Source organism: Acipenser ruthenus, chromosome 17, assembly GCF_902713425.1.
Source record: "Acipenser ruthenus chromosome 17, fAciRut3.2 maternal haplotype, whole genome shotgun sequence".
Lineage (NCBI taxonomy): Eukaryota > Metazoa > Chordata > Actinopteri > Acipenseriformes > Acipenseridae > Acipenser > Acipenser ruthenus.
The window spans coordinates 21,952,669-22,096,847 of record NC_081205.1 but is presented as its reverse complement, the minus strand read 5'-3'; the positions used below and the strand labels follow the sequence as shown (position 1 = coordinate 22,096,847).

Below are 144,179 nucleotides of genomic sequence, written 5' to 3'. Positions count from 1 at the left end.
TTAACAAAAACAAATAACTCCCACCCACCGCAAAGAAACTAAAAACTCTGTGACAATTTCAGGCCAAACAGTCCACCATAGGCTGATCTTTCTGGCAGTTTGGAGCCTCTTCAGGCCTGGTATGATATGCACTTTCTCGCTGGATAAGCAGCTACCGATCTTAAGTTGCCACAAATGTTAAGTCCTCTTGGTTACTGGTTAATTCAATTCCAGTTCAAGTCCTGTATATATATATATATATATATATATATATATATATATATATATATATATATATACAGTACTGTGCAAAAGTTTTAGGCAGGTGTGAAAAAATGCTGTAAAGTAAGAATGCTTTCAAAAATAGACATGTTAATAGATTATATTTATCAATTAACTAAATGCAAAGTGAGTGAACAGAAGAAAAATCTAAATCAAATCCATATTTGGTGTGACCACCCTTTGCCTTCAAAACAGCATCAATTCTTCTAGGTACACTTGCACAAAGTCAGGGATTTTGTAGGCATATAGTCAGGTGTATGATTAAACAATTATACCAAACAGGTGCTAATGATCATCAATTCAATATGTAGGTTGAAACACAATCATTAACTGAAACAGAAACAGCTGCGTAGGAGGAATAAAACTGGGTGAGGAACAGCCAAACTCAGCTAACAAGGTGAGGTTGCTGAAGACAGTTTACTGTCAAAAGTCATACACCATGGCAAGACTGAGCACAGCAACAAGACACAAGGTAGTTATACTGCATCAGCAAGGTCTCTCCCAGGCAGAAATTTCAAGGCAGACAGGGGTTTCCAGATGTGCTGTCCAAGCTCTTTTGAAGAAGCACAAAGAAACGGGCAACGTTGAGGACCGTAGACGCAGTGGTCGGCCAAGGAAACTTACTGCAGCAGATGAAAGACACATCATGCTTACTTCCCTTCGCGATCGGAAGATGTCCAGCAGTGCCATCAGCTCAGAATTGGCAGAAAACAGTGGGACCCTGGTACACCCATCTACTGTCCGGAGAAGTCTGGTCAGAAGTGGCCTTCATGGAAGACTTGCGGCCAAAAAGCCATACCTCCGACGTGGAAACAAGACCAAGCGACTCAACTATGTACGAAAACACAGGAACTGGGGTGCAGAAAAATGGCAGCAGGTGCTCTGGACTGATGAGTCAAAATTTGAAATATTTGGCTGTAGCAGAAGGCAGTTTGTTTGCCGAAGGGCTGGAGAGCGGTACACGAATGAGTGTCTGCAGGCAACAGTGAAGCATGGTGGAGGTTCCTTGCAAGTCTGGGGCAGCATTTCTGCAAATGGAGTTGGGGATTTGGTCAGAATTAATTAATGGTCTCCTCAATGCTGAGAAGTACAAGCAGATACTTATCCATCATGCAATACCATCAGGGAGGCATCTGATTGGTCCCAAATTTATTCTGCAGCATGACAACGACCCCAAACATACAGCGAAAGTCATTAAGAACTATCTTCAGCGTAAAGAAGAACAAGGAGTCCTGGAAGTGATGGTATGGCCCCCACAGAGCCCTGATCTCAACATCATCGTGTCTGGGATTACATGAAGAGAGAGAAGCAACTGAGGCTGCCTAAATCCACAGAAGAACTGTGGTTAGTTCTCCAAGATGTTTGGGCCAACCTACCTGCCGAGTTCCTTCAAAAACTGTGTGCAAGTGTACCTAGAAGAATTGATGCTGTTTTGAAGGCAAAGGGTGGTCACACCAAATATTGATTTGATGTAGATTTTTCTTCTTTTCACTCACTTTGCATTTTGTTAATTGATAAATATAAACTATTAACATGTCTATTTTTGAAAGCATTCTTACTTTACAGCATTTTTTCACACCTGCCTAAAACTTTTGCACAGTACTGTATATATATAACAATTGTAAGAATATGTAGCACACAGGACAGCCATCGTAAGGAGGGTGGATGCTGTTAAAGTCAAGGGGTGTTCTGAAGTATTTTAAGTACTGTGCTAAAAAAACATGTACGTAACATTAATTGTCTAGCAGCTGTTCAAGGCGCTAAGGCAGCTCAATTCATTAGAAATCCTGAAATGATGTAGTGCCCAACAGGGTGACATGCAACAAGCACTGCCAAGCTGGTTAACACTTAAGGTTCAAATGAAACCACCTCCCTCCCTAATGCAGAAAGTGCTGATTGAGAGGCAGGAGATGGATGAGGCTGAAGTGACAAAGACTGATCTGTAGAACTCTTCTGCGTGTGACAAGCAGGGAGGGCCTTCCTGCAGGATATATGGATAGTCAATAAGCAGTTTAATTTCCACATGAAGCGCTCCTGCTGAAATTATACGCTTCAAAGCAGATAAAAGTACCAGCCGATCGAGAAATGATCATTTTGGATAAAGAGCTTTGCTGCTTGACTTGCTTTTGTTTGACATGTTCCTCACGAATTTAAGAAATCCCCTTGGAAGACAAGGTGACCTGCTTCTCAAACAAAACAATGCAGTAACAATAGACAACGCCAAAGCTTGTTTGGGGTCTATGCTTTTTGTTAAGATGCTTGACACATCAAGCAGAAATTCAACACACACAGTTGAAAACTATACGGTAAAAATTATGTTTTCCATCTGATGCCTTTCAATACTAAAAGTAATATAAGCCTTGTTGTTTTTTTGTACAAAATCCACTTTTCTCTTGTGCTCCAATCAGTACAGTAGATTATATCCCCTACTGTAAATATAGTGTCCTGACACAGCACTGAATACGATACCTGTCTTGTCACTTACCTTTGCAGACACCCCTTTTTGAGGTAAAATGAAGAATATTCAACCCAGTCTTTGTGCATTACTGGTAAATGGATAACATTAGGGGTGCCGCACAGCATTTGTGGGACCTCTTGCTTATTACAGCATTTTGCTTATTTTTTAATAATGGATTTGTATGTCTTCAGGGATATTATGATATTTAGTAAACAAGGGGTCTCAGTGAGCAATAAATGCCTCATTCAGTTTTTTTTCCTTTGTTTTTTAAAATAGATAACAACTGCTCTTGGTAGATGGCTAGCTTGTTATTTTACTATTCAGGGATAACAGAACATTTGTAAGAAAGTGGTCTGAGTGGGGGAAAATAGACTATTAATGTCCCACCCCAGCAAGGGGGGGGGGGGGGGGGGGCTGACAGTTTTACAGGATGCTGTATATGGGGATATTTTCCTGACTGTAATTTTTTCTGATTGGCCGGAATCCCCTTATTTGTGAACCTCATTGCATCACTCATTCTGGGCTCATTTAATTTCCATTACAAATAATTTCATGTCCTCATAAATCCATTTACTGCAGCAAAAATGTTTGTTTCCAGGATTCACCATAATCATCATTGTATTTTAGTTTCAAACAGAAACCTGAACTGTATTTGAATAAACTGAAGTCCGGTGCTTTTAAATGTCTTCAAGTTTTCACCAAAGTTTTCTAAAAAAAAATTAAATAAATAAATAACACAACAGTTTAAAACTAGATGGTAACTTTATAAGTAAAGTTGTGGGGCTTGCTTTAGCTCTTTAAAAGTATTTTTGTGGTAGTGGAAGAAGTTTAAAAAGGTTTACTTTTTAAAGCAAAGCAGTTACATACAGTCAAAGTTAAATTTAGCAAAATAATTGGTCTGATTACTTTGATAGACTCCTATATCAACCTCTTGGGGACTCTTGCTAATCAAGCCCCACTAACAAGAAATAAAGTACCCGGATTGTTGTACCTATAATGGTTTCTTACTATTTGTATCATGAACCATTTTTTACTTTAAAAATAATAAACTAGGGCATTAGCTTTGCTTTTAAATCTGGCTCCAAATACCCTGGCATTGGTTTGTAACATGTTTTGCTGTAAAGTTCTATTCTGCACCACCGGGTGGAGTGTATCACATTGCTAGAAATAAGCTTCAGGTTTACACTAAGAACTGGCATGTCATTTTTTTTTTTTGTATTTCTTCCGAATTAATTAATTCCTGATTTTGAGCACAAAGCAAAATTCAGACCATTCTGGTTTGATTTGTGTTATGGTGCTATTAATGTAAAATAAGACGATATTACTCTACACAGTCACGTTTCAAATAATAATTGTGTGCTGAATTGATTCAACATGGACTTCAAGGCAATTGACCTACTGACAATTTGGAAGCTTTTTAAAGTTAGAATTGTATGTACCTGAATTTAAGTTATAACGGTTGGACAAAAAAATGTAGAAACATCTGCCATAACATTGGCTAATATGTGCAACCAGGGCAGCCCTGGTTTGACTTGCCAGTACTGTAGATTTAAATAATGAGCCTGTTTACATTGTTTTACAGGACACTGTGTAAATCTACAATTACAATAAGTGTATTCTCCAAAGCGAATCACATTGTGATATTACGTTTGACACTGTTTCTTGTTAAACAGCAGTAATTAGTGGAGTCTTGGAAGCTATTGTAAGCCTGTTATCAGTCCTCCTGATCTGATGTCTATCAACAGGGAAATGCAGATTTATTCATTACAGGATACTTGCACAGAGCAAAACAATTAGTCTTGTTAGCTGAAGGCTTTTTATATCAAATTTGCCTGATAGTATGTGTTCAGTGCTGGTCTCAATTGTGATTGCAGCCTAAACACCTTTGGATTTTTTGAGCTGTTGGTTCTTTTGCTAATGACATGGCATGTCCTTCTATGACAGCAATGAAACAGTGAAACAAAGCTGGTCATAAAACAATGTAGTATTAGTTGATTGAATCAACTCTCTATGTTTCTTAAAGTTTTACCTTAAAACAGTTTGAGCATTTTTTTTTAAATGTATTATATTGTGGTGCAATATTAAATATATAATACAATACTTGTAACACCTACCTTTAGTTATGTGCAATAATTGACCAATCATAACCCACAGTATTCTATCTTTGGCCAATCAGAACAGTATTCTGGCTGCTTATTGGACATAAAAAGCATCACTGTACTTTTGAAATGCATTACAGAATTTAGTAATGGATATTTTCTGTATAAAAATTATATATATATATATATATATATATATATATATATATATATATATATATATATATATATATATATATTGTGGGGTTTTATGATTCCATTTCTCTAATTTGTGTAAAAATATGAACTCACAGTTATACCAAATTTTAAAGTTTAATAATTTGTTTAAATAGATTGAATATTGTAAACATATATTGCATGTTATACAACAATATGACACATATTGTAAATTGCAAAGAATTCATGCAGACACATAAAAAATATATTCTTATTGAACATTGTCATGTTTTGACTGCCATTTTCTTGCACATCTTACTCATGATGGGTTGAGTAGTGCTCTGCAATTTGTTCTAATATCTTTTAGCCGAGATTTCAGACCTAGGAGCCGCTATCTTAATGGACATTCACTCCGCTAAACAAATTATTAAGCTTCATTAAAGACAGAGGTTTAGAATGTAATGATTTGTAACATGCCAGTGCATTTATTGATTGAGAAGAAGGTTAGCTATAGAGACATGTACACCTTTAATCAAACACAACATTCCTGCAAGTACTATTTTAAACACCACCCAGTGGTGCTTTTACACTGTTGGGCTTGGGACTCTTATAGCTAACACTCAGCGGTTTTCTGTTGGTGTTTCTCTAATGCATTTGAGTAATCTAGTCATGTGTGTAGGATAAATGATACATGGTTTAGACAAATAATGCAGAAGTACGGATCCGCACACAAAAAAATACAACCTTATGTTGTTCTAGTTAATTCATATTTATTAGTTAAAAACAGAGAACAAAAATAACAGACATGTTTCGACACACAAAAAGCTGTCCTCAGTGTTTAAAAGAAAGCAAACAATCACCACTCTTAATATAGTTGTCTACATGATTAGATACTAGTGTGTCCAATTAACAATCAAATCTTTTCAGGGAAAAACATAATTGACACAACAATGGTTTAAAATGTCAACGTATTATATCTTCCACATTAATCAACCCAAAAAGGAAGTTCAATCAAATTTTTCATTCATACCATTAGGTGTCATTATATTTAGGGTTTGTATCCAGAAAGATTCCCATTGTAAGAGTTTCTTATTAATATCACAACCTCTTCTACCTACTAATACTTTTTCAATACCCACACATCTTAAGGAATATATATTGTGTTTAAAGTCATCTAAATGTTTAGCAACCAGAGATTTTTGATCCTTACGTCGTATTGAGCTTTTATGCTCGCTAAGACGAACTTTCAATTGGCGAGACGTTTTACCAACACACCCATTACCACATGGACATAATAATAAGTAAACAACATGTGTGCTATTACATGTGATACGATTTTTAACTAAAAATCTTTTTACAGAAGTTGGATGTGCAAATGTTGTTGTTTTCAATATATTACTGCATGAAGCACATTGACATGGAAAACAGCCAGGGGGGAAAGAGGAGTAAAATCATCCGCTCGTACCAAAGAGTCTCTCAAGTCGTGCCTCTTCTATAAGAAAAAAGGGGGGGGATTTTGAAACTGCCAAAGAGTTATCCCATTCCAAAATATGCAAATGTTTGCTAACAATAGAGCGTATATCTCTACTAAGTAGACCAAAAGAAAAAAAAAACACAGTAAATGTTTTCTCTTTTTTCATTTTTGGTTACAAAAGATTATTTCTGTCCTCTTTCTTTACTTTCAGTAAAGATGATTGTAACCATTTTTCAGGATAACCATGATCACAAAATCTTTGTATCATCTCATTGGCATTCCTTTCAAAATCCTCTTCCGTGTAACAAATGGTAACGGCAACTCTCTTTTGAGTGGAACAGGATGACAGCTGTTAGCAAGCAGGAATGTATTTCTATCTGTAGGTTTCTTGAATAAGGTAGTATGTATTTTACCATCCTCTTTAAATAGTTACATCCAAAAAATGAACAGTTGTCTTACTCTTTGTTACAGTAAATTTTAAACTCTCAATACAACTATTAAGAAACTCCACAAAATAATCCAAATTTGTTTCTGTGCCACACCAAATGAGGAAAGTGTCATCTATATAGCATCCCCAAAATAATACTGAATGTTTAAAAGGTAGCTGTACCTTGAAATTGTAAATAGTAATTCTGTTCAAATAGAAAATAATTTTTACATAGTATTAATTTGGGAAGTTGTATCAAATAATCACTTGGTGGATCATCCCTCTCTCTTAGATAAAAAGTATTGTATGCTTCAATACCAAGCTCATTTGGAAGATTTGTATATAAGCTATATTTAAAGCATCAGAAGTGTCCTTTATATGAGAGGGAAGTTGTTCAACAAATTCTCAGTAAGTGATCCAATACCCTCTAACAATCAGTCGGCCTGGAGGATTTTCAAGAGATTTGTGAATTTTTGGTAAAGTATAGATAACAGGTCGAATAGGATGATCATTTATCAGAAATTTTTGCTCCTTGTCCATCAACCGATCATTTGATAAACCCATCTTTAAGATTTAATCAATGTCGTTCTTGAAACAGAGTGCTGGATCACCATCCAATTTCTTTTTTTTTTTTTTTTTTATAAATTTAGTCTTTGCCAATTTTATTTTTTTATTATTTTCTCCCAATTTGGAATGGCCAATTATTTTATTATGCTCAGCTCACCGCTACCACCCCTGCGCTGACTCGGGAGGGCGAAGACGAACACACACTGTCCTCCGAAGCGTGTGCCGTCAGCCGACAGCTTTTTTTCATACTGCGGACCCACCATGCAGCCACCCAACAGCTACAGCGTCGGAGGACAACGCAGCTCTCGGGTGACGCTTGGCCAGTTGAGCACCGCCCCCTGGGAGCTCCGGTCCTTGGTCGGCAAAGGAATAGCCTGGACTCAAACTCGCGACGTCCAGACTATAGGGTGCATCCGGCACTCTACGCAAGTGCCTTTACTGGATGCGCCACTCGTCTCAATTTCTCTCCTATCAGTATCTTGTATTACAATAGCCCCTCCCTTGTCAGCCGGTTTAATAATGATGCTGTTATCACTCATTAAATCTTTTAATGCCTGTTGTTCTAATAATTGGAAAGACCTGCCAACAATTTTAATCTGAATTTTAATACCGTCAACCCCTTTAAATCTGTTTTTTTTTTCTACTCATGAAGAACAAACATTTGTCTAATGTGATGTAAGAAGAACAACAGCAATTGTATCAGTCTGTTAGTGAAAACAAACACAAGTTGAGAACCAACAACCACGTCAATAGGGTGAAGGGCACTATTTGTCGAAAATGACCACCAGGGTGATTTTGTGCAAGGCACTAACCCCTCTACAACAGGGAAATTCATCTTTTATATATTACAGTATACCTGTCAGGGATATGCCAATATGTTTTTTTTTTAAATCAGTCTGTGAGAGATTGCCCATTTACAGTAGAATAGTAAATAGAATTTTTTTTTTTTTTGCTTTTGCTGACGTGTTTGCTTGTAGTCTTGTGTTCTCTGTTTGGTTCTTAAAACCAGAAAACATACTTGAATCTATAAACTTGGCAGTTATATAGGTTTAATAGAAGACTATAAAGTAACAAACCTGAGTGCAAACCTTTGCGTTAAAAAAAAAAGAAAATTGTAACGACAAATATTGTGTTTGTGGAGTTCTGTTTTCAGCCTCCCCCAGATCACACTGCCCCTTGGTGTTTATGTGTTGTGTTGAAGTTATTCAGGATTTGGTTTTGAGCACATTGAAGATTTGTTAGTGCTTATTTTGTTAATCACTATTTGGTTGTATTCTGTATTTGTATTAAGCAATATTGTCCTACGACACAGCAATCTGCATATCAAGTGTATAATGCAGAATTTAAATTTTGCTGAGTTTTAAAATTATTATATTATTTTAAATTTTCTGAGGCTGACCTGTAAGAGGAACTTTCTTTACCTCCATTTTCACTTCTTACATGAAGAAGAGACCTCTGAAAGCTAGTGTATTTTATGAGTCTACATATGGAGCTGAGCCAAAGGGTAACCACCAAATAAACTAATTAAGGTTGTCGTCTTTGGGTCCAGAGTTGAAATTATCAAAGTATATCGGTAGATAAGAAAAACTCTTTATTTTACTGGCTTTTACAGAACTGGAAGATGACATGTATTACCTCATATTTCTGCAAATACGGTGATGGGGGTATTGAAACAAACTAGACACCTAAAAAGGTCTTCTTTCAGCAACCATAGAGTAAAAAAATAAAGTATGCTTTAATATCAGCATCACCATGACAACAGTATGGTTTGGTTGTTAAAGGTTGTGAATGGAAGCTTGTGGACATGTAATTCACACATCTTGAAAAATAATTTACACCAATCATTTTGAGATGTCCTCCTGCATTGTTTCAGCCTATTCATATTGTAACAAACCAGGATTGCATAACAAAGGAAGATGTTCTGTACTGTATGTACTTACAGTACATATTCAGTTCATCCATACAGTAGCTGTAGGAAAAGGTATTCAGCAACCTTGTTGTCAGAGGAGAAACTGACTTTACAATTGAACACGTGGCTGAGTAGAACCACATTCAAACGACAAGCTTCAAAATGCTCCCTCTAAAATTAGATAGCAGTACTCTTGCAGGAGTGTTTAAAATGGGGTGTCATTATAAATAATACCAGCGTATTGCCCTAACCCTCAGCAGTGCCATCAGCCAACATATATTGAAAAGTATGATATTGTAGCATGCTGGTGCTGATTTGGTCCAGAAATTAATTACTAGCACGTAATTACTAGTTTTGGTATGCCAACAGAACATGTTACCACCAATGACTCATACTATTGTAGCTGCCCTTGACCAGCAGTACCATTGCCCTTAGTACATGATCATTGCATTGCCATATTATGGGGCAATTTCCTGGATGCTAAATCTCAGTGCTGGTATAGGAACTGAGCAAAACAATTTCAACAAGTACTGTACATTACATAATAATAAGCACTAACTAAAACTGTGTTCACACTACACCTGCCCTCAGACCAGTTCATGTTTCTTGTTACTTCCATGTCAATAGAAGCTACATGCGCTTTAACAAAAGTTGCCCTGACTGAAACCCTACCAAAGACATAACGTAATGGAAATCCCAACATCCTTTCAAATGTCTACAGATCGGCTCAGAAAGATAATGTTAAATAACACAACTCACAATGTTAAATAATAAAGCACGGAAATACAAAACTGGGCGCGAATGTGAATCTCCCTCAAATACTATCCAGACAAATCAAATCTGGTGCAGACAGAGGTTGGGGGTAGTTGATATATAAATGCATAATGTTGCCCATTGATTGCATTACCTATGTTAGTACTGTAGACCTAATAATAGCAGGTTGTGTCAGTTTTCTATCAGATTGAGAGGCAGATTATTATGCGCTGAAGGTCGCAGGCTTTATTATAGTAATGTTAGTCTAGATTTCGATGGAGGATTACTGTTATTACTTGTGCCCGGTGCGACTATACAAGGTCAATCTGATCTATAAAACCCCTATGAGGAGCAAAGTAAGGACACAGACATTCAGCATGAATTAAATTATCACGATTAGGTATCCAGGTCACTTTGTTCAACAAACACCCTGTTCTACTCAATATTGAACTATATGGTAGTGAGAGACATACAGTTTCTGAGAGAAAAAGTGCAATACTATATATGACTCACTGTACGTGCGTACAAGTCAAATGCATTGAAGCAAACGAAAGACCAAAGCATTTTTAACACATACATTAATACTGTGATTTTACAGGTTTGCCATGCTTTTCCTACAGTTTATCAAATTTGTTATTAATATATTTTGTCATACCTCTTTCTGATTTACTGTGCTTGTCAGTGCTTTACCATTGACCACTTTTATAAGGGGATGGTCTCAAAAGGTATGACTATATGGGTAATTCCGGAATGCTACAATTTACTACTTCAACGTCCCATAAGGAATTAGGGGCAGTAATCATTGAGGAATTGGCACCTTGCAGACTTCCGTAGAGATCCTTTTGTAATAAAGTCTGCATTTGTTTATCTGCTTGTTACATTAGCCCTCTCCACAGGTGGCCATACAAGAAATGGTGTTATAAAGAGACCTGAGAGCCATGCTATTGCTGTGTTCTTTGTGCCTCTTTGATACAACATACAATCATTCTGTTTTATTGCCAAGAATGCTCACAGTTCATCACATTTGAACCTGGAGAAGCTTCAACACAGCATGGGATTCAAAACCAGGATATCCTGGGCTGCTCCAAATCATCTAAGGGTCAGCCTAAGACCCAGTGGTTGAAAAGATTGAGTCCCCCACACCTTCTTATCTCCAACATGCACAGTGGTTATTCAACCAACTGAGAATATTTTAATGGCTTGGGAATGCTGTGCCAACTGATGGTTGGTTAACCCAAGGTTTGGTTGACTCCACACCCACTAGGAGGCAGAAGACAACCCCACTGAGACCTAATGACACAATCAAAAGCAGTGTTTCCAAACATGTCAAACATCTTGTTTGGGGCAGGTCAAGTTTTAAGCCTCTTGTCGTTTCATCTAAAACAAATAGCAAGGTCTCCCAAATCAAGGGACTTTGATTGCGACCCTATTTAACCTCTTATTTGTAAATGTAACCCAATTGGAAAATTGCAAGGTCTTATCACTAATGCAGCTGGTGCGTCCTGGTGGCTCAGTGTGCTTTGAAATTAAACTGAAAAAGCACAACAATTCATAAATATACAATTGTACAACGGTTTCATCACTTTAGCTTGTAACCTTTTTCAATGTTCCCCTTTCAAAAGGGCACTATGGCAGGGGATATATTATTCATTTTTTTAATCAAACTCACACATTTTAATTTAATACTGGGCTTGGTGTGTTGAAAGATTGGCCGACAGCAAACTTCCCTTAGGGAACGAACGTCAAAGGTTAAAATCCTGCATCCAACGAACACAGAATATTGTGGGTAGTGGGGATGCTGTCTATCAACTGAGAAGAAAATGGAGGTCCTTCCAGCTGATGGGTGAGACAGATCCCATAGCAACAGTTAAAGAAAAGAAGTCTAGTGTCAGTCAAATATACAAAATTTGTGACATGCCATTGTCTATATGTTACTTGGAGATAATGTCCTTCTGCCACCTGGACTGATATTAGTGATTTCAAAGAAAGTCCCATTGGCTCCATTTAAACCAGTGTTCTTTTAAAAATTGTGTGTGTGTGTGTGAAATATAGCTTGTAAAATGAAAATAGACAGGATCCAAGCTGACTTATATGGAATTATGGAGTTTTAGTGTAACCTTATTTTTTTGAATGCTAGACTACTGCTATAATTACTACCCTACCTACTCACATGCTTTGATTAATTGATTGATTGAATTAAAACCTCTAGTGCTAAAGAAACTGCATGCCCTCCTGTACACACGGAACATTCATATAAAGGATCAGGATGCAGCAGCTAGATTTATCAAAAAACTAATTACTGCTGCACATCAAATGCCCTGCCCTCTCCTCCAGATGCTGATTTGCCAAAGAATTGAACACTAGCTTTTGCTATGACTACATGACTACATGGCTAAAGTGTCGGAGGACAACGCAGCCCTGGGCAGCTTACAAGCAAGCCCTCAGGCGCCCGGCCAGACCACAGGGGTCGCTGGTGCGCCGTGAGCCGAGGACATCCTGGCTGACCTAGCCCTCCCTCCCCCCGGGCAGCGCTAGGCCAATTGAGCGCAGCCCCCTGGGAGCTCCCGTCCTCAGTCGACAAAGGAATAGCCTGGACTTGAATTGGCGACACCCAGGCTATAGGGCGCATCGCGAGTGCTTTTACTGGATGCGCTACTTGGGAGCCTCGTCCATGAACCTTTTTAAGGCAAGGTTAAAATCAGTATGTATAGTTTTCTTAGACACACTATCAGAAGAATTTGGGGCTTGTGGGCGGCCTTCGATATGAGCCAGTTGCCTCTTTACACCTAGGAGCTTGACAGCATATATTAGTATTAATCCACTACTTGTCCTCAAGTGCCACAGTAAATCGCAAAATGATATGTGGTATTTTTAGCATTTTACAGTCAATACCATTAAAATGGTAAAGTAAAAGAAACATATATATTTCTACTGGAGTATCAGAAACATTGGCCTCTCTAAGATATCTGTGATGTGCCTCGAATTTCGTAATCAGCCTTGTAAAATCCTGATCAATAGCAAACCTGCATACAACACAATAAATGGTAATAAAGACGATAACTAACGTGTTTAAAAAAAATGTAAAAGTGGGAAATAAGGTACGTGCTCAATGTCTTATCACCATCAATTGTTTAGCTGTCCATTAATCTTCCAAAGTTACCTTCAAACAAAATGTTCCTAAAGGTAACAAAAAAATCTATTAAAAACAAGTGTACAGCTCAGAAAATATTTGATGTCCCTTGAACAACTGTCTTGCATGGTATCCCTGGATTTTTTTTTCTGTAATAGACAATGTTGTCCCTTGCCAGTCTGTTGCAGTGTTGATGGGCAAGACAGATTTTTTTAATATCGCTAATAGTAGATACAGTATGCAGTTGGCAGGTGCTTCCATATCGACAAAGAATAGTTTATCTGGACCATTCTAGAAAACAGATTTTGTAGAAGGCATTAGCTGGAATGTCTGTGCACTTGACTCGAATGTCATAAACAGTTTTACAACAGTCCAGCCCAGTATTTTAAGTAATGTATTTAGCCTTACTGAGATCTCATTTTTATTTTTTTTAAGCAGTGAAATTTTCTTCTGGTGTACACGATGCAAACATAATGAATCCCTAATAGTAAATACAGATCAAAGCATTTGTATCCTCAGCCATAAGGAGACTTTGCAATGCAAATTCAAAACCATTTAAAATGGTTTGCAAAAGAATTTCTGTAATGGAGGACTCCTGCTCCCAGTGACACTAATTTGAGCAAACTCAATAAATATCTCGACGGGACAGAAGGATGGTCCAAGGATGCCTTCACAGCAGCGCAGTAAAGGCGTTGTAGGTATTGTACACACTGCTTTCCCACACTCCCTTTCACCTTCTGTCGTTTGGCTTGGGACATGATGAATTAGCCTGCCTGCTTTCATACTCGCTTGTCTGGAGGCACTAAAGGATCTTTTTAGTGGGTAAAAAGACCCGCTCTGGCCACCTCCAGTACACTGGACACTGCCAAGTTTTGATATAATAAAGGCGTTGCAAGCAAGTTCAGAATGACTACCCTCCCCCCCTCCCAATCCTTTCTTTTCCTTAAATGTGAACACCAAGCTGTTTGCCACCAAGCGTTCCCTCAGACAATAGAGACATTAACACATGAGAGACTGACTTTGAAAGAGATGAATATGTTTAAGGTCTAGCCAACACAGACATGCTTTACATTGCTCCCTGACCTTTACAATTCATGGTGCGACTGGTTTCACCTGGACGATGGCAGGCCAGGCTAATCTCGTCACCAAGATGCTTCGTTTTGCTTCACCCCTTTCAATTTTGTGCTACAAGCCAGAAATTACAGGGAATTAACAGCTCCAGATTTGGGAGGTTAGCTGGACTAATCGCTATGAAACAGGGCAATGATATCCTGCTTTCAAATGTGAGCAGAAAACACAGTTTTGTGTGAATCTGGTGAAACACAATGAGAAGCTGTGTCACAGTTTGTGTTCTGTTGTCCCCTGCCTTTTGGAAAGAAAAGAGGTTGTTTGGTCTCTTGTACTGCCAGTCTCACAGATTATGATCGCAAACCCAGATAGTAAAAACTAGCCAGCAGTTTTTGGACAATAAAAGGTGTAGCTTTATTACATGCCATCACTTTAGGGAACATACTGTAGACCCCAGGTAGAGAAGTGAGAACTGTTCCTTCCATGTTGGAAAGGCTGACTAGAAAGTAAAAATTCTATTCTTGGCATCTGGCCTTTCTGTAACATAATGGATTAGATCTGCTAAGTTCTGCACCTAATTTTTTGTTTTTGTTTTGTGAACATTTTTAAACTAGGCACACTTTATTTGTATTACAAATCACATATAACAAATCAACCAATTACTGTTACAGATTCGTCAAAATTCTAGTACAATGTTTCAGAAAAGTAAAACAGTTAGAGACACCATATATGTGAAGTATTAATGTATACAGCAGTACACAAAGGATTCTTAACAGCATATAGCTTAAAAGCCAAAAGTTGACCCACATTGTTACATTGATATCATATTTGTATTTTAAAATAATTTTCAAAAGTCTTGCACAAAAACACAACATACATATTACTTAATTGCAGTTTGTAGTAGTTAGTTGGTTATTGACTAAATCTATATATATATATTTTTTATTAAAACACTTTATTCATGGTATTCCCAAACTTCAAAAGATGAGAAAAATAAGCCAAACAAAATATAAATTAATAATAATAATAATAATAATAATAATAATAATAATAATAATAATAATAATAATAATAATAATAATAATAATAATAATAATAGGAGGCTGTGTGGTTCAGTGGTAGGAGGCTGTGTGGTCCAGTGGTTAAAGAAAAGAGCTTGTAACCAGGCGGTCCCCAGTTCAAATCCCGCCTCAGCCACTGACTCATTGTGTGACCCTAAGCAAGTCACTTAACCTCCTTGTGCTCTGTCTTTCGGGTGAAACGTAATTGTAAGTGACTCTACAGCTGATGCATAGTTCACACACCCTAGTCTCTGTAAGTCGCCTTGGATAAAGGCATCTGCTAAATAAACTAATAATAATAAAAACAGCTTTAAACAAAACAGAAATAAATTACATAATTGAGTGAACTATTTTTAAATATACCCCAATACATCCAGCCCACACCTTTATGACATGTATTTTCTATATTAGTGAAACTTAACAGGTTGCCAGAACTGCCAAACTAGCTTTTAATAATGTTCTGACACATTTTATCAACATTTTTAATTTAAAAAAACACCTTTATATGTCAGTCAGCACCTTGTCCATGTTTTATGTAAATCTTGCAAATTGGTTATTAAGCCATGATGACAAATCAACGCAATGTGCATTTATTTCACTGGCATTTATTAGTGCAATTTAATTCAATAGTTCCTCTATCAGCCAAAGCAATGTCATTATCCTCGCAGAGTTCATTTATTTTGCATAATTAGTTTCTGCAGCACAATGTTTAGTTGTTAGCCAATTTAAGGTTCTGCTGTTGACAAAGTTGGAAATGGGTTTTTACTTTTCAATACACAAACCCTATAGCTAAGGTGGGCAATGTGAATAACCGTAGAAGACTGCAATCTTCACTCTTGAAAACAATAATCCATGGGACTTGCAAGTAAAGTAAAAGACCCCAATGCAAGTTTGTAAATATATATATATATATATATATATATATATATATATATATATATATATATATGTGTGTGTATATATATATATATATATATATATATATATATACATATATATATATATATATATATATATATATATATGCAAATATGACAGAGTGAGAAAGATACTACATACTTTCGCAGTACAACTCCTCAAATATGATAGAGAGATATTAAATACTTTCTTAATACAACTATGAGAGCTTTTATTATGGCAGCAACAGAACAGTACCACATATACTCAGCAACCCCCTCTAGTGGTAAAAAGATCAGTAGTGATGTACATGATCATTGACTCCTGTTTGAACAACTTAGCCTGTTAAGAAATGTCATTAACAAGTATTAATCTGCTGGTTACCGGTAGTTACAGAATTAAGGTTCTGTTGACGTTCAAAAATAGCATTTCATATATGGTAGTGGCAATGACTACAATGGGTATGTTTTTGTTTTTGTTTTTTTAAATATTGTAACAGGATGGAGGCTGGGCATGAACCAGTGACCACCACTAAACCGCTATACAAAAGAACCAGGCTAGTCTTCATTCATGTTTATGTAACACTGCCTGTTACATAAACATAGACCACAAGTTCATATGACTGAGTTATGCTCTGTCTCATCATGGCCATTTGTGTTTGGATCTTCTTTGGGCAAGCAGTTAAAAATGCCATGACCCCAAGTCTCCTTAAGCTTCCTTTATAACAGTCAAGTCTTATTTAGGTGGCAATACGATGACAAGAAATCTATTTTGCAGGTTTAGTTCTGCTAAAGGTGTTTTCTTCACACCCAGTAAGAATGTACATTTTCACATTGATGGGAGTGTTTGCCATATTTTATAACACCAGTGCATGTGATGATACCAACTGACTCATTGGCGCTCAAGCTCATTATCAGCTCTGAAATCTACTGAGGCACCTCCTTCATGCTATTTATTCTACACAGGATAATACTTTAAAGAGTAAATTGCTTTAACTGCCGTTTAGGTTTTTCTTTTTTTTTTTTTTACAGCAGAGTTGAATGGCCACATTGAATGGAATAAGCAAGTCAGGCAGATTCTGTATGCCAGGCAGACTGGCATAAAAAAAGATCAACACAATCACCACTTACTGTATATAAAAGTAAGGGAAATATAGTTATTATACTTAGACAAGGTGAATGTAGGTTTTAACCACAGAGTCCTGCGATGGATTCTTTCATACTTTTCTATGTGTATCATTGTGACAGGGAGACTGATGGTGGTTGCACATTTATGAGAGTCTGTGCATATGTGAGTATGTCAGAATTTATTTATTTATTTTTTTAATATTTATTTGACCTTCGTTTTTAATACCAGTGGACAGGATTATAGTAAATTAATGTTTTTCTTTAAAAAATAACCTGTACTAAGACAGGAAGTGTGTAATCGTTCACTGTTGTTAATAGTGCAACCTTTTCACACCAAGACAGAAGCATTATACTGCGATTTTAAAATATGTTGTTTTTTCAATTTCAAGTCTTAAAGATTATTTTTGTTTTAAAAATTTTAAAAAAATAAAATAAAAGGTGCTAACTAATTTGTATTAGCTTTATTGCCATTATTACTGGTTCATCTTTCTTGTGCTGAGAATATTTAGATTTTACATTATTGAGTGCTAATAAAGTCTTTTTAAACCTTAGCTGTCACCCCTTATACCTATGTATCAATTGTAATTGCTGGGTGATGTCAGTTTCCCAGGACCTCACTGAAAAAGTTAAAACATAATGTGTTTTGCAAATGACGGACAGTTGTTTCTACTTTTTTTTTTATTAGGTAACACAGCCACCTAAAGGGTTAAAGTATGGTTCTCTATTGTGTCATGTCATGTCATCATTTATCATGCTTGCTTACTATTCCAGCACAAATGGCTTCCTCAGGGCTGATCATCACTATGTGCACTGAAGCCCATGCTGTATATTAAGCACTTTAAACTGAATTCCGTGCAACACTGATACTATGTATGCTTGCCTGTGATCAACCTTGAGGAGTTTTTTCAGAAGCATTTCTGCCAGAAAAAAACAATGATCTGTGCCAAAAAAAACCAACAAAAAAAAACAATAGAGAATCATACAGAGCATGTGTTCTACATAGGGCTTCTGATTCCGATAAAACACTCCCGATACAAAAGAAAATGAAATTGGTGGAATAAATACATTTCCCAATGCTGCTGGGCAATGTCCCGCCTTCCTGACTTGTATCTCAACTACTGAGTGACAGCACATTCCTACATTTCTATTGGAGACTCCGCTTGCGAGATTTAAAATTAGATTGCAATCAGGAATGGAGGCTTGTTAGGTGGATTTAAAGTTGTACAGTTAAGGTACGGAGGACTTAAAATACAATTGTTGCGAAATGTACAAAAATGCCTACACACAAAAACCCCAGAAGAATGTGCCCGTGACCATAGGGATTTAGTTGTGGAAGACAACAAATGAAAGAAGGTACAACTTAAGTGTGCAAGTACTGTCGAGTTACTATTATATTACTATACATATTTTAATTTTTTCTAGTAGTCGCCAATTGATTTTACTCAATTTTTCTCCCAATTTGATATATCCAATTGTATTTTTTAAGCTCAGCTGACTGCTACCGCCCCTGCGTTGACTTGGGAACGGCAAAGACGAACACACGCTGTCCTCCAAAGCGTGTGCTGTCAGCCGATCGCTTTTTTTCACTCATGCAGCCAACCCAGAGCTATAGATTCGGAGGACAACATAGCTCTGGACAGCTTACAGGCAAGCCCGTAGGCGCCTGTCCAGTCTACAGGGGTCGCTGGTGCGCGGTGAGCCGAGGACACCCGGGCCGACCTAAGCCCTCCCCCGGGCAGCGCTCGGCCAATTGTGCACCGCCCCCTGGGAACTCCCGTCCACGGTCAACATTGGAGTAGCCTGGACTCGAACCGGTGAACTCCAAGCTATAGGGTGCATCCTGCACTCCACGCGGAGCGCATACATATGAACAAAAAAACGCTCAAGCATTTTGGAAAGTAACCGAAAATACTAATTTCATACAGTATATACAAAACGAAAACCATGAAAAAAATGAACATAAAACTCGAAAATAGCTAAAAATAAGCACTGAAAAATACAATTAATAAAAACTGAAAAACAGAAGCACTCAATATTAAAAAATTAAGACAATGTTGACAATATAACATATCTGTTGTATATATATATATATTACATGATGAGGTCCCTGCATAAGGAAACCCTCTAATCAGGGCTGTGGGGGCGAGGCTCTGTGAAGCCGCGTGGTCGCGAGGAAAAAGGTACTGTGGAAACCTGTCGTGTTAAAGTGTGTGTAAAAAGTGCTTGTGACTGATAAACGGCCGTCCAGAGTTATAGTTTAAGGAATTTACCAAAGTTTAGTTATAGCTCCAAAACTGAGTTAGGATTTTGTTTGTTTATTTTGTTTTTGTAATAAAAGTGTGCAAACACACTAAAAACTAAAAATACTGTGTAGGATCAGTAATTCTAAAGGGGCAAATGAACCTGAGAAGAGTGTGAGAGAGTGATTTTGTTACAATATATATGTATGTATCCGATAAGGCCCGACAGGGTGTCCGTATACGTCGAATATACGGATGCCGCGAGGCGTTGTGTGCTTCGAGACAAATCCAAGTACCTCCAACCCCTGAGAAGTCTTTATATTCGACATATACGGACACCCTGAAGGGCCATATTGCATTTATAATCCAGGTCAAACAGTGGATTTGAAAGAAAAAGCAGAAATAATTTTTAGGGCAAAAGATGCTTTGTTTTTTATTAAATATCCTTATGCCAATAAAGGGACCAAACAAGCAGTCCAATTTATAACTTTGAACTACACACTTAGTAAAGCTGAGTAAATGTATTTAATTGAAACATGCAAAAGTAAGTATATATTTATTTTTTATATGTGTTGAATTGTAGGTTGGCATTGAAAAGATCCACCAGGAGGCGGTGTTGAGACGGCACTGAAACCATTTTTTTTCCTCACAGTGCAAGACACTGTTGTTTCAGCAAAATGGAGGGACCGGAGGAAAAAAAATGCAATGCCATCTCAGATTTCATTACTTTTTCAAGGTCTGTGGCGGAGAGGGGTAGATAATGTGCATAGGTGTCTCTTTGTGCTTTTCTGTAGCATTTACAAATCATTAAAAAGACATTATTTAAAGTGATGAAGTCAGGGTGAGGGTGTATATTGACAGATTCCCCTGTTTTGTTTTCATTTAGATAGCAGTTTATTCCAGCTCGGAGACTAATGTAGCTTGAAATGTTATATTCTTCTCCTTGGGCATTTCTTACATTTCTATAGAAATCCTTTTGTATTTGATGTGCATTTTCCACAGTTGAGGCAATTTGATTCTGTTTCAGTCAGTCCTGAAAAACAGCGATTATTTTATTTATGTATGTATTTATTTATTTATTTATTTATTTATTTATTTATTTATTTTGTATTTACTGATATATTTTTCCATTTTGCTATCTTCTAGCTAATTTAATTATTCTTCATCCAAATCGACATGTTTACCTACTACTTTTGGGTTTTTCTTTACTGGTAGCTGGTCACTCAGTTTTATAGTTACTGTACCTCTGTAACTGTAAACCAAATGGCTATATACATTACTGTAAATAATCTGAAGGTGAAGTTGTAGTTTTTATTTCGATCTGATTGTGTAACTGTTCTATCAGTCATTTCTAATAAAGACCTCTAATAAGACAAGCATGGAATTTTGTGCCTTGCTTGCTTTGACAGTTAAAACACCATGGTTCAAGTCTAATTGCCTATGGCTGATTAGCTGCATAGATAAATAAACCAAAAGTGAAGGCGTTCTGTAACACTGCCTGAGATATCTAACACTTATAAAAGAATATATAAATGTAGGGCTTCAGAAATGCCCTGGCTCCATAGTGCTGCATAGGGAAGGTGTTCAATGGTTCATTCCTGTCTGTTCTGAACCCCCAACTCGCCTGCTGCAATAACCAGGGTGAGCAAATAGGAGAAGCATGTTGCTGTGTTATACATTTTTCATCATCTAGCTCAAATGCTGGTGAGCTTCAAACATTTTTGTCTTATGCTTCAATGTCTATCAGCTATTCCTCAAAGCAAGTTAACCCCTTGGATGCCTGACTAAAACATCTGATATAATGGAGATGATGGAAATAGAGGTACCTTCCATTTCTATTACAGCACACACATTAATAATAAAAACTATGAAGTAATAAAGTGTGCTGTTAATTTGCACTAGTACTGGCATTTCCTCAGAGTCAGATATTGATTTATCAAGGGTAAAAATAAACAACATCAAAAATAATAATAATAATAATAATATACGATTGTAAGTCGCCCTGGATAAGGGCGTCTGCTAAGAAATAAATAATAATAATAATAATAATAATATATTTATTTTTATATAGCGCCTTTCTTAGTGGACCACCATCACAAAGCGCTTTATAGAGGTAGTGTGTGTGTTTGTACAATAATATGTAAAAACACACACACACACACACACACATATATATATATATATATATATATATATATATATATATATATATATATATATATATATATATATACACACACACATATACATTGCTGTGCAAAAGTCAGACATGTTGCATTTCTCTACTTGATGCATTATGAGCATCAACAATTTACTCAAAGCCACTAGTGTTTTCTACTATTATAACAACCTTGACTTGCATAAAGAAAGAAAAACATTGAGTGAAATAACTCGCATCACCTGATTTTCAAGGTGTGGTATCCAAAACATAATCAACAAGTACAGAGAAACATCATCTGTAATTGACAAACCCAGGACACCTGTGCCTTCTGCCAGTTCTGCTGTCAATTCAACGCTAGTCTTCTTTCTGTTCCTTAAGGATATTATCTTCAAATATTTCTCATCCTTGTTAGACAGCTTTTTGGGTCTTCCAGTCCTGGGTTTGCCAATTACAGATGATGTTTCTCTGTACTTGTTGATTATGCTTCGGATACCACACCTTGAAAATCGAGTGATGAAAGATATTTCAGTCAGTGTTTTTCCTTCTTTATGCAAGTCAAGGTTGTTATAATAGTAGAAAACACTAGTGGAGGCTTTGAGTAAATTGTTGATGCTCATAATATATATATATATATATATATATATATATATATATATATATATATATATATATATATATATATACACACACACACACTGCTATATCAAGATTGTAATTGGAAAAATGTGACATGTGTGGCCTCTGCTTACCTCACTGACCTAGATCTAAATAGTGTTGGTATTTACAGTAGATTTGCTACTTAATAGGCACCAAAATGTTACTACCTCTCCGGTGACATGACCTTCTGACTTTATACAACGCTGTATGTACACGTAATTTACAAGTAGAGAGGGTTACAATATTATTTATTATTATGAATGATGATGTTTGAAAGACAATGCAGTGGGAATGACTGGTTAATACATGTGTTATTATTATTATTATTATTATTATTATTATTATTATTATTATTATTATTATTAAATTACTGTGATTATTATGACCTTTTTTCAACTTTAACCACGTTATCTGGTGCATTAATAAGGAATACGTGGACTGTGAAAAAAAACGCTGATCTGGAACAGTAATAACAACAACTATAGTGTTATCGAGTTTTATTGACGCTTAAACGTGTTAGAAGAGAATAAAACGACAATTGAAATGGTTTACTGACTGTTAAGCACGGGTTTGCGCGCCTCTGTGCTAAAAATACATTTGCAGTACCGTATTTTACCTCAAGCGCTCGGGACCACCAGAACGCGCATCAGTCAAAATGTGTTACCTGAGACTGATACACAGGGGTTGCCAAACGACCCAGAAGCATGTGCCTTTAACAGAGGATGTGGCTCGATTTCCAGGGTCTCCTTGTAAGCCACCCCGCTGTGACTGACAGCCCGAGCTCTCAGTGGATCCTCCTTCCTCCAGCCCTCTGCTCTCATCTCCTCTCTCGCTCTCTCTCTCTCTCTCTCTCTCCCTCATTCTTTCAGCTTGTGTAACTTTGTACACAGGGATGCTGGCGCACAGTGCAGCCTGAAAATGGGTTTACTATGGATATATCCTTCTCTGCTCACTCTTCACTTGCTAACACCAAACCAGGCCTTAAGGACTTACCCTGACAATGAAGGTAGGGCTCGTTAAAGGACTTCTTTTAATGCAATTAATAACATTGATTTCTGCCACAAACCTTTTTTTTTTATTTCTGTACCATTTGCCACTCTGGATGCTGTGGTTGCAAAGAATGATGCGTAAGACTTGGAGCAGGAAAGACGCATGGAAAATTGTTCATTTTTTTCTTTTTCTAGGGCACTTGCATTAAATTTGAATTGTATCTGCTTAGGGGTAAGACAACATACAAGGAGCATCTTTTGAATTATACATACTTTGGATGTGCGACGTGCAAATACATACTTTGGCGGAATGTGAAATTGGAGTGAAAGTTTTGGACGCTATTTGAATAATAAAACAACAATGATACTACGACTACGACTACTACTACCACTACGACGACTACTACTACTACTACTACGACGACGACTACGACTACTGCTAATAATAATAATAATAATAATAATAATAATAATAATAATAATAAAATTGCTTGGGTGCAGCTAAAGTAAAAAGTAAAATATTTTTTAGTGATTCAGTGTTCGGAATTATATATTTACAACATGTCTAGACAGTTTGAGATGCATTAGTTATTTAAACGCGAAGCTTTATTAAGGGTGTTCCTAAAACAAAGTAACAAGATTATGACAATTTTATAATTGGACTTCTCCGAAAAGTCAGCTACAGTGGACTTGCTTGGTGCACTGGGGTCATGCTGGACGTGTTATGAATATTTGAAATGTTCAGTTTCATTTCAAACTATACTAATAATAATAATAATAAAAACACTATTTGTGTTATTATTTTATGACTATTTGTAACGCGCTTATTAGCAAATGCACTATATAGGTCCTATCGTTCATTATTTAGTCAGAAGTAGTATTCATTAGATATATAATTTAATAAGTACAATTTATTATTATTATTATTATTATTATTATTATTATTATTATTATTATTATTATTATTATTTTATATGTTGGTATAGTAGGCTACATGCCCGTTAATTGTCATAAATGATTTGCACGTTCAAAATATTTATCTATTGGAAATGAATTAGGGGTCCCGCATTTCCTAATGAAAATGTTCATATTCAGGTATTTCTTTTATAGAATCATTTCCAAGTATTTACTTTTTAATTGCATTCACAATTGCCACATTGCTTATGACATTTAATTTGTATATTATTAAACTAGATCGTACATTACATAGAAAATGCAGTTGCATTTTTGTTGAATGTGACTCAGACCGTGAAGCTTTGAAGAGTATCTGTAAAAAGTATATTTTAAAAAAGATGCGCTTGCAGCACTTGCTGTAGGAGATACATGTCACCTTATCTGCCCAAAATTTCAAGCAGCCTCAAATGTAAATATCCAACGTCAATGATTTAGACAGTTTTGGGGTTGCTAATCCTGAATGTAGTTTGATTATAGACAGTACAACATGTTTCTATATCTTAGCGCATTTAAATGTATATGTCTTGTTAAACCCGAATTAGTAATAGAGTTAAATGCTGATTAAATCAATATTTTTTTGCACTGATTGACGTAGCATTTTGATCATAAGCTCATCTTTGAACACGCATTTGCACATATGCCAAACTTATTTATTTATTTATTTTTTTAAATAGCTTTTGATTTCAATAGTTGCATTTTTTCTTTAAACATTAAACAAATAGAAAAGCATAGCGAGTCTAAATCAAGGTTTACCCCTTTTTTGTGAACAGGTAAAGAAATGCATTTTCTGCATTTGATAGCCTGTACCAGTAGATGGCGCTCCAATAGTTCTTACCGGTAGTTCTGGTTGCTTTACAGTATTTTTGTTTGGTACCAGATGCAGACCATTTTCAAGGGGCACCTCATTAGTGAGGTTTAACAGCATCACACCTGCGTGACAGCCATAATTTGTTGTTTTCACCTTGGTTACGTGAGATCTAATAGGGGTGTTGATGAGTGCAGGGACAGGTAGATTTTAATTAGATTTCACCAAGAAACCATTCACAGTGCCATCAACAAAAAAATGGAAGGTGTTTTTTTTAAGCCTATTTATCTATTCATACACACATACATATGCATGTACTATAATATACAGAGGCCTACTATTATAAAATGTATTACAGTGCATTGACCCAGCATACCACTTGGCAAAAGCAATTATATGACAAGTATCACATTTTTTTTAAATGTCTTGCCTGACATGAACCTTTTCCATGTGATTTAAATTATACATTGAACATCTGAGAACATTGCAATCGTCTTTGCATAACCAGCAACACACAGCACTACCATTAGCATTTCTAGGCAGGATCTCTGTGCTTCTTTCTCCACACTTTTCTCCTTTTAACTTTCATCTTTCCATTAATACCCTACAAGCCTAAATGCTGTCTAATTAATTCCTCTGCTTTCTGAACTGGAAACTGATGAAGGCCTACCGGCCATTTTACTTTTATTCTTTAACAATGTTACAGGCATATGTTTTACTTTTGATGTCCCATAGATGCTGTAAGAGATTTTGGGCCCTGTTTTGCAGCAAGCACATTTCCCATCTTTGTCTTATGTATAATGAAATATGATTGTATCTCTATCTTGAACATCTGTTTAAACAAATGATGACAGCCTGTGCACTTCCTCTACCCTCCAACACACTATTCACAAGGAAAAATAGTCTGTTTCTTGAGAAGTCTTCTATTCCAGCCAAACAATTGCAATCTGTAAGCTTGTAAGCAATCCCTTGTGCTAGAAGAATCCCAAGGGCACCAGTTTTTGCAGCTCACGATAGTAATGTGTGATGCTGTTATTGATTCCACCGCTTTCTGGGATTTCATGTGTTTTTTTCTTTTAATAATCAGATGCAGGAGTTTGACAACAACAACAAAAAGCACATCTTTTTTATGTAAATGCACTCTTATAAATGGATTGTTATATGCATTAGCCCTGCACCCAGTCCTTGGTTTAAGAACTACCTTCAGGTAACTATTTTATTTAAATGAACATGTGATGTTAAATAAATAATTCCTCCCTTATAGCTGTATGAACAAACTCCAATTAGTAAACCTCTAGACTCAGGTGTGACTTATCCATGCTGTAATACATGCAATCAGTTCAGAGCTGAATTACCAGTGGCAAACTCCTGGCACCGAGTCACTATATTATATTTCTAAACAAGGGTTCTGACATCCAGGACTCGGTGCAGGGCTAGTGCGAATTTCAAACCCCGACATGAGTATGTAAAACTGCAGCTCCCTGTTGGAAAGTCACGATGTACAAATGTTGACAAGGATGTTTCAAAAGTAACAGTCTCAAAAGTGATCACTAATTTGTCCGTATGAGTTAGAGGAGGCCATCATTCTGGAATGGTCCAATAATACAATTTAAGTGCATAGTATATTGTGTCGTGTTGAATCAATTGGGAACTGGCTGCCAGTGGTGGCCCTTATACACTGTTAACAGTGATATGGCAGGTGCTTCTTTTTCGTTGTTTTGTTCAACCCCATTATCTGATCGACAGCCCATTGTTGGGTTTGTAAAAGGGAGAAATGTCTGAAGAATCCTCCACCCAGTCCCATTTGTTAAATATTTGTGCCAACATCAGCACCACAGAGCACATGTACAGTATTCTAGACTGTACTTATTCATTATAAGGGATTCCAGAGCCTTTTTCAAAAGGCAAAGGTCAACATTGTTTTAATTAGTTTAATTTATAATAGATGTACTTATTGGCAGATACATATTTTAACTACAACATGATTAATCACACAGGCCTAATTAAATAGACAATATTCATTCAGTCCCTCTATTCCTGACCCTGAAAAGTAGCAAGCATTGATCTTTTATTTTTTTATTTTATTACTCTTTCAGTTGAGTTATATGTCACTGCGTGAACTGTTTGCAATAACAATGAACAGAAGGAAAATATCACAGTACTTGGTGATTCAAGCTTTTTTTGAAGAAAAGACTATGAAATGTTTTACTATTGTAAACGTCTTGTTAAAGATAGGTATTGATGTGATGAAGAGAAGTGGATTGTGACTGAATACACCATTTACTGGTCGGGTTCAGAACTTCTCCACAAACCTAAGAGGAACAGCTGGTTTTAGGCTATGTAATGCTATCTTTCAACACACTTGGGAGGTAACACAGAGCAGAGGTCACACTGTATAATTCCTGGATAAAGTTACTTAGCATTGTAATAAAAACACTTGGTATAGGACTCAACTGAGTATTCATTTTTCAAAATTGAAAGCATAACAAATGTCATTTTTTTAATATAAATTCCCTTCACTTCCTTCAGTGTTCTTTTTCTTCATGGTTTATATTTTGGAGATAGAGAAATCCATTCTTTAATTGGAGAAAAGTGTAAGATTATAAGGTGATATGACAGTAACAATAGTGTCATATAGTTAGTTAGTTGGTTGATTTGAAGTATAAACTATTTTATTTTATTTACGGGTGTTAGTTTCCATTTAATATCCTAAACATTAAAATTTGAGGATTAAATATGGTGAATATGCTTACTCGTTAACATATTGGGAATGTTTGTAGCCAATCATAAAAGCCATATTTTTCATAATTACTGCAACATGTATTTGTTCAGAAGACTGTATGTCTACAGCATTTAATTGTGTACGGAAAAGACTGGGTTACACTGCACACTCACTACTATGTAAAATATGTATTTGGCCTGCATATTTTTGACAACTTTATGGAGTATTTTCAAACTTGTTTCACTTGGCTAAAGTTTAAATGTTAAAACTCTAAGCTATTAACACCCTATTTCTATTATATAGGTAAACAAGAATACTTTCTACAATATTAGGCTAAATGAATTATGGATGGCCCTCCCTGCAAGGTAGCATATGTAATTAATGCTATTATTTTAATGCGATTATTCTTACTGTACCAGGAAACATATCCCTATCCTCACCATGCATCAATAGTACCTTCAATGGTAGAAGGCCAGAATCGTGGAAATGAAAAAATGTCTGTGGTGACCAGCCTTTTGAAACGGATTTACTGGAGGTTTTGATCTTGCCCACGTGGCATAGGAATACATGACTCATAACAATGATTGTCTTCTATATTCGTAGCTTTTAAAACATCATCTATTGGCTTCTATTCAGGAACAAGAAAAGCAGGAAGCAATCTTAGTAGGAAAGAATACCTCTTGTTTAAACAATCAGAACCCCCCCCCCCCCCCCTCTTATCAGGACAGACCAGAGTTCTAATAGTATTCCACAGTTAACCCCATTATATGAGGTTAACTCCATATTCCTTTAATCCTTTTGCGATCAATACATTTTCACAACAGCAGAAAACCATAGGAATCCTTCTGTAAGTGATGGCTTTGTTGAGATGTTTAAATGCCTTATTTGTGTGCTACAGTACTTTGTGGGATCCCCAGAATTTGCAATTTTAAGTTGATTAATTTTGTGGGCAGTCAAAGGTCATTATTAGGCCTAGCAGGTTTTTGTCTCACTGAATTACTCTCTGTTTGCCTACTCTATGTCTTTGTATACTGTTAAAAAGCACACACATATATATATATATATATATATATATATATATATATATATATATATATATATATATATATATATATATATATATATATATTATTTGACACACTTATCCAGGGCGACTTACAATTGTTACAAGATACCACATTATGTTTACATACAATTACCCATTTTATACAGTTGGGTTTTTACTGGAGCAATCTAGGTAAAGTACGTTGCTCAAGGGTACAGCAGCAGTGTCCCCCACGTGGAATTGAACCCACGACCCTCCGGTCAAGAGTGTAGAGCCCTAACCACTACGCCATACTGCTGCTCACACACACACGCACGCACGCACGCACGCACGCACGCACGCACGCACGCACGCACGCACGCACACACACACACACACACACACACACACACACACCTCCCTTGCTATAAGGCTCTCGGTTTTAACGCACCTCGGATATAACACTCCAACAGCATGTCCCCCAATTCTCTATACTAGTGATTCATGCAATATTTCTACAGTACAGTACCGGAGTTGTTCAAACTGTAAATAACTTCTAAGTATAACTTCCATTTCTGTCTCTCACTTTATAACACAGACCTCTTATTCAGCATTCATTTTATAACTAAATAAATATTAGTCCTATTACGTGTTTATCTGTCTAATGTTTTTACTTTTTTGCTGCGAGATGAACTGCGGCTTTCTCTGGGGGATTAGACATTCAGCTTCACTTCAGCCCTGCTCCGACAGGGCTGAAGTTAGTGATCTTACATAATAAACGCCAGGTCTCAAATAGTCGCTGGTCTCCAATAGGCGCAGAGGCTACTGGCAAATATTGAAATATTGTAAATAAACGCTGTGGCATTTAAAATAAGTTGTACAGTATATATTGTAACAAAGCCTTCGGCCAAGGCTCATTTTCCCCTTTAAAATACTGAACCCAGACACTTTCGTGCGTGTTTATTCACACAGAACAATAACAAATAAAACACAAAACAAAAGCCTAGCTCCCACTTAGGAGTGCTAACTAAACTTTTAAATATAATCTAAACTGTAAGCCGGACGGCTAAGCCGTTTACTGGTTACAAAAACACTTGTTACACACAGTTTAAACAATACTCTGAGGTTCACACAGCACCTTTCTAAGCCCACACAGGACTTTGGCCTTCAGACAGACAGCAGCCGTTTCCCTTCCCTTTATGCAGGGGCTACGTTTTTGCTCAAAGAGCCAGCTTTCCAATGTTTCGGTATGTTTAACATCAAGGGAAAGTGTGTTTGAAAACAAACATTGGAGGTATTTATAGACTTTTTGACGCCATGGTAACCACACATTTATTTCTCTTTAAATCTAATGTTTTTGTGATGTTATTCACTATGTAGCTAATGATGTAACCATCTACTGTTCCTTTCTTTTTTTTTTTTTTTTAATTTAGTCGTCGCCAATGATTTTTACCCCGGTTTTTTTACCCAATTTGTATTGCCCAATTATTATTTTTATTCCGGTTCACCGCTGCAACTCCCGCGCCGACTCGGGAAATGGTGGCAGACACACGTGTCCTCCGAAACGTGTCCTGCCAAGCCGGCTTTTTTTGCGCTGCAGGTCTACAGAGAAACCACCACACCCATAGTGCCGGAGGTCTATACAGATCTGAGAGGCTTCTACAGCAGATCCGCAGGCGCCCTATTGGCCACAGGAGTCATTGGTGCATGGTGAACCCAGGATTACCCTGCCGACCCACAAAGTCGGTGCTCGGCCAATTGTGCGCTGCTCCCTGAGAACTCCCGGCCATGATCGGCGATGGCATAACCTGGACTCCAACCAGCGATCTCCAGGCTATAGGGCGCATCCTGCACTCCATGTGGAGCGCCTTTACTGGATCTGCCACTCGGGAGCCCCCCACTGTTCCTTTCTCTTTAAACCTTCATGCATCATGGTATCTAGTCTGTTTATTCATTTATTTTCTTGTATTCTTCTATATTGTACATTATCTAATTTTATTTTTTCTAAAACCACAAACTTTAGCTCATCCATGGTGTGTCTGTTCCTTGTAAAGTGCTGAACTCTTGGTTCATTTTCTTTTTTATTTCTTATAGTTGATAAGTGGTTCTGTATTCTTTTATATAATGATGTACCTGTCTCGCCTATATATTTTATTTTATTACATTTTATGCAAAATATACCATATACAATGTTGCTATCCTTACAGGACAGATTTTTTAAGACTGAATATTTATTTTCTTTATTTGCGATTTCACTTTTATCTTTACCAATGTATTTGCACACTTTACATGTGCTTTAACAGGTTGCAATGTCCCTTAATGTATCTATGTGTATATATATATTTATATCCACACACATACACACAAAATTCCACTTGATAAAGTGCATCTTAATTGCACTTCATACAGTGACAGTGGATAACAGTGAGCTGTAAACATGTAACATTCTCGGAAGCACCAGGCTGCAGTGGTTGATATTCAGCAGTGGGCAGCTGCTTAAACCAGCTGAAGATCTGACAATGGAAAAGCCAAGGCACTTTCGTTAGAACTCTCTTCCAAGGAAGTAGGTGCAGTTTGCAAGAGCTAGGCTACCTGGAGTGGAGATGATTTTTAATAGGGTCTGTAGCAGTCGGGAGCCAAGGTGTTCCAGCTTTGTTAGACAGCACATAGGGTTATATCACCTTTGGTTCCCTAATTTCTTTCTTATTCTTTTCATTTTAAATATGGCATGTTTTGTGCTTGTGAAAGATGCTGGGTGGAACAGCACTGGAGACCAAAGTCTTCTAAATCCAAATAACAATGATGCTCTGTCATGTTTATCACACCTAGCCTGCAAGTTCCGCTCTCTCAGGGCTAATGGGTTAGGTCAGTCTCCAGGGTCTCAGATGTCAGCCAATTACTGGCACTTGTAGTAATTGTTTTGCGATGTGGACCCCTGCTCCTAGGCTCTACCATCTCCCCATAGCAGCCATTATATGGAAATTGCTTTAAGTCTCTGTGGACAAGGAACTGAAATGGTGAGGAGAAAGGCTTGCTTTTGTATTCCAAGCCATTGGGGCACAGTGTCTGTTATCACAAAGAATTATACAGTTTTTCAAATAATAATTTGTTTAGTATCCACTAAGCCAGCTGTACAATCACATTATTACAGTTTAACCCCCTCCCCCCCCCTCCCCCACAGGTTTTAGTTTTTTTGCTTACAATTATTAACACTCATCCTTTATTATATCATAAAACAAAAATGAGAACTGTTTAATGATCTAAACAGTGGCAGATCTTAATAGCACTTTAACTCTTAAAGGGAATGGGATGTTTTATTTGGTGTCTCAGACTTTTTACTCAATGCATAAGATTTCAATTACCAAAGAAGCAAGTTTAACCAATGCATCGTCCTCCGAAGAGGGGGGTTGCACTAATGTATCCACACATACAACTGTTAGAAATGATTTACAGGTTAGCATGTTGATCAATTATTTCTCTACCTGTATGTCTGTTTCACTATTAAAGTCCAAACCTATAAGTCTTCACGTTCCCTAATCTGGTAAATCCAAAGAAGATAATGTGTCTTTAAACATGTTTGTGATTAACTGACTGATCAGGAAACTGCATGTTATAACCAACCCTCGTAAATGTAAATATTCTGTTTACAAGGATTTAAGGATATTTTTTCCTGGATCAGGGTACACTGGCTAACATACTTTAAAAAGCAGTATCTCAGGGCTTCCGAGTGGCTCATCCAGTAAAGGCACGCCACGTGGAGTGCAGGATGTGCTTGATAACCTGGAGGTTGCTGGTTAAGGTCCAGGCTATTCCACTGCCAGCCGTGGACAGGAGTTCCCAGGGCAGAGCACAATTGGCATGTGTTTGGCTTCATCTCTCCCGTGGTGAGCCAGACTTAAAATTGGGGAGAAAATGGGGTAAAAAAAAAAAAAAAAAAAAAAAAAACCCAAAACAACAAAAACAGTATTTCTATACAATTCCAAGACTACATTAACCTTAACCAAACCAAATAAAATAAATAAATAACTTAGCTGCTTATTATGTGACACCCTCTAAAAGCTCCCAAGGACAGTGTCATAGTGATACTATAATGCACCACAAACGTATTGGTGGTTTAAAGTAAATGTATTGAATAGACATGCATTTGCATTTCTTTTTGCACAGTGGTGCATTTTGAAATCAAGCTGGTCAGATACAATTACAGAACAGGCACGCCTGCAATAATAAACCTTGACCTGAATGAAACTTCACTGTGTATGTTAAAAATACAGCACAGTTCATCTTCAATATTACAAAGATTTGTTGTAATGTAGTGAGGATATAGAGAAGAGCTATGGTGCTTTGTGTCAGGAAATTGCTTGGAGAACTTGCAGCATACTACTAGCAAATGGATTAAGGATTGTCATATTCGGATGCTGAAGTCATCTTACAATCAGCCAGAAGATACAATACAAAAGAGTGCCATGGTTTGTTTTTCAGTCCTTATCATTGTGCCTCAAGGCTTTGTGCGATCACCTTCTACTTTAGTAACGAGATCAATCAGCTTTTACATTCAAGGTTGTACTGAGCAAAGGGTCCAAATGGTGCCTTGGGAATCTAAGACACATGAAGCTGTGTTAACCCCAACACTACCCAACACTTCATGGATTAATACGAACAATCCCTAGGCCACTCAGCCTGTTATTCATCACATTTGACTTTAAATGCCCCATGTCCCAGAGCCACTGAAACAAAGGCAATGTAATTGCTATAATTATAGTACCAGTACTATCATTGTTGTTAAGGGAAGTAAAACATAAGACAGAGAGTGAAATAAATTACAAACCGTTCAGCAGGGCTGTTTATGCCACTGTTCCAGTTTGTAGTATTATCTTACTTGTCTTATCTGCAATGTTAATAAGTAGACCAAATACAATTAAAATGTACCTGGTTGCTATCTGGTTCTAAACATACCTGGTTGGAAATGCCATACACCCAGGGACTGGTATTAGTATCAAATACCAATAATTTATTTCAAATTGGATGTTAGTATGTATCCATGTTTTTAAATGTTAAGTAGCCGATATTCCCAATCAAATAACAATCAACGCCTATTTCTACCACAGGTACATAATTTATTAGTATTTAAATGTAGTGTAAAATAGTATACCGGAAACTCACAGCAGAAATCTATGCATTGCTGTTTCTCTTTACTTCGTATAGCAATGACAAAGCATTTGAACATGATTGCTGGATGTAAATACTGCTAAATATGGCCCCCTTGTAATATTAGAGCAAAACTGGGCTCTCCAGGCTTTGATGAACAACTACATTTGCTGTTTATTAAGGTTTCAACTACGTTTTCTGTTATGACCACATACCATATGTAAATACTGTATCCCAGCACTCCTGGGGTTTCAAGTGGACATGCTAACTGAACAGTAGCCAAGGCAGCACTTAAGGAGTGAAATTCTTCCATGGTCCAGCTAAAAGGATTAAAGACGATGTTACGATAAGAACAGAAAAAAAAATACAGAATCAATCGGTCAACCAATACTAACAAGTCACGTTTTAGATTTGCCTGGATTTGTAATTGGTGTTGGACAAATGAATCATTCTGCAATTAACCTCTAGCTCAGCCGATGATTAAGCTTTACATCCCCAGTGTGTGAGGATGCAAAGGCCAGTCAAAAGTGTAAATGAATGTCCGGGAAACTGCCCGTCAGCATCAGCCCCTTCTATCGAACACAGAAAGGCCACATCATTTACTTGGTAGAAATGATTAGGCTCTTTATGAGCAGATATACAGGGATGAGTAGAAACACTTGCTATTAAGTTGTAAGATGCCTGACAGATGCCAAAAAGGAAAGCCAATGCCTACACGATGTGCAGTCAACCACACAGTTGTTTCTTTCTACCCCCGAGGGTGACAACTGAAACCGTAACTGTGAGAAGTGGCCCTGGTGTATGTGTTCGGGATTGGAAATTTGCGACAGCTCCAGTTGCATGCAGCCCAGTTACATAGTGGCACAAAGCCTTGACCAGTACTCCTGCCCGTGGTCTACCCACCTATTGCCAAATGTCTACTAATATTTTTTACAAGAGGTCTTGGGCCTTAAAGCACAATATGCCAAAATATACACACAGTATCTTTCAAATAACTTGGATTTATTTAAAGAAAATGAATTGATTCTGTTTTTGTCATGTTTTAAAACTCTTGGGGTATTGGCAGAGGGCTTTGCAGTTTGGCAGGTAGATTAAAGCAGCTTTATTCAGACATGGCTGTGGATTAAACTAGAAAGTACAGAGAGCTGCAGATCTGAAATACTGAGAGGAGGGTTTTGACAAATTGTCTTGTATTTGTCAATAGAAATGATTGTAAAACCAATGGCGTCTGAGTTGTCTGATGTTAGTATTGGGGCAGGCAATGTTTCACTTGAAAATATCTTAATAAACTCATTACCTACAGTTTGTGCTGCCCTGTACATCCTCTGATTGGGTGCAATTCGCGGTGGGTGCACTACACTAGACTTTTCACACACACAGTGAAGAATCTTTTATAGTTTGACCACAGTTTACTAATTGGTAGCTTGGCCTACTTGGAACCATATCTGATATTTAAGTCACAGTAAATGACACAAATGGACTAGACAAAGATAGCAGTGGTGCCCATATAAATAAATAAATACATACATAAATAAATAAATAAATAAATAATAATAATAATAATAATAATAATAATAATAATAATAATAATAATAATAAGCTGCTGGAAAGACTGCCTGAGTGACTAGTGTTATGGCTTATGGGAGGAATTTAAGATTTTTTCCCCATGTTTGATAGACACGTTGATAGATCCATTGTTCCAGACTGTACTGTGGCGCTATTGTCGTCATTTGAGACTCTGCCCCTCCTGGATTTAATCATATAGAATGTCACTGGTCCCCAACAGCAATCAGATTGAAATGTTTTTTAAATAATATCTGAGCTGGACTATTGATTTAGTAAAGGTGAAATACTTCATGCATAATCTTTTTTTTTTATTTTAATTTTTTAAACCACTGACATCTCAGGTCCCGAGGGTAGTTTATGTTAGTAACAGTGGGAAATGCTATGCTGCTTTTCACATCTGAACTGAAGATTTGTTGTAGAATATTAGCTTTTTAGCTGAACTCTGGGCAACATATTCAAATTGCAGGGGAATAATTGCAATTATTTATAGTACAGTCTTGGCACTTGTTAACAATAGTACAGTAAATAGTGAGAGTTCTACTTTGGGGTAGCTCATCTTCGATAGCAAAAGACATCTCTATGGAAGACACTCTTAGTAGAGTAAGATAGCTGCACTAAATTAAATTGTCATATTAATATTGATATTTTACTTTTGTTGTTACTTTTGAAATTCGTATGTTTTTGTTTAACAACTTTTAGAAATACCCAGTGATCTAATATACTAGATATATTGTAACCACCCCCTGGGCTTTCAGCACCACTCTGTTTCTGTGTCAGTGCCTCCTATCTCAAAGAAGACTGGATAGCAGCTCTGAAAGCAGTCCCAAGGATTTTCAGCATCCTGGAGTGTCCTTAATGATAATGATTTAGGAATAAAATATGTCATAACACAAGGTGAAATCCCAAGTGCATACCATCTTACCATAAACATACATTTGGAAGGGGTCTAAAGATATATGTTTGCAGATCGAATGGCACATTTTGGAATGTACTTGGGCATTAATTCTGAGAGAAATTGGGGGAGGGGAACCAATTCTAGAATTATTTCATAAGGTAAATATTCTGAGGTAAAATCTAAACAATCCTGGAAGCCAGTGTCAGTGGATGACCAGCTTGGTGGTAATTATTGTTGTGTTTATCTGCGATCTGTCTTTGTGGACAGTGGTAGGGTAATATATTAAACTATTTCAATTTCAATATGACTTTTTAATCGTGTGACTTATGGCACGACAGGGTGTAAAGTTAAACCACCACTCTCTTGAGGTAAAAATAAAGATATGTCTCACTAACCCCTCCCCAAAAAAGAGCAGTAACTGATGAAAAAAATGATCGGAAGTAGAATGAATATTCTTTTTAGGTCATGTTAAAGGAGGAAGAAATCCTGAAGCCGCAATGTCATGAGTTTGTAGGCTAGCCAAGTCATTATGGATGCCATATAGTGACATCATCTATAATCAATAAAGCATAAAAGGGTCCATATTTCCTCTAAACATGATATACCCAATTCCCATACCGGTGGGGAAATAATAGTGTATATCAGCGTATAATGGAATCTCAAGTAGGTATTATCAACATTCTCATGTTACAGCTCCTCGTCTGCAAAAACTAGGGTGGCTTGCTTGAGTCTAAAAATAACTCGGCCGTATTATCTGATGAGATGCAGGCAGGACATATTTCCTGGCTGTGTGGTTTTCTTATTTCGTGAAATCAGAAAAATATATTCATAGGTGCCAGTTTTTGTTTTAAGGTGTTTTAATAAACAGTTTTGTATTTAGTTAGTGTGGAGCAGTGGTTTTTTTGATAATGTGTAGTAGATCCTTTTTTAATTTGATGTGGTGACATAGTGACTAATGCACTGGTCTTTCACCTCATTTGCTATGAGCTTGATGGCCTTGTGTCAATTCCTTAAGGCAGACGTACAGTGTACTTTATCACAAATCACATGCGACAAGCTTGAAGAACTAATCACAAAGCTGTCACACAGCACACGTAAGCATACTGTGTGAAATAAAATTGGGCTTTGGCAAATGCCTGGTGACTGTTACTTTATTTATGCAGTATTTTGAAGCCTGTACCGCAAAAACACCTTCTAAATGTGTTTGGATTATGATACAAATAACAAGCTCACTTAATAAATGAAGAAAAAAAGAGAGATCAGAGTTGAAGTGTTTTTTTATTTTTATTTTGGGGTGTATAAATTATTTCACATACTATACAGGCTACAATTTCCTTAAATAAGCCCAAGTAATGCATCAACACATCATTAATATATAGCTCTTACCCCAACAGAGGGCCAGTATGTTAGTTTCACAGTCTGTGTGAAAATCCACCATTGCATCTGTCTGCCTTTTCCTGCTAGAATTATAAATAGACCGCAGTCAGCTTGGAACCAGATACATTTAAAGTGCTTATGTTTAGAAATAATCTGAAGTTGCATTACTGTTCATCTGAACTAAAGATATACAGTACTGTGGCCAATACAAGGGAAGTCAATTCCATCTTTGCAACCAGCATTCAGTTTACCATTCACACATTTTAAAGATCATCCCTCTATGAGGACCATCTCTCTATTTAAACCATTTCACTGAATACCTTAGGTATTGTTAACTGTTGGATTGAACTGTACCATCTTTGTCTTGGTATCAGACAACATGAATAATACTGCACCGTAAGAACATATGGAAAGGTATTGGTTTGCATGGTTCCCGGTAGTGCAGAACAATATGTGCAGACCTGTGTTGGTAATCTCTTTTTATAACCAACTTTGCTTTAGCAAGGTATAACATTCCTAAAGCAATCTGTTTAGACACTGTATTCATTAAGCATCAATTGCTTAAGAAACTCTGGTCTGGGGTGTCTTTTAGATTCATTATCTCAAAACAGCTCGTTGGTCTTAGATTCTAATTGGATTCCATCTTTGCATTTGCAGGTGATTCATAACTGGCTGCTGAGCTACACGCTTCCAACATGAGATTCTGAGCAATGCATAGCCAATATATACTGTACAGCTTGGTTCACAGGGAAATGTGTTTCTTTTGTAGTGTCTTTTAATTGTACCTGTGGATTCAGCTGTAATCATTTTTGGTAGTAAATGGTGCAAAACACTTTCAGTGGCATGTGCTTTACTTGTTATGCCCTCCACCCCCTAACTTTGGAGATCCCTGCCTGTTCTCTGGAGTGCAGAGAGGGCTGGCACATTCAAAGTCATGCTGAAGGCGTTTCTCTTTGATGTAGGTTACAGTATTCTCACTTGCAGTGTAGTGCTTTATTGGTATGTGAACAGGAGGCCTGCACTGTGCTTGAATACAATTACGGTAGACAAACGTTTTAACCAAAGTCTTTGACAGTCTGGTATTATGAAATTGTATTACTATTTTGTATAGTTACTACTGAATATCAAATTATTGGATGTTTAAAAGTATGAATGTACAATTGTAAGTGAAAGTTAACTGAAATGGCCTTTTTTAAAAAAAAAATCTCTTTCATAAAGCCATCTAAAGCCCTTTCACACTGGCATGCTCTACCCGTTGATCAGCTACCAGCTACACAATTTCACACTGTTTTTTGAAGAAGCTGGGTCGACCTGGGTGACAGAAGCAAGTACACAATGTGTGTATCAATGCCTCGAAAGCAGCTTGTTACAGATGCTTCCATCCAAGCTTCTCTGAATTGAATTGTCGGCCCAAATTTTGATTAGAGCAAATGTTTGGCTCATGCTGTCTCAATCAACAACAATATTGCTAAACAGAATATACAGAAATGTTTCTTGTAGAAGTGAAACCTTCACACAGGCGTGACACTTTGTTATTTTGTCGGCTTACGAACGGCCGTCATGCATTTTGTCTCGCTTAACCCGGGTCAAAGTGCGTCCACCCACATCCTGTGCTGGGTTGCTGCTGACCCGGGTCAACTCGGGTACGACCCAGGTACATGGTTTCACACTATGCGGGATTGTGACCCGGGTAGCCAGAACCCAGATTGGGATCCGGTTAGGAGTGCTAGTGTGCAAGGGACTTAAGGCATTCTTTGCAAACTACTTAGCAGAGGTTTATGAAGTCATGATGGTGGACTGACTCAAAGGTTGTCAAAAAGTTGTCTGCCAGGAGAATTATTGTAAATATCCAAGAGTTAAAACCTGCCTGCCAAAATAAAACAGTTCAAAATGAGTCAACACAGCACAGCTCATCGTTAACTGTTGACCCCTTTTCCCAATAAGTATGAGGCTGGCATTTTAGCAGCTTTTAAATAAAAATGTAATAACCACTCAAGTTTCCCCAAGAGTCCTTCATCGCCTTCTTCTTGAACAGCTGCCTTAGCCGTGTGCATGTACTATTCTCCACTTTATCTTTCTGATAGTCTTTCATAAAGCACCTGGCTGCTGCACAAATTGAGTTCCCAGTTAAAATCCTTGACCAATTTGACCACTGGCTATTTTATGTGTTTCTTTTTTCCATTGAGTAGTGATATCTGTTTTTGTTTTAGTTAACCAAGGATCTAGAAAAGTGTATCGCTCTGGGGCTGTCTCGCATCATATTAGCTGCTTAATCATTTTAGGGGTGGCAGGTGGTCTGCGTTAACTAAATAAAGTCAATATTTTGACACCTAGTAAAGCTTAAACATAATACATGCAGTCATTATTTTAGCTGACTAAATATTTCATGATGATAAAATGAAAAAGTATATGGAGATGAGATTAGCAAAAGTACTGGTTTAGTCTACTTTAAACCAGCACATTCCGCTTTATTTAAAAAATATTGTTAAAAAGCAAAGCAAAAGTGAAACCTGGCAACAGTTTTTTTTTTTTTACATAGCCAATGCTTTTTTTAAAAAATGGTATTACATGTAGTGCTGAATTTCTATTGAAAACACTATTCAAACTTTCATTTGCGTACAGTTTCTGCAGATACATTTGACATCTAGTACAAAATAATAATTAAAAAAAAAGAATTCTCACCAAATGTATATAGTATGCAGTTCCAAGAATTTCTTTCTATTTAAAGAACCATGTTGTTTCCTTTGTGAGAAGCTGAACAGAGACCTTGGAAGAAGCTGGTCATCAGCACAGAGAAAAATGCAACTTATTAACATTTGTTCTTGTTTTCAATGGAATGTAAAAATGTTGAATCGCATTTTAACATCAACAGCTGTGTATCGGATGTAATTAAAAATTAATCAGCAAGGGCTCAATGGCTCAAAGAAGGCTGTCAAAGTCAGATGCATAGTTCAGAAACTTAAGGGCAACCAATTACAGGTTGTCAAAGGCAATTAAAACACGCAATGGTGCTTTTTAATTGTTAAGTTGAAAGCATGTTATATTGTTCTATCAAATTTACAGTTAGCTGTTGTACCTTATTTGCATACCCGTTCTACAGAAAGACAGTATATTCTAGATATTTAATGGAACCTGACTAATTATGTTATTTTAGAGGTCAGTATACAAACAGTAGGAAAATATTTAAAACAAAATCTTGTGAAGGCACCAGACCAGCTATGATTGGTTGGGTTTTGAAAATATTGTACTGGAACCTTAAGTAGGGTTACCATGTGGCTCCAGATTAACCGGACGCTGTGAGACAGAACGGGATTTCAAACTTGCCCCTAAATTGAAATAAATGAAGGTGCAAATGAACCATCCTTAGCCACAATTAAGAATGGTGCTTAAATACCCGCATGCACGTCAAATAATTGTATTAAACTAAGAATGAATTGCAGCCAGTCGCTATTTTTTTATGTTTGTTAAAATTAAATCGCCCATATTATTCTGCAGATACAATCGCATCATCATCTCGTTGCTCTATCGATAAATTAGCCATTCGTCATTAAGATCTGATCAGAAGCAGCTGATCCGTGTGAATTGTTTGCTGCGCCCAAGCAATTCCACCACAGCAGGATTAATCTCAGCAAAGGTGGAGCTCATTTATACGTGAATTACTTTCAATTTAGGGGGAATTTTGAAATCCCGGTCTGTCTCAAAGCGTCCGGTTAATCTGGAGCCATATGGTAACCCTACCTTAAGGTATGGGCACTGCTGAAAAGTGCAGTTTCCAAATGTATAAATAAAATATCAGAAAACCCCTGAAAAGAGAGTTTGATCATTTGGTCGAACTACCCATTCACATATTGAACAGAATGATGTACTTTCATAGCTTTTCTGGGGGCTGACGTGTATGTATGAATGTATAAATAACATGTGCTGTCCAGAAGGCCTACGTATGCTGGAATTGACCTTTTGCTATAGTGTCAGAGATACTGAACTGCATTGTGTTTTGCTTTTTTGATGCTATCTGCAGTGACATTGCTGGACTCAATGTCGGCGCTTGGAGACCTGGGCTGGGTGGCATATCCGTCTGAAGGGGTAAGTAACTCATTTCACAACTTTGATCAAACTAGCATAGGCCAGGGGAGCATCCATGGCCTATAAACCTCTGGTGTTCTGAAACTTGTAATCGTACAGTATTGGTTGTGTATAATTATAGATTATGTAAATATCATACAAGATGAATCAAATACATATAGACTGACAGATACAGTACACATACATAAACTATAGGTAGATTTTTCTAATAGAGATTTTAACCTGAAATTTGGCCCACTCCAGCATGAAAGAATACTGATTCGTACCAAGGAAATCCATTCAGTAGTCAAATTAATGTGACTAATACATTTGTGTTAGTGCAATGAAAGGCTGCCTGGGTACAGTGCAGAAGTAGTTATACAGGTTTAACGCCACCAGGTTTACATGGTCGGTGAGAGTGTTGCTGGCATTCACAACGAACAGAAGCAAGTAAGCTCCTGGCCATCCCCACAGCAGAACATATAAAGTGTCTGACAGAGAACTCTGGTTTAATTATATTTAACAAACGTTGTGGTTTAATTATATTATTCCCTTAGAAACGTTTGCAGATCATGTTTTTACATGTAAAGCCAATTCACTTCAGTACCATCCATGGCATTAACCAATTAAATCTGCTAGGCTGCATGAAGGATAAACATTATGAAAGGTATTGGCATGATAATTAATGGCAAAAGTACAGTTTGCTGGTCTATACACTTGAGCAGGGGGCTCAGCATGGGTTTAAGCAGCTGCTGCAGAGGGAACCTCCCTCCCCCCAAAAAAATAAAATAAAATTAACAGCGTAATCTTAATGAGTCACAAGCAGTTGCTTAGCAGTTTGAAAATTGCTAAATCCCGCACTGCATTGGATCAGGCCTTTGGTCTCCTGTCTCCTCTATGCTATTCACTCACATTTAACAGACTAATCAAAATGAAGGGTGCTTTATACATCAAGCTCTTACAGGGAGGGACCCTTCCTAACTGATACCATCACAGTTTGAATTACTACATTGAAGACAGTTCTGTTAAATACAGAGGTACAATAGACCAACATACCTAAATAGGTAGACAAATAGAAAGAGAATATGTTGATATATTGATAAAGTTTAAGTTGAGGAACACAAGTCAGTTTGAAGGATGCCATACATCTAAAAGGGCTCGATGACATTCGATGGTGATGGTCCTAGAATATCGCCCTTATATTGTGCATTGGCAGTACAATGTGGAACATCTCATTCATAGATGTCTTTAGGGAAAGGCTGCTGAATTCTATACTTTAGATAGATTGATTGATGAATAGACAGAAGAGCAAACACAAATATCTTAGGACTACATACAAGGGCATACAATGTTGGAGTGAAAATGACACATTTTATTGTTTCAGGGGAGCATTTTGCCTTTGTGGGGGGTGCATTGTCCAGTGCCACAAGCAGCCCTTCTGAAACGATTCCAGCCTCTGGCTCAGCTAATCTTGTCTAATTTCACACCATGTCATATTTTTCTTGCTTTGTTCAAAGCTGGGGGATTGACTCTACCTGGTGATTGTAGCGAGACATACTGAGCTTCCTGTGCTAAGCCGAGGATCTTTGTTATCCCTTCAGGGGTTCAGAAAAGCTTCTTAAAAAGACTGATTTCCTGGAGTTTCAGAGAGTTGTATCATTAGACAATCAGCGGCAGTTACACTGCAATGGAACATACTGTAGTGGTGATGGAGACATTGCTTTTCATAGCAGCATTAACATCAGGTAGGGCTACTGATTTTCCACGATCGCGGAAATGAGTCTAGCAAAGAGCCAGTCAAGACGCCTTTTTTTTATCAACTTGTTTGATATTTTATTCTGGTTAATGTAATGCCAGTGAAGCACTAAACTTAATTTGTGGAGTACTGTGGATCCTTGTTTTCTGAACTGTTATATGATAGTTATTCTATCTAGTTATTATATGATAGTTATATATATAGTATTCTGAACTGTATGTGATAGTTTTCCTGCTTATTTTAATGTCAGCAATGAGCCACATGATGTTTATAAACATTATGACATTTTTGAAGTGTCTTCATGTGCTTTACTTACCATTACAGCAACAAGAGTCTGATTGAAAATGTTGGCTTTAATAAAAAAACTAAATTAAAAAAAAAGTAACATTTATTAATTTACTTATTTTAACCATCAACATTATATTTATGTTCAAATGCTATGTTTAATTATCAATACATTGATACATTGGAAAAAATGGAATTTGCTATTCCCTAGCATGGAAAATCAGTAGTGCTACAGTTGGATACTCTTGCAGGTGCTTTACAATAAGGGTTATTTAAGGTCATGCAGGCCAGTTTCAGGTCAATAGAAATGGCTTTGTAGGAAGTAAATAAAAGTCTACTTTAAAAAAGTCTCAAGCGGTGTTTCAGCACAGGTGATAGTTGATATAATGATCCTCAGAAAGATTATAATGCATTTACCATCTTCTCTATAATGTAAATGCTACCAGCCTGCTGATGATATCAGTATGCTTTGTATCTCCTTGTATTTGGGACTCATGAGTGTACTAATCAAAGAAAAATATTTTAAAGTCATGTTGGATAACAAACGGACGCCATAACAAAAGCATTGTACACACTTAGTCTAATCTCAGACTACATTTATTAATAAATGTTGTATCTATAATCAACCGTTTATAACTAAAAGTAAACCAAAACATTTATAGGAGGCTAGGATTTGAACAGTGCGAAAGAGTCACCATTTTGAATGTGAAACCTACCAGACATTTTTAATTATCTGACAAAATGGATGCTCTTCCCTCTAGTCTAAAGTTACCAATTTAACTAAGAGACTCCTTGAATGCACCACAGATATCAATGTATTTAATCCAACAAAAAGACAGTGTTTCGATCTCTACATACAGTAAATCCACATGAAGACAGTCTTTTTTTTGCATGCTAAACAAAGTAATAGACAATACCACTAGAGTTCTGTGTTTCACATTGGGAGATTGGAATTGTTAACTTTTGACACCCGATTTGGAGACAACTTAATTTCTGATGGATTAAAAGACACACATTCCCCTCTGCTCTAAACCACCTCCAGTGAATGTTTGTCTTGGCTAGTGATTCGTCTGCCACTTGACCTAGAGGTCAAATTATACAGAACGGCCCAGTACCAGATGTGGAAAATCTCTTTCACACAGTCAGGGGGGCTTTTCCCTAAGTAAGACATTTCCAAGATTTCAAACCATTTGAGTTAAATATCTTAACTACTGGATGGTTGCTGAGTAAAATTAAGTTAAACCAATTAAAGGTTTAACTAAACCCTTTGTCTGACATCCTTTCTGGTTCAAAGCAACCATATGCCTTAACTGTTTAGTGAGGGAAAGGTTGAAATTGATTTCCTGGTGGACTGCTGATTAAAGACCAAACTCAATGCCTCCACTTAAAATAAATGACCAATTTACTAAATATCTTTTCTAGTGCAATGTTTGCATATTTTGTTCCCTAAAATAATCCTTGTGATAAACTTTGATTTTAACCACCGGTAATAATTTCATCCCATGAGAAACTACTGAATAGAAAAAATGTATATATTGAAACTCATGAAAACTCAAGTCTTTTTAATGTGCTCCAGAGCTAGTTTCAAATAATATGGAATGCTCATGTTTTAGAGTTTTCCATTCTCTGATATAAATTCTTACCGAGAAAGCCCCACCCTATTTTTGTGCAAAATCCACCGTTTTGAATTAAACCTCCTAAAATGATTATGTTCAACTAGCGCTGTCAATTTGTCATAGTCAACTTCTGTGTCGCAGGTTAGTTTCTTTGGAGACTTTTTTTAACGCGTGTTAATTGCGCGTTTGTCTTTATTATTTCTTGACATTTCCTTTTTGTAAACTTATTTTTGCATTAATACACCAGGCTTTTATCAGCGCTGCGCCGATTTTTTCCTGATCTCCACTGGTAACAGAGTGTGCAAAAAAAACTCCTGTTTTGCAAGAAGTGTCTCTTTCTGTCACAGCTGATGTGAGGCAGTGATATGTGATGTAACAAAAGAATCACACCGAATGTAGCATCGGCTGTTTTATACAGAATATTCTTCTCATATATATGAAGGCTATATTTCCATTCGACTCCTTGACCCATTTCCATTCAACTCCTTGACCCATTAGAAAATGTCTCGTTTTCAATCACTCGACAACGCCCACAGTACAGAAATGTTAATTAATGTTCAACAAAATGAGAATATGTAAAGCTGGTACATTCATATCTCAGAGAAACTGGAGAGGAACAGGAAATTAAAACAAGGTAAAGGCAATCATCCAAATAAAGCTGAAGCATTAACAGATAACGACATAGAATGTCTTTACAGCACTGAAACACTACGTTTAAAAAAAAACAACTGTACTGCTGAACCTCGTCTTCTTTAATATTAGCATCACAAGGGCATCCGTGTATTATAAAAAATAATAGATGGGCCTTAGTTTTAGGTGTAGAAGTGTTTCTGTGACTGTTTATAAATGACTCGACCTTCGGTCTCATAATTTATGACATCACAGAAACTCTAGATGGAATTATCTGAGGCCCATATATATATATGGAAACAGATAAGAAAATATACAGTATAATTTGAAATGCATTATAGGTAATAAGAAGAACTTTATGATAATAATAATAATAATAATAATAATAATAATAATAATAATAATAATAATAATAATAATAGCATCAGTAATAAAACAAATGATTGAGATGGATGCAGTAATTGTATCAATTAAATATGCGATTAAAACCAAAATGAACTAAGATACATTTTTTTAATCGCAATTGACACTACAATTTAACAATTCAGACTCTTTTTGCAGTTCCCAGTTACAGACAAGCACAGAAGTGAAAACAGATGGGCTGAAATCATATCTAAGTGATGCTACACTCCCTTACCCCCCTACACACCCACATGCACAATTTAGCAATCACTACCACCTGCTGAACCCCCCTTTCTCTGTTACCTGTCAATCACTTGTCAGTCAGAGCCACTGAGGCGAAATAACAATTATTTTTCAGTTATGAAAGAGAGGGTGGGTGAAGTGGGTGAGATTAAAATCTGGTGAATAAGATATAATGATAATATATATATATAATTATATATATATATATATATATATATATATATATATATATATATATATATATATATATATATATATATATATATGGTGTGTATAATAACACTTCTGCACCTAAAACTAATCTTATTTTTATTTTTTGGACAATTTGTTCCTGTGAAGAGGAGTCACTAACATTTAGAAGTTGTTTTTTTTTTGGTTTTTTTGCATAGAGCCTTCTGTTATAAAGACTTGTGCCAATAAAACATGGTTCCTAACCCCAAGCGGAGCCTAAAAGTGTACTGTTCCATACAGTTTTAAAATGAGCATGTTTTATGGGACTGTGAACATTTACAATACCTGTAAAATACCATTTGGTAAAAATCTGCCCATACTTAGAAATAATGAAGTAAACTGACACAAAGGAATCACATTATGACATTGAATATAGTTGTAGTTCACTGCTTCTTTAATGCCAGAAGCATTCACTTTTTTGTGCTGTAACGTAGTGATCTCTCAGCTAAAAAATGGTCTGTTTACAGTGGGAGGAGATCAGCGTGATGGACGAGAGGAACACGCCCATGCGCACCTACCAGGTGTGCAACGTGATGGAAGCCAACCAGAACAACTGGCTTCGCACCAGCTGGATCCCCCGAGATGGCGCCCAGCGCGTCTACATCGAGATCAAGTTCACTCTGCGCGACTGCAACAGCTTGCCAGGCGTGCCGGGCACCTGCAAAGAGACCTTCAATATGTACTTCTACGAGTCTAACAACAGCAACCTGTGGTTCATCAAGGAGAGCCAGTACGTCAAAATAGATACCATCGCGGCAGATGAGAGTTTCACTCAAGTGGACGTAGGGGACAGAGTGATGAAACTCAACACCGAAGTGCGGGATATCAGCCTCTTGAGCAAGAAAGGTTTTTACCTGGCCTTTCAGGATGTGGGGGCCTGCATTGCCTTGGTTTCAGTCAGGGTCTTCTACAAGAAATGCCCCCTCACAGTGCGGAACTTGGCGCAGTTTCCCGACACCGTCACTGGAGGTGACTCTGCCCTGGTGGAGGTCCGCGGATCATGCGTCAACAGCTCAGAGGAGTTTGACACGCCGAAAATGTACTGCAGCGCCGACGGTGGCTGGCTGGTTCCCATCGGTCGCTGTGTCTGCAAGCCCGGGTTCGAAGAGCGCAAGGACATCTGTCAACGTGAGTAAACCTTTTTAATATATGGAGGATGCTGGGATCTGTCATTATGGAGGGTTGTATAGTCTTGGGCATTTTGCTGATTTAAAGTTTGAATTCCCTCCACCTATTAATTTACAGAAAATATTTTACACAATTATTACACACGTTCATAATGTGTTTAGAGGTACTTTTACATACTGGTGTTTTGTGCTGTGTGACTGTGATTATAGTACTTGTATTGAAGGGTTTGGAGTGATAGCCTGCAGTGCGGAGGTGACTGGGTTATAATAGTTAAATGTGGTTGAGGTCTGTTTTTGTGTTGAGAATAATTGAATGCACTCAAGACCCAGTGGGTAGAATGCGCAGTCTTGGAGTCTTAGGCGCTTAATTTTACTGTCTGCTTTGGGGAAGTAGACAGGTTGAGAAATGTTATTTGAGATTTGTGACAAAAGCCATTTTTACACTACAGATCAGCCCTGTGTGCATTCACATTTGCCCTGCTCTACAATCTATGGGGTGAGATTCCATCCTGGGGTTGGACACGATTGTTTCACACTACATATTTTCTTCTCAGGGCGCACTGAATAAGACCCTTGCCCCTCAATGTTTGTTTTGTGGCTACTGCCATGTGTGTTTTCAACCCAAGGCGAGCGTAACCCTGTTGCATTCACGTTCAATTTTTCAACCAATTTTTCAATTCTCAACCCGGGACGAACTCACCCCTGCCAGAGACTAGGGTTCAGAATGTTCAACCCCGGGCAAAATGTTCCGGGTTGAAACTGGCAATGAGAATGCATCTGCCTTTTCGCCCCGGGGTTGCCAAGGGACGAACAGGCAAGTGTGAAAAGCCCTAAAGATATGATGATAAATACTGTGTTTCTAATAATTTTATCTGTGTTTTAGATATTGTTAAATACTTAGATCAACATGACTTAAAAACATGTGCTGATGGATATACTGTATAATGGCTAGTTGATGTTAAATAAATTGTTCTTCTCTTACAGCGGCATGTACAATTTTTATTAGTAAATCTATAGAACAGGTGTGACCTGTTCATGCTGTAATTGGTGTAATCATCTGAGAGCAGATTTACCAGGGGCTTGATTGTTCAAACACCCAGTACCCGGTCATTTCAATACGATACCTAAACCAGGGATCTTCTGAAACCTAGAACTGGGTACAGGGCTAGTTTCAAGCCCTGAGATATATCTTATAGATAAGGGTTCAAATTGTGAATTCAACATGAGATTATGATTAGAAGAGTGTACCAGTAAAGAGATGGCTGGAAAGTTGTCCAATGATGACATCTATTACTTTTCAACTTTCTGCAAAATGTGTAATACATTATCATTAATTAGGATCATAACCTTTTTTTCTGGTCTCCAGCTGTAGCTTTCTTAAGACATGTTTTACTACCAGTTGTCACTTTTTCCACTCACTGGGCCAAAAACTGCTTTAAATTGCAATAAGAAAGTATTGTCCTCTCTAGCTTCTAGGCAGATTAGTGGTGTTATATCAGCAGTTTCCAGTTTTACGGAGAAATACAATATGTGACTTTGAAGGATAACACCAATTCCAAGATGCTAAACCTCACAGGCCATAACTCCAAGAGAGGATTGCACAGATTGAAAAATGTGTTATTGTACTTGGGTACAAGTGGCTGAATGAGATATGCTTCGTGATAAGCTATATTGTTTGCAGGAGGTACTGGGTTCAAGTAGCTCAGTGATATTAATGCTACAATATACATGTTCATAGATTACAGAATCTTGGGGGTACAAAAAAGAGGATGTCCATCTGGTTTAAAACTGTGGGAATTTTTTTGACCAGGTCACTCTATTGCATACCTCTTAATATGCATGTCTATACAGACCATAAAATATGTCTTCAGACTGGGAACACGTGTCAATATGACAAGATGTCTTTGCCCATATATTGCAACTCAAACGAAAACCCCAGGGAGCAATTCTTAAACGAGATATAGTATAAAAGGAGCATTGTGGGTCATACAAACCCAATGAAAAAGAAGACAAGTGTGTCACTTTCATTACACTCAGCTAAGCAGGGAACAAAGGAAAGGCATCAACAGGATTAAATAGATACTCTTCTGAAGGATACAATGAAATAGAGGATAATGGTATAAAGCATATTACCTGTCAGTGCTGGGGCAAGGGTTAGGGATTCCACATTAACATAGTACACTTATAACAAGAGACTACAACACTTTATGGGTGTGTGTATGTGCTGTGGTGGGGTGCAGTAGGTTACTAAAGATGTAATGATTCTTAGATGTATCGTAATAGAGGTACAGTATGCCTCGTTTGTATTGTGATTTGTAGGTGGTATGTATACATATTCTTCTGTCATTTATTTTTGTCTTTTACCATGAATGATCATTTGATATTATTATATATCATACATATATACATATACAGACCTTAACATGTATCGTGATACTCATCGTATTGTGACATACATATTGTGATACATATTGTGACATCAGTGTATCGTTACAAGCCTATAGATTACATATGTAAGACATTATTTTATTTAAAAGTACATACATTGCAGTTCAGAAATGTTGTGCTTGGCATTGTTTAATTGACATTTCCAGAAACCTCAGCCTCATTACTGCCGTTTATTTGGGTATCTGATCCCCTAAATAAATTGACTATCTAATGGCAATCCTATGTAATGCAAAACCAACCACCTCAAGTTTTTTATGACAGTACTTCTTATAGCTTACGAAGATATGCACTTTTTCTTTTTCCTGAAGAAAGTTGCTTATATAGTATCCCCTTCATTTCCTGATACCTACTACCTGATTTTGTTTTTAACATCTTTACAATTGTAAAAGCTCCCTCATTTAATTTTTGATGTAGTTTATTGTTGGTGCTTTGAATGTAAATACAAGTCATCAGTGACTGGGGTTAAAGATTAATCTAAATTAATGGCACTGATGGAGGAGGCCATCGCTCATCCCTGCAGGGTGTTTATTGAGGAAAAAAAGCTTTAGCGGGCTGCTAAATGTTTGTAGTCATATGAATGGTAAAGAAGGGGCTAACCAGTACTTGTGGAATCCCAGAGTTTAGCCAAGTGCTCTAGTATAGGAGGAATTGCAGATGAGGAAAATGAAAAGAAAAGCACACCCTGGCACCCTCTGCTTTTCCATATTCTTTGGCCCTTTGTTGCCGGTCCTCAGATAATTACAAAAAGCATTAAGCATAATACATGAGGCTGTTAATTATGAGTCCATTAAAAACACCTCAAACACTTTTCTTGCATGCCAGTCTCCCACGAGGGGTGTGGAAGCCTTTTAAGGCTCAGAGTGAACCACTGTAAACAAAAGGTCTTGACCTTCAGAAAAAAGTAGACGCCATGTGCATTTTCAAATGAGAAACCTCACGCGCCATAATTGATTTAAATTTCAATGGCCTTTTCAGCAACAGGGGCTAATGGGTTTTTTAGAGTTCTTTTTCAGAGTGATCAACAAATGCAGCATCTTGATTGTAGGTTTCTTTTAAATGGGTTTTTTTTTTTTTTTCAAATCATAATGATTATATATTCTACCCATGTATGAGGTACTCCTTCCTATTCAGGGGCGCTGTTCTATCCTTTCAGTGAATTCTATTCTTCCATTTCAGTAAAGTCCAAGGTTTCGAGCTTAGGGGCTTTTAAGTCAGAGAGTCTTGAAAGGTTGGATAAAAACAAAAAAATAAATTTAATAAAAAGAAAAACAAACTTGGTTTACAAAGTGAAAATGTATTTTCTGAAACAACAAAAAAGGAAAACAACTACAGTGTGTTTTGTAGCCTATATAAGAGCAGTACTTGTCTGCATGCATCCTCCAGGACAACCAGACTGATGACTCAGTTGGGCTTTGCTGGTGATCTGGTTTTCATTTTGATAATAATATGCAACAGTTCAGCCAGCCTCTGCAATGTTTATCGGGTGTTTAAACCAGATAACCCAATTTAGTTAAAAGCTAGATAACAATGAAGTCCTGCTGCTATAAGGCAATACATGAAATTAAATCATAAAAAATGTGATCAAGACCAACAACACTTAAATCAGACGAGACGCAAGAGACCTTCAGATCAAATCAGATTAGACTATGGGAGCCATAAAATAAAACCAGAATATAATAAGCATATACAGTAAATAATGAATATCTGATTTCCTGCTGGATTTGAAAATCAAATATGTTCTTTTAAACTGACTGTTATGATAGTAATTTATTCAGTAATGGATACACTATCATGGATACACTGGAATTAGGACTATTATATAATTGCAATAGGGAGATGCAGCACCTATATTTGCATAAAAAAGGATGTTTGAGTACAGTGTTTCAGATTTTTTGTCCAATCCATCTCTGTAGACAGCATTAATATTCTGAGAGGTTTCTAAAGGCTGGAGGTTAAATGACAAAGGAATAAACCATTTAAAAGATCCATTTTAGATCAGTTACATACAGTATCATAATAACACTGTAAAATGCCCTGTGGTTCTGCATTATGAAGGCAGGTTCTCTTCGTGAAGCACTACAATTCACTCTATTGGATTTGAAATAGCTTAAAACTGTGGGGCCCCAGGCAGCCTGACAAGATAATAAACTGGTTTAATATCTGTGGCATTTGTCTCGCAGGGAACTTAATAAACAAAGCTTTGCCTGAAGCTGTTTGAAAAGAGTTGACCTGATGAGCTGCAAGCACAAGTTGAGAGAGTTTCTGATGCCTTATAAAAGGATGCTTTATGTTTGCTGTGTCGGATTTGTCAAGAAAGTGCAGCGCAGTAATGCTCTATTACAATTGCAAATCACTAAGCAGAGGATGGGGTTACCACATACAGCAAGCGGTGTCCCTGTTATCCAACCGTGCTAAAGCTTACTGAATACATCCCAAAACCAAACCGAGTCTAACATTCTGTACAAGGAATGCAAAAATGTGTTCTGTACAGAAGAATACTAAGGACGTGTAAAAGTTGCATCTAGTCCCATGGTATACACTTTGGTTTAAATAAGTCCCTATTAGACTCATATAGGCTTCAGCTAGCACATCTTGCCAGAACACAGAACTGTTTTTTACTTTACACTTTAGCTAAGCCTGCTACAAAGGTTGTCCTTATTACTGCTGCATTACCTACTGGTTTTGTTGGGCTTGTTGTGCTTTCACATGCATTACAACAGATGTAATACTGTAGACTTTTTAGGTAAATATATTATACCCCTTGTTTTATCTCGTTAAAGCATACACTTTTCAGCTCTCTCAGTCTGAAATTTCTTCCTGTTCAGATCTGACCCCCGAGGGCTGCACTGCGGCATCCATCCCATCTCCTTCTGTCACAACCAATTACTGCCGTGGCATAGAAATGAGTGCTGTTCAGGTACCTGTCAGCTCAGAGTGTTTCTGCCCCATGACCCGCTAAGTTTATTTTAATGTATTGGTGCGTGAGTTTGCTTATTTAAGGCAGAAACCCAGACCTTATGAAGAAAATGTTTCCTGATTTAAGGCTGGTTGTTTTTCTAATGGTTATAGCTAGACAGATTGAGTCAAGTGCCAGGTGGTGAAAGGAGAGGGGACCAGTACACTTTAAATACTAAAATGCACATTTTTGACTAGTGTAGATGATTGTGATATAACTCCATTTTGTACATACTTTATTTTAATGAGCAGTTTATTGTTTCAACGACATCTAGCTTACTAACATGTTAACAAGTGCTGTTCATTTTTTGTTAATGGTTAGTAAAAAATATAAATATAAAACAACTTTAAAAGAAATATTGTATTCAAAAAAACTATTGTAATTAATTCAGCATTGTTGTATACATTCCACTCTAGAAGTTTAGTAAAGATGCCATTAAACCAATCTAATATGTAATGTCCATTTTTATATTATTTAAATAAAAAAGCTTCCATTGGCCATCCTATAACCCTGTAATATACTGTATTCATGTCAATTACAGCAGGGAAATGTCTCTTTTAAAACCAGTGGTTGAAGTTTGACCCAGCATCAAAGTTTATCAGAGATCCTTGTGTTAACTCATAGTTTGTTTAGTGTTTTTACAGTGTAAACACGTGGTTACAGATACATGTGGTTTTAAATAATGGGCGTGTTCTTATGAAATGTTGTTAGGATTCACTGTACTTGAAGAAAAATGTCTGGATGTGTCAGAGTAAACAAAGGAACTGTATAATGGTTGGGAGCCCAAACTTCCCAAAGCTCCCATTATAGAAATGACCCCCTAAAACATTTATATTTAAAAATTGCTATATAAACTACTGTAAGCTGAAAGATTTCAATTGTGAACAATATCCATGTCTCTTTAGAAAATGTGTTTAATGCTGCATTTGAATGAAAGAGTTTAAGAACTATAAACAAGTTAATCTCAAGTTGCAAGCATATACGGGTTCATTTGTTAAACCACAAACAATAAAGATGGGCAAGCTGTGGCTTTTAATGTCCTTTATGATAATTGGATGACAGCAGTGAAAAGTGGTTTTATAAAAGGTTTACAGTATGTAATACAACAAGACTGCATGCAAACAGACTGATGCTGTTTAAAACGCCATGTTACCTATTGAAAGGAAGCAAGCCCATGGTCCTTAGAAACTACGAAATAAAAAGCAATTAATTTATAAAGCCAGTTTACAGTGTTTAAAGGTGCGTTAAAAAAGGACAAACACTTTTTGGAGAATTTCAACCTCTGGTAACAAGACCCAAGTCAGCCTCACTTTTAAAAGCATTCACTTAAAAGAACTGGAAGACCAGACAGTGTTTTTTCAAAGTTTCATTTTTGTCTCTGAAGTAAAGACAGACAAATGATTGCAAATGCCTTCTATTATTAATTCAGCTGCAATGTGATGCATGTTTGTTTTGTTTTGTGATTCTGTAAACATTCTACAGGTATTTACCAGGGATTAAGGAAATGTGGCAGGGAATCTTTCCCTTGAAGTATACATTTGTTTTAAATATTTATGTTTCACAGCTATCTTCAAATTAGCTTAATATGGTAGAATTACAAAAAGTTTCCGCTAGCAAAAGCATCTTTTTCTAGTATTTTCAATGTGTGAGCAATGGAGCTTCCTACAACTCAACCCTGATCTGAGCACAAGTGTGCCATCTTGTTTAGCTGAGATCACCAAACCCTTTTCTCATGCAACCTGAGTCAGATTTGAACCCTGGCCCCTAGAAGTGAAAGGAATGAGAGGCAAGTGAACAGGCATATTGTCATGTTTCTTAAGAAAATAATACTGTGGGATTAATGTGATCACCCACAGGTCTATATACACCTATTCAAAAACATTTGAAATAGACTTTCATAATACAGTAAAAGGCTGGGATCCAGGCTTCCTTTTTCTCTTTCTTCAATACATAAACACTGTTCACTAAACTATGCACGGTCACTCGTCACTCCTTTTCCAGACCCTATTTTGTAAAAAGATCTTGTCTTGTAAATGTATCTCAATTCAATATTCTTTGGAATCTGGTGTGCAAACACAACTAATGGTAGTTCAGCTGCTAGTATGTGCCCCGCAATTTACAATTACAATTACAGGTTGTCAGTTCCAGTTATTGGTGTAGAAACAGACTTCTCAAGGTTGACATCCCCTGTGACAGGCCATGCCCCCTGGCTGGAGATGCCCACCTAATAGACTCCAGACGAGTGAGCGCCATCTACCTCCTGTCACCCACTTTGAGTTTTGCTACAGTCTTACAGCGTGGCAGTTTACCTCCCTTTGTTTCAATTCAGGGCAGCAGGGCAGTAGTGTGGAGTAGTGGTTAGGGCTCTGGACTTTTGGCCGGAGGGTCGTGCGTTCAATCCCCAGTGGGGACACTGCTGCTGTACCCTTGAGCAAGGTACTTTACCTAGATTGCTCTAGTAAAAACCGAACTGTATAAATGGGTAATTGTATGTAAAAATAATGTGATATCTTGTAACAATTGTAAGTCGCCCTGGATAAGGGCATCAGCTAAGAAATAAATAATAATAATAATAATAATAATAATAATAATAATAATAATTCCACCCAGCTGGTGGAGATGGTGGTGAGTGAGTCTATGGTAAAGATGCACATTCAAACAGATGTTAATATTATTGTACAAAACAGCTTGGACAATTCCATCAGTCTGAATGGCTAGTAATATAGGAATACCAGTGTGAAAGGGGCTTTAGGTTCAGTCACAGGCTGGTTGTGATTTCCAAAGTGATCTATACAGGCAAGTTATCTGTAATGTACAAATTTAAGATCAGACAGAAAGATCACAGGGGTTGTAGGTTGTTGTTGGCAATACACATGGAAGTATTTTGCCCACAAAAAAACAGAATATCAGCTAAATGTTTGATCCCTCCAGACCTCGCCCCCTCCCCAAGCAGCAAGGAAACAAGAGGCACTTGCTACATTTTTACAAAGCTTTCATAACATGGAGTATAATTTACCTTCCACTTCATCAAATGCATTAAAAATGTAGAGCACTTGTGATTCAAAATGTGGGTGGTTATCTCCATGAAGTGCTCTGTTTCCAACCAGCTGTACCAGTCTGCTCCTGATTTATTACAGAACACTAGGCACCTTAAAGGTCAAGCAGTAAAATAATAAGACATTTTGAAAATCTCAGGGTTACGATGCATGGATTTGTCTCATTCTTTGAGTCCTTTTAATGAATACCGATATACAGTATTATATTAACTGAAGGGATTGGATATTTGTGCCACAAACAAGTATACCTGGACTTAACAATGTGTGGATCAGCACTGTATCAGTGTAGTTTCATAATAAGAACTGTAGGAAGAGTTCACCATATACTCAAACTCCAAATTCTTTTTGCAAAGCTTTAACTCATTTAATTTAAAGCCTGTTGTTTATGATATGGTTTCATATAAATGGAACTGTTACATAGACTGTTAAAGATGACATACAGAATAGGAGATTTTTTTTATGTCAATAAAAAGACGTTGAACAAATGCCTGCAAACACTGGATGAAGTTTGTTGGCTGATGTTTGAGCCATCAGGAAACACGTTTCTCAAAAAGATGAATTAGCTTTTGTGCTATATATATATATATATATATATATATATATATATATATATATATATATATATATTTATATATATATTTTAGCTCAAAGAGCCAGCTGCCCAATGTTTCGATATGTGTTTGAATCAAAACATTGGAGGTATTTATAGGTTTTTGACGGCATGACAACTACTTGTTATTGTTTACATTCAAATCCATGATTTCTTTTTAAAAATTGTGTTGTATCCTTAACATAGCTTGGTAATTTCTCAACGTGCGGCCTATATATATATATATATATATATATATTCTTGTTACAATGCACTTAACCTCTTTTATAGATAAGAGCATGAACAGAAGAAAGTCAACTCCATTCGATGAGTGATATTAAGCAGTTGTCTGGTGTGTGGTTTGGGAGACAAAGAGTATGTTTATAAATGGATGAACAAGGAAACTAGCTATTGATTTCATAAACTTGACAAATTCTCAAGGGCGTACATCTGGACTGCATTTTTAATACAGATACAGTACAGTACACTACTGTTGATGCTGACACTGTTAGTGTGGACTTATTATGGACAAAAGTACAGCAAATCGAACAAATAATTTTGTACAATTAAGTTGTTATTTAGCCACAGCAATAAACCCTACACATTAACACAGCTGATAACCTGCTGTACACAAACGTGTAAAATGTCCTTCCTTTGGCTCTTACCAGATGGCAGAATAAAGTATCATGGTTATAATAGGCCAGTGTCATTTCCATAACCTGTCATAATGAGTGACTGAATTTGAAGTTACATATTTCTGAACCTAAATTTTAAAAAATATATATTTAATAGAAATACCAATCTTGATCATGTTTGCAGTCTCCATACAGACCTGCAGCTTTAAAGGGTTAAGTACTGCTTGTTTTTAATGTAGAGCGGATGCTGCTGTAAAATATCCTAAAGCTTCATTTTATTGCTTCAGATGATGACAGCATTCAGGTGATTAACTCTCACCAGCTTCTTTTGTGTTTTGTGATAAGATTAAAAATTAACATGTGTGCCCTTGAACCAAATTTCTCGTAATCAAGACACATTCTGAAGGGTTATGGTGCTTGATGTCAAGCAGACCTTATCATTCGCAATGGGAGGCTAGTCCTTTTGGATGAAGAAGGCAACTGAAACCAGTTCTGTCAGAGCTGCCACTATCAGAAAAGCAAAAAAAGCAAAAACGATAGTCAAAAGACAGCAATGCAGTCCTTTCTAAGAAAGGCAAAGAAAAAGTGTCACAAATACTCTTTTTCTCCCCCAAGCCAGAAAAGAAAAAAATGAAATTATAAAGGGATGACTACACCAGCATTTTTCTTTACCATAATTTGGTGGATCTAGAAGTGCTGTATAATTATGTTGTCTTATGTGAAACGGATTTACCAGTTCTGTTTGATATCTACTGATTCTGCAGTTGCCACCAGAATACAGGGACATACATGCCAACAGTCCCTATATGGTCGGGACAGTCCCGTTTTCCTAGCAAATGTCCGGCATCCCGATGCATAGGAAGAAAGTCCCGATATTTACCCATAGAAAAAAAATAATTTATTCTGCACAGTAGAGTTAGTGAAAACTACACGTTGTGCTCTTTGTGCGGCTGACACATTTGCTAATCACTAACTTATACAAAGGTAAGAACGCTTCATTATGTCTATTTTTACTGTCATGATGGTCATATGGTGTTGAGTTGGGGGGGATACGTCTATTATATGATGAGTGTTTTTTGCGTATGACCCCTCTCATGTGTATGATGTGTATACCCCCCTACCCCCCCCAACCCCCCCCCCCCCCCCCCCCCACGAGCGTCCCACTGAACAGTTTCCAAATGTTGGCAAGTATGCAAAGAAGGAAGAAGAGGGGGGTACTTTTTTACTGTAAAGTATTTGCTAGCATATACAATGACACATTTTAGACTGGCATCTGGCAGTATAGCATGTAGTTATGTTTCTTTGAATATTATGAATGTATGTGAGCTATTCTAGCTTTTGTTCAGCTGGGACGAGAAAAGCTAAGATGTCTTCCATGATGCATTCAGTATCCTCTGATTATTTCATGGTAGTGATAATTGGAATTAGAAGAAGAATTAATTTATAGTAAGAGCAGTTCTATTTTATGCATACAGGATGGACTATATGGAAACACTTGGCAGGGGTGCTCAATGTAACCACCATTAGTTTCCACAATGACATTAAAAGTATTGTCATGGTCAAGTAGTAACTAGGAACATGAAAATGTATAAGATTATGCCTTGTGGAATTAGATTTTATTTTATGAGCAAATGGCATTAGGGACATTTCCCACATTTCTCATGTCTAAATTATACCATGACAACGACCCCTATGACACAAGGTGACAACCTCTTCTCTATGGTCAGTTGTTCTATTGTGCTTACTTGACATGTCTGTGAACTAGTCACCTTGACCTCTATTAAAACTCCAGTATTAAACAGACCTCTATATAGAATTTCAAAGATCCAACAGCTGCTAAAAGGGAGTAAAATCTTCTTAATACAGAGATGGTCCCTGTAGGATGAGGTCTTCAAACTCCAGATTGAAAGGGACTGACAAGACTGAGGTCTTCTTGGTGAGCTCACAAGGCAATTTATATTGCTAATAATTCCTGTGCCCTATGCACTGTGCTCCACTTCCATTCCAAACAGCAGTGGTAGGTGGAGCATTAAACGTGTGCTGCTTGAGAATGATATGGATAGTACGTGTGGGTAGCTTTCCACTTATGGCAGATGAATGCAGTGTTTCAGAAGCCCAGCAGTGGATATCAGTTATAACAGGAGCACAGGCAGTGGATTGACTGCTTTGCTTTAATGACAAGGGACATGGTTGTTCTCCTTCTTTTCTTTTGTATTTAAGGAAATCAGTTCAGTGCCCCCTGTTTCTACTTATCTGATAGAGAATGTGAGCATATTAGAATGTATAATGAGTCTGTCTCTGACGCCCATCCCAGCTAAATAGGTCTGCACTCTAGATGCAGTGCACAGGCTCTGGGAAAAGGCTACACTTATTTAATGCTAAAGTGCAGACGGATAATTAATATTGATGTTGCTATGATTGTTTCTGTACATTCCTCGGAAAGGTTTTAGCTGTCGGGGCTAAGGACCACTTACATGTTCACTTACTCTGGGCTGCTATGCTGGATGTATGTTTGTGATTTTTGTAAATAAATGTACACAGATACCACCGGCATCATAACACAAGCCTAATGTACTATATATAACTGTGTGTGTGTTATAATTAGGTTTCCTTTAACAGTAATTCCTTTTGAATATTCTTATAGATTCTACTATTATTAGCCTTACTTCCATCCTCATACATTTTTAGAGTTTTACAAATTCATTAAGGGATGCCAAACCTTCTTGCTTAAATGGATAGAAATAAATGATTCCATAAGCCTTACCTGTCACGCACTTCCATTCACGTCAATCTCATATCTGTTAGGTTAAAGAAAGGTTCTTTAACACTAGAACCACCGCGGTTATACTCATACCTAAAACTGCCGTTGGCAATCATTATGACGGTTACATTTTAAACAACGTCAATATTAAAATTAAAGACAATCTATTGGATGCAACTCAAAAGTTTATTCAAGCACAGCTTATCAAACATCTGCACAGCCGAAATGCTGTATTATTTTTTTTTTTTAATTTAGTCCTTGCCAATTAGTTTTTATTATTTTCTCCCCAATTTGAAATGCCCAATTATTTTTTAGGCTCAGCTCACCGCTACCACCTCTGCGCTGACTTGGGAGGGGCGAAGATGAACACACGCTGTCCTCCGAAGCGTGTGCCGTCAGCCGCCCGCTTCTTTACACTCTGTAGACTCACCGTGCAGCCGCCTCAGAGCTACAGCGTCGGAGGACAACGCAGCTCTGGGCAGCTTACAGGCAAGCCCGCAGGCGCCCGGCCAGACTACAGGGGTCGCTGGTGCGCGGTGAGCCGAGGACACCCTGGCCGACCTAACCCTCCCTCCCCCCCGGACGACGCTCGGCCAATTGAGCACCGCCCCCTGGAGCTCCCATCCACGGTCGGCTGTGGAATAGCCTGGACTCGAACCGGCGACGTCCTGAAACGCTGTATTTTAATGAACAATTAAACATAAAAAGGGTTATTTCCTAACTTACCATATATAAAGCACTACTTCAAAAAAGAACTATAATAGAATAAACATTTCAAAAGAAACTAGTGTGTAAACAGGTGTAAACAGGTATATGTACATACAAAACTGTAAAAATAAAAGTAGTTTTTAATTTAGCTTCAAGGTGAAATCTCTCCTGCATTACTTGTACAAAACAAAGGAATTGATGGCTGCCAGGTCCACTAGAGAAAACGACAGGCTTTTATATAAAAATAAAATAGAATATTGTAGGTTATATTCAAAATAAAGCATGTATTGTAAAAGACAGTCAAAATGACGTGACAGCGTTGGTGGTTCTAGGTGGGTGGGATTATAACTTCCTTATTTTCATGATCCTGCCTTTCAAATACCGTCAGGGTATTTAATACAGGAAATTTAGGAAATTTAGGAAAAGTCATAAACGAACAACCACATAACTTTTAGACACGTAGAGTAATTTAAATTTGAAAACCTCAAACCGTCAAAATGACTGCCGTGGCGGTTCTAGTGTTAATCTAGGTCAAAGTATTATTGACTTATATTGGAAAATAGCTAGGATGAACACTGGGGTTAAAACTCCTACTCTTTGTCAAAAGTGTCCCAGGAAATCATTTAATGTCCACACAAGAAACAAAACTAAGAATCTATTTAAAACTATTGAAGAAGATAAATAAAATAAAGAATCACATTTTTTTTTCAGTTTATGTTGGCATACCTAAACCAGTAATGAAGGACACATTTCTCTACTCCTGTGTCAAACTGTTAGCTGAAAGGGTTAGAGGTCACACACAAAAAAAGTTACAAAAAGGCACAAATAAAAGAAACTAAAACCTGGAAGCAAGTGGTAATGCTGTTAGTTTTGAAATAGCATTAGCAATTTCAGCTAAGGTTTCATTGCTGTTTGGGGGAAAGGAGGGGTTTGTTTTTCCTATAAGAACTCCTTTATTGATCCTGGCTTTCACTTAGAGACATGTGTCTGTAGCTACTGCATGAACCCAGGACAGTAATGGTTCATTTCACTTTCAGGCATAACATATACTGAAGTTCTGTCGAAAGCACTATAGTCGCCAGTATTAATGCAAGTTTAATGCACTATGTCTCCCAGGTGCCTACGACACGCCGTATGAGGGTCGGCCTCCACGCGCCTCTGTCTCCAGTGCCAAGCTGTCCTGCTCGCCTGTCCTATGTGTCACTCACATTGTCATCCTCACTTTATTTTTAGTTCTTTTTCAATAATTGATACCCTGAGCCCAAGGAAAAAAATGGTCTGAGGAGTTTTATGAGTGTAACGCTTTGGATTTAAAGACACAGTGCTTTATTTTGAATTGTATATAACATGAAAACATTCCCAAACACTGCACAGTGTAAAATCTTTTAGTAAAATATGTCGAACTTATGGAAACTTTGGGCAACCACAGTACTATTGTAAACATGGTTAAGCTATTGGCTGTGTTGGCTACTCAGTACGTAGCACATTTACCTCTAAACTATGGGTTTAAAAGTGCCGTACCCCATGCAATGCATTTTTACAAGAATTCTGTATTGTCTGAAATGAATACAGCAAGTCATTGTAGTTGATCTTTCCTGTGGTGTTTTGGTAATGAATTCTGAATGAGTTGACTGTAGCTAAAACACTTGTTCATATTTTGATGTATGTAAGTTTTTAATGTTAGATTTCAATTAATGGTACTTTCAGGCATTGTCAGTATAACAGTTGTGGGGAGTGGAAGGCAACCCACTTTTTATTTCTAAGTTTGAAGATGTTCATGTATAATCCTCTATTTACTGCAGTGTCAAAAGAGTTAATAAGCAGCATCAATTAAATGTTTAGACAACACATTGGGAAAACTGCAAATGCAAATCAGGATGGAAGCAAAAACGTCTAAGGAATAAGACTGGCATTTAGTTCGCAGGCAAGGACACATCTGGCACAAGAGAATTGGAACTGGAGACACAAACAAGGTGAGCAAACCTTTTACACAAGGCCATGCTTATACTTTACCGGGATGCCATCAATCATAAAGCAAACAGACAGCTCTTTAATGTATTTGTCTCCCAGCATTTAGAGTCCCTGGTGGACCCTTGCCATTAAGGGCTTTGAGATACATATACAGGGTACAGGCCCTGACGTTTCTATTTGCCCAACCATTTTCTTGTCACCACACAGGATCAATAGAATCATTTGCGGTACGTTGCTAGCAAGCTGCTCCTGTTTTGTGCATGCAGATGGGAGGGAGGGAGGGAGGGTGGGGGGTAAAGTAGCACCAGGGATTAGATAGCAGCTATGGGTCTGCCTCACTTTGGACAGGCCAGCACCTCCTTGCTGTTGTTCTGCACTGTATTAGGTGTCAGGACGAGAGAGAAATGTATGCTGACACAAGCTGAATCACCTCAGCGTTTTTCATTAAAACCATTTTACTAATACTCTAAATCAAATCTTACAGCAGTCTTGTGTGCCTGACATTTTCTCAAAGATGAATAGCTTCTGGACATGGCTATCATCCATCAGTACGTGAAAGGTGATTAGTTAGAAGCTAAGAGAATATGGCAAGTCCTTTGTAGATTGTGTTAAGTTTTTGTAGGTCAGGTGTGGGCGCGACATGGGCTCTGTTCAATTGATCTAAAAATTGCATATACAGCAGACTTTTACAGACAAAAATGCACCTTCTTCACCTTGGTACAGTACATAAAGCAGCCCATTTCAGTAATTTAAGTTACGTTACTAGATCAATTATGTAAAGTGTATGTCTTTTGCTTGCTGTCCACCTTTTGGAAGACTGTAGCTAAAGGATGTGGCAGTGAGGGCTGCAATGGTAACATCAGACCAGGAAATGAAACCAAAACACAAAGGTAGGTACGGGCAAACGGCGCTGCTGCGCTCGTATTTTTAATTAAATGCAAAATAAAGATTTGAACAAAAATAAACACACAGAGCAAATTAAATAATCAAATAAAAACAAATCACAAACACTAAGGTCAGGCTGAGCAATTGCCTTCACTGATACTTATCTTTATGTTTAGTTTACTTTTTGTTTCAGACTCCTTCTCTCACGCTTGTTCTCTCCACTACGAGCGCAGAAAACTACAGGCTTTTATGCAGGTGACTTTCTCCTGATTAGCAACAATTAATCAATGAATTAACTCGGGAGATGGTCACCTTCTGCACAAGGTTTTTATGATGGGGCTTTTTACCCCATCCATGCTGCCAAACAATAACAAAACTATTCGTCATTTATATACAATAAATCATAATACAAAATATACATTTTATAGCAGGGCTTTGCCCTGCCCCCTTTTATAATGTGCAGGGCTCTCTCCTACTGCCCTTCCACAAGGACTAGTAATTTATATTTAATTGTACAATTAAAAAGGACTGTGGTAAATAACAAGGACATTCAGTTTTCAACAATCTAGAATAACTAAGTAATAACAGGCACAACATAAGCACAGGTCTTGGAAGACAAGGTACTGGGATTTGATGTGTTTAACAGTGCATACTATAAAGTTTTCTAGTTTCTTTAAAGAATTGTACAAGTCTGGCAGACTGCCAATTATGTTATTTTTTTTACTTCAGTGCTAGAATGAATCTTTTCAAATGCACATTGCTTTACTTCCTTGTGCCTGTGCATTTTCAAGAGGAACAGACAGTCAGTCTTTCCAGAAGTGTCAACTGAAGAAGAAAGGGAAATGTTAAACCAGTGCCTTTCACCAATACAGTAGCAGCTGGTTTTACCAATAAAGAACAGTTTAGATTTCTGGAGAGCTTCAGGGTTCACCCTTCTTCCGTAATCTAGATGCAAAGTTGCCAGAGTTGTTCTCTGCTATGGTTGTGCATTTTGCATTTACTGTAAGACAAACTAAAGTGCAAAGTAAGTGCTCATCAGGTCAAGGGTCTTTCTTATCAAATTTGAACTTCCAAACAATGATGGATTGCACATTCTGATAAACCTGGCTGCAAATTCAATACAATGTTAAAGAAATTAGAGTAGACCATATATATATATATATATATATATATATATATATATATATATATCACTTTCAAAAAAGTGTGTCTAATTTGATCAAACAAGCCGGCAAACAATGCATCTGCAACATGGCACAGTTGTCTAGGGACTGGGTGGCACACAGTGATTGATGATTCCCCGTTAATGCACTGGCCTTTCACCTCCTAAGTCTGCCTTTGAACACAGCCTGGTTCAAAAGCAGCAAGGCTTGACTGTTGTGCAATCAGAAGGGACATCCAATGACAGGGTCTCAAAAGAAACAGGAGCTTCAGTATAGCTGATCAGCATCAGTTTCCTGTGAAATGTTATTAATACAACAAGGGAACCATTTATTTGTTATGTTTTAAGAACTTATAAAATCATGTTTCAAGGGGAGACAAAGCGTGAGTCCCTACAATGAGAACTTCCTTGGGGAATGTAAACAAGCTAAGCAGGCTCTTAGATAAAGTAGCGTGCCTGGAAGGCTAATTATAAAACAAGCGCATTATTTATAACCGTGTACAATTCTGGGACTCTGCAACTTAAATAGAGTCTTTCCCCAATCCAAAGTATACATTCTTTGCTGCCAACGTGTATGCTCTGGGATAGTTCCCTCGGTCATAAAATAACCCCTTCAGAAAGGAAATATTCACCCCCAGCTAAAAAGCCCAAAGCTGTGTAAAATATCAAAGTCTAGACACCTTCAACTGCAAAATTGAATGTGACTCCTTTTCCAGCATTTTCCATTGCAGTGGGGAGTAACATCAAAAGTAATTCATAGAAATATTCTCATGTGGATAGGTTGTAAAATGGATGCCGCTAATGCTTTTCAGTTCACAATAAGTTGTGTAGACACACAGCTATTGAAACAAAGTTAAAGAGGCATACATTTACATCATCTGACACACTTCATTAACTAAAAAGTCACAGATGTGTGTGTGTGTGTGTTTTTTTTGTTTTGTTTTGTGATCAGTTGTTTATTACAGATTTTTGAGCAAATACGAAACAGTTATGTACCGCAGGCAGGAACTCCACTTCTTTTTTGAAAATGCAACAACAATAAAACTATAAAAAAGGACTCAATTCTTTCAAGCAAGCCCCACAGGAGGCAAAAATGTTCCCAAGGATACCAGTTTACTGACCACAGTTCCACGTAGAAAGTGACCTAGTTTCTGAAATGCAGTCTGAACTACAGGGCAGCCCACAGTTGGGAACGAGTAGCAGTAAGCTAGAGCAGACTGATGACCGTGTAGCAGGCTCTCACAGGTTGAAGGTGGACCAACAATTGTTCTTAAAGTCCCACTTCTCCCAGCAGGGATTTTCAATAAGCTGTGGGGCTTCAGTCCCTGTGGGAGGTGTGAACAACAACAAAACAAATGTTGTTCTGTCTAACCCTCTGAGCAGAAATAGTGTACTGCTAAAGCTGATGTGTCCCACAATCACATTCAATTCTACACAGAAAAATTATTCTGTGTTACTAGCTGTTAACCCGCTCTCTGTGTCCTCATTAGTTATAGAATAGACTTTGTTTACTGCCTTGTTGTTTTACATTTTCCTGCAGGAACACAAACTTGAAACTTGCCTGGGATGTATATGCCCACACATGTCTGTTATTGCTTGTGTGACACTTACATTTTATACTAGCAAACCTTTGCCATGACAGGTAAACAACGCCAACAATACTGTAGGTCTTTAATATATACTGTATGTAGGCTGCACTGTATGGAGTTAGACCAGGGTTAAATATAAATTGAAGCATCTTAGGGTCAGTTTAAAAACATGCAGACTAAAGATCCTGTAGGACGACTTCAGATTAGTTGGATATTTCTTATGTGTGATGACACATTATTATTAATATTTTGTTCAATTAAATAAAAGGAAGCAGATAGTAATCATTATTGAAAAGCTCACACAGTTATTTTAAAAGCGTTCAATTACAGTAGGCACCGCTAGTAGTCAGAGGTTTTACCTTTATTATTAATATAAAAGGGCCTTATTGAAGCAAAGCTAGCTCTTAATTTAATCAACCTAGTTTCTAGCTTCAAATTGAAGACAGGAATTAATTTCCAAGGTCCTGTGAATTCCATTTTATGAGTTCAATCTAATTTAAAAAGAAAAAAAGTCTCAGCAGAAAAAATAATATTAGTCTTCCTTAACCTAATTTCAAGTAAAGCTCACTCTTGCATACCTCAGTGTTTCAAAAACCTTTTAACCTTATCAGCCACGCTGCATTGTTAGATTCTTCTGAAAAGCTTCTCTGTATAAACTAATTTCAGGTTAAAGAATAGCCGCTGAATTGTTGGGTTCGAGTAAAACTTTGCCCTAGTGTTAGTCAGATAACCAGACCACAAAATAAATAAATACATTATAATTTTGACAGTCACACATTCAACAGTACCGAAAGAACCGCGTATCCTACTGTGATGAAACTTACTTAGGACATAACATAGGCTAGCCAAGCTGGACACTCCAACAGGCATTTCCTAGTAATTTCTCTTATGCTTTCTGAAATTATGTATAATTTATATGTAACAACTATTATTAAAAAAACATAGGGCACTTTCTTCTTATGTATCACATGCACAGCACAACCCATGCATGGAAAAACACTTGCGTCAGTGGAACCTGTTGGAACAGCATAAAATATTTCAAACCAGTCCTTTGCAGGAAATGGGGATTTCATAGGCAAACAGATATGGCAGAAACATGGTCCAGAATTGAATACTGAATACAAATTCTCAAAATGTAATCAAAACGAAGCAGTTCATTATGTTCTATCAGTAGTAATCCGTTAATAACATAGTTATGTGTTTTGCAAAGTACTGCTAACTACCATGTTTCAAAACATGCACAATTTAACACTGCAGTATTTTAACATAATTTCCTCTTTAAGCTATTGGTTTAAAATGTGGGGCACCCCTGTATGCAAAGGCACAGTTCCTAATAATACACCTGGCACTAATTTGGCATGCTGCACTTTGGAATGCATGCAATTAGTGAGCTTTGTTATTGAGATTTAATGTACAAGGCTAGTTGAAATGCAACATCCCTGCAGGGAGATTGCCCTCCTGCTCGGCGAGAGAGAGAGAGAATGACTGCGGAATGCACTTGTGTTTTCGTATGAAGTCAAAAAACATTTTTTTTTTTTTTTTTTACCTTCATGACATCTAAAGTTTGTATTATTATAATGTAGCTATGGCTGTTAATGTGTCTCTTTGGTCTGCAGGTTAGTGCTCTAGAATGAACTTTTCCACTGGCTCGTAATGGGCTATTTTTCCTGTAGATTCGAACATAAACTCAAAAATAAGACGCTGTACAACATCACACGGGTCATCTAGTTTTAGAATCCCAAGTTTAAACTCCAAATACAGTAACTAAAAGCACTTTATATATATATATATATATATATATATATATATATATATATATATATATATATATATATATATATATATATGTACTCAGTTGTTTGCGTTATAGTGCAATTCATAAAGCCAAGGGAATTATTTGGTATTAGTGAATAGGAAATGTCGTCATAAGAACAGGAGATCTTTTTCTGAGGGCAAACCAACTTAGTTTTTCCCTCACTGATAACTGAAAATGCTTCCACAGACACTGCTTTCTAGGTCAGTTTTAATGAAAACTGCCTCCAAAGGATGGCCTTTTTAGCCGTTTGTTTATTGAGCAGTTTCTTGTCTTCAAAGAAGTGATGACGTTATAAGAAGACGTTTTTGATGTGAAATGTATCTTGTTGTAACATATCCTGCAATAGTCTTGACTATCTCTACTGGCTTTCCAAATTGTATAGATCCCTTACTTATTAACATAGTGTTCCTTCACCAAATTGCTGACAGCCCCTTTACTTAGTATAGTTACCACTGAAAAATATAAAGAGCATGCTCCAAATGTATTAAATACTTAACTTCTTTCCACAATGACAGTGGTGGATTAGCCAAAAGGGGTTGAATCTGTAGACTCAATCGAACAAGTCAAAACTTTTATGTATTTTACAGAACTGTTGCAGACAGTAAAATGTAGTATTCTGTTCCAAGTTAATATGGAACAGGGTTTGTTCTGCATTTTGATGTTTTTTTAATGGAGAACTTTTTCTCCCATGACAGCAGCGCCACACTGGAAAAGGCTGTCACTCCCTGTTAAAATTCCATTTCACATTTCACTTTGTGAGAGAAGAAAGGAGCACGACAGTTCCTTGCACATGTGCTTTTGAGTTTTACAGCCCTGTGGCTTTCAGGTTGACCCTTACATTTTGAAGACGATCATACGTTTAATATTGTTTGATCTAATAAATGTATTGTTTCAAGGAACGTTGACTAACAGGTTTTTAGTATCTCATGGTGAATTCGCCAATGTCAAACAACATGCATTTGGAGAGATGCACATTCTTAACACAAGTAACACATATCAATTAAAATCCAGACAACACAGATAATATTCAAAGACAAAAAAATAACACATGCTTGCTTGTTTTGTTAAATTAAAGGATGTTAGATCAAATATAAGCACAGTTTGTGTGTCAAAATGTAATTAAGCATCTAAGTTATTATTATTGGCACCATTACATTTTTACTGTGATGTCTATTTTTTACTTACATCTTATTGAGGCAATCAGGTACTGCACATTAATATGTTGTCCAGCCAAGGTATTGTTGAGATTTTTATATTAATTAAAGCAATTTGTTAAGGACAGACAATGAATGATGTTCATTATTTTAGAGCTCTTCAGTTAACAACCCTGCAATACGTAAAGCTCATCTGCATGAGCAGTTGGCAGTTTATAATTAACAAATTATCATTCTGCCCTTTCGACTGACACAGAGTATAGGCTGTGCTGATGGAACCTGGTGAGGTTGGATTTTTGTGCCTGTAGACTGCTGTAGGTTTGGAATAGAATTCCTGTAATGCTAGTGATTATGACAGAATGCTGATGGCTGGACAGAAAGTGTAAAGTAAGCTTTACAAAGCACTCTTGGAGGGATAGTTTCTGTTGCCCCAGTAACAAAGCACAAGCACACCAACGTGAAATCAGTTCAAAAACTGTTGTAGTCACAGAGCAATGGTGTTTTATATTTTCATTTTTGAATTCTTAATAAAAATAAATACCCTGCTTATACTTTGTAATTAGCAGTAATTTCATGCTGCAGGATACATACGTTAACAAAAGGTAACCTGATTCTAATGAGTTATGTTACATATATTGGCATGTAACCTCTTTACAATAATTCTGAAAAAATATGTCTTCTTAATGCTACTTGATGGCAAAAAAAGTGTTCAAGTATTCTTTCACGTGTACATGGTGTAGATGTTCATCTTTCAAAAGTTGGATCTACTAAAGGCTTAGTGACGAAGCCAAGGTTTAAAGCCATTCCCTCCTGTGCCACACTACAGTGACATTCAGACTGAATCGAAGTTAACAGGGCTGTGATTGCTGTAAGGCAAGCCACAAGGGTTCGAGAGCTGTGCCTCCAGCACCACTGAGAAATATATATATATATATATATATATATATATATATATATATATATATATATATATATATATATATATTTTACGAATGTGATTTTCCAATCATTACATAATTAACTCTATTTTACATTACAGCACAGCTTGAATCGCTTAGGGAGATGGAAAGATATATTTTTTGTAACACTTCTTAGTGGAAGCCAGGGATTTTCTTCACGTGTGATTTTTCTTTCTACCTCCTGCTCTTCTTGACAAGGAGTTATGAGTTCAATTTTTTCTTGTGTCTCAGTTCTTAAACTGAAAAGGAAAGCAATGATTTATATGCAGTACTTTATTGATTTACTGTACAGTACAAGTGTGTGTGTGTGTTTTAAACCCTGTGAAATGATGTGAAATGACAAAGACATAATTCTCCTCCATACAAACAGAAACAAAGAAAAATGTCCAAGGAGACAGTGAAATAGTTACAATTTCACTGATTCAGTCTCTGACTACAGTAACTTGATGGCTTTACTTACTCCAAGAGTGAACTCCCCTTCCTCATCACTTAGGATGACAGGCCCAAAGCCCCAGTAAGACTGGCATCCAAGAATGCTGTTATTGTAATGTTGCATTTCCTTACCGTGGCATAAATTCAACGTCAACGATTGCAGTGGGTCAGCACACAACGACACAGTGCTTTAGGCATGTTGAGACCCGATGCTGGGTTTAATTTTTTACATCCAAAAATATTGAGACCCCTCACAAAGAAATGCACCGTGTTAAGAGGCGTGACATGTGTAGACTCTGAGGAGAATGGTTGTTTCGGGGTGTAACGGAATTGAATGAAAACCATATGATCGTGATCATAATCTAAAAAGATCCAAATCTACATGCTTGTTGAAGAACAATTAAAAACAATAGACATGACATGCTTTCAATTAGCTGAGCAACAATAATATGTAGCTCCAACAGTACATTCCCTGTTTAATATTGTAAATATTTTATCAAACTTAAGCGAGAAGAACCTGCATTAATAGAAACATTGGCAGGACTTGACAAGGCAACCCAAACAGATGTAAGCTGTCACAAGCAAACATAAATAAAGTACAACACATAGTAAAGTTGAAGACATTGCAACAGTCATAAATAATCCACATAATGTCACATACAAGCAAAGAGTGCATTAAAACATGGGGCTGGTTTCACAGACACCAATAACAATCAATCATTAACTGGTATACTTTACAACTTTTTTCAAGTTTGGCTTGACAAGGAGTTTGACTGTTAGAGGTACTGTATTTAGACCTGCAGATGTTTAGATGTTGCAAAAAACAGGAGCAAGTAAGTGCTATAAAACAATCCTCACACCACAGAGATTGGTGTCTGTAATGGAACTGGAGGTAAAGCACACAGAAACAGCCCAAAACCCAAAGCTTTGCAGTGAGAGGCTGCAGGCTTCTCTGTGATAGCGCTGCACATTTTCGGAACTGTCTTTATCTGATCGTTAAAAGATTCGCTTGTAAAGTAGTCCGCTGATATACATAATCACATTGTCACGTCTGGGAAATGCAGACGTTAATTACAATTGCTGCCAATCTTCCAGGCATCCATTCTGTGGATGTCAATGAGAAGATAGTTCCCTGGTGTTCAGCTGTGACCCTGCACTGATCTCCCTCTGTGATGACTATGCTAATGAAAGCAAAGGCTCTACTCTGCCATGAATTAAAATTCAGAAAGTTTCTGTTTTATAGCGTATGGTTGCATCTTAAATGAGCTGCTAACTCTGAAATAAAAATGTGAAATTTAAATGGAGTTTTAAATCATCGTACCGTTGTCAGGTTTTCAACGGTTGTCTTAACATACCGGTAATTAAAACAATGAAAAGCCTGTTAACTATGTGTACTGTGTTTTGTTTTTTTTTTTGGGGGGGGGGGGGGGGGGGGGGGGGACGGAGACAACACAATCTACAAATCATTGCACTACTTGCCTTGATCTTGGTTTATCCAATGTGAAATTGTGTTTATCAATAGAGCAAATTAATCAATAATGTTCCATGTTGAGTATTGGTGCCATTCAGCTGTGACATTGTTCAAATCAGTTGAGGCTTACTTACTGTAACACTCCCAAGTGTCATGTGGGTTTTGTTTTTTTACCAAGCAAATTTATGGTCCATTGCCCATCTGAAGACTGATGATAAATGACAAAGCCATGTTTAACATAATGCCTTGTTATACTGTACTGTACGAACTATGGTAATCATTCCACACATTAGTTCACAGGCTTGTTAACACCTCAGGAGATCAAAAGACAGAATGTCAGCTTATCCAGTAGGGTAACTATCAGATTTTATTTGTTCCTGTGCATATTATTATGATTGCAGTACCACTGGATTTAAAAGCACAAAAGCAGGTAACATATATTAAAGCAGTTGGAACCTTCCAAGCAAACATATTTTAGCCATTTTCTTTTGCAGCAATAACATGTTAAATAAGGGTTTAATACAAAACAACTAAACGTGACAATAAAAGTGTTTTCTTAAGCTGGCATCATATGAACAGATATCTGGAAAGCCGAAATTAGCAAAAGCACATGTCTATTCCACTTTAGCAATCATACCGTTAACTGTCATACATTAAATAGATGTTTCAAGTAGATGTTGGCTTGAAACTGCGAAGCATGATGAGTATGCAATTATGTTTTGGGCTCTCAAGAAAGATGTCTGAATCATTCCAGTCAGGCTATTAATATCAAACTAAAAAGAACAATGGAGTTGTATAATTGTATTCATTAAGACTTTGCAAGAAAACACCTACAGCGATGGTGCTGATTGCTTTGCACATTGTACAACCTGCTGTTTTACCATCTACTGTTAAAAAAGGTGTTTATGTTGATGGATGTGTCTTGGCGCTCTCCTGGCGGCCTACCACAAATGCAAAAGGGAATGATTATTTCTCATTCTTATCGGTCTGTTGCCTAGTGCTTATCTCTCACCCACACTTGAAATCAATATAAATGGCAAATGAAATCTTTAAAAAGCACTTAGTTTGCTTAACCTGCTGAGATGCAGCAAATTACCCAGGGCTATGAAGGAAAGATTGCCAAATCAAAGGGGATGTCTGTAGGCAAGATGAGAGAGCATGCCCAGAGTTTTGTCAGGCCAAGGAACAGATAGAACTTGACACACTGCTGCTGAGTTAATCAAATCTTTGGAAGCCTTACTCGGATTACTATTGGATCAGCAGTCAGAAGAGAGTCTGATGTGTAACACAATTCTTCACTAATCTATGCAGTATCATAAGTATTAATTCATTAATTAGTGAGGATTATTACTTATTTTGGCTGGATGATTGCTGTTTTAAGTGCGAGAACAAAAAACTGTGGCTCATTTCAACCTTTACAGGGAGTCACACTGAGAAGGAAAATATGTAGTTCAGCACTTTAACACTGTCAGTGTCACTTGACAGATTTGATGACTCTTGGTGAAGCAGAGGATTATATAATAAGGCTTTTAATCTGTCTCTCAAAAAAGAATAGTGTGTCTTTTAAAAACCTTTTTTTTTTGTTTACAAATATTAAAATTATTTCAAATTGTAGTTTTGTAAAAACCTGTCTTTGATAAATAGGCAGTGCATATTTGAGATGATTCATTTTTTCAACTTAACACAACAGGCCATGCGTGTAGGAATAATATGTTAAGCCTCCTAATAGCTAAATTGCTTGTTGGCTTTAACAGTTAATATCTTGAAGGTGTGGCAACAGTGTACCCTGCTGAAAGTGCATTTTTAAGTGTACCCCCCAATGGACTCTCTGTAAGATGTCAAATCCAGTTACATCAGGGCTCTTTTTACTGAAGCTTGATACATCAATTTTTAAGTAAGCAGGAAAAACAAGTGGCTGGTAATCCCATGGACATTTTCTATCAAGGAAGAGATCCACAATGACAAAAGGGGGTCCATTTTGGAATTATGTTTCCATGGTGACCATTATAAGCCCCTCTCTCCCTCTCTGAATGAGCTGCATCTGCTTTTTAAATAACCATGGAAATGCACCCCTAACCACAGAATAGCTGTAAGGAGCGTTCATTTTTTTCAGTCTGAGAGACGGTTTTTATTGTTTTGGTAGTACTTCGAAACAGACCCTATTATACTCACTGTTAATTAGAGGCTGTTTAGCCCCCCCCCCCCCGAAACATTTTTCTGTGTATCTCTTCATGAGCAGGGTATGGGTACACATATTCTTCCTAATATTATATGCTATGGAGGCTATGCATTCACATAATCTGCTTTGTAGGCTTACATGCTCAAGCAACTAGCTGGATACCTTATCAAAGCATTGAAGGTGGAGCAGCTGCCTACAGTTAAGTTTGTTTGTTCGGTCAAGAATGAACCAGAGTTTCATTTAGCTCAAAATCTATTCTGTTCAAGTGTTACCCACAGTTACACAGAAGTGTCAGTTGGATTTCTCCTTAGCTGATCTCAAGGTAAAGGTTTTAGCCATATAATATTCTTGAAAGCATGTTGTAACTGTAGAAGTTTTTTTTTTTTTTCTCATTTTATTCTGGAGGAAATTCACTTGTAATGCTTTACTCTAGATACATTTCACTATTCTAGCTGTATCGACACCTGGCCACGAATGTCTCTCTGACTTCCACATGCGGTCTGTTTTAACTTTGTAGTCTTGTCATTCATTTACCAGTAATGGATTTAGGTATACAGTAACATAATACAATTGACAAATTGTAATAAGAATTAACCCAAACTGTGTATCACCAAATTATCAGGTTTGACTGTTATGGATGTTTAAATAGTATTAGCCAATTTTGTCATGTATAGCGAGTATAGTATAGATAAACAGCAACACTGTTAAATGTTGTTGTTCTAATAGTATGGTACTTACTGTATGTAAGATTCCACAAAAAAAGAGAACATAAAGAGAAGAGTCTGAATGTGTATGAAAGCATGTGCCTGGTCTACAGGGAGGCTAGGCTATAGTGGCTTGCATAGCTGCCTTAGTGGTTCCTTTCATTACTGTGTGATTTATGGTACAGCTCGTAAATGTAAACAGCAAAGAGATCCTACAACAATCAGAACATCACGTGTGTGTGCATTGTGACTGTGGGCAAGAGACATGATCAAATACAAGCTACAGGATCTGAAGAAAAGCACCACAATAAGTGCTTAATAAAATACTGAATTATTCATGCTTATGTAATTGATTACACGACTTGATCATAAACTTATTGTCATTTAGCCCCATCAAACTGTGCACATCTTTAAAGCGGTGTGCATTTATTTTCAAGATCCCACGTTTCACTTTCAAAGACTGGCACACCAAACGTAATTCCATAAATACACTAATTATCTAAATCTTCTCATCAAATAAACAGTTGTTCTTGTAGTATCGAATGCACTCTACTCCCCTCCCTGGATTCAGAGTCGTAGAACATTACATCTAAAAGCTATTGATCGGCATAAAAACAAGACTTGAGTCAGTGAGAGATTAATGTTTAATAGGAAAGTCCTCTAGCTGAGGTTATTGGAGATTTTATATATTATTATGTCTAGCTCACATATAATGTGTGTGTGTGTGTGTGTGTGGAAAAAACATGTATTTTTAATATATGGTAGAAAAGTATGATCCTTATATTTTTCATATATATATATAGAAATTGGCCCCTTTTTTTATATATTTAAAGTCTATATTTATATTTTAGTCTGTAATCCATATAAAATAAATATATGGATTACAGACTAAAATATATGTTTAAATCACCTAATCTAATTGGAAAGCAGTCATGAGGGGGTGTATTGATTAAGCATGCCTGGATCTTGAGGTGGAGAGTGCTGGGAAGAATGTGCTCCTATCTATAGATTATCAACAGAGGATTTACATCCAAGTATTATTCTTTCCTCTTGTGACTACCTACCTATATATATATATATATATATATATATATATATATATATATATATATATATATATATATATATATATCTACCCAGAGAGTATGACACAGCCTACTTGGTTACAAGATTACGTGAACACAGAGCTGGTACCAGTAGCTATTCAGTCCCAAAGCTCTTTTTGGAAAGAAGCTGGTTGCCAGCAGCAGTGGCTGCCCATTGAGACTCAACATGCAAAGAGCGTCGGAGACCCCCAGACCGCAGACAGCATGGGAATAGAGAGATAGAGCTGTGGAAGCAAGCCAGGCCACCATCTAGGCAACGGCAGCAGCGAGCCAAACTTCCCAGTAGTCCAAGTGTTTAGACCTCCGAAATCAAGCCTGCAGATTTAAAATCATTGAAAGCTTAATTAGGTACTTCAAGTATTGTGCAGTTTAAAGCTTTGTAATCACTTTCTTTTGTGATATCCCTGGGCATTCAAAAGAACAGACTCCCAGAGCCAGCCAGGGTTAGTGAACAAGTTCATTTTAATAGCCTGATAAATATGTGGAACAACTGCAATGATTAAATACCAACACAAGCCTCTTATTGAGATTATTGAGAAATGTCATAAACAAGACGCTTATTATGCACATACTTATACTTGAGACACAATTCAAGCCTATATTTCAAGGAAGAACAATGCAGCTAGCTTGTGCTCCAAAAACTCTAACTGTTACAAACCTGCAGTATTTGGCTCTACCTTTTTGGGGAATAGGTTCAGTGGTGCTGGACACCGTTAGAACAATATTTGAATGCTTTTTTAATGAGAGATGCTTGTTTGAGCGATGGCATACTGTCATTCACATGAACGTTAGCGTCTTTCCTTCCTGATTAAAACCATGACCTCTGGCACCCCCTAGCAGCAATCAAAATAAGGAGAAATCAATCAATCAAATTTGATTTCCAATAGTCTCAATCTCTTAGTCTCAGAAGTCAATCAGTGATTCCCCAACCCACTCTAATTGTGTGTTTTCTGCAAATAATGCTTTTACTGTTCTTAAACAGATGCAATAGACTAGCATTTTTACTGATTTACATTAGTTATGGGGATACCAAATAATGAGATATATTTACTTTTTTGCATTTTATTTACATATAGTAAAGAGTAACAGTCATAATTTTAAGTGCATGATGCCAGCATATACAAATAATGGTTTTGGTATGTACATTAAACAATAATTAAATTTGGCAGCTTTCATAAAACTAAATAATTGGCAGTATCCAGACAACCCTATTTGTCCATATCATAAGAGAAACCGGACATGCTAACAAACAAATTCTCTAAAAAGAAAAATATCCTGTTCGAACAAAGTTGTAATGACAACTACGTCTGCAGGTGTATGCAGGAGAAAAAGAAGTCTAAGCCTTTTGTACAGTATTTAAAATAGAACAATTTACTTTCCACACACATATCCTGTAATAAAACCATATGACATTTAACACGAAATGTTTTTAAAAAACACTTTCCTTGAAAAGACTCGATGCTACCTGTTCCAAACGAAATAAATGTCTTGAAATGGACTCTATGTGTTTGTTCTCCCTGGATTAATAATATACTGTGCAGTAGAAAGCCAACATATTTGTCAGAATAAAGTAACTTTTCATTTTTAGGTTGTGTTGAGAATGTTCCTTCATTTAAGTTATACAGTCTATTCCATGTACGGTATATTTTAAGCTATGTGCAATATAAGAGACCTCAATTAAATAAGGCATGTGTCTTGTCTTTACAGCACAGTGAAAAACAGTGCCCTTTGTGTTTGCAATCACACAGTATATTACTTTCTGATTCTGACAAGCAGGAGACTTTTAGGAGACCAAAGGTATTCAGTGATGCTTCTAAATCACTAAAATTACATTCTAGGCTGGGCTGTTTACCTTCTTGTCTTCAACTTTTACATGGAGGTCACAAACAGGCACTGTCTGGAAAATTCACAACATACCAAGTTATCCTAGTATTCGCGTTGACATTAGCTTATTGTGCAGCCCTTGATTTAAAATGTGCAGCAAAAAGGAAAAAACACAACTGAAAAAAAAATGACCGATGATATTCGTCAGACATAGCATGGATTGTGTTAAATTGACATTTCAGATTTGTTTGCAAATGTGTGATGCATACATTTAAAAATGTACAAATCACAGAATCCCTCATTTGGGTATTTTTTCTGTTTTGTCCCCCCCTAACCCCAAGTCATATATTCAAGTCTCAAATTATTTGAACCTCTGTCAAACTCACTTTGTCAGTGAACCAAACTCTTACACTTCAAGTTAGACTTTACCTATATATGTTTTTACAACATTTATAAATATCAAGAACTGAGTGGATATAAGCATATACTATTTCATGAACTAAATGTATCAGGTATGTTTCTTTTTCCTTATTACTGATAATAATGGAATGAATAACTTATTTTATTTATAAATATTTATTTTGAGAAAATAAATCGAGAGTAGTGTCCATTATTGCTTATAAACACTGAGAGAAAAAACGTGTATTATGTCATTGCAATCACTAAGGTGAATTGATGTCTTCTAATTTGCCCAAGCATCAATATTTTTCAACAATATTTTCAGGAAGTATTGGAAGGTCACTCTGGCCATAGAATAACATGTTTTTATACATTTATCTCTAAGCAGAATACACAATAAAAAATACTTAACATAAAAAAAATGATAATGTTCCCCAGAGTGTTTTGAAGAAAAGGACACCATTTCCAAGATGCTACTGTAAAAAATAGATTTTTAGTGAATTTTTTATAAGAAGTGAGTTAACTACCGCAAAAGAAACGGCTGGTCCTGGGGGAGCATCCCACTGAAAAATGCTTGGTCCTGAAAGGGTTAAATCTATGTACAGTGACAAGTCCCCAAGGTCAGATGGAATCCCCATTGGATTTTAATAGAAATTCTCCCTGCAATTATCCCCCTTGTTGTATTCAATGTTTTTGGAATTTTTTACATCGGTAAATCTACCGCCAATGCTTAGTCAAGCCTCGCTCTCGCTACTTCTCAAAAATAATTAAGACCCATTAGATTGCAGACTGTATCGCCCAAGTTCACTCCTTTATGTAGATGTTAAAATCCTGGTCAAATTCTTGGATCAGACTGGCTTTATTCTAAGCAGACACTCATTCTTTAACTGAAGACATCTTTTCAGTGTTATATACACTCCTTCATCTCTACCACTTCCCGAGGTTTTGATTTCGCTGGACGTGGAAAAAGCTTTTGACCACGTGGAGTGGAATTATCTCTTTACCACCCTTCAGTGGTTGGGTTTGACTCTAATTTAATATCTTGGGTCATACTTCATTACTCAGCCTCTATGGCCTCAGTCCGCACAACAAACACTCATTCTAAATACTTTCCCCTGCACGCAGTACTAGACAGGGGTGTCCCCTATCCCCCATTCTCTTTACTATCGCCATTTAGGCCCTCTCTGTTTCCCTGCGTAGTAATCAGGCTGTGCGGGGTGTGACCCATGGGGGAAGGGAGCACAAGGTCTCACTCTACGCAGATGACCTTTTGCTTTACATTTCAGATCCTGCTTCCTCCCTCCCACATGTCTTTTCCATATTGGATGATTTTGGTAGGTTTTTGGGATATAAACTAAATTTAAACAGAAGCGATAAATGCATTAGCCAAACAGTACCCTCTCAAAACAAATTCACTTACTTAGGTATTTCAGTCACACACTCATACTCAGATCTTTTTAAATCAAACTTGATCCTCCTTCTAGAGGGCGCTAGCTAGACATGGCACACTGGTCTGCTCTGCCCCTCCTCTCTCTAACTGGTCACATTAACTCTATTAAAATGAATATGCTCCCTAAATGTATCTTCCAGTGCATTCCAATCATCATAAATAAATCATTTTTTAGCACCTAAGATCAGTTAATCTCTGCATTTATCTGGAACAAACAGACAGAGAGTCTAGCATTGCCTAACTTCCAGTTTTATTACTGGTCAGCTAACATCCGCAATATGGCTTACTGGTTCCATGCTCAGCCTCTGGAGGAGGACACTTCTTGGCTACAAATAGATGCGGCTTCATGTGTGTCGGCATCTTTAGCTGCGCCTTTATGTTCACCCCTTCCTCTTTCTCCCTCTAAGTTTAGTGGTAACAGCAATCTCTTAAAATTTGGTCGCAATTTAGGCGACATTTTGGCCTGCAGTCCATTTCTATGTTCTCTCCTATCAACGCCAACCACCTGTTTCAGCCCTCTCTTATGGATACTACATTCCATGTCTGGCACAGAAATTGTATTAATTCCCTTAAAAATCTATATTTTGATAATGTTTTCGCTTCATTCGACCAGCTCTCCAAAAAATTCAACTTGCCAAGACTGACTTTTTTCCGCTACTTACAAGTTCAGTTCTACAAAATAGAGTAACGCAGTTTCCTCAACTACCATCTGTATCCCCTATTGATAGTATATTGAAAATAAATCCCATTTGCAAGGGAGCAATATCCTTAATATACAGCATTATTTCCTCTCTAAACTGCACCTCATTGGACATGCTACAAAAACAGTGGGAACAAGATCTGGGCATTATACTCCCAGAATGTGTGTGTGTAATTGCATCTATCGAGGGTACAATTTTAAATTATACACCACATCCATATGCACAAGGTTAGACTAGACAAGATCTTCCCAGACCTTGACCTGACCTGTGACAATACATACAGGCTCCAGCCTCTATCATTCACATGTTTTGGTCATGTCCCAGGTTGGCTCCTTTCTGGGTCTCAATTTCTGAGAGCTTTTCACAAATTACCCAGGTATTTATTGATCCCTCACCCCTTATTGCATTATTTGGTGTAATTGCTGGCAAAGGTGCAAGCAGACACCTTGGCATTTGCTACCCTACTGGCCAGACGCCTCATATTGCTAAACTGGAAGCAAGCTGCCCCGTCCTCTTTTACCCACTGGACCAGGGATGTCTTACAATGCCTTAAACTTGAAAAAAATAAAGTATACCCTTCAAGGTTCTGCTGATAGATTTAACACTACATGGTAGCCTTTTATAGCCCACTTTATAAATTAGGGAGGGTAGCAGGGATAGGGATCTAGGGACTTTGTTTTCCCCCCTCCCCCCAATATTTTCTTTTCTTTATGTTGTGAAATAATAATAAAAAAAACTGGCTTTAGGATGTAGGCTTAAAAGTCCAAGGCCTGAAAATGAAATAAAACCGACATCTAACTAAACAAGATCTATGTACTGCACCAACATACAATTAGGCTCCATTTATAAATGAGATTCAGACATCCATTCAGTTCATTATATTTACTTTAATAGTGTTGGTATGAAGGTTTGCTATTTTGAAGGATGCCATCTGTGAAAATGTGAAGGTCCCTGTGAAAATGCTTCTTTCTAGTATATCAATGGTGCCTGTATAACACTGAGTTGTGTCAGCTACAGGTTCTGGAATGTGGTTGCCTGTCATGTTGCCTCTACCTGTATTGTATTGCTCTATAGTAGATAGTTCTTCCATTTGACTTTATAATCACCTCTTAAAAACAGTGGCTCTTTACTTAAATAAAACTGTACCCTATGTATTTGCCATATTCAACCAAAAATGTATATTATAGTTGTGTTAAATGGTGACACTGAGATGATATTGATTATTTAAGTTTTAAATTACTTACCAATCTTAATGTAGAACCTTTAGTCACCTGTGTGCCAATATCCTAATGTACATTACAAGTTTCTATGAAGACTATCTATGTGTATAGAAAATTAGGATGATTTCAAACTGTCAACATTATTTCCTCTCCCTGTAATTTCCCTACTGGTTTCTCGCCTGAGTGTTTTTTGCTTGTTATTTCTTTCTATTTTTATTTGAAGATGCTTTCCTAAAGGTCCATAGGGTTTCTACACTAAGTGGGGATGAAGCAAGTTATCATACCTCCCACAGGTGGCTTAATGTCAAGTGTGGATAAAAATAAATAAATAAACCAGCATACAAAATGCATATCGCACATTCATAAACAGGTCTGCTTTCTTTAGTCTGAAAATCTAACCTTGAAAACTGAATCCCTGGACATTTTGTCTGAAATATTCGATGGATGCAGAATACAAAATCTCCATTCCCTCTGGAGAGTAACCAAAATGCAGGCCTTTTTAGTGCATTGCTCGCTTACTTCCAGTGCTAGGGGAATACAGTTGAATTGTATAAACTGGAGAAAGGGTTTTAAGTGGCTTGTGAAAAATATTTCAGGAGAACTCCAGAGAGGGCACAAGGGGCTCTGAAGCCTGGATGGCTGCCGTAGCCATTCTGTGATATGGAGACAGGACAGGTGGCTATTATACCATTATCACTGAATGTGGCTGGCACTTTCAGAAGGTTAACGTTGCCAGCCATTTTAACCATGAATCATCCTGCTCCAACTGGGAAGTGCCTGTAATGTTATCATGATTGTCAGTGGCAGTGGTTGAGACTTCTTGTGGTGGGTGTGTGTGTGTGGGTGTGTGTGTGTGTGTGTGTGTGTGTGTGTGTGTGTGTGTGTGTGTGTGTGCCAGACTCAACTAGACAAAACAATGCCTTCTTTAAATAGGCTGGAGTAAAAGTATTTAACTGTAAAAGTCTTACCAAAGTATAGCTTACACCTAAAACAAGCTACTGTGAGCACACAGAAGGAAAAAGAGACTTAGAGACAGACGATGAGAGGAAAAGATTAGCTTTGTCATAGAGATGTATTCAAGCATAATTAGGAGTGAACAGGACTGAACTAGAAATTGAATTGGAGTATTTTGATCCACTTAGCAAGGAGTTGGAGACAAGCCCTGCTTGGCTTCTAGAAAGCTGTTGAGCAGTGATCATGCTGCAGGTGCATAACCAAAGGGTACAGACAGAGACTGAATACAGTAAGTTCCATTGAGATCCAATGGAAAACTTGTCAGTGTAGATTACTGTTGAGCTGCAAAGCAACTCACACTTTATTTGTAATATGACTTAGTCACGCACCCAAAGCATTGTATTACCAATAATAGTGATTCTTTACTCACAGTCTTGTGTACTGTTACCTTAAAAATAATTTCTTTATAGGGACACTCTGCATTGTGTTATGGCATACAATCAGCACTCCTCCCACCTCTTAAAATCACTTCACCATACGTATGCTATCATTACCTGTTGTAAATAATACACTTAAATCTAAGTGATTTGGCCTCTTTGAAAGACTAATGTTACAATACCAATCAGAAATGCTTTGTTAGAGTAAAAAGCATTTACCTACAGTAGCTTGCACTTTTTCATTTGACAGTTGCAAAGTGGCTGTATTGATCTTTAGAATATTTTTCACTGCTCATATTTGTGTAGTTATTGTTTTCATGTTGTTGGTAACTTTGGGGCCTAGGTGGGACTTGTGTTTACTTTACATATTAAAGGAAGGCTCTTTGCATGACTAAACTTTTTTTCTTAATCTTACTGAATTATTTGTATTTTGTGTCATAACACAAATGTAATCCTTGGGCTAGTTTTACAATATCATTTTTGTATTTTAGAAAAAAAAAAAGTTTTTAAAATTAAAGAAATATAAAATATCTCTATTTTCCCTTTTAAATTTAATCAAAAGAATTTGTGGTGAAAAATATCTAGACATAGTATTACAGAGATTTTTTTTCTTCTATCTCTTAAGGGATTGTTTCTTTAAAGTACATTGAACTGACAAAATAAAATCACTTTCCTTTAAAAGCATATACAAAAAACATTCACATTTAAAACTATGTATAGAACAATCAAAGCAAAATTATACTGGTTGTTGTTATATATAATTAGGTCTGACATCTATCAAATGTGTCTGTTATGCAGATATTTTTAAATGATATTACTCTATTAAGAAAAGGTATTTGGCACAGGATTTCAGCTTTTTTGCTTTTTGCTACTTGTGTGTGCAATACCGTCAATATTAATAATATTTGTTTATTTAGCAGACGCCTTTATCCAAGGCGACTTACAGAGACTAGGGTGTGTGAACTATGCATCAGCTGCAGAGTCACTACAATTACTTCTCACCCGAAAGACGGAGCACAAGGAGGTTAAGTGACTTGCTCAGGGTCACACAATGAGTCAGTGGTTAAGGTGGGATTTGAACTGGGGACCTTCTGGTTACAAGCCCTTTTCTTTAACCACTGGACCACACAGCTTCCTATCTGTAGTCAAATCTGTACCGTATTTTTACCAATAAACAGGAATGGTTTTGAAAGTTCATTAAGGAAAACTAGCTGTGATTAGTGCTAAATATACTCTTTTCTGCAAGTTATTTCTGCCGGTGGTTATTTTCTAATGATGGTATCTATTTATTTTTTTAGCTTGCCGACCTGGTTTCTACAAAGCTTCAGCCATGGATGCCTACTGTGTGAAATGCCCACCTCACAGCTACTCAAGCCTGGACAGTGCTTCAGAATGCGTCTGTGAAAAAGGTTACTACCGGGCAGAGACAGACCCCAGGTCTATGGCCTGTACAAGTAAGTTTTATTCTTTACAAGAATCTATAATTTAGCAATACGCTTTTGGGGTAGACTTAATACAAAACACAAATAAATAGGTAATTAGCAAGGGTTCTACAAATCGGCAGTTCCAGGATACTTAACGTAATCATGACCTCTCAGAATTGCTAAAGCTAAAATAAAGCACATTCTGCAATAGCACATATGCAGTCAGAGTTGAAGTTGGTTATATTCTAAGTGGTGTTTTTAATACTCCAGAACTGTATATCTCACTCTATTAGGAAAAAAGTAACTAATGTTCTTTACAAATGGAAGCGCTTGGATGGTGTGTGACAGAAACAAGCATTTGTTGTGTGGGGCACTATAATTTGTTGCGGTTTTGCTATATTAAAGTGTGCAAGGTTAAACTGTTTTGTTCCATTATCATTACCTGTTAAAATGTGCATCTGATTTCTAAAATTTACACTGGTGTGTTTACAGTACTGTTTGATAACCCACAAAGCAAATCACCCTGATCTTATGTTGCTATTCCAATTAATGAATATGAAGCACATTTCTTATTCCCTTGAGAACTGTCAACTCCACCTTACATGAGGGAGTAATGTTAGATATGACAAGTAAACACCAGCTGTCCTAAAATTAATAGTACCACCTTAAAGAGCCACTAATTAAATATGTATTCTTCTTCTTTAGATTCTTTAGATTCTCTCTAAGTTCAGCTGGTACACCAGAGTGTAACTATTAACCTGTTCCCCTGCAACACTCCTAGTGTATGTATAAAAATACATCAGTAAGAAATGCCACATAGAAAACAATTTGTAGTTTCTTTGATCCACTTGAGAACAGGGTGTTGCAGGGCCACAGTTTAATAGTTGCACTCTATGTACCAGCTGCACTTGGTGATTAGACATGTTTGAGGGCTGTATTGCAGTCACAAGGGTGTTTTAAACTTCTGACTTTAAAAAAAAATCACCTGGATGTGATGACTGAAACAGAAAATGATAAATAAAGTGAATCTAAAGAGAAAGAACAATACATTAGTGAAGCTATGATATTATTCTGCAATGAACAAAAGTTATTGTATTTCTTGCTCTTATTGTATTACTTGTATTGTAACACTTGAAATGTATTTGCTTACGATTGTAAGTCGCCCTGGATAAGGGCGTCTGCTAAGAAATAAATAATAATAAATAATAATAATAATAATATAAAGAAAAGAGGTAGATCAAATGTACAAATGATCAAGCCATTTGCAGTGCTGAAAAGAAAAGAAAAAAGCTGTACCTTGCAACACCTAAGCCTTGGATCAAAATGAAAGCCATTTTAATTTGGCAGCAAGGATGAAAGCTGGCCTCTCAACACTCAGGGAGCATGTTGTGTGGTTCCTGAGCCACAGGTTACAGACCTGTCCATCTTAAGTGAAGAATACACTAGTCTCCTACCCTCTATACAAAGGAAGATCACCCTTTGAAGCTTGGGGGTGATTGGTACAGAAGGAAACAAAATGCAGCAGTGTGGCGTAGTGGTTAGGGCTCTAGACTCTTGACCGGAGGGTTGTGGGTTCAATCCCTGGTGGGGGACATTGCTGCTGTACCCTTGAGCAAGGTACTTTACCTAAATTGCGCCAGTAAAAACCCAACTGTATAAATGGGTAATTGTATGTAAAAATAATGTGATATCTTGTAACAATTGTAAGTCGCCCTGGATAAGTGCGTCTGCTAAGAAATAAATAATAATAATAATAATTGTCAGTGGATCAAATCCAGAAACTGATGTCATTCTAACAGCATGTGTTTGGATAATAGAAAGATAGAAATGAGAAAAAGCTTCCACTTTATATATCATTTTAAGGGAGATTATAGCCTGTTTACAGCATTGTATATCTTAATTTATCAAAGCATATTGTTAAATGCAAAATAGTTTCAATAAGAAGAAATTCTGGGGTTTGCTCATTCCTTGTGACAATAGAGCAATGTAAAGTCCCTAGATGTTTTTAGTTTAATCAGGCTGTTAACAAGTATTGATTAATGTACAGAAACACATGCCAATTAAACTCTGTGTGTAATACCAAGGATCATTGGGTAAAATCAAAACCCCTTCCCCTCTGCAAATTATACTATTGGGACATATGATTCTCAGCTCTTTTGCTCTCTGTTTTATCATGTTACTCAGTCTAACAGTGCAAAGCCATTCATGTCTTCTTGTTATAAATCACTCATAAACATCTGGCCATAAGTGGTGTCTATTTCATTGACTTGCCAGAGCTAGAAGGTTGACACTGATGCGATATTATTTTTGCTTGTGGTAGCCTTCATAATGCTTCAAATCGTATTTTCTCATATTTTTCTTTGTAGTATTACAATGCATTTCAAAGTAATACTAAGAAACTAAGAACCCTTCCCCACCTCCCTGAAAGTACAAATTGCACCCCATCCACTTTCTATTGGGCTACACCAATTAAAGGCAGGGAAGGTAACAGCACTAGTCAGTTCTAAAACATCTGTTATCTATCTATCTATATATCTATATATATATATATATATATAATATACAGTATATATATATATGTATGCATATTATATATATATATATATATATATATATATATATATATATATATATATATATATATATATAATATGCATACATACTATATGCTAATCAGTCTCCAAGGTGCAGAGGAGAGAATTTAATAAGGGTCTTAGGTCAGTATAATATAAGAAAGACAAAGAAAATTAATTGCCTAAGTGCCCTCGGGTTGTGCAGAGCTTGTGCATATCACCTGTCCTCTACATTGCTTTCAATGAACATCCTGTCAGGAAGGTGGCTGATTCCCCCCATCAAAGTGGCAGTATTCCCTTTTTTTCTGATGCAAACAGTACAGTACATACTGCAAATAGTACAAGTTGGCAAATACCTTGTTTCCACTAGAGTTGACCAGTTAAATGGGAACTGTCATTTTCTTCTTATAAAAAAAACGATTAAAATTCCATTCCTAATGTGTCTGGTATGGATAAGGAACTCTCTCTCTCTACCTTTCAGGTTGTTTTGGTCGTGCACTCTCCACTGTATTCCCTTGCTCCAGAAGCACTGTTGTTTATATTCCCTGGGTATACTGAATGTTATGGAAGAACAATATTCCTCCATACTTTTCCTTACATGTGGCTTTACTTGGTTTTGAGCTTTTCTTGAATATCGTAAGTGCCAGCACTGAACATACTTTCCCATTCCATTCAAAACCAAAAACCACTCAGAATGATTGAAAACATCAAAAAGGAAATGTAAAAAAAGCAATTAAAATGACATCTGAAGATATTTTTAATATTCTACATGCAGACTTTCTACGAGTACAGATTACTTTTCTCCATACATTTGTTACTCAGTGTATTGCACGTGGAGCTATATTATTTGGAAACATAATCAGGACATTATTTACTATGAATTAATGTATCCCAGTTGAACAAACACTTTCAACATTCATACATATGATATAATTTCTTACAGTAAACTTACTCAATGTTGCTGTCACCATATTTCCACTTTTTGTCTGTAATTCCATTAAAAAAAGGACCACCTGTAACACACAAATAAAGCCTTCTCAGCAATCTGGGATTTTATTTATAAGGCTATCAATTTCTGGTAAGATATTTAATATGAAGTAATATATTAAAAGAAAACCAACTATGAATGAAGACACTAGGCAAGATTTAAAAGTTGGTTTATGCAGTATTGGCTGCCAGAAAATAATGATGGCTGTGTTAAAGTAACTAATTGTAAGAGGTAGACCATAGTAATTAAAACAGGGAGTCCCAAAGAAGAGGCTAATTCCTAAACCCCTGTTCTGCAATTACCCTTTAGCCAGGAGTCAATAACAAAATGCTGTTTGCAAGTTGGCTAATCTCTGGACTCCCCATTTCAGTTACTATAAGTGCATTAACTGATACCCAAACACACCAATGTTATTTGTATTATGTTATGATATTGAATGGTATTTACCTTTTACTCATCTAGCCTTCATTTAATTTCCCCCAAGGTCCATCTATTGGTGGTAGATGCATAGGGCATCTGACTTGACTGGCTCTGGGTAGCGGTGATGGTACCTAATAGTCCTTATAAATGACAGCACTGCCTGTCTTGAGTTATTGCCCCTCAGTTGTCAGAAGCTGCTTTTGAAACAGTAAAACATTGGCAATGTTGTAAGCCTCAAATATTATATTACTGGCAAGTACAAGACTTTCGATGTTTAGAATTAATATTAGGAAGTGTATTAGGATAGACCCATCACCTCAGAAAATCACAGGCAAGCTGCCAGTCTGCAATCCATGACTTATTCTGTGGAAACAAGCATTCACGCAAAGGCCAGTTACACAAATAGATCCATTAAGGTAAACAGGTAACTCTCCTTTGCTGAATGATGCAAATAAACTGTATATGGAGAGGAAAAGTGTCTAAGTGCGGCACTTTAGAATATTTACCGTCACCATTAACTTGTGCCATACATCATTACATTTGAAAAACATTTATTTTTGTCTGTGCTACTGGACTATCTACCTAAATTACTCAAACAGAATAGAAGCCAAGTTGTTTACTACAGCTTCCTGTCTTGCCTGCCCATGTGACAGGAATTATCATATTTCTCATTTAAAGATGAATAACAAGTTTCATTTGGAAATAGTTATTTTTCCTTAGTTCTGAAAACAGTATCTGGAAGATGTAAACATTCTCTGTAAATTATGCAGCATTAAGTGTGTGGTTTAAATTAGAACAAAACAGCAGATAAAATATATAATTTGCAGTTTCATTTTTTCCTTCTTTGCTCTCATCAATACATGTGCATCGGCTCACAGCAACAAAGCCAAAGCAGCTGATTAAAAAAACAACAACAAAGTAACCGAAGTGACAGGGGCTTTGATTACTGTATATACTACAACTTTAATATTGAAAACAGACAAAGAAAACAGACTTCTAATAGAAGATCTAAAACCCACAGTAGCAGTGCCTCTTTGCACCAAATGACATTTTTATTATAGTCTGTAACATTCACCAGTCTAATGAGGTTGAACTTGTGCCAGGCATACCAACCTGATATACAGCTTAACAGAATCACATCTTCCTATAGTGATATAGCTTTGCTAACTTGAGGGCTGTTCAACTGGAGTATCATATTTACCAAGGTTAAATAGACTGATTGTGATAATTTTCATGACAGGTCTATAGCAACAACACATGCTTATTGTGTTTCTTTTTTAAGGAAATGTAGGGGTTGCTTTGGAAATGCTACCCTAATAGTCTATACTCTCTCTTACCCCAATAGGACCACCATCTGCTCCAGAAAACCCAATCTCCACCATTAACGAGACGTCAGTTACCCTGGAATGGAGCCCTCCCCGTGAGAATGGGGGTCGAGGGGATGTCAGCTATAGTGTCCACTGCAGGAAGTGCTCCAGTGATGGCAGGAAGTGCAGCCCCTGTGGTAGTGGCCTTCACTTTGTCCCGCGGCAGTTCGGCCTCTCCTATTCCAAAGTGCTCATCACGGACCTTCTCCCCCATACAAACTACACCTTTGATATTGAGGCAGTCAACGGGGTCTCAGACCTGAGCCCCAGCCCCAAACAATGCATATCTGTCAATATCACCACAAGCCAAGCAGGTGAGTTTACTCAACCATGGTCACAATCACACCATTATTTTCTTTCTTGATTTGATACAAGGCCTATCATACTAGTAAACTTGTTGGTACCCATGGAAGGTGCTTGAGTGCTGCCCTTATTATTTTCCACAACAAGTTTGGTTGTCTGTAGAAGAAGCAGCTTTCTATGGAGCAGCAAAAGATGTACACAGAGGCTCCCTCAGCTTTGGTTTTAAGAGGTGTACAGATACGATATTTTATAGCATTTAAATGTACATGTCTCTTTCTGCTCTAAACACTCTTCTTTTATATTATTTACTTGTAAAGAGCCATTGGCAACAGATTGCTAACAATACAGTAAAAACATGATCACAGACAACAGGTCAATGGTTTTATCTTAAATTATGCCTTAAAAAAATGGCTCCAAACTATATACCACAGTAATGGGGGGAAGGCTAACACTCTTAGAAAAATGGGGCTTGCTGTTGTAGTTTAGACATAATAAAAAGAACAACAGATTTTGTGGGGGGTGGAGGAGCATTTTTACTCTGTTCCTCCAGTAACAGAGTAAAAATGCGATTGAGTAGATTGACCTTGATATTGACGGCAGCTGCTTCATTCATTCAATTTTTTTGTCTGTAAAGTGCCTGCTCCAATCAGACTGGTTGACATATCAGAATAGCCTTGGTAACCTTGGTACTGTATTCTGGTTCAGCCCTGTTTGACTTGAGGGGTGCTGCATTGAAATATGCATGAACCAACAGCAGCTTTTCTTGAGAGAGCTTTAGAGAGTGATTAGAATTTTAAGGGAGAGGTGAGTGTCAAGAAACTATTACTTAGGGGGGAATTGTTTAAAAGGATGACAGTGAGTCATTCTCGTGGTAAGCTTCTCACTTTGTAAATGTAAATTATGAAATTGAAAATATATCTGCATAACTGGACAGCGATTTGACATGCATAATGTAATTTAAACTTTTGACCAGTTTATAAATAGGCCTTCCTTTAAGTAATACCCGTGTTTTTCTATATTCTCCAAGTATTGATTCTTGTTCTGTTTGCTGTGGCATGTAACTTGTTACGATATGTTGGTTATTCATAGAAGAAAAGCACCTGTACATTACTAAGTTTCATGAGTATGTCCTACTTCCCCTCTTCAATAGATCATCTGGTTAATGCAGATAAGACAAGTGTTAATGACTGGTGATTTTTGGCAGCCAACTAATTAAAAAGCACTCTAAAGAAAATGGATTTTTTTCCAGAATCTGTGGACTGTATTTATTCAGTAAAAATGACTGAATATTTTTTTCTTTCTCTTCTTATTTAAATGCTATATATATACTGTATGTATTTCAACAGTCTTATAATGTATTTTTTAAATCAATTTTGTGAAGGATAACATTGTGCTGAATAGCTATCACTCCAATCTTTGTTACTCCGTTGGGTACAGTACTAATCAGGTGTTTGATGAGGAGTGAACTCTTAAAAGATACTTTAAGGTTATATTGACAACACATTGGTTAATTTTTCTGTGGTTCCTCTGTCATGTTAACAGGCTACAACAATACCAAGAGTAAATGAGTACAACCCTACATCCACTTTAGGTAGATGTGGAATAAAATAGATTGAGATGTCCACGTCGATGCCAAATCATAATCAGCAGCAAGAGATTCACGTAATTGCAATGTTTGTTTTTATGCTAACCACAAACACCTGCCATCAAAATGCCACAATGGCCAATTGGCATTTTACAGTGCATTATAACAACAATCGTTCCTAATAAGTAGATGATGTATGTTACCTGCCCGCATGCTTCCCATTTACAGTAAGTGTGATTCTGAAAGAGAGGAAAAGCAAAGATAGCATCACCCTGGCATGGCAAGGACCGGAGCGAGCCAACGGCGCCATAGTGGAATATGAAGTGATCTACTATGAAAAGGTCAGTGATTATAGAGACACCTCCAAAGAATACTTTCAATTATTGCACACATGGGAAAGCATCATTTTCCACTTATTACTTTCTGTACCCTATGACCCTTATTAAAAGCTGTCCAAATTATGATCTGAGGCAATGCCAGAGGGTTAGTAAGTGGAATTTATAAATGCTGACGGTTTTTATAATGCTTGTGGGGTTCATTTTTTTTCAATGGTGGTGCTTTATAATGGTGGACTGAGTCATTTGTTTAATGGTTTATTTTGTAACTTTAAGTCATTAAGGCCCCCTGTCTTGCGACGCTGCCTAATGTGATTGTTCTATCCTAGGGGTGTGCCTATTACTCAGATCATCAGAGTATCCATTGCAAACAAAACTTATTTTTGTATTTTTTTAAAGAGTTTGTATAATACAGAAGTAGAAAACCTATTACCAGCTTTTTATGATTTCAAGGCGAATAAACCTGCCTTGTTTTGTGCTGATGTCACGTTCACTTAATCAGAAACCAGAACAGCTATGCATCATATTCCACATGTAAACTGTGTATACTGAGAATTTTATTTCCCAATTTTTACCGTTGTTTCAATTAAAAACACATTTTTTACAGATTTTATCCCTGTTTCAATATTTGTAAAATAAACTCCCGGGAAAAAATTGTTAAGATAAAAAACGAAAATGTCGAACGCTACATATAACACATTATGTTTCTATGTGAGAAATGCATTAATGAGTTCCCAGGCGCTATTGGGCAGTGATCGCTTTCAGTCTCAAGTCTAGGGATAAAGAGCCAATCCATGCGAGAATGAGGAGGAACAATTACTTCACAGATAAATAAAAATTAGCGACACAAATTGTAGTGATGTCATCAGAGTACGATCTGAAGTGCCAGTACAAATATGACATCTAAATGTACTAATATGAGTACAAGTAATGGGTCCTCTGTACACCAAAGCTACGTTCAACACCGTTTCATATAAATGTGTTGGTTTGTAAAGTCTTCAAATGCAGCTGACACCCTTTACATATGCCACACACAATTTAAAATGATTATATAAAATGAAAGTGCTCTCTCTTAGAACTTGTTAGTTTACAGTATTTATTGGTTTTTATGTAGGTCAAAAACTGCCATAATTAGGTTTGGTTTCTGGTGGCATCAGTTCATCCTTGAAAGGGAAATGGTTAATGTAGCTCCATAAGGAGCCAGTTATAAAATGATTGCTGATGATTTACTTGGGAGATTATAAGATGTGGGTAAATCTGCACACAGTTGGGGGCCCATAGGCTTGCACACTTTTGGCAACTGCGTTACAACAGACGGTTCATTAATAAGCTTTAAAGCTGCAGCACATCTGATCTCTTCCATTGTATTGCTATAACAACACATTAGGCTTATTTAGTCTTCTGCTGGTATCAAAAATATATTTAATACCAATACGCATCTAACAGCCATATTCAATTTATTCTGCATTGGTATTTTTTAACTACATTCCTCCAGTTTTGCTTCTTTCCAAGTCAGAAAACAAGCTTTACTGGGAGTTCAGTGCAAGGAGGAAAGCTTTCATACAATGAAGGGAAGATGATGCCTAGCACTGGCAAAAAAAGCATACAATGTATTAGCAGCCTAAACATTCCAAAATTAATTTCATTTGACATTTACTTTTTTATTTTTTTATTTTTTTGCAGAATCAAAGAGACCAGAATTACACTGTTTTGAAGACTAAGTCCAACAGCATGACAGTAGATGGGCTGAAACCAGGTACTACGTATGTGTTCAGGGTCCGTGCACGCACCGATGGAGGCTATGGAAACTATGGGGGAGAAATCGAGCTGGAGACCAGCCATGAAGGTGAGGGCTTGTGTGCTGCATCTGGGGTTCAGGGTATGGTCTTCTAGGAAACATTAAATATAAAAATTAGAATAACTGGCTACTACAGTCCACAACTGATAGTTTCCAGTGCATTGTTAAAGGGAAACGTGTGTCTTATCCAGTGTTAATGGCCACTGTAGAACGTCTTTCTCCTTTATTACCCTTGTGATGTCACTGAAATTAGTCTGCTGTCCAATTATTCTTGGTGAGCAGCTTACGTAAGTCTAATATGGCACGTCACATTTTAGGAAATGTCTTGATTTACATCCCAGACACTTGCAGTGCTGCAGTATTTACACCAATGCTTGCCCTTCCCTTCGGCAGACATGCTTGCGATCGGAGACCCAAATCAGCCCACCATCCTCGCAGTGTCAATTGCAGGGGGGATAGTGCTGCTCATATTCCTGGTAGCGTGCTTTGTTGTCAGTGGAAGGTAAGACATTTTTATTCATTTTTATCATATATATTTTTTTATTTATCATTGAATCCCCACATCCTTGAAGCCAGCAAAAGCCACAGCCTCTAAATAACCTTTTACCAACAAATGGTTTACATTGAAGATGCAAAAGCATACATACACAATCACAGAGTGTTACATACTTCTAGATATACACATATACATACAAACTTAAGAAAAATAATTAATACAGAAAATAGCGAGGCTAATGAGTGACATAAATAATGAGTCCCTGAAGTTCTCTGTGGTGATTGTTCACACCAGTTTCCACTTTTCTTTCACCCTTCTTGTTAATTGAATTGTAGAGAACATCTAATCACAAAATATAATGACAGTTGCCCCTGGGTTAGTGTCAGTGTTTGTGTCAGAAAGCCACTATGTGAATGAAAATGTGAATACTGAGCTTGGGGTTTAATATGAGACACTTTTGCAATGGATCCAGCACATTGGACTGCACTTTTTAATTATTATTATTTTACCAAGTCATCTCTATTTTTAAATGAGAAGCCCTGATTAACACAGGGATCATGCTTTGTACAATTAGGTGGAAAAAATTGCTTACCACTGCTATTTTATCCCTATAAAACTGTGTGTGTTCATAAAAGTCATCAAGGCGCTTAATTTGGTATTTCTCTACTGATAAGATGCTGTAATCAAATCACTTCACACCAAACCAGGGAATTGCTGAGATCCAAGAGCAAGAGTTTCACAATGTATTATAATTTTAAGTTATCTGAGCAGCACTAAAAAAAAAAAAAAAGGATATAAGCACACAGGACTAGCAGTTTGGCAGTTCACTGGCAGGAGCTAGAGCTGCATGAAGATATGGGTTAGTATTTAGAGGCTTAGCCTCGAGGTTGTGATGATGGCCTGCAGGCCAGGAGTGCTAGTTTTGAACTGTTAGTGGCCTGCAGGCCAGGGCAAAGTACAGGGTCCGGACTTTATGAACTGACTCGAGGCTGGGGAAGTGAGACTCACTAACCGCCCAAAAGGATGGACCACCGGCTCCCCACAAGGACCGCACCTGTGAGGACAAACAAAACAAAGAAGAAGGACAAACAAGGACAAAGAGAGAGAGCTGGTTAGTAAGATGGGCTATGTTCAACTCTGATGACCAGCGACCCATAGTTTTTATAAGGTGATGACCAGCATTGGCTTTTGCTGCTGATCAGGCTGTGCCGATCCTGAATGAGTGCGGGGTATAGAACTGGGGAGAGAGACCTGCTTTGGAGATGAGAGAAGAAAGGTGAGTTGCGAAACAGTGTCTTGTAATGACATTATGGGAACAGTCAATAAACAATAGATCTAGGGGACTGAAGGGTTTTTTGACAGATAGGAGCCTGGACAAGGAAGTGTAAGGGCAGAGATGGGAGTTTATGTTGGATAATTGAATAAATTGTCCTTGACGAAGCTGGTCAGTCTTGGATGAGATTTTTACATGGGAATCTGGGATTTTTGCCGTTGAGGAAAGGGCAAGAAGGTGAGAAATGAAAGTCCTGCCTTGGGGAATCATACAGATTGCATAATTGAAATTGCCCAGAAGAGATAGAAGTTTGCACTTAGAGATTGATTTTGCTGCTTGAAATTTAATGATGAGATGGCAGATGCGGCTATTTTTTCAGAAGGAAGGCTGGCTTCAAATTTAACAGTATCTAAAGTGATTCCAAGAAACTCGAGTCGGGAAACTGGACCAATGGTTTTATCTTGTGAAAGGGGGACTCCTAGAGAAGAAAATAGCATTCGAAGACTGGAAATTGCTTGAGCTGGAGGAGAAAATCATCAAGGAGATGGAGCTTGAAGGGGACCCGATATGAGTTAAGAAGAATCCAGCAGAGCGCTTCGGAGAGAGAATCAAAAATCTTTGGGCTGAGTTGAGTGGCGAAGTAGAATTGGTCCTGCCAGCAGATTCCAAAGAGAGGGGTGAATAGGCATAACTTTGAATGCATCAGATATGTCGGCTTCTGCAAGCCAGGCGCCATGACCTGCTATTTTTATGAATTTGATGGCATCTAAGACTGTAATGTAATGAAGGTAGAATTGCTCCTGGGGAATTAGGACGTTGATACTGCTTGTAGAGCTGCCTCTTGGGGCTGAGAGGTTGATAATTAAACGCTTTTTTCCGGAGATTTTCTGGGTGGCAATTCCAATGGGATTGATTCTAAAGGAAGGAAAGGGTGGAGCGGAGAAGGGGCCAACCATGAAACCTTTGTCCACTTCGGCGAGATGACTTGGGGATCTAAAATAGCTGATAGGAGATTTTTTGATGAATGAGAGATAGATGGGATGATGTATATACCTGTAGAAAATCCGTACTGGAGGCCATTAATAAGATAGGCGACGAATTGTTTATCGGGATGGTGCTGGAGTGCGCTTGCAAGAGCTGGGATACAGATGGTGGTAGAAACTAACACTAGTTTTGATTGTCATTTGGGGATGACTGGACAAATAGATGTTGAGTGTGTGTCCCCACAGTAGCTGCATGAGTGTAGGAATCTGCACTGAGGGCGAGTACAAAAGTTATTATTAAAGTTATTGCAAATTTGTTTCTGAATCTGGGAGGGGTAGCTGGAGGATAAATGGGCAACCGCTGTTTTTGGGCATAGAGCTGTTGAGTGAGCGGTAGAGGTGCAGACTCTGCATGCATTGGCCCGAAGGCCACTGAAAATACGATTGAAGAGATCATTGTCTGGGGAAGACCAATCAATAATAATGTTATCTGTAGAGAGATAGAGAAGGAGAGAACAAGTTCTCCAGCAGAAAGATTTCTGAGAAGGTGGGAATCACATGATTTTAATGTGACTGATAGATCTCCACAATCAACAACTTTATGATCAGTTAATTCTGATGAAGCAGTAAGAATGGCAACGAGATTAACATCCTTACCTTCAATTATTTGACGGCGTAATTGAGGGGAAAGAGTGGCAGGAGGGGCGGAGACTGAAATGCTTGAGGAGGACGAAGGGGCGGATACAGAATAAGCTGCAGCGGCAGCTGATGTTCCTGCTGAAGCGAAACGTCCACCTATGCCTTCGAGAGGGGTGTTAATGACTGACAAAGCATCTGCAAAAGGTTGCATAAACTGTTTGACATCCTGTAATATGTTTGACTGCATTTCTGACATGTCTACTTCTGCTGTAGATGGCTGATGATCCGACTCTAAGGCTGGAGTGATGACGTGAGCAGAGCTAGCAGCTTGAGGTGGGACTAGCGCTATAGAGCGAGAGTAGGCAGAGCGAGATGGAAAAAGAGGCTCGGCTGAAAGAGACTCACAAAGCAAATGAAAAAGATCAGTTCTACTGGAAGTATCTGGAATATTGATTTCCTTGTCTTTGAGAAAATGGCTTTGAGCAGTTTGGATATCGGCCAGTCTTTGAAGAAAAGTCGCTCAGGGTTGGGGTTATGACGGCGTTTCCTTTTGAGCGACGCGGCTGGGGAAGCTCTGGGTCAGGGACTGCAACAAAGGAGCAAGATGACGCAGGAGGTATCAAAATGTTCAGTGAATCTTCGGGTTCAGAAGAAGACAAGGTAGGTAAATCCATGTTCGGTGTCGGGTCCGGTCTTGGTTCGTTAATCAAATCGGATAGTCGTGCTGGAACTGGATCAAAGCCAAATCGGGAAGTCGTACAAAAAAGGTCAAAGCCGGATCGAGTAGTCAAACAGGTTCAGTAGTTGAAATTGGAATCAGGGAAGTCAGATAGGCAAGGTTTCATTCACAATAATTATTTTAATATTCTTTCTCTTTCTCCAGCTCCTGCCCCCGAACTCCACTTTAAAGTTAACATATGTTGCGGTTCAGTTTAAATTCACTTTAACACTATAGACATCTGGATGTAGTTATCTATTAAATTATATTCTATTCATATTTATATAGACAACTTTAGAGTAGTAATAATATAACTATTGTATGAGAAGAAGGTTATAAAATGTTTGAAATATCTATTGAGATGTAAAACAGATTGAAGAGCATGTTATAGTGGTTCTAGAAAAAAAAGAATCAATTGTTATCTACAATCATAAATTATATAAACCTGTGTTGGGGTTTTATATATAAACCGTAACAGCCTAATAACAATGCTGACGTGCCAATAATACAAATACTTTCAAGACAGCTTTTAAAATAAAACCCTGGGAATAACAGTAACTGATTGTTCTGTTCCTCACCAGAAGAAACCCAATATTGAGGTCTCTAGTTAAGACCTATAAAATTGATTTAAGGTGATTGCCTATCAGCCTGAGTGCAAGAGTCAGTATTGATCACACAGAAACCTAATCAACGTGGGCCGCCATGTACATTATATATTTTGAGTGAGAGTGTGTGTTAGAATATAGAGAAGGCAGATGAGGACGAAACCAGTCGATATTAACAGTGTCAGCTCATTAGAGCGGAAAAGAACACAAAAAGAGAGAGATGAGCTGAGTAAAGGTAAATAGAGTGTGCTGGATAGGTGCCAAATAAGCAAAAGGTGTGAACCTGGTTTTACAAGCAAGTCGCTGCGTCTTCATAAATTACACATTATTTTTCATTAAGAAGAAATGAAAAAAAAAACAGGACATGGGCGAGTTTAAAGGAGATTAAGAAAGAGGGTGAAGAAAGGTGAGGGATTGTTGTTGGCCTTTTTTTGATGGAGAAGATTTAAAAGATACATCTGTGTTTGATTGAGGCGGGTCATCTGAAAACATCAGAACGTCATTTGAAAAACAAGATTTGCAGGTTCAAGTGGAGCTACAGTGTGAGATATTTAGGGTTATAACAGCAGGATTTTTTGGGTTGTTGGTAGCTTATTACTAACATATTCTTTCCTTCTGAACTTAGTAGCTAAAGGTTTTGGTAAATGCTGGACCCAATCCAGTCCCTGAAGACATGTGGTTAGGGTATAGCAGTTTGTAGGTGCCAATATTAACACACATTTTCTGTGGGGATTTTGCCTATAGATGAATACAGAGTTCCAGCCCTAAACTATTACTAATCACCTTCAATGTATTATACATCCTCAGACTTCATTAGTAGGGGTTTCACAAAAACAACAGTACTCAGAAACACAAATCTAATACTGCACAAACATGAATATGAAAATATAGAGCCTCTTTCAGCTCTGTCAGCTGGGCCAATAAACACTGATACTGTATACGTCCCACGTTACAACCATGAGAGCAAGCTTGTCACAGTTGCTAAAGAGAAAAACAGAACTCTAGACTTGCAAACTCTATGAATGTAGCAATGTGCACAGTATACCACTGGAGGGTAGAAACTGTTGGCAAAGATTACACATTGAGGCAAAAGCCAACAAAAGCTAGGGTGAAAGCCATGGCTGAAGCTGCAGTCACAAGCCAGTAACCAGTTTTAAGATATCTTCGCGGTTTTGAAGACAACTTTGACTTGACATGGCAATGTCTCCATAATTTAGTATTTTTTTTTTCAGTGTACAGTATGTAATGGGTAAGCTTACATACATAGCTTGTAAATCTTTCTCCACATGCATGAGCGAATGTGTTTTTGGTGGTGATATTCGTTTGTATAAAATCCAAACTTTCTTTCAAGCTGACACACCTGATACCAGACATAAAATGACACAAAGGAAAAACTAGAATGTTTTTTATTTCTAAAAAAAGGAAAATGTTTAAGGCTTATCAGCATGGGCTAGTTTAATAAGCTAAACTATTTTGGATTTGGCTGGCAAGTGTAAAAAGGGTTTCACATCTTGGCATGTTCATTAGTTTGCTTTAGGGTTCTGACCCACAGTTTTTGGCTTAAAGGGCAGCCGAACGTGCCTACATATATTTGGAATGATTGTTTTCAAACATATGGTTGGAAACGACACACGGCAATATGCAGCTTTAGCCAGAACTTGAAAGCAGACATCAGCATATTTCTGTAAATAACTAAAAGCTGCTTTTTGTTGCTTAGCACTGTTGACTAAATTAATTAACCCTTGCTTATACTGGCTTTACAGGCTTTTCAAGATACTATTGCATAATTTCATCAATATTGCATTTGTACGTATTTGATAAAGTACTTTATTTTGGCTTTCCTTTAGCCATCATAATTTCCTTTTAAAGGCAGATGTGCCACTGTATTTTTTTTTTTTTTTTAAAGTTAAAAGTAATTTTGTTTTGTTGTAATATACATTTGGCTGGTCGTCTTCCTGCAGGTTGGCAGTACAAAGGGTATACAATTAGAGTGGCTGGCACCTGATACACTTAGCAGATGGCAAGGATTCATTGCACTTTTTTTTTTTTAATGCAATTAAAATATGTTTGTATCACTGCTAATGATTTTGTTTATACTTAGTTAACATGTTGAAAAATGTTAACGTACCAGCAAAACAGCACTTCGCTGTCGCAGGTGTCTTTTAAACTGGGACATTGTGAATGCTGTCTAAAATTAGACCTGCAGAGCGGAAAGACAGCTGAAGAAGATTAGACTGGATCAATTTTGGAGCACTTTTGTTTTCTGCTTGTATTCCAGTCCTTCTAGAGATACAGTTTTTGTCTGCACTGTAGAAGTACTGTATGTAGACAACCCCAAATGCAGTTTCAGTTATATAAGCCTAGGTTTAACATTTTACATTGTAAAAATTGCTTCAGCAGCAAACAGCATTTTTAGAGTAAAATAGACACATTTAATGGCAATTTACATGTATTATCTTGCTGAATATTCCCCCACTGGTCGAAGGATAAACATCTTAAAAATGCCTAATGGTGTGTGTGTGTGTGTGTGTGTGTGTGTGTGTGTGTGTGTGTGTGTGTGTGTGTGTGTGTGTGTGTCTATATATATATACTATTGGCCTGTTTTTTTTTTTTTACTTTTTTTTACATTTATCAGCTGTTTGTATTCAGGATTTAGTTATGAACCCCATTTACATATCCTTAACCAATAGCCTACTGAGATATCAACTCAAACCAGGCTATAATGGGAACAATGAGGCAATTTACTTTGATCATTGCGGTCTATGGAGCTGATATGCTGTACTGTATCAAGAAAGGGACTACCCTAATGGGATTGTCAAGTAATTGTATCTGTATTTGACCTACCATTTTTCTGGTGCTATAAAAAGAGAATTGTGGAAGCATAATGATGACTCTTTACAATGGCACAGAGATCCACTGCCATTGTAGCAATGCTGTGAGGGATCAGAAAAATGAAAAAGAAAATGTGTAGCTTGCAAAACAAAATTGACAGAAAGCCAACCCAGTCAGAGCAATTATAAAAAAAGGGATAGCTGTAGCTGTGACACCTGTCACCTCATTGATTGCCGGAGTAAATGAGGCTGAACTTGATGGTCTTGTCCCTTCAGAGCTATGGGGTATCTTGTCCACCCAGCTGAGAAGACAACACCAAGTGTGAGAAGCAGACTTCAGGATTAATTCACAGCCAGGCACTGTACCTGATTGCTGGAGAATGGATGTTTAAGAGCTGAAATGCTAAAATGGATGTGCACAAGTCCAGATACAACGATTCATTGTGTTGCAATGCTTTCTTTACATGATGTACCATATTTTATATATCTGTATGATTATCGTTTATTTGTGATACATGATCAGAAGCATCATGACATAACTTATTGTAGTCCACCAAATGGTTCTTGAATGATTAGTGATTATGATCTATTGGTCGGTTTTCTGTCTTTATTACATTAACATTTGGCGTTTCCAACATCTGAAGGACTATTTTAAGTGAATAATAATAGGGTACATATTCTGCTGTTAGCTTTTTCACAGGAATGAAGATGGTTCTGTTGAGTGACATTAATCTCCAACCTCATTGGTTTTGATTAAAGTCTTGAAATAAAACAGAAATTATTTTGCTCTGACTCCATCTTATTAGCTGTAAGCCGCACAGCTAATTTGATACGAAATCTTCTGATCTTCTTAAGCATTCTCCCATCCATACAGAAGGACTCCATGTTAGTGCAAGCAAAGGATTATGAAGCTTGGACTGTATCAAAGAAAGGATGGGCCTATACAAAATCATATGAAAATGACTTGATTCGAAATAAAGGACTCCTATTGTTCCATTTACACATGTAACAGTGCCTTTGTGAATGTAACTGACATTCAGGTGTGCTTGTGTGGGATCGTGGGTCATCGCCTATCTTATTACACAGTGACATAGCGAGCTGCACACATCTCCCATATTAAAAATATGTGTTTTTAATTGAGTGTTGACTTGTGCTGTGTTGGATTAGGTATGAAACTGCATTGTAAAATACCATCAATTGAGGCAGAGCCTTGAAGGATGTCTAGATACGACTTATTATGTTGTATGTGTCATCCAAAGGTGATGAATAGCCCACATCCATACTTGCAGAAACATGCCCAATTCATCATAAAACCAGCACCAGCACTCTTTATTTATACTAGGCTGAACTCAGATGCTGTCGAAAGTGTATACAGTATGTCATTATCAGAATGAACTTATTTTTCCATGAAACAATAAAAGGATTAAAGCTATACAGTATCATACCAATAAAGCATGGTTTCTAATTTAAAACGTGTAAATTAAAATACATGTTATATGTATCTGTGTGCCATTCTTTCTAACTGGTTTATAGATTACATGGGATATTCATTCATAGTCATTTTTTAATTTTTCAGCTTGACAGCCAGACTTGCATATTGCAGACGTTGCCCTTTCTACCCCTACTTATCAACCATATCCAATTGAGTTTTCTAATTTGGTGCATAGCAAAACCACATTACACTGCAAATAAGTAATCAAGTCCTGCCATGGCTTGGACTCTACTGTACAACAGCTGAATCCTAGTAAATGAGAAAATATGACATTCAATTAATAATGAATGCCATTCTGTTTAAAGTAACTTACGTATTCCAAGGAATCTTATTATGGTGGGCAATAATAGTAAATATTAAGAAATGGGTTATAGGATGTAACTGTTGCTTGAATATGAATATATTGCCTAGATGCTTTTTTTTTTTTTTTTTTTTTAATGGTAAAAGACTGTTGGAGTAACTGCAGGATCTCCTTTGGTTTTGTAGCATTTAGGATCCAAAAAACTTACCAAATAAGATTCCAAACTAAAAGAAACTTAAATATTCCACCACTGAGTGCTGTAAAGTTATGAATGAAGATTTGAAACTACTGGATGCTAAAACTGAGAACTTGAAGTCTTCCAATGCACCACCTGATGGATTTCCTTACTTGCTGTATGTTTTGAACTTGTGTTATCTATACTGCTGCAGATTTACTGTTTAACAACAAAAGAACATGGCTACAATATAGATAAAAACAATGAATAGAGGTATTGTCATGGGTTAAAATCTAAATAGAAAAGCTGTTTCATGACCTCATAAGATCAATATAATAATAAACATGACATGGATCAACTGACATACACCTACAGCTGTACAAGTATACAACTGTCAAGTATCCGCCCGTCACATATCCGCCATGATCAACCTCTTCAAAGTTTTTCGTACACTGTGTTGTATGTGATCTGTGCGCTGCCATTGCTGGTAGTGTCACATGAGCTGTTCAGTGTGTTGCTATATAAATAAATCCTGCTCGACTTCAGGGTGTATCAACTTCAACCTCCATCTCAATCTCCTTCCTGCCTATTTAAATAGAATAGGTGTGTTTCCTATTCCTATACAGATGTTCAGAATGAGCTGGAGGGGTTAGCGGCACATGTGTGCAGTCTATTGCTCCCAACACGTTGGGGAAACCAGAAATGGCATAGAAATTTGTTTTCAAGGCTTGTAAGCACACCCTGGTTTTAGGGAAAAATAGGTATTTGGGTGTTCGCCTCAAAAATGCATTGAGCACTGGCAGATTTCAAAAGTTCTTAACAAATTGATGCAACTGTAAGTGTCACAATTGCCGGCAGCTTTAGTACATCTCATTATAATATTTGACATGTAATATCTCCACATCCTTTTTGTGAATTTATGCAGGAACGCCCCTAGTTGCATATTCATCTAAGACTGAACTACAAAGAAAAACTGCTGCCACAAATCATTCCCTAAAAAGTCACAAACAGCATTGCGCATGTTTAGTACATTTCACCCTTGACTTCCGACTCGCTTCAACTGGTTTGCGACTATTGCGATAGCCGCAACACTTTAGTACATCTACCCCTTAGTGTTATGTATTAATTTAAAAACAATTGCACTTCCACTTTCCCTTTAGTGTAATTCTTGTGATTCTTATGTTTTTATTATGCAAAGTCGAATGGTTAAGCAGACGAGTGCATTGTAGAAGGCAATACATTCAAGAACTGGTTCTGGCTCAAGTGCAGTTCTATATAACACAAGCCACTGTACACCCCAATACCAGGCACACTTAGGCTAAAGAAACACATCTGTTTGACTGCTTGATTGCCTTGAGCCTGCTGAGGAAAAGCAATCCAAATGAGCAGTAGTACTATATGCATACTATTTTATTTTCATTGTTCATACAGTACATGTTGTACATTGCTATTATACTGTGTTTTACAACTTCAAGCTGAATGCATTTCAAGAATGTTGAAAACACAGCATGTATTTCCATGTACATGTCTAAACTGTTCAGAGTTAATTACAGATGTATAAAGCGTTAAAACATAGATTTGAATGATTTAAAAATGGAAGAAAATCCTACAGGTAATGAAAAGATATGAGATAGAAGAATACACGTTGGCCAAAAGATGATATTCATTTTTTATGAGCAGCTATAACACTTTTTCTGATCTCAGCAGACCTGGGAAATCATAGGAAATATATATTGAAGCCTTGGACACAAAGGCCTTTGCACTTGCATCAAATAAAGATCTAAAATCTGCTTCAAAGGCAAAGTTGTTTTAATGGTATAAACCTAGAAAGGAACTACTCAGAGCAATCATCTAATTGATCCTTGTTGCAAGCTGTTTTTTGGTAGTTTCATACAATTACAACAGCAGTTCTATTCTATCAAAACATGTGCCTGTACCCAAAGGGTTTCAAATGAGATGTGAAGCCTCTCGTAATCTGTGAAGGTGAGTAATCTAAACTGAGTTACTTAAATAATAGTGGCATTTAAATTAAAAGACGATTGGCTTATCTGGGCCCCCAAACTGAATTACATTTCTGGTGTAAATTGGGTAGAAAGATTTATAGTATTGATAGCAGGTACCTGATTATCATAGTGATAGCAGGTGCCAGATTTTCTGTATTCCAGACTGCAAATACAATGACGGCAGCAGTGTGGAATAGTGGTTAGGCTCTGGACTCTTGACCGGAGGGTCGTGGGTTCAATCTCAGGTGGTGGACACTGCTGCTGTACCCTTGAGCAAGGTACTTTACCTAGATTGCTCCAGTAAAAACCCAACTGTTTAAATGGGTAATTGTATGTAAAAATAATGTGATATCTTGTAACAATTGTATTTCGCCTTGGATAAGGGTGTCTGCTAAGAAATAAATAATAATAAAATAAATCAAAGACCCTTTGAATGGCAAACATACCAGAAGACAACAGCTCATGTTCTCTGTTCGGTCATCCTAATCTTTTAAGTGTAAAGAAGGTCTAGTTCTAAGGTTAAGGTTCAGACTTTAAGGTTTTACCTAATAAGGCCTGAATTCTGCGACCTGAATGGAATTAGGATTTAACCCAATTTCACCCAAGAAATGAACCTGTCTTGTAAATAGGCATGTCTTCTTAACCTCAGATCAAAATCTAAGAGTTACTGTATGAAAAGCTGATTACGAAGAACCAATTTATTATATTACTGTGTACATAAATAATAGTGACCTGTAGTTTCATGGTACCAGCCGCTTTACTGTGCTATTCCCTGTGTGTGCTACCTACAGTACAGAGCTATTATAGACACTGGTTAATTTCAGCTTTATATCAAGAGAGAAATGAGAATAACCACGTAAAGCACAAAAAGTAGAATGAAAATTAAGAGCATGGGAAATACTAAAGATAATTTCAAAAAAGGGCTCTAGGCAAGAAAAACAGCATAACAGATGCCACTGTATGAGCATTTAGCACTGGCAGGAGGAAAACTGGATCACCAAAAATCACTGTTCAAAATAAATACCGGCATAACATAACAATACTTGAGAAACAGCACGAATCTTGTTGATCATTTATTCAAGGGCTGATCCTGCTGCCTCCACATATAAGGTATTAGATGTATGTTTCTATATCCTTGCCTGGTCTGTTTTATAGTTGTAGATTTGTTTTAAAATACAAAACATATTTGATGGTATTTATGTTGCAGTTCCGTAATCGCCAGGTCCTGAATTTGTAAAGGATTTAATGTGGTTGTCCTTTATTATTTATAGCCTGCATACTGGTTTACAGAGAGGGTGGTTGTTACCTTGACTTGAAGGTGTCAACGTCACATAGTTGTACTCCAAGCAGCCCGAAGAACATCAGCAAATTCATCAAATAGCTGACTCTTGATTTAAGATGTACTGCAAATATCTACCAGTAGCTGCCAAGTTATATTTTAAATCAGATACAACAATTATTTAGACCACGCAAGAAACAGTGACAGCATTGACTGTATTATAAAAACAGACATGTGCAATCACATCAGCTACTAAGACATAAATTCCACATTCTGTACCGTGGCGTGATGCCTAATGTCCTTATAAACAGATGTGTATCATGTTAAACTTGTAAGCACCTGTAGCAGTGGCTATCTCACATGCAATTTCTCTAGTTATTGCTGTTTGATGACTTCCTTTTAGTCCTGCCCTCTGACTCCTTTTGCTTTAGTTTCATTCCTTAAGGATGGAACTTTGCATTGATTAATACTGTAAAGAAAGCTCCTCTTATTTTGCAAAAACAACCTGCAATGGTAGATTCCAGGGGAATGGAAGAATGCATGAATTAGAAAATGTCTAGCAGTAAGCAACTGCTAGCTTCACAATAACTGTCAGATATGTGTTTGTTCAATTACTGTTTTATTTGTAAATTAAGTGACAGGAAGACATGTTAAAGTTAGCTCAACAAGCTCTTATTCTTGTAATATGTTGGTAGCTCTGGGTTGGAATTCTGATTGGCGTTATAATTATGACCAGAACCCAGTCTTTATTATATTTTCATTATAAAATGCAAGATAGTGGAAATTGAAATTCAGAAAGAAAAACAGGTGTCTGCAGTTAAAGCTGGTTAAAACTGTATTAGTATGCAAATTAAAAAGGAAAGGGGTGGAACATGTGTTATGCAGTAGAGTTTCAAATATCAATGTCAGAATGTTGGTATAGAGATTGGGGGTGGGCTACAAAAATGTCAAAATGGCAATATGAGGTTCTCAGAAATATCTTTCTTACTTGCACTAACTGGGTTGAATTTGGTGCTGTTAAAGGTTCAAGCATGTCATCTACTGAATGTAATCCTGTCTACTAAAAACAAGGTCTTACGTCAAGGCATTACGTTGATATGGAATCAGTAGAAGTTGAAAAGTTGGTGTAGGACTTCTGTTTGTAGACATTTTGTCAATATTAAATCTTTCCTCCTAACCAGTATCTTCCGACACTGCCAGGAGGCAACAATAATGACTGTTACTGGAAATTGGCCCTGTTCACAAAGCTTGAAGTTATTTACAGATATTTTTTCTTTAAAGTCTGTTTTATGAAAGACAACAGTCTATTATGTGTGGATAGCTAACAATAAGCAAGCAAATGATTGATTGTTGCTAATTAGTTACTGTAAATTGCTTATTTAGTTTTGTACTGTTTGCAGTATTTCAAAAGAGTAAACCTGCAACTCTTTACATTTTTTGCATCTTTAATATGTTTAATCAATAAATGTTAAATTACATATAATCATATGTTCTCTCACCTGACACTGTGGTAGTTAATACAAGTACTTTAAATATTCTTTCCAGACCCCAGTTGTTCACTGTATGTAAATCAGAGCTGGACCCCATTGTATCTCTGAAATGTACCATCAGCGCAGCACATAGCAGATGCAGAAGAGGCACAATCTTGGTCTTCTGAGATTTCTCCCCACCTGAGGTCTGATTGTTGCCTCCCGATTACCAAATGGTCTAATCGGACACCCCTTGTAGCGATGTGTTGTGCCTAATAGGGCGTGCTGGGCCCAGAGAGGGGTAGATGGCTAGTAATCACAGACACATGCTGTCTAAAGGAAGAGGGAAACAAATAACCAGATGCCCTCCCCCCAACTAGCCCCATTTGATACGGATTTCAGATTATAAACCATGAGGGACAAGTTAAAGCCTATGGCAGTGGACCCTGACCTCTATTCTTACGACTGCCACAGTTGCTTAATGTAACAGACATGTACAATTCCCAACTGCTCATGTTTTGCTTACTCGGCTGTGTAAAAAGTAACAAGAGCAAAATAAAAAATTTTAAAAAGCTTAGCTTAGCTTAGTCCTGTGCCCATCCCCCCTTCTCACAACTTTGCTCAGTGTCACAACATAATTCCAAGTTTGGGAAAGTTTTTTCTTCCAAACTAGAATCGATGTAAACATGCTGCTCAAAATCCATTCTCACTCAAGGCGGCTAAAATATAGATCAAGTTTGTGGAAACATGGAAAATGATTATTTCACTGACAGCTTTACTAAATGCATTGATTCTAGTGAGGATTTAATGGATTTTAAATTCATTATAGTTATATGTTATGAAATGGTGATGGAGTGTGGTTTCAGTCACTATATTGAGAAATACTGACACATTTATGCACTGTATATCTCTGTTATGGTAGATTGATTTCATATGTTAATATATATACATAAGCTGTGTATTATAGCTCAAATAGCTTATATGTTTATAACAGTTAATTCTGTGTTCTATACTGTTCAGTCTACATCTACATCTTTTCTGCACATTGGAACATTTAATAATATTTTGTGACATTGGATGGGGGTGATTACAGAGAAAAAAAATAGTATTAAAGGCTGGAGAAAGAAAATTAATTTATGTTATATTTTATTTTTGGCTTATGTCTTAATGTAATTTTCAAGTGTACATTCAAATTTAAAATTGAATTTGAGCTCAGAGGTATTAAGCGCTATGTAACCGCCTTCCGTTCACAGTGGGGATCTGCTGCCTTCCTCATATTTCCTACAGTCTTGTAAAAATATGCTCATTAGAATGTGGTGCTATAGGTTGTCTGATATTCAAGATCTACGGTCTTCTGTGACCCATTATTTATTCTGAAGCAGTAGTTTAAAAAAAAGAAATCTATCTTATCAAACCAGGTTTTGATCCATTAACAAGCCATTTTATGTAGAAACAGAACAAATGTATTTTTAAATAATACTTTTATTTTTAATTAACTGGTCACAAAAGGAGGTGGTGATGATGTGGTATCATCATGTGGCTTTTCAATGAACAAATACTGTAACTGTACATTGAATACTTAATGTATTTCTTGTAGAATTAACAGCACAAAACACCAGACCAATAGAATCACTTGACACAAGTGTGAATTAATAGTTTTAAATATCCATGCTAATAATTCCCAGGACTTTTTCCATATCATGTGTGGATTTGTTCTTGTTTTTAAACTGTTTTTTACAGCACGGACAGCAAAAAAATAAATACATCCAATTAATAACCTTTATTCATTAGAAAGTAAAAAATATAAAAAGATGCAGGGCTGTAAATGGGCACTTAAGCAAATGAGCATGGTTTTTAATTGTAGGCGATAGGGTGGTTGACACATAATTTGAATCTTACACAATTTAGTTTTTCGCCTTAATTATATTTAAAGACATAGACCGAAAAATGCATGCTGTATTGAAGCAATGGCATGTTTTACTGTCTCTGCTGGTGCAGGGTAGACATCAGCGTTGAAATGACTGATTACATTTATTCTAATGGAGTAAAAGCAGAAGAAAACTACAACCATAAAAGAGCTTATACAGCACAGAAGAACATACAAAACAGGTTGATAGCGGCAGAGGGAAGACTCAGAGACAGAAAGTGCAGTGAAACCAAAATATTTTAATTAACAAAACACAAATAAAAAGGCACGATGGCCAACCAAAAAGACAAACACAAAACAGGCTTTAAACAAACCCCAAAAAACCCACTCACTCTCTCTCTAACACACGTCTTCTCTCTGTTACAAACACTCACCTAAAAACTCTCCTCCCACAAAGGGTTTCACCTGCCCTTTTATAGTCACATTCTCACATGTATTTTACAGGAAGGAATTTAACCCCCTCCCTGCCAATCCAAAACAAGAATCACAAAAACATAATGAAAACAGTAAAAATAACAACAATAACAAAACACAAATTATTGGAGCGAGCTGGCACCCCATCACAATGTCCCATATACAATTTTTAACATTTTCATCACAGTAGCTTTCTTACTTTTAAAGCAGTGTATTTATAAACAAAACACCCTGGAGCACCTCTGTAATAACTCCCATGTTCTTGTCTTATCCAACAAGCTATGAACACAACATTACTACTGTATAAGCGAATACTGATATGGGCTACAGCAGATGCATACCTTCTTCATATTTTGCTTTGCAGGCATTGTGGCTACATCAAAGCGAAACAAGATCCAGATGAGGAAAAACTGCAATTCCAACATGGTCGAGGTAAGCATTCACATATGGTTAAGTGAACAGACCACCATTTGAAATGTGTTGCTCGTGAGTAATAATTGAACGAAAAACAAATATGCTCATTGGATGCACACGCTAAGAAAGAAAAATGAATTTGGATCTTCAAAGTATCAGGAACATTTGCAATGTTGGTGACAAAAAAAAATCTTCACGGGCAAAGCACTTAAGCAGGGATGGTGATAAATGATCATGTTGAAATCTCTTGTTCTCTTATGCCTATTTGCAGTACAAAATTGCAGTTTAATGCCTGCCCAAGAACATACCTAATGATGTTGAAAATGAAGCTGTATCTCCCTTGACTAAATGAACAGGTTCTTAACGAACAGGAGAGACTGACTGACACATTTTCTTTTTATTTTTTTCTATCTTCTTGACAGTGAAGCTGCCTGGGAGCAGGACTTACATACACCCACACACTTACGAAGACCCCAATCAGGCTGTCCGAGATTTTGCTAAGGAGATTGAGGCATCTAGTATTCGAATTGAGAGGGTAATAGGAGCCGGTAAGAGCAATACGAAACTTCTTTTCAAAAGTATGTTTCTGACAATTATGTAAAAATGTAATTGTATCCCGAGATTCTGATTCTTTCAATAACTGGTGCTAAAGAATGAAAAAAGCTTCATCCCAAATCGGTTCTCACCTTTAAGATGGCTTGTTTTAGTTTTTTAAAGTATTCATATACAGTCCAGTATTCGTCCCAGGTTTTGGAGATACATACAAAGCCTGTCTTATGCTTTATATTCTCATGTAACTGTGAAGATACCCACAATTAGGACTATGCTTCAGATTATAGACTCTTTCCAACATCCAATTTCTTGCAACTCTTTTTTTAAATGAAAATAATTTTAAACATTTGTATTTTTTTTCAGTAATTATTTTATTTTATTGTACCAAGCTGTACTACATAATTGTTTTCTTTGTATAATTCAGTCAAGTCAAGGCCGCTTTTTAATAAGATTTACACAGTATTGCATACAGATGATGGTGGTGCTGTACTTTTAATAGAGTGTCCCTTAAACTACCTCTACAGCTTCAAGAGCCTTGTGTTAATAATCGCAAACCTAGATTTCAGTTACACTCATTAAAAAATGTCCTTGGGCTTCAGTTCTTTTCAGGGTTCTGATGATGATTAAACAACAAAAAATAGAGGATTTAATAGGACGGGACTCCAGGGTGTAACAGTTTTTATCAGAGGCAGTGTTAAGAACAGCCTTGAACAAGAAAGAAGGGTCATCAAAGATGAGGTTTAAATGTAGTTTGACTACATGGGCATGTTGCAGTTTCTTTGAGAAATGTACAGATGTGTTTAGTGTGTTTTTACACCACAAGCATGGGTGTGAACTTTTGGAGGTGCCTGGACCTGGAGCTCGTTTCCCAATAACAGAAGTACTTGGAGTTCACGATCATAGTCACAATGAATGTGCGGCTGCTTCTAGTCTCTCAAAACCCCACATGAAAGTGCAGCTTGTCCGTTATGTTCACGTGCATCGTTAGGCTTTGACTAGCTTCTTCTGGGCTTTGTTGGGAAACACATTTGAAACTCATTTATGGAGTAGCCTAAATATAAACCATAGTCTTCTTGCAAATCAAGCGAAAAATGCACCGCTGGTTGAAAATGCAGGCAAAAGTGAAAAAATGAAATATATTGACCCAAAATGAGGTAGAAATAAACAAGGATATATTATTCTGTAAAACTAAAAAAATAACGTTAACGAATCAAACAAAAAAGAATAAGTATGAAATTGCAATTAAAGTTAAAGCGTCAAACACTGGTCCTCCGAGAGGCAAAGAGGTTTGCAAGAAACGGCAGGATTTCGCTTATGTGAACTGTATTGCAATGAGCCGACTACAAGGGTGTCTGTGGTGTTGCCGACGACTCAAAGCAACTATCCTCTGAATAGCAGCCCTTGCTAAGTTCTGTCTTTACGTTCCCACAGTGCATTGCAACCTCCACGAACATGTCAAGATTACGCCAGATCACTTGTGAATTCAAGTAGTTGTTCAAGAGTGATGATGGTATTCGGGAAACACTGCAGTTTGCAAACGTTGCACTTAGGATGGTTTCACGATGCTGGTTAGGTTAAAGTTGCTTTTGGGAAAAGGGCCCCAGAAGGATGAACTGCACCATCGACAGTGCAGTCTGTGGAAGGCTTCACCTGGAAGTCAAAATGAAAGATTTCTGTGCACTAGATTCTATACAGATCTAAATACAGATGTCCTGTGGATCTCAGTCATGTTAATACTGTAAGTGGCTCAATGAATCGCACATGGGGGAAAACAACAGCACATTAATACAGTTAAATAATGGTGGTATTAAGAAATGTCACTGTTAGGATCATTGAAGTAGATGGTCTCTTTGTGAATATATTTACTTACAGTACGTACAAATTAACAAAGAAAAAAATAAGTATCTAGGTCAGAATCAGAAATTTTGAGTACAACATATTTTAAAACAAATAAAATGGTGTGTTGTAAAAATCTTCCTTATTAAGTAGCCATCTGAAAAACAGATGGTGGAATCATCAATATTCTATAAGAAGTATATGAGAACTTCAGTTCAGAACTCCTGTGTTTCCCAGCACTGTCAAAAGATTGAAAGAAAGCAGCATTGGAACTTTGAGAGTTCCAAATGGAACATTGTTTCATTCTCTTTTCAACTTCAACAGGCGAGTTTGGGGAGGTGTGCAGTGGTCGCCTAAAGCTGCCCAGCAAGCGGGAGATTAACGTGGCTATCAAGAGCCTGAAAGCCGGCTATTCGGACAAGCAGAGGCGGGACTTCCTGAGCGAGGCCAGCATCATGGGTCAGTTCGACCACCCCAACATTATCCGACTGGAGGGAGTCGTGACCAAGTGTAAGTAAATAAGCTTATACTGTTTTTACTATAAAAATGTACAAACCCTCCATGTCGCATACAGAAACAGGCCTTTTTGATCAAACCCCACAAAATGTCCTGACAAGCAATACACAGTGCCCCAACTCCACCTTTGTGGTTACCCCTTGGTACTATCTGTTATGGGAGGGGTCTACTGTCTCATCCAGCAGGCCAGGTGGTGGAACCTCAAACCAAGTTGGTTTGAGGAAATGGTTAATTCTATATGTTGCTTAATCACATTATTATTATTATTATTATTATTATTATTATTATTATTATTATTATTATTATTATTATTCAGACATTGTTATTCAGACTGTGTTATGCGAGTTTGTCCTGATCTACTGAATCAGGACTAACTTTGCCCTCCCCCCGTTTTGAAGCTTGTGAACACATGGCAGTCCCAATTATGTCTTGTTTTCCTTTTTTATGTCACATCTTTATAAACATACAAGAACACTTTTTTAATATACATGTTTCCATTGATTCTTTTTTGTACTTCTTCTGTTAATCTATTTATAGGGATATCTTTTAGAGCTTTGCTGTTCTTGTACATATAAAATGTTTTGGACAGACTGACTATCTTTACTTTTGCCGTGATTCAAAGTCTTGTCTTCAGAAAGTAATTTTAATTTTGAATAATAAAACAAATACACAGATAGTATATGAATAGTATTTGTTTTTGTTTTCCTTTCACAAAATACACTATCAAAAACACTAAAGAATATTACAAACTCAGGAATCAACAATCCTGCAGAATCTAGTTATACAGTAGTGCACCTCTGTGCTGTTATGGGCACATATTTATAATGTGAAGAATATGAATAATTTTAAACTGCTTTTTGGGTGCATTTGTACGACCATGAACATTTAATAGTAAGCAGTTGATTTTTTCTTTTTCTTTTGCTAATTGCATTTCTTCTTAGATCTCAAACTCTAATGCTGGCCTTCTAAAATGTTGGCTTACACAGTAATCTGTATTGATTCTATCTGAGGAAAGGAAACAAACTGAACATCTGTATTTTAAACTTCCCCCAATGTCTTCCCTAGGCATATTATATCATATAACTTCTTATTACAGTGCAACTAACTCACACACACATAACCTAGTAAAGAAAGAACCGCAAGTGTATTAAATCGTTTATAATACATTGTGCTGTACACGATGAAACTTGATGACACAATTAAAAAATAATACAAAAAGATATTCATAAGGCAACTTATTACATTATATTTTAACTTTAACAATATTTCAAGCAATTATTTTGAAAGTTGAACTTGAGGCTAAACCCCAAGGAAGAATGAGAAAAGAGAGCAAAAGGTATGAGCTTATAGAAGTCATCGTAACTGATTTGTTACCTACACAAAATGAACCTCCAAAAGGGGAGAATGCAATTGAGAGATGGGTTTCATCCAGTGCGAATTGATACCAATGGTAATTGATGGCCAGGCAGAGTAATTTCACAGATCACAGCACAGGTTACACAGAACAGGGGGAGGCTGCATGTGGCAGTGGATGTGTGGTCAGGTCATCCACCTCAGAAACATAACTGAGACTCAGCTATCATTTTCACATACCCCATATATATATATATATATATATATATATATATATATATATATATATATATATATATATATATATATATAATATATATATATATATATATATATATATAGACTTGAGAGGAGGCTCATAATGGGAAACTATGGCCCCCGAGGAAAGAACTGTAGTTACCAAAAGGGGACTATAATGCCCCAAGCAACATTCGGATAGCCCCTGTGTTATTACAATATAAAATTGGGATGTAAAGATATGATTGTACCTATTGTTGTGCAGATTGGTGTTTTGGTGCATTTGCTGTCTCTCTGAATATCTATTTACTCCTGTGTCAGTCAGTTTTTATATATACAGTTACCTGTGATCTAGCCATCTGCCAGTTTATCTCTGGGCTTTCTGAATGTTGGTATAGTCCATCAGATGCCTTAGTTATAAATCTGAATCTGCAGCTATCAACATACAACATGTATACCAATATTCTTCGGGTCATTGGCATCTCAGTTCATCTCTTTGGTGTTGGTGTTCAGAGTAGTAAAGATACCAGCTACTACTAAAAGAAAAATATTTCATGACTAGAAACTGATTTTTTACAGAACTGGTAAATAAGTTCTACTGTACAGTCACATATCTTACTGAAAATAGTGACTGATGAGGCATGCATTTATGCTTTATCTTAAGCTAAAGATAGAGTTCTGATGAAACAAACCCAGTGTTACACATATGTGTTGCACATAGGAGGCTGTGTGGTCCAGTGGTTAAAGAAACGGGCTTGTAACCAGGAGGTCCCCGGTTCAAATCCCGGCTCAGCCACTGACTCATTGTGTGACCCTGAGCAAGTCATTTAACCTCCTTGTGCTCTGTTTTTCGGGTGAGACGTTTTTCGGGTGCAGCTGATGCATAGTTCACACACCCTAGTCTCTGTAAGTCGCCTTGGATAAAGGCGTCTGCTCAATAAACAAATAATAATAATATGCTAATAGTCGTGCATTATGTAAATTGAAATGCTCTTTCGACTTACAGTTTATGAAGTACTAATTAAATGCTCTTGAAATGAACACTTTTAAAGCTGTATTCTGGTACTCCTGTCTACTTGGAAAAGCTATCATGCCATGTTGGAGTATTTCTATTTCAGTGTGTTTTATAGAAATGATCCAGACCAGGCCAGACCTTGAGTTCAATGACTCTTAGATACTGTGTTCACATTCAATAAATCAAGGGATTAGCTGAAAAAAAGCAATTTTATCTGGGAATGAGATCATTTAACAGAATTGCGAATGAACTGCTGTTAAAACACAGACCCAGGATATATCTATTTTCTGCCAGCTGGTTTAACACGGATTGGAAAATCAATACTCAATTGACACCGAGGTTAGCGGTGCCAGAAATTGGCTTTTAAAATTTGAAAATTACAGCCTGATTCCAGGTTACAGCTGTATTCTGGCATAAGTAAAGAAAAATAAATCAAGTTATTTTATTCTCTAATCTTCTAAATCAGACACAAGCTTTTCAGAATAAAAGACGGCAAGCCTTCTCAGTTCAAGGCCATGCCTCCCCAGATTAAGAGAAAGGGCAATGCACCTCCTTCAATTCATGAAGATCTTTCCCTTTTATTATGTGAAATTTAAAGTGTTTAGGAGTGGACTGTGTAAATTGTAAAGAACGTGCATTTATATTGGACAGTTAGTGTTTGTATATACAATTATTCTGGTATATGTTTTTAGTAGGAAATTGATAAATACATACATAAATTAAAGATAAAATGTGAACTAGGTTTTACATTTTGTTGGAAGGCAAATACAATATTACAGTGATTTACCTCTTAGCTGATGATTTGTGGATATTTACATATTGTAACTGTTATCCATATTGAACTTAGTTCTGTCAAGTTAAAAGTTGGTATCATGTTAGGGGCTCCCGAGTGGCGCATCCAGTAAAAGCACTCGCTAGAGTGCAGGATGCGCTCTATAGCCTGGACGTTGCTGGTTCGAGTCCAGACTATTCCACAGCCGACTGTGGACTGGAGCTCCCAGGGGGTGGCGCTCAATTGGCCGAGCGTCGCCCGGGGGGAGGGAGGGTTAGGTCGGCCAGGGTGTCCTCGGCTCACCGCGCACCAGCGACCCCTGTAGTCTGGCCGGGCGTCTGTGGGCTTGCCTGTAAGCTGCCCAGAGCTGCGTTGTCCTCCGACGCTGTAGCTCTGAGGCGGCTGCACGGTGAGTTCGCAGTGTGTAAAGAAGCGGGCAGCTGACAGCACACGCTTTGGAGGACAGCGTGTGTTCATCTTCGCCCCTCCCGAGTCAGCGCAGGGGTGGTAGCGGTGAGCTGAGCCTAAAAAATAATTGGGCATTTCAAATTGGGGAGAAAATAATAAAAACTAATTGGCAACGACTAAATTTAAAAAAAAAAAAAAAAGAAAAAAAAAAAAAGTTGGTATCATTTTAATGCAACAATAACCTAAGATTTTTAACAGTAAATACTTTCTAAAAATATGAAATTAAATGATGTAAAGGCATATACATGCTGTGCTGTTTCCGTGATGTGTAATCATTGCTTTTAATAACGTAGGTATTCAATTTGATGCAATATATCACATAGGTAGATCAGTCTTTTTAAGGCAAATACCAAAAATATATACTTATCTGAAACATACTCATACAGAATTTGTTATTTGACAGCTTATTGTAAACAGACACCCTCACATACACACACACATCACAATCACACTAAAAATCCAGTGGCACGCTTGGGTTTGAATGATGTATAGTGTATAGCTCTTCTGCAGGCCAGTTTTAATCACACTTTTTGTATTGAAGCTTTATGAATAATTAGGTGATATACATAGAGCATGTTAGTTTCAGACATACATCAATTTGATAACCTGAAGCATTGAATAAAAGCTTATTTCCATAATAAAATCATCAAGGAGCTGGGCCTTTATTCAAGCCATATGTCTTTTGCAGATATTAATTTAAGGGGAATGTTTTGCAGTTAATACATGTTCACGTGTTTGTATTGTTTGTTTTCAATGCTTAGATTGAAGTACGTTTTGGTGCAATTTTGAGATAAAAAAAACTAAGTTTACTATTGTGTGATTGTATCGCAGGATCCCATGAATGTCATCTGTGTCTGTTTCAATGTGGTTACTCAACGATGAATGCCTGTAGGATTCCTTCAATTCTAAATGCTATTTGACATGGCTAGCTTGCAGCTAAAATGATCACTTTTGATCAGACAGGTAACCTTTCTGACAGATCCCTATTGTACTGCTATAATAACACATATTTAAAGGAAGATTATTTTCACATGGTTTGGGAGGGGAATGATTTAAACAATACATTACTTCAGATATGTGTAGTGTGAGGTTTTATTTTAAACCATGGACCACAATTCTGAAAGATTAGGATTATCTATCAAGGCATAAAGCTGCAAGATGGTCTGCTAATACATATTGAAATGTTTATCAGAATCCAATTCCACAATGCGTTTATTTATGTAGATCAGTGATGCTTAAAACACTTCATTCATGGGGCGGGAGCCAGGGCTGCAAGAGGAAGGAAATGTTTTTTGCAATTTAGGATGGGAGGCTCAGCCTGTAGACAAGGGAGAGAGAAAAGGACAGGCCGGACTCCAACCGAGTGAGCCTTCCCTATGGAGTCGAGTCTAGCCCTAATGGCCTCCTGGCCCCTGAAAAGACAGAGTCCTCTGACTTTTCGGAGAGTCGTTATAGGCTCGGCCTTGTGACTGGGTCCCAGTTAGCGACCCTCAGAGGACGGAATGGCTCACACAAAGCCTTGACGTAAGGAAGAAAAGAGAATCTGAAAGAACACAAATAATTGTTAGTTATGGGACTCGAGCACTAAGAGTAAGAGGGCCACATCCCAGGAGGGTAAAGAAGGAAGTAAGATAGAGCCTTCTTTCTTGAGGCAAGATATAGCGCATGAGCTGCGAAAGAATAGTGTGGCCAGTGGTCCCCTCTGACCACACGAAGAACCTACAGAGTTACTGGAACTCCAGGTCGGGGAAGTGAGACTCACTATCCCCCCAAAAGATGGACCACTGGCTCCCCGCTCAACCCGCAACTGTGAAGACAAACAAAGACCATGTGCCAATGTATAACATAAAAGCAAGAAGAGACAAACAGATGAGATGCTGGAACTTCATTCATTGATTGTTCCAGCGTTGCAGCAAGGTGCACCACATTCTGATGTCTAGTGAGATGAGATGCCGACCATCCTATTTGTTAGTTAATACAGGATCGATCAGTGGTTTGCTACTATGATGTCTGCTTGGAATGGAAAAGGTGAACTCATATTTAGAGATTTGAGTTTCACAACTGCAGTCATTCTCCTAATAGTGGAACTCCGTAACTCACAATCAAGACAGATTTCCAGTCTTGTACCATGTCTCTCACCATGTATTAATGTTTGTAGTATTTGAGAGGATTAGCAGACATATTAGATGGGAATTAGCATTAGCCTTGACTGCGGAAATGGCTGCCACTATCCGAGTATTGGAGGAAAGCTGGAGCGTTGGAAGCTCTGGAGGAGGGTTTCTTGCTTCTGAAAGATATTTTTACGTGAGAATCCAGGTTTTTGCAGTTGAGGCGAGAGCAAGAAGGTGCAATATGAATGTTCTGCCTTGGGAATAATGAAGATTGCGAAATTAAAGTGGCCTGAGTGAGTTTCTTCAAACGAAGGTACAAAAAGCCTTGAATATTTAGTCAGATAACTTGTGTGGAAATTGTAGTGAAAAATGTAGTGAAAAATGGGCTCTGGAGTTTTCATTTCGAAGACTGGACTAGACTCGATTTGACAGTAGCCTGAAGAAAAAAATACTCATCTTTTGAATGTAGTTTTGCTGAAATCGGAGTCCAGATTTCAAATGTTATGCAACATACCTTTTATCACTGTGAACAAGATCAAAGATGGCTGCTTTTCATTTGAAGTGTCAGACAATGCTGTTGAAAATATTAAATTAATTTTCTGATTCATTAGTTTAGCAAAATAGAGACATTTAGAGATGTTAATTTACTTAGTCATTTCTTTATCTTTGTTGGGGGATGACTGCATTTGATGTTAAACTCAAATAGATGCATTTCCTCATTTCCACTAATTATGGGAAGTGGGTAATGCATAGGTTTATGTTGATTTTTAACTCATAAATGTTAAATGTCCCCATACTAAGTTAACAAGAATGTCATTGACTTGTATATCACAGACCAACAATAGATTGAAAAACAGAGTCATCAGTAGAACACCACATCTTACCATCTCACTAAATACATCTGTACACTATCCCAGGCACTTCATATCTTGTGCTAAATAATGCTTTAACCAATCTCAATTGGGAATAACTGACACACATAGAGACAGGTGACTTCTTATATCATCAAATTAAAAATGTTAAATAACTCTAAGAATGTCCTCATCACATTTCATCAGAATTGGACAAGCATCTCTCAAAGATGTATGTAAAAATGTACAATAAATGTTACACACATTCTTATGAACAGATGCCTCAGCCTCAGTTTAAAAGATTTACCTGAAGTACAAGACTTTTGTATAAAAGTTAAAGTCTGTTATAGCTTAAAACTAATTTATCTTTTTCAAGTCTTTTTAGCCCAAAGCAGAAATGTACTTCCAGCTAACTATTTTTGAGGTTTTATGTTTCTTTATAGCAACAACTTTATTTCCAAAGCCAGGTCCCCATTGGGCATATGCAGGTCACTGTATTCAGAGCCGTCTTATCCAGGTTTAAGACCACCCTTTTAGTAAGGATAAATGCCATTGGCTCTTCCATCCATCACCTTGATAAACCAGTCACAAGAGCTGACATCAGAGATTAGGCCTGCTCAGTCTTTGTGCTCTTTGGTCGCTCGACTGAAGCAAGACTGACAGTCACATTAGTCTATGGGACAAAAGTAAAAGGGAATTGGATTTTTTTTTTGTGTGCTGAAGGAGGGCATTTATCACTGTGAGATAGTGATTTAATTTGGGTGATGTATAACAGCCTTTACCCAGGCTGTTGAGGCCTAGTCTCTCGGTTCCTGCTGTGCTGCTTTTGCGTGGTTATTGACCTCCCCCGTCTCCAACACGCTTCCTAGCATTAGTGGCTTCGTATTCAGGAAATGAGGCCAATTCATCACGGCTGACATTGTCTTTATTTACAAGTCCCGGCCCCAGACAGCTACTTCATGTAAAATGCAGCTGTAACATTGTGCACTGCTCTGTACACCTGCAGCCTTTTCAGGCGTAATAGAGATATATAGGATAATGTAAAGCAGACAGAATAATCCTGGTTTTATTACTACAGCAAATTGACAATAAAGCTATCTTGTGAGGGAAGAGAAAAGCTGTGTTGGAGGTGAGATCTAACAGTTACCTAACACCAGCGTCTAATGTCTAACATTAAACTTATGCCAAGGGTATGATTTTCACAGTTCTACTTTTCACAGAAAATGAGGGGGAAGGCGGGTCCTGTTGTTTTTGAGCTGGAGAGGGGGGGGGGGGCAATAGCAATCTTTCTTTATATATTAAGGCTACATGTTCAAAGTACCATTAAATAATATCTGGCACCCCAACACAATCTTATTTCAGTCAAGGCACCCTGCTGTTTTCCTTTGATTTTGTGACCATGAAGTGTGATGAATCAATGACCATGGTGAATGAAACCTTCCATTTATCAACAGATGTAAGATCCAATCCTGTGGTGCTGGCTTAAGGGTGTAAGGCATTTATTAAAACCAAACTTCAGTACAGTATACAGTATGTTTAGAGATGTCCAGTACATTCAGCATCTGTGTTTTTGTGAAACACATAGAGCTGTAATATTAGGCCATTGTGAGAATGCATGATGGGAACACAATGGGAATATTTTACTATGTTTACATGCACAAGGAATCAATCCTTTTGTAATTGACTGTCTTAAAATTGGAAAACCACATGTACAGTGTTTACAAGCCAAACTCGAATTTGAAGGAAACGGCTTCAGAACATATGCAGTTGAATTCTGGTTTACATGCAGATTATATAGAGCATTTGGAAAACCAGGTGCAAACCAGTATCTTCATTGCACACATGTGTTCCTTTTTTTCTGTGTAGACATCTATCTGTGTTGCTTGGTTTCTGGTATTTGTACTCAATACATATATTAATCAGATACACTATAGACAGCTGTGAGGTTTGTTTGCTGCCAATGCACCTGACATGTATTAAATCATGCCAGTTTTCTGTAGCAAAGACCATCAACTGTGCCAAAATTGTGTGGTTGTTGAATGATTTGAAAGACCAGTGGATTAGTTAACTACACCAACCGTTTCCCATCACCAGATTTTCTACTATAAACATGTTCATTGTTTTTTTGTTTTTTTTTGTGAAGGACAGGTCATCCTTTGCTGTATATTCTATTATTATTCTCTTCAGTGGCTCCTACACACAGTTTGTTGGTTTCATGCATAGGATTAGCAATTGAGTAAGGGGGGTTTTGGGGTGGAGCAGATTTATGTTAGAACTATAGAATTGAAGAAATGTGTTGAAGCTCGTGAGGGTAATCAAGAAATGCGTTCCGGTGGTTTCATGTTGACAGCCTGAGACACACTTGATTGAATGATTGACACTGTGTTTTCTCTGCGAGAAATCTGGGGAGCATTTTTAATCATTTGTAAGCACAGGTGCTCGGCTGCATGATGTGTGACAGCTGACATATTGAGATGGGGTGAACAATATTCCCATTGGCGAAAAGAATCCCCCACTGCTGCCCCTACCATTTCAATTGCTCCAATCCATCATAAAGCACCCTTCATTTGACTCCCCCCTCTTCCCTTTAACAGGAACTCATTAACATTCATGATATTCCTGGACAAAGATATCCTTGGTGGATTGCTAGCTCTAATTATCTTTTGACGTTTATTGAAAGCTTTGATTAAACCCTGTCATAATGAATAACAGGCACAATTTAGAGGACGGATTAAATGAGGCGCATTTACTTTTTTTTTTTTTTTTTTTTTAAACATGCCATTGCCATTAACTGAATCAAATTGGGAGTTATTGGCGCTGTCAGTGATTTGTTGTAAGTCAGTTTGTACAGTAATAAAAAATATCCATATCTCATAACTTACTTTGTTTATTGATTTAATGTTTCAGACAGATTGCTTTTATTATTTATAGTCTAAATTAAACAATATTAAAATCCCTGTTAGTAGCCAGATTACTAAATGTATGACATTGCTTGACTTAAATGTCTTGCAAAAGTCTTGCACAATTAAATATTTGTAATTTAAATACACACATTACATCTGGTTTCCATGGTTTTACACATTTAAGGTTTTCATATAGGATTAGTCTACTGTTATCTTTCATTACTTTATTGGCACCAATACAAACACAGAGGACAAGAAAAGACTCCAATTACAAAGCAGTTCAAGAGATTTCAGTCTTTTTTTTCTAAGATTAAAAACTAAAACTTTAACCAAGCTTTAGAATCACTTATTTGCTGTTGTTTGTAGTCTTAGGCTTTCACTAATGAATTGCAGACGTTTCCATTTGGAACTCTTTCATGAGACGTGATAAATCACAGTACTTTTTTTATTGTATTTTTTTTTTTAATCATAGGCAAGCCAGTAATGATCATAACAGAATTCATGGAGAATGGATCCTTAGATTCCTTCCTTAAGGTAAGACATGTTCAGCTTTTTTTTCCATAAGCAAATGCAGAGAATTGAACATGCTGTTTGTCAGTGTAGTTTTCGTGAAGCAGGGAAACACAAAGGCAAAAAAATGAATAAACCAGCAATATTCAAAATCCAAATCAGCTGCACTGGCTATTTGCCGTGGCTTTCTGACAACACTTCACCTGAAAAACTGTGCTGTGTGATTGACAAAACTTGATCAGTAAACACATCTGTTAACGTACACCTTCAGAGAACACGGACGTGTTTTATCATTGTGTTTACAGATCAAAGTCAATATTCTATGAAATTGTATCTACCAGAATGTCAACCTGTTTTAGTTTGGTAATACAATTGTAGCACTCACCTACCTCTATATCAAAGTGCAATAGATGAGATCACTACTTAAACCAAACCTCAGCATCCAAGCTATATTAACACAGTTACTCTCCTCCCACCATTGCCAAATGTCATCACTGTATTCTGTAGTAACTTCATTATCCAAAGCATTACTAGTGCTTTTGTTGCGAGGATATCTTAATTACATATGTATAGAAATAAAAATGTCAAATAAGAAGATATGCTAAAACATGTATTTCCCCACAGGGCATAATGCAACACCATAAATATTCTCTATTGCTCACATACAAGCTAATATAAGTATGCTGTCAGTTTTATGGGTAATGGCTCATATTGTACTGTTCTGAATACATACAGCTATGGCCAAAAGTTGTGCATCACCTAGAATTTCAGGGAAAAAAAACACCTATATGAACATAATGTAGATCTTTTGTTTAACATAATGTAATCGTAGAAACAACAAAATGATATCGCAAAAGTCTACAAGAAGCCATAATAGTACCGGTAGTAAGTATGTTATGTTAGATTTCAAAATATAAAATTTTAAAACATGTCAGTTTTTCGTGCGGTATATAGAAAACTACAAAGTGGTATGTAATTCAATATGTTAATGTCACATTATTCAGCAGGTTTCATACAACTTTATGAAGCAAAATTATTTAATTATATAGGGTGATGCAAAACTTGTGGCCATAGCTGTATATTTAATTAGGGGTTGGAGCAATGAAGCAGTCAAAACCAAACATCTTTGATTTTTCCAATATATTAAGACTTTTAGAGTACTTAAAAAAAAAAAAAAACAACTACTGCCTGGCAGATTCTGAAGTCACTGAATCCTGCCTATACCTCCTAATAGAGATGCAAATTTAAAAAAATACAGGAATTGGTTCTTCAGTGTTTCAAACACATTTTGAAAATGATTTGGAATTATTACAACAACAACAACAACAGTTCCCACTTCAATAACGCCTTTCATCAAAAGGATCTGAAAGCGCTTTACACACACAAAGAAAATGAACAATTAACCATTAAATTAAATTAAAAGTGTAATACAGAATTTGATTAAACAGAAATTAAAATAATAAGATAAATAATGTGCTTTTAATTGCACAAACAAAGCTAGTTTGTAGAAACAGAACAATTAAGAGTCTAAAATAAAATATAATAAAATTAGAATTTAAAAATTCTAAATTTTGATTGTAAAATAGGAACACTAAGATAGAAAAACTATTTTATAAAAATACATTTTCAATCTTGACCTAAAAACAGTAAGAGTCCCAGCTTCCCTGACAGAAGAAGGCAGAGCATTCCAGAATTTAGGAGCGTTACAAGAAAAGGCCTTTCCATATTATTTTTATTCACCCTGGAATAACAGCAGTCCCACATCCTGTGATCTAAGAGTGCGGTTAGGAGTATACAGGGTCAGTAATTCCTGTAAATAACTGGGTGCTAATCCATTTAGGGTCTTATAAGTTAAAAGCAAAATCTTAAAATATATCTATTCTACACTGCACAGGGAGCCAGTGCAAATATGCCAAAACAGGAGTAATATGTCAACCTTTTCTGGTTTTAGTCAGCAGTGTTTTTCTGAATGAGCTATAAGTTTCGGGATACCAGAGAACTGCATTACAATAATCCATTCTAGATTAACCAAATGCATGCATTAGTCTTTTAGCATCAGGTACAGAAATATTGAGTCTAAGTTTTGCTATATTTTTCAAATGGGAAAAGGATACTTTAAGAACTTTCCTAATATGAGTCTCGAATGATAGATCAGGGTCAAAGATGACTCCCAAATGTCTAAAATCAAGTTTCAGTTCTGATAAAGTCTTAACTCAAGTAAACTGACATTTTGTAGTTGGTTCTAAGAGACAATTAACATTACCTCTGTTTTATCAGAATTCAACTTTAAAAAGCTTTGAGACATCCAACACTTGATCTTAGCAAGGCAAGCAGCTAATAGCACCCCAGCAGAAGTATTTCCTGGCTTTAAAGACAAATATAACTCAGTATCATCTGCATAGCAATGGGAGTTTAGTCTATGTCTGCAGATAATGCCATCTAAAGGTTATATACAGTGTATAATGAAACTAAAAAAGAGCCCTGTGGAGCACCACAGTCAGCGCCAATTTCACCTCCCCAACAGAGATGAACTGAAACCTGTCAGAAAGATCTGACCTGAACCAAGATAGGTCACCTCCTGATATTCCCACTGAGCTTTCAATACGAGTTAATAAAATGGAGTGGTCCACTGTATCAAAAGCAGCACTTAGATCTAGGAGAACATTTCTAAAATTGAGGGAAAGCCCAAGTCAGAGCTTATCAACAGATCATTTTCTACTCTAACAAGGTCTGTCTCGGTGCTATGTGCAGCACGAAATCCAGACTGACATTTTTCATATATACATTTCTTTTTTTAAATGGTAATACTAAAGAAATCAGTACACCTTATATTCTGAATCTAACGGATCAAAAACATGTCCATAATCCTTAACAACTTGCATAAGATCTCGTCACATTAAAGTAATGTAAAAATGCTCCTTGTCAACACATTGATATTGAGTTAGAGCAGTAAGACCTTCCATGTTGGTGAATTATCAGGGATTATAGAGCGGGTTGGCATAAAGGAGCCCATTACTTAATGATACATAATCCCTGGTACAGTAAATCCCAGTGTTGGGTCATATTGCCTAATTACAACCTGCCTTCATTTTGTGCATTATTGTAGGCAACTATTTTCATCTCCAAAACACTGTCAATACAAAATTACAATAAATGAACAGCTCCCTGTATGCAACTATACAGAGACTTTAGGGACTGCCATTTCAGGATGGTTCAAATGTGGTTGAAAGTCATCAGTTATTTTTTCCAATTTCTAATTTACGAAAGCATAAGCAATACATACAGTAAATACAAATCTTTATCAGTAAATACATTTGTATGCTGGTCATAGGAACTAAATAAGATGTAAGCAGATTAAATTTATAATATAACTGTTAAACCTCAACCAATGGAAACTACCTTGCTTGTTATTTCATAGCTGTCGGTTGTTGTCATTCTTAGTTCTTGTTACCTCAAAAGTTTAAAAAGGAATAGGTAAACCGGTACTGTATACACAATTTGTTTGTATGATGCATTTGAGTTCAACACACACACACACACACAAGAGCTTTTCTAATGAGGGAATAGAAAGGTTTGTTCTCAGAAGAACACATTTCAGTTTTTTCTCACAGATGTGCTCTGCATTTACCTATTGTGTTTTAGATCTATATTTTATGAACACTGCCAGAGCTGAAATAAAAATTACTGTGGCGAGCTAGTAGCTGGAGGTTTGAAGCTTGTTTTTCCCTATTCTTCTCTTGTGCAGAAGCATGATGGACAGTTCACAATGATTCAGCTGGTTGGAATGCTGAGAGGCATTGCCTCTGGAATGAAGTACCTGTCTGACATGAACTATGTACACAGGGACCTTGCAGCCAGGAATATTCTTGTTAACAGTAACCTTGTGTGTAAGGTGTCTGATTTTGGCCTATCCAGAGTGCTGGAGGATGACCCAGAGGCTGCCTATACTACAAGGGTAGGTTATCATCCCCCCAACTTTTTTTAAAATAAATTGCTAATGAGTAAGCAAGTTAAATGAAGCAAAAGGAACTTGTGACCCCTTCAGTAAAGACAGTACTGTATGAGTGCTGTAATATGATCAATCTCCTGGGTTAAAGTGAAGAGGCAACATTTGAACTGAGCATTTCAAAGTGGTGAAAAAAGCACATCTATGCAGTGCTGCACTCACACATTGTCAAGCTTTTCTCTTAAATGCCTTACTTGCTGCTTTTTCAAACACTGTCCCTTGTCCATAAACTTTCCAGATTCACTGAGCATTGTTCCTTTGCTATAACCAGCTCTTTAACATTACCAGTTTGTTTTTAAGTTTACAAACATCTTGAGCAAAATGTGCCATGCTTTATGAAGAAGTGCATTGCAACCATGGGCATTTACCTCTGCTTTCTAAATATGCCCATGTTGCAATGTAGTTCTTCATATTGACCCTATAAAGCACTAAAAACAAGACATTTTACAACAGCAGTGTCACAATTGATTGATTTGCTGTCTTGTGAATGATGGAAATATTTTATATTATAAGTCAGCCTTTGCGATACCTACAACATTTGCGATACTTACATTTCAACATCACCCAATAACATGTCTACCCCTTGATTTAAAATTCTGTTCTCACTGAATCTAATGCGGGTGCTGGTCAATGGTTGCCATGAGTTTGGGGCTCAGTTTTTCATTTTCACACTTGATTAATATCATTTAATTAAACTAAATGTGGTGTTGTAAATAGTACGTTGAGATGTACTTTATTATTATTGTTTCATAACTGGCTACATTGCTTTCTGAAAAGTTCTGAAATGTTCAGTATAAAAGGCGGATTTGCTTTTACTGAATTTGTGACTTGAAACCCAGTTTACGTGTGACTGAGCTAAAACACCACCTTCTGTTCCATAGCATCCATCAGATGGAAATTACTTTTAGTTTCAACAGATCCTGGGTTGTTATGAGACGAATGGCCCAGTGTTGTAACAGCTTAAGCTACATGGCCCCTCATCAACATCAGTGAAACAAAAAAAGCCCAAAAGCTGGAAAGTTAATCAGGTTTTATTCAAGAAATACATATTGTATGCCATTTTTGTCAGCTGCTCTAGGGGCTTTTTAAGACTGAAAAGACATTGCCCTGTTCAGGTCTAGACAACCCCAATTAAACCTAACACATGGCATTTGTAAGGCTTTCCTCTGGCTCGTTAACCAAAACAGATTTTTCTATTGTGTATGTGTGACATCTTAACTCTTTGCTTAAAAGAAACATCCACAGAATTAAAGCATTTAAAGGGAAGATGCATATTTTAGTGTAGAAGCCTATCTTGGCTGGAATAAAGTATGAACTTTCATTGGAAAAGCTGATCATAAGCCTGTAAGGTTGAAAACCTAAACTGACAAATGCAATCAGTAAATATCCAAGATGGCTTGGTGATCACATTGGATTACTTTATAAAGGGTTTAGTGTACACAACTTGACCCTCTTTTGTCAATGGAGAAATCAGGTTTGGCTGTTTTTTACCGGTGAAGACACAGTAGAAGAGAAAGTATGTCCCTTTAGTCAACTATACAGACATTAAAATTTGTCTTGTACTTTTTAGGGTGGGAAAATACCCATCAGATGGACTTCTCCAGAGGCCATTGCCTACCGCAAGTTTACTTCAGCCAGTGACGCCTGGAGTTATGGCATCGTCATGTGGGAGGTGATATCATATGGGGAGCGACCGTACTGGGAAATGTCCAATCAAGACGTGAGTACCAAAGTCCTTTCTAGAACAAGAAAATTGGAAATTCCCAAACTTGTCAGTTACAAGTGGAAATAAATAAATTAACACAATCCTGAGTTTGAGTTTCCTTCTGCACTTTACTATCAAATGCCCTTTGCGCATCAGTAAAATTTGCTGGCAGGGTTTGCCTCTTTAATAAAGTATGGTGCCACAGGGCATTTACAACGAGTCTTCAATTTTTCTCTTTCTTGATATTCTAATACGTGTTTCCTGCACCACCTCAGGAGGTTCCCCGTATTAGATTTTGACAAATAGCTGACCATTAATGTGTGGAGGGGTCCCTATTCAGAAGAGACTGGAGGACAGAGTTGGCAGTGCGTGATCTGTATAATTTCCCTGTTGGGAAACCACTAAATACAAAACTAAAAAAGCAAACACCTGCACTATGCATGCAAATGAGAAACACACTGCTTTCCTCAGCTTCCACAACACTGCTATCTTGTACAGTTCTGCACACTTTTGTATTCACATTGTGAGGCCCGTGCATCAGATCTCACTATGATTTATTTTTCTTTTGAAATACCTAGCTTTCCACCAGGGTATTCTCAATTCACTGAGCTATACTTCAGCCCAATTCTTGCACATACAGTCTCAGTATATCAGAATGCAGGTGTTTGCCAAGGTATGATGGAATGGAACACATAGGGGACTCAAGTAAAATAATAAACATGCAATTAAAAACAAAAAGTAAAAGATTAAATATGTTGAGTTCCAAATGTTTGGAACTTAGATCCTTCGTGAGTCAACTCGGCAAAGAACATGTTCTTTTTTGATGGAGACTAAGCCCCTTGCAGTTTTTCCATATGTTGTAAAATAATTTTAAACTAATGTTGTATTCTTAGGTCTGGGAAAATGGATATTTATAGTCTGTAAATGTCTGTAAAAATATACAGAGATAGGTGTGTCAAATGTAGCAAACATTTTGTGATTTATGTAACCAGAACATTTGTTCAAAGCTCTGTGCAGCATACTTAATCAGTTAAAGGTTCTAACAGTGGTCCTTTAGATGGGTAATATACAATACTTTAGACCAGCACACACTGCCCAAACCCAGGGCAATGCGTTACTGGGGATTATGCATGCTGCACAAACTTGTTGTCACTGTTTGATAACTTGCCTAATACAGGAAATGAAAAGCATTTGTAATCATACAGGCATGTGGTTTGTTCAGACACATTTGTTTTGTCCCAGCTAAAACATTTTGGAAGAAAAATGTATTTACCTGCTATACATATTACATATAAATTAAAATAAATGAAAAAATTACACACCTATTACAAATAATAATAAAAAACCAATCAATCAATCCCGTATTGTGTTTGAATTGCAGATGTAATAGAAACATAGGTCTTCCTGTATGTTAATAGAATATTAAATTGGCATTTGACACAAGCTTCACATTTATTTACCTTGTAGATTTAAACATTCTTGCAGAGAAGCCTTCAACTAAAAACATTTGTCTCCATCTGTCTCCTTAGGTAATAAAAGCAATAGATGAGGGCTACCGCTTGCCTGCACCCATGGACTGCCCAGTCGTGCTGCACCAGCTCATGCTGGACTGCTGGGAGAAGGGGCGCAGCGACAGGCCCAAGTTCGGTCAGATCGTCAACACCCTCGACAAGCTGATCCGAACCCCCAGCAGCCTGAAGCAATTAGCCAACAGTTCAGTGTGGTAAGAGACTGCAGGGCCATCAGTCTGGAAGCACGTTTTGCCATTGCTGTGCCAATTAGAAACTTGGTGCATAAATATTTTCATTTAGAACATCCATCAGTTCCAATCTGAACCAGATGTGAATATTTATTCAGCAATGTATTGGCACTATTAAAGTAAAGGTTTTTGGGTTACATCTTAGCAGATGTGCTATGAAACATTTCTTTATTGTGCAGTAGTGGATTTTGGCAGGAGTAAAGGATTTGAGAGTTGGTTACAGTTAACTGAAACCCTTTACCGAAAATGTTTTAACCTAATCTCACTGGGCAAAGTTTCTGTGATGATGAAATCCGACAGGGGCTGTCAGCTTAAGTACTGCAGATACAAAGAAACTGTCTGCCATTATAGACCGTGTCCTTCCGAGCTATTGAAAAACCTGTCTGAAATAGATACATTCTACTTAAAGGGAACTGTGAAAAAGCAGCTTGTTCAGACTCCTGAGATTTTGCTATGACCCACTGAAGCTCTTAGATGCAAAGAATAGGGTGTTATGGTGGACTGGCAAAAACAGATTAAGAATGTATCTCTAAGTCTTCACATCCATATTTTATGAATTGAATCCAGTTTTTCTTAATTTGGTTCTTTGTGAACAGATGTCTATATCGCAACTGACACCTTGGTGTGGAGCTTTTAAAACCCACAACATTTTGATTCCTGCCATCTTCAGGTAGCATAGATTGAATTAGGCTTACAGTAGGTATACAGACTCTATCACATGAGAAAAAAACAAACACGTCCCTTGTCCATAAACTTCCCAGCGACTCGAGTTGACATGGTTTGAATTGTAAAGTTGATCACAGAAATATTTCTGTTGCCACCACTGCCATCTTTGTATCCTATCTGCTTAAGTTGTTACTGGGATGTAAGCAGATACAGTATATGACTGGCAGATGATGACATGGCAAACTCTGTCTACTGTATGCGCCTAGAAGCTCCTTGCATTGAGTCTCATCCAGTCTGAGGGCTGAAGAGAACACTGAATACACTGGGTGTCAGCAGAGGTTCTATTGAGTCTTTGGATCTGTAGAGCAGGTCATTTGTTCAGGTTGATAGCTAGTTCAGTAGGTCCGGGTTATCACAATCCCATTCTTGTAGTTGCTCAGCCACCAACAACGATCATTCTTGTGATCTCCTCTTCGCAGGCAAGACCCTACGACACCAGACTTCACTGTCAGCACTGTTGAAGAATGGCTGGACGCTATCAAGATGGGCCAATACAAGGACAACTTTTCCTCAGCGGGCTACGTCTCGCTGGAGTCAGTGCTGTACATAAGCATCAGGTAGGAAAGAACTCAACCTTGATCGAACAGACCCCTATTTATTATTTTGCTATGCTTGTTTTGTTACATAATGTCAGATTATATAGCAGGCTTGAGGACACTTATTTGCATACTTGCAATACCAGAACAAACGGAGTAGGGATTTCACTCCTTGTTCCTCGAACTCTACTAACCCCCTGAACTGCAGATCTGTATAATCTCCTTAACAATACAATGTAAAGTATTAAAACCAAGCCCATTAAAAATAAATATGTAATGTTTGTTTGTGTTTGTGGTGGAAAGTGAGGGTAAAACAATGGCCAATGAAAATCTACTAAGTGTCCTTAAAAATCACATACTAAAACAGATTCAACTGCATTTATCTTGGGTAGGCAGTATTTCAGTCTGCACTTGTTGTTGAGCCAGTGGTACTCTGAACTGTTTACCATTGGTGAATGCTGACAACTGATAAAATGGAGCTGTACCACTTTTCAGCTTCGACAAAATATTGGCTTGCTTGTATGCCCAGATGCGACCGTAAACAGCATGGGGTTAAGTGCCTGGATTATATCACAGCAGGGGCCTTGAAACTCAAAGAATCCTTAGCAATTTGACAGATCAGATATGACACTGAGACTGAACATTAAGGACTTTGAAAGTGATCACAGAGAAGATGTTCGACAAGATAGCCAATTGTAGCTGTAACTTTATGCGCACAATGTCATGAATCTTGTGTGTAATTTTTTTGTCGCCTTTGTGTTTGGCACCTTTAACTGGGAATAATTTGTAGCTCATTTTTATGCCATTCTTTATGCCAAGTATGAAGGGGAATTATCTGGCAATGGGCTGGGGGCACAATGCACTCAAGTGCTATGCTTTAGTGCAATGTGAGTTATGTGTCCCAGCAGCGTGGAATTTGGCAAGTGTACATACCTCAATTACATCGGCATGTAGGGACTGGAACTTCAGATCTCCCACACTGCTTAAGCCAGGCCATACAGCTGAATGGACAGCAAAATCATCGGTCCTTACCAGCAAGTGCTACAACTTGGCAAGGGAAATATGAAGGAACCAATCCTGGAGAAAAGGGGGAAGAAGTGCCATGAGTATTCATGCTAAAAAGTTTATTGTCTAAAAACTATTGAAATTCATGCATGATAAATATGTAAACACCTGTAACAGGGCGAGCAGCCCTGTACATTGTTTTGTTTATTTTAGTTTAGAACAGAGTCCCCGTCGCCCCTGTGCAGATTATTGTTTTGTGTTTATTATGATTTAGTAATGTTTTGTATATTTATGACGGCGAGCGCCGCAGGTTTTGTTATTGTTTTTGTATTTATGATTATTATGTATTTAGGACGGTGTAGCCGTTTTGTTTAGTAAACTCGTGCAGAAGGTGGCCATCTCCCGAATTAATTAGGTGATTTAATTTGTTGCTAATCGGGAGATGGTCACCTGTTATAAAAAGCCTGCAGCTCTCCAACTCGAGGCGGGTGTATGAGGAGCGAGAGTGGAGAGAGCGAGGAGAGAAACGTAAGAGTGAAAACATAAAGGATCAGTGACGGCTATTTGCCCAGCCTGACCTTTGTTTGTGTATTTTTGTGTTCGTGATTTTGTTATGTTCAAACCTTTTATTTTCGCTCGGTGAGCAAGTGTGTTTTTTTGTTTAAATATTTATTTTACTTTTGTTATAAATAAAAACGGCAGCCAGCCGATTCCTTTGAACTGCAGTACTTGCCTGGTGTCAGTTATCCTTCCTGCTTCTGCCTGACGTCACCACACACGCTATCCTGTCACAACACCCCATAGCACTTGCAGAAGATATGTTATTTTTGTGTGGCGACATAGAAGTTCCCAGTACATTAATGATTATGTGACCTGTTGATGAGTGTCCCGGCCAATGTATTGTCCTGGGCCAGTTTACTCAAGCAAATTCAATTGTAAGGGGAACTGAAATACATTTTGATACCCAGACATTGTGGAAGCATAATATTCATCGTCGTTTTCACAAAACAAAATGTTTGGTCACAAAATAATTCTTTATTTAAATCAGGTGAAATTCATGCTACATGTTGTCTGTAGTCTGATTCCAACGCTATATTAACTGAAAGGACAACATCATAATAATTTAAATACATAAAAAAACAACAATGCACATCAGTCTCATTACTTTTTCAGTCTTTTCTTTTTGCAAACAGTAAATGTCTAACAAGTGTTTTTTTAATGTTTATTTGCAGCGAGCTGGGTAAACTGGGGATTACATTAGCCGGCCATCAGAAGAAGATCCTCTCCAGTATAGAGAGCCTCCAGACACAAGGAACACATCTTCAAGTATAACATTACATCACCTAGCGATATGGTACTCAAAGAACAAACACTAAATGAACTCAACAAGATGCTTGTTATTCCTAATTAACAGCTTCACCAATCAAACTGTTCTGGATATAACTCGTCTTCAGCACTCTGGCTTCCATGCACTTAAAGCCCCAGTAATAAAAGGAGTAAAAGGCTGATCTATAGTAGGTCTTTCTGAAGACTTCCAAGGAAAGGACTCTAAATCTCACCGTTATGGAAATTGGTGTATCATAGAATGTGCAACACATTGCCTTTAATTTCTTTTAAATTTTGAATCAAGCTAAAAGAGTCCAGGAGATCCCTGCCCAATTCTTTGTATTCAAGAGTGCACACAAGTGCAGCTTAACTAGTTATCCTGAATTGGACCTTATTTCATAACCTGATCGCACCAGATGGCCCCGGTTCTGAGTATCGGAGAAGTGGTAATTTGCTCCCAGAGAAGGATTCTTGGTTCTGCTATTACAAATTAAAGGTGTTTATAGCGGCATGAATGGAGAGAGTCATTGGTAGCTGTTTTTGTATCTGGTTTATAGAACTTCTGAGAGGGACATGCTCAGAAGTCCTTGTTAAGCATTGCTACCTGGTACTATAAATAATTAGGATGAAAGCAGGAGGTTCTACATGTACTCTATAAACTAATGAAATGTGAGAAAGAAAAACTGAAACAGTAGTATGTATCTTTAAAGCTGGATTTTACAATAGTGAGTTTTTTTTTTTTTTTTAATTGAAGTTGTATGCCATGTTGTCTATATTGCAGTGCTTTCATATTACCAGCCACACCACCTCAATTACGTCTTCACTGCACAACAGTTTCTCAACTAATATGAATTAAAGGGAATGTATATAAATGATAAAACCCCTACCAAAATCACATATTCCTGAGACCCTGAAACATCTTATTACCCAGAACCGGTATGGTTTACAAGTGTTCAGTTCAGCAATCATAACAATAACTGTAACAGTAATTAAAAAAAAAAAAAAAAAAACTTATCAGGGTAGTTCACCTTCCTTAGATATCTGCAACATATGGAAATGGTCATAGTTTACAGTTGCATTACTCTGAAGAGCTGACAGACTATGCATCACAGTGCTCTCAGTTAAAGTTTCTTCCTTATAGAAGCATTAGCAATCACAGTTATGTACCTGGTTTATTCACGGTTGGATCTCTTATTGTCAAAAGAAGTTTGGCTGTACCAAATTATAAAACTCGGATTGCAAGACTACTGATAAAAGTAATGACAAGTAACATATGATTGTGTTGCTAATTTCAGTGTCATCAGTATAGAAATCCTGGGGACTGTTGGATGGGGCTGATTAGTTAAGATATGAACCAGGAATGACTGCACCTGCCACTGTGTCAGCACGGTGTGCTGATGCAACATGGTCTAGATGTGACAGGGCCTTTCTTGCTAATAAGAATTTCTGCTCAGTGAGCTACCAAAATGTCCTTAAAAAAATCTATTAATGTAAATAAATCATCAGACCCCAAATGAAATTAAATAAAGACAAGAGGCTCCACTGCAACAACACAGACATCTTGTAGATCCAGTTTTGGTTGCTATTAATCTCCTTTTTGACTAAAATCTAATAGTCGAATCCACGTGCGATCATGGTCTTGTGGCAGGTCTAACTGTAGTCCTTATCCAGTAATAGATATAAAGTCTTACCACTACACCAACTTTATAAGCATGCAGTGAAATGAGGCTGGAGAATTCAATACATGAATGGAAGTGATGTCAGGTTATTGAAACGGGAAAATGACGCTTGACACTGTACTTACATGTATATGTGTTTACGTTTTGTATCTTAAAAGTAAACCCACAAGGTACTGTAGCTCCTTATGTTTTTCTAGGTTCTTCTATAGATTTGAACTAAGAATCAAAATGAGTGCTGTCTTCTTTTTTATTACTATAACAGCACACAGATATTAACAGACTAAAAAAAAAAATTGTACCATATTGTAAAAAAAAAAAAACATGTACAGTGTTGTTGATCAAAAACCATAGAATGTGTATAATTATTAACTTTTATTTAGAAAAACAGATTTCCACTAAAAAAGGACACACAAATACTTATTTATTATGAAAGTATTGATGAGGCATGTTGATTTAGGAAGCCATTTTGGGAGACAGCTTTCACTGACTTTACAGACAAGGATAAACTATACATTATACTATACAAGGCTGCAAAAACATTATTAATACAAAGCAGCTGTCACTGCTCAGCTGGTCCACCCAAAGATCCAAAATCTTCAATCTGGAATATTTCGAATATATAATATCATAGTGCCCTTTTGTTGACAAAATGTTAGAATTACTTAAAATAATGATCCTTGTAGAAAATATTGTGCAGTATCGAAATGTAAGTGTTTATAAAAACAATCTTCTGTGAATACTTTGGTCTTTTACTGTTTATGCAAGCAAACAGAATTCAAACAAAAATAAAGCTGGGGGGGGGGGGGGGGCTCCCAAGTGGCGCATCCAGTAAAAGCACTCGCGTAGAGTGCAGGATGCGCCCTATAGTCTGGACGTCGCGAGTTCGAGTCCAGGCTATTCCTTTGCCGACCGAGGACGGGAGCTCCCAGTGGGCGGCGCACAATTGGCCAAGCGTCGCCCGGGGGGAGGGAGGGTTAGTTTGGCCAGGGTGTTCTCGGCTCACCGTGCACCAGCGACCCCTGTAGTCTGGCCAGGCGCCTGTGGCCTGCCTGTAAGCTGCCCAGAGCTGCGTTGTCCTCCAGCACTGTAGCTCTGGGTGGCTGCATGGTGAGTCTGCAGTGTGAAAAGAAGCGGTCGGCTGACGGCACACGCTTTGGAGGACAGTGTGTGTTCTTCTTCGCCCCTCCCGAGTCAGCGCAGGGGTGGTAGCAGTGAGCTGAGCTAAACAAAAATAATTCAACACTATTAAAATGGGGAGAAAACAACAAAAAAACTAATTGGCGACTACGAAATAATAATTTTAAAAAAGTCAGTTACATTTGTTGGGAAATCTGAATGTAGAAGAATAAACTTGTCAGATAAAACATTTTTAGATCAATGTAGACTCCAAAAGGAGCCACTGTTGCACCCTATCTTGTGTATCTTGTAAAATATTCCAGAAACAATTACAAGGATTACCATTACATTAAAGCTCAGTTATGCTTCACTAAATTGGATGAAGACTATCTGTGTGTGGCTGTGAAATATTATATTCATCTGGCTTATTTGTGGGCAATTGAGCAATCTGTGGAATGGATGCAGATTTCCCTAAATAAAAAGCAGGCTCATAACAAATTTACCAGCTGCTGTAAAGGCCAAGGGTCTAATAATTGTGAGAAATGCATAGTGTGCGTAAAATGATCTGCTCTAGGTTTCAACTGAGACGAGTCAAGGTCTGCTACCATGAGCCACTATAAATGTATGCAGTCCTGGAAATTGTGCTGATAATGTTGAAGCTGAAAGCTTTATTTTATGCATCCAGTTTTATTTTCGAACCCAATCACCAGCTGTAAACTTGTATGCTTCCTCAATTTTATTAAGAAATAAAATGTGCTATGCTCATGTGTTGAGTGCTCATAGCCCCTTTCTTTTAACCTTGGAGAGATGGGAACAAATGAGAAGAACTTGTCCCTAGCCAGAACTCTTGATTAAAACAACAACAACAACAACAACAACAACAACAACAACAACAACAACATAAGCTGAGTCAACACCAAAGCAACTCTACAACCAAGTTGTTGGTAACCACTGAAACCTGTTACGCATGGTGGGCAGAAATAGCATACTCCGGAACAGGACACTTGCCGTACAAGTTGTTTGAAAGTGGGATCCCGCTCCATCCTTCTGATATACACCCCTAAACAATATGTTGTGCTTCCAAAGACGGTAGGTGTGGACTTAGCTTCAGATATAACACCTGTACAACTTAGAAACAATGTCTTGTTTGGCAGATTTGTACGGTCTCATCAGAGGACGAAGCATCAATGTTATACATGATATTTATAACTTACAAGAGATTAGAATTGTATTAAAGGAGTGGAAAAGGGGGTGCATACTTTATTTACAGACCTTTCTTCAAAATATACGAGTATAAAATCATCCCACTCGACCATAATTGTATGGCTAGCTGACCTTCCAAGACAGAGTAACAAAGATTACTTTCAGTGCCATAGTTGGGAAAAAAAAGTGTAATGTTGTAATAGATTAGCATTACTGGTAGAATGCTGGTAACCCCGTCATTTCTGTGCTGTTTTATTTTGTATTTTGGTTATTAAAGCTTGCTGAAAAACTGTCAAGTTGATAATAAAGACAAGATGAAACCCCAGGCTCTGTTCTGTCACTATTGTAAAGGTTTCCTGCTCATTAATTTGGGGAGTTTGGTTCTCTGTTTTGTTGTAACTTGTGGACATTTGTTCATCCATGGCTGGCTTGTACATGCTAGCTAAAGGTGTGTTCATTTTGAACTTCATGTTGCAGTAATAAATATGCTAATATTTTTTATTTCTCACCTGAAGGCTTTGTGTGTCACTCCTTATTTCAGTATGTTGTGTTTTTCTTGCCACCAGTATTTACTAATAAAACATTTGATATGCTACTGCATTTCTCATTTGCATGGCAAACTAGAAATGTTATCTGGAGTAGGTTTATTGGTTGGTTAGTGAAATACATTGTTCCAATTGATTAATCACCCAGGATATGTCAGTACAAGAATCAATGCAATCCCCATTGTGTTTAAAAAAAATCAAAGGGGGTGTATGGTCTTGTTTTGCCTTACACAAAAACAAGAAAATAATTTTAACAGAAATGCATCAGACTAAACATAACCAATATACACACAAGCCTTCTCAAACACGTTTTAGAAACAAACACCATTTTAAGATATTCTGTTCTACTTTATTATTTCATAGAATAAATAAATAAATAAATACTTGTGATATTTCAAGTTCAGATACACCCAGCCCAACTTAATTTTAATATATGTGTTTTGCGATCACATCTAAATAATCTGAAAGTATGAAGTTGCTCTGGTTATAACACATTCCACTGAGACAGCTTATAATTATGCCCTCCGGATCTGGCATAATTACATGCAAAAAATATCATGTTTTGACTGATAATGCCTTTAAAAACTCTTCAAACAGCCACTGTACACTAGATGAAGGTGTAGCCAATTATTGAGACACAAGTGCTACTATGTATCGAACAGTACAGCCAAGGCATGTGACATCAGAATCCAGGTAAGATGAACATGATTCACACAAGACCTCCCATTGTTTTACCGAAAGATAAAGACTTTGAAACACATTTGAATAGCAAGTAGTTCCTTCCAGTGGATATATACTGGATACATCTGTTGTGGGTGCTTCAGTAAAACCCGCTTTATGGGGCCCTGAATCGAAGTGGTGACAACATAAGCCTCTCCTAGGCTGACGCCAGTGCAACTGCATGGCACAGCTAGAAAGAGGCGTAAAGGGAGGGGTTCTTTTGTATAATTAATTTGTTATTGAGAACACACTTAAATATGTGGGTGCTCTGCATTTACGTGTAAGGAGTTGCCAAGAAATGTAGATCTGATGATATTCAGTGCACAAAATAAGCTTCACAGATGGCAGCATGTTTTGACATGCTGGGCAGCAGTGTGGAGTAGTGGTTAGGGTTCTGGACTTTTGACAGGAGGGTTGTGGGTTCAATCCCAGTTGGGGGACACTGCTGTTGTACCCTTGAGCAAGGTACTTTACCTAGATTGCTCCAGTAAAAACCCAACTGTATAAATGGATAATTGTATGTAAAAAATAATGTAATTGTATGTAAAAATAATGTGATATCTTGTAACAATTGTAAGTCGCCCTGGATAAGAGCGTCTGCTAAGAAATAAATTATAAATAAATAAAATAAATTATAATGACATTGACAGACAGGAGAGAGACCTGAGGTTGTCTTTGGTACGCCACTCAGGCGCACAGGATTTATTTATAGACAAAGCAAGCATGTGACAATACCAGCAATGGTAGAGTGCACGGGCAAGAATACACACACACAGTGTAAACAAAATAATTACAAAAATGCTAACAAACCCCACAAATTAAAGTTGACCAAGACAAGCACTACTGTGTGGCAGCAGTGTGGAGTAGTGGTTAGGGCTCTGGACTCTTGACCGAAGGGTCGTGGATTCAATCCCAGATGGGGGACACTGCTGCTGTACCCTTGAGCAAGGTACTTTACCTAGATTGCTCCAGTAAAAACCCAATTGTATAAATGGGTAATTGTATGTAAAAATAATGTGATATATTGAAACAATTGTAAGTTGCCCTGGCTAAGGGCGTCTGCTAAGAAATAAATAATAATAATAATAATAATAATAATAATAATAATGCCACTATAAGGGATGTCCCACTCTGGGAACCCTCTCCCTGACACACCCTTCTATACGTAAAATCCCCTAAACTAATTCCTAATTCCCCGATTACACACGTGGTTGCCAGCGGTTTAGATACAAATAATTACAAGCTCCGATCCCGGTTAAACACAGTGGTCGAATGCATTGCTCACCATAGGTAAACACACAGACATGAGTGTCCCCATGTCACTACGTAGCCATTCACCTGGCTTCTAGAGAACAAAGGAGTCCTGCCATATCTAACACAAACTTATATTCAATAAACTTTATTTACAAAAACACAAATAAGAAATGGAGGAATAGTACAAATCTATCAGATTTTCATAGCTCATATAAAATACCAATAACTTCACCCCCAGACCTACACCAGTTTCACTGCAATTCTCACAAGACGTTCACTCATACAGCATACATCTACTGTATATCCCCTACCCTCCTTCCAACCTGTTTTACCCACAGGTTGAGTTACCACTTCCTAACTATAAAGATATCACCACATACAGTACACTGAAGACTTGAAGTTGAATTATTTACCGACGGCATCACAAAATCCGCTAATCACAAGACGAAATAGATACCGACAAAACCAACAATTACCTGGTGATGAGCCAAGCCTATAGGCTCACGATTTCTGCTATTTTGCTTTAAATATACATACATTGGTCTTTTGGCAATTTGTTTGTTTCTATTTAGACAAACTGTATTATTTTTTGTAAAATCTTTTTTTTTAAATAGTACATGCATTTTTTGTTTTATTATTCTGTATGTGCCATATATACTACCCATGTCAATTGGAGATTGGGAATTTAAAATTTAAATACTACATGACCAGTATAATCTAAAACAAAACTATTCTTCCCATAACTGCAATCCAAATAAATGGGATAAAAGCACTAAACCCTCCACACCTCAGACAAGCCAAATAAAGCCAAGCTTACAGTCAATCAGTACATGTAACTGGGTTCAGTTCAGTTATATTTCATTAAATTGCTTTCAAGAAGATATAAGATATTCATGCTCTCTGTGGGTTTGAATATAACAAAAAATGCAAAGTAAAAATGTGTATTTGTTAATGAAGTGCCAAGTAAGGCAGTAAGGGAGTTCTTCAAAATTTGGCTCCATTTAATATCCAGCAGAACTTCATGGCTATCTGGGGTTACAAGGCATGTGTGTTACTATAGCATTTTCTGTCAGTTACATATAGTATTGTACATCATTGCAAAACAAGCAGACATTGTCAACTGTTATGCTAGCAAACTAAAAGGCTCAGGCTCAGACACTGCAAAGTGAAACTTTTTTGTTAAAAAATATGTGCTTCCATCGCTTCTGTATTTTCCAAATTGAAATCACATTTTGCATTCCACTAGAGACATCCATAGAAAATATTATTTATAAATAATGTAAAAGGTACTGCCTTAGTCTAATGCCTAAACCATGCAATATTTAGGTTTTTAGCAAAATGCAAGCATCCTTTCTTTAATCAGAGCAAAGCTTTTTTTTTTCTTTCACCTCCCTCCCTTAGCTAATTAGCAGGTCGTGGAAAGTGGCTGAGCCTGTTGTGCAGATTTCTCTAAGTGATGTTGTAGTCCCTTGTGAAGGGATTCATCTCCTTGGAGGAAAACAGGTCACTGACCCAGTGCTTCGTTTAACCTTTGCAACCTAGTGTTGTGAATGCATGATTTGAAGTCTATAGAACTGCCATTATGCCATATTTGTTTTTTTGTTTTGCTTTTCTAACAGGATCTATCAAAGCCATTGAGCGCCACGCTATGAAGCTGAATAGCCTAATTCATCCCTATTGTATTGATGGTAAAGAGGCGATGATGATGATGTTGATGATGATTAGAATAAATGTACATCCTTTGTCTTGATGATGAAGTCTGAAATGCACTATGAACTGTTTCTACGTTAAATCCTATTACTGTGGGAATGACAAGAGAGATC

General features: G+C 37.2%; 1 protein-coding gene across 1 annotated transcript; it reads left to right on the top strand.

The window, feature by feature from the left end:
- Positions 1-23,172: 23,172 nt before the first annotated feature.
- LOC117423429 (ephrin type-A receptor 3-like) lies at positions 23,173-140,351 on the top strand. Its single transcript, XM_034039209.3, has 17 exons — positions 23,173-23,451; positions 41,941-42,005; positions 47,615-48,275; positions 85,139-85,294; positions 90,591-90,926; positions 92,729-92,841; positions 94,519-94,681; positions 95,027-95,135; positions 111,603-111,670; positions 112,075-112,200; positions 114,365-114,550; positions 124,739-124,800; positions 128,522-128,731; positions 130,353-130,502; positions 132,017-132,210; positions 133,392-133,529; positions 135,746-140,351. Exons 1-17 carry the CDS (start codon positions 23,364-23,366, stop codon positions 135,843-135,845), a joined length of 2,925 nt encoding a protein of 974 aa, XP_033895100.3. The 5' UTR covers positions 23,173-23,363; the 3' UTR covers positions 135,846-140,351.
- Positions 140,352-144,179: the final 3,828 nt, after the last annotated feature.

What these genes read in the sequence shown, in the direction of transcription:
- LOC117423429 (XM_034039209.3), top strand. Translation starts at nt 23,364, where the DNA reads ATGGGTTTACTATGGATATATCCTTCTCTGCTCACTCTTCACTTGCTA. An exon ending in TGGCATATCCGTCTGAAGGG is followed by an intron (nt 42,006 to 47,614) that starts GTAAGTAACTCA and finishes GTCTGTTTACAG; the next exon opens with TGGGAGGAGATCAGCGTGAT. An exon ending in GGGAAATGTCCAATCAAGAC is followed by an intron (nt 130,503 to 132,016) that starts GTGAGTACCAAA and finishes CTGTCTCCTTAG; the next exon opens with GTAATAAAAGCAATAGATGA.